General features: G+C 39.8%; 13 protein-coding genes across 19 annotated transcripts; 9 read left to right on the forward strand and 4 right to left on the reverse strand.

The window, feature by feature from the left end:
• The first annotated feature begins 1,663 nt into the window (after positions 1-1,663).
• Positions 1,664-4,147, forward strand: LOC106658088 (guanine nucleotide-binding protein G(i) subunit alpha). 3 transcript variants are annotated; one of them, XM_014379906.2, is made up of 2 exons: positions 1,664-2,095; positions 2,525-4,147. In XM_014379906.2, exon 2 carries the CDS (start codon positions 2,546-2,548, stop codon positions 3,614-3,616), a length of 1,071 nt encoding a protein of 356 aa, XP_014235392.1. In that variant the 5' UTR covers positions 1,664-2,095; positions 2,525-2,545; the 3' UTR covers positions 3,617-4,147. The 3 variants fall into 3 exon arrangements, with proteins under 3 accessions (XP_014235392.1, XP_023318633.1, XP_014235394.1); XM_023462865.1 differs by having other exon boundaries at positions 1,664-2,092; positions 2,523-4,147; XM_014379908.2 differs by having other exon boundaries at positions 1,664-1,784.
• A 229-nt stretch (positions 4,148-4,376) lies between these two features.
• LOC106658091 (protein pygopus) lies at positions 4,377-7,379 on the reverse strand. Of its 2 annotated transcripts, none has more exons than XM_014379912.2 (2): positions 6,781-7,379; positions 4,377-6,131 (listed from the first exon to the last, which is right to left on the reverse strand). In XM_014379912.2, the coding sequence occupies exon 2, from the start codon at positions 6,117-6,119 to the stop codon at positions 4,797-4,799; it is 1,323 nt and encodes a 440-aa protein (XP_014235398.1). In that variant the 5' UTR covers positions 6,120-6,131; positions 6,781-7,379; the 3' UTR covers positions 4,377-4,796. The 2 variants fall into 2 exon arrangements, with proteins under 2 accessions (XP_014235398.1, XP_014235397.1); XM_014379911.2 differs by having other exon boundaries at positions 4,377-6,137; positions 6,781-7,378.
• A 1,476-nt stretch (positions 7,380-8,855) lies between these two features.
• Positions 8,856-30,521, reverse strand: LOC106658118 (serine-rich adhesin for platelets). Of its 2 annotated transcripts, none has more exons than XM_014379940.2 (14): positions 28,316-30,521; positions 27,131-27,276; positions 26,837-27,031; positions 26,137-26,755; positions 21,301-21,822; positions 15,413-15,692; positions 15,097-15,332; positions 14,880-15,014; positions 12,606-12,928; positions 12,360-12,505; positions 12,193-12,278; positions 12,005-12,123; positions 11,718-11,934; positions 8,856-11,651 (listed from the first exon to the last, which is right to left on the reverse strand). In XM_014379940.2, the coding sequence occupies exons 1-14, from the start codon at positions 29,649-29,651 to the stop codon at positions 9,214-9,216; spliced, it is 6,798 nt and encodes a 2,265-aa protein (XP_014235426.2). In that variant the 5' UTR covers positions 29,652-30,521; the 3' UTR covers positions 8,856-9,213. The 2 variants fall into 2 exon arrangements, with proteins under 2 accessions (XP_014235426.2, XP_014235424.2); XM_014379938.2 differs by having other exon boundaries at positions 8,856-11,654.
• Positions 30,522-33,278: 2,757 nt separating this feature from the next.
• On the reverse strand, positions 33,279-35,838 carry LOC106658087 (peroxiredoxin 1). Its single transcript, XM_014379905.2, has 4 exons — positions 35,507-35,838; positions 34,323-34,481; positions 33,872-34,180; positions 33,279-33,636 (listed from the first exon to the last, which is right to left on the reverse strand). Exons 2-4 carry the CDS (start codon positions 34,454-34,456, stop codon positions 33,492-33,494), a joined length of 588 nt encoding a protein of 195 aa, XP_014235391.1. The 5' UTR covers positions 34,457-34,481; positions 35,507-35,838; the 3' UTR covers positions 33,279-33,491.
• Positions 35,839-36,101: 263 nt separating this feature from the next.
• LOC106658092 (putative peptidyl-tRNA hydrolase PTRHD1) lies at positions 36,102-37,001 on the forward strand. Of its 2 annotated transcripts, none has more exons than XM_023462947.1 (3): positions 36,102-36,423; positions 36,532-36,718; positions 36,806-37,001. In XM_023462947.1, the coding sequence occupies exons 2-3, from the start codon at positions 36,533-36,535 to the stop codon at positions 36,974-36,976; spliced, it is 357 nt and encodes a 118-aa protein (XP_023318715.1). In that variant the 5' UTR covers positions 36,102-36,423; position 36,532; the 3' UTR covers positions 36,977-37,001. The 2 variants fall into 2 exon arrangements, with proteins under 2 accessions (XP_023318715.1, XP_014235399.1); XM_014379913.2 differs by having other exon boundaries at positions 36,106-36,423; positions 36,508-36,718.
• A 464-nt stretch (positions 37,002-37,465) lies between these two features.
• Positions 37,466-107,332, reverse strand: LOC106658083 (collagen alpha chain CG42342). The gene is made up of 28 exons (XM_023462917.1): positions 107,284-107,332; positions 106,753-106,806; positions 83,779-83,858; positions 82,946-82,981; positions 81,686-81,721; positions 79,926-79,961; positions 79,699-79,770; positions 77,941-77,994; positions 77,001-77,180; positions 76,720-76,773; positions 75,161-75,266; positions 50,629-50,717; positions 46,797-46,902; positions 46,319-46,407; positions 46,155-46,244; positions 46,026-46,070; positions 45,912-45,941; positions 45,783-45,830; positions 45,559-45,663; positions 45,158-45,202; positions 44,675-44,734; positions 40,185-40,211; positions 40,044-40,097; positions 39,935-39,961; positions 39,698-39,733; positions 38,791-38,925; positions 38,278-38,644; positions 37,466-38,092 (listed from the first exon to the last, which is right to left on the reverse strand). The coding sequence occupies exons 1-27, from the start codon at positions 107,330-107,332 to the stop codon at positions 38,486-38,488; spliced, it is 1,902 nt and encodes a 633-aa protein (XP_023318685.1). The 3' UTR covers positions 37,466-38,092; positions 38,278-38,485.
• Positions 52,059-53,664, forward strand: LOC111694483 (speckle-type POZ protein-like). Of its 2 annotated transcripts, none has more exons than XM_023462914.1 (2): positions 52,059-52,738; positions 52,830-53,664. In XM_023462914.1, exons 1-2 carry the CDS (start codon positions 52,238-52,240, stop codon positions 52,917-52,919), a joined length of 591 nt encoding a protein of 196 aa, XP_023318682.1. In that variant the 5' UTR covers positions 52,059-52,237; the 3' UTR covers positions 52,920-53,664. The 2 variants fall into 2 exon arrangements, with proteins under 2 accessions (XP_023318682.1, XP_023318681.1); XM_023462913.1 differs by having other exon boundaries at positions 52,059-52,509; positions 52,589-53,664.
• LOC106658115 (speckle-type POZ protein-like) lies at positions 58,852-60,808 on the forward strand. Its single transcript, XM_014379936.2, has one exon. The coding sequence runs from the start codon at positions 59,494-59,496 to the stop codon at positions 60,526-60,528; it is 1,035 nt and encodes a 344-aa protein (XP_014235422.1). The 5' UTR covers positions 58,852-59,493; the 3' UTR covers positions 60,529-60,808.
• Positions 61,124-63,334, forward strand: LOC106658111 (speckle-type POZ protein B-like). The gene has a single exon (XM_014379931.2). The coding sequence runs from the start codon at positions 62,031-62,033 to the stop codon at positions 63,099-63,101; it is 1,071 nt and encodes a 356-aa protein (XP_014235417.1). The 5' UTR covers positions 61,124-62,030; the 3' UTR covers positions 63,102-63,334.
• LOC111694480 (speckle-type POZ protein B-like) lies at positions 64,115-66,327 on the forward strand. Its single transcript, XM_023462894.1, has one exon. The coding sequence runs from the start codon at positions 64,712-64,714 to the stop codon at positions 65,753-65,755; it is 1,044 nt and encodes a 347-aa protein (XP_023318662.1). The 5' UTR covers positions 64,115-64,711; the 3' UTR covers positions 65,756-66,327.
• On the forward strand, positions 67,794-69,565 carry LOC111694478 (speckle-type POZ protein B-like). The gene has a single exon (XM_023462891.1). It carries the CDS (start codon positions 68,230-68,232, stop codon positions 69,274-69,276), a length of 1,047 nt encoding a protein of 348 aa, XP_023318659.1. The 5' UTR covers positions 67,794-68,229; the 3' UTR covers positions 69,277-69,565.
• LOC106649462 (speckle-type POZ protein A-like) lies at positions 70,298-72,472 on the forward strand. The gene has a single exon (XM_014366898.2). The coding sequence runs from the start codon at positions 70,757-70,759 to the stop codon at positions 71,801-71,803; it is 1,047 nt and encodes a 348-aa protein (XP_014222384.2). The 5' UTR covers positions 70,298-70,756; the 3' UTR covers positions 71,804-72,472.
• A 16,721-nt stretch (positions 107,333-124,053) lies between the features above and the next one.
• Positions 124,054-126,746, forward strand: LOC106658109 (FK506-binding protein 3-like). The gene is made up of 9 exons (XM_014379928.2): positions 124,054-124,276; positions 124,778-125,017; positions 125,108-125,347; positions 125,433-125,663; positions 125,742-125,864; positions 125,963-126,085; positions 126,155-126,325; positions 126,407-126,463; positions 126,555-126,746. Exons 1-8 carry the CDS (start codon positions 124,187-124,189, stop codon positions 126,446-126,448), a joined length of 1,260 nt encoding a protein of 419 aa, XP_014235414.2. The 5' UTR covers positions 124,054-124,186; the 3' UTR covers positions 126,449-126,463; positions 126,555-126,746.
• Positions 126,747-143,540: the final 16,794 nt, after the last annotated feature.

A 143,540-nucleotide genomic window follows, 5' to 3' on the forward strand; every position in this document is an offset into this window, starting at 1 on the left:
TTGCACCTCTGTCGGTAAAAAATGTGGGGTACAGACCACCTTAACGATTAATTTTTTTCTATCATTTCAGCTGTTACGCTTAAATACAACTGGAAATTCATAATGGCTAATACTTATGTGGGTGTTTTTTAGATTCCTAAGACCTTCAAAAACAATTCCCCCGTGTTCATAACATGCGTCCAATAAAAACACATACCGGTTTTTAGCCGAAAATTTGGAAGGTAAATTTCGGAATTGCTCATATACATAGACGCTGCGCATCGAGCTGACGTGTTAGAAAATGAGGATTTCATAAGCCGAAAAAAATTAATATGTTGCTATTATGTTTTTTTTTTTTCACAAAAAACACAAGATTTTCTGCATCTTCTGAGGACACATTTACGGAACTGCAAGTTTCCAAATTTAATTTAATCAGTGGTGTCCAGCTGTCAGTACAAATAAAGACTATTCGGCTCTCATCATTATGAATAAAAATATCCTTCTGATTTTTGGTGAAAAATTTTGATGGCTTATTTCACAGCTTTTATATAAAAAAAACTAACTATAATAATGAATTGTGAAATAAATAATGTTAATGCAGAAAATTTTACCTTGTGGTAAACAAATTTTCGCTCGCATTCTTCAATAATTGGCTGGGAAAAACAAGTCAAGATAATAAGTCTTACATCTACAAACTACAATTTATGCACATAACATCTTAGATGCTGCAGCAAAGTCGGTACCCACCATAATCACCACCTTGTTTAAGAATAAATTATAATAATGCTAACAAAAACTATTATAAATTAATGTTTAATAGCTTACCGAGGTGTTAGCGACGATAATACTCAAAGTAGCTCCCCGCGAAAAGAGGTATAACAACATCAAGTTACCCACAATCAACCCGGGGCATAGCGCGGTCGGTCGTTTTAATTATTTTTTCAAAAATACATATGTAACAGTACGTTTGTTAATGCTAACTTTTAAATATTTTCCTTTAGTATTACATAGGTAATCTGAAATTTTACACCCCATTAACAATTTCTCGACAATATGATATAGTTGAAATCAAATGAATTTTGTCAAGTATTCATTAAACTAACATTTTCGTTTTTTAAACTGTTAGTCTAGGGAAATGTTTGCAATAGAATAATTCAAAACTAAGGAGCCTAATTTTAAAATTCCTTCCTTTTCAAATTGTTGAAACTTTTAATCTCAAGCCACCAGAGATTGATTACTTAGCCTTGATAGTGATGAAATCAAATAAATTGGGATAATATTTCAGCATGGCTGAAAGTTTATTTTTCAAACCACAAACACACAGTAAAGTTTACAATACAATAATTAAAAAATTAATAACACCATTTGTATAAGTTTACATATGACTCTACTTGTCCAGACGTCTCGATTAAGTTCGAACTGTTCGCTTTCGTCATACTTTTAATAAAAATTAACAATAAAAATGTACAATAAAGTTAATGATCTTGAATGAAAATTTAGCTCTTCACCCAACAAAATTATATATGAAATTCCGTGATATTGTAAGCTTCGTATATTACACGTAGTCAGGCGAGCGCGCGATTTTTCCGCTATCAATAATCACAGAATTTGACTTTACCGATACTCTATAGCGGGGCGTCGACTACGCGAAGCTCGCCGAAAGACAAAGCCATGATGTTTTGGGGATAGGCACAGCTATGAGCAATCGCGATTCGCGTTATATATACTGCGAATAATAGACGAAAATACAACGCTATAAAGGTTGACGTTTGATTCGCCGACGCTTACGGCTAGACAAGTCAACGGTTGGTCAATCGTATTTTTTTTTACCATATAATCCATTTCATTTCGTAGCAGAGTTTCGAGAATTAAAATCGCTGTTTTCATTCGCGCATATCAGTGATAATTCTGCTAATCTCCTCGGTCGTCCGAAACACAAAATGTAATTCAACGAGACTGACTCGAAGTATTTGAGTGTCTTTTTTTTGTATTTCTAAGACGTTGCATTTAAATTTGTCTTGAAGATTCTGCACAAGAGCGTCAAAGTTCTGGTATTATTTTATTTCAATCAACAAGTTCGCCATAACCTCGATCATAATTTTTAGCCTGTGAAAAGGTATGTATCTTTTGCAATAAATCAACTTTTGTTAAGTTTTGCTATCATGATTATTGTTTTTTGAATTTTACTTGGCTGTTGTAATCTAATAGTAAATTAGCTGTACTGCATATGTTCAAAAAATTGATTCTACATTAAAATTCTGCTACTGCATTTTGTGAATATTGCATTGGTACAAAAAGCAGATGTAAAATATTCTCTTAGTACCATTTCTATTTGTCAAATATTTAATTATTAACTTCGTCATTAATATCTTGAATCAACCTATTTACTAGATCTTATCAAAGTGTATTCTTTAAAATGACTCACTCTGTAAATACCAATCATACAGTGTCTTTTAAAAAGCAATCTTTAAATCATTTTTTGTAATCCTTTTTTTCATCCACTTCAAGGGTTTTCTACTACTAAAATAACTTGATTTATTTTTAGACTACGACTTGATTTATCAAAATGGGTTGCACTGCTAGTCATCACAGTGATAAAGCTGCAGTTGAAAGATCGAAAAAAATTGACAAGAGTCTGAGAGCTGATGGGGAAAGAATTGCAAGCGAAGTCAAATTACTTTTGTTGGGTGCAGGAGAATCTGGAAAATCAACTATTGTGAAACAAATGAAAATAATCCATGAGACAGGATATAGCCATGAAGAATGTGAGCAATTCAAACCGGTTGTTTACAGCAACACAATTCAGAGTTTGATGACTATTATAAGAGCAATGGAGCAACTAAAAATTGATTTTGCCGATCCCAGTAAAGTTAATATTGCTAGACAGTTCTTTACAATTGCTTCATCTACAGAAGAAGGAGAACTGAATTTAGAATTGGCAAAATTAATGAAAAGTCTATGGACAGATGCTGGTGTCCAGTTGTGTCTATCCCGCAGTCGTGAATATTTATTAAATGATTCAGCTGCTTATTATTTGAATGCATTAGATCGAATTTCTCAACCGAATTACATTCCAACGCAACAAGATGTACTGAAAACAAGAATTAAGACCACAGGAATTGTTGAAACAAGATTTTCTTTCAAAGGCTTGAATTTCAAAATGTTTGATGTGGGTGGCCAGAGGTCAGAAAGAAAAAAATGGATTCATTGCTTTGAAGATGTAACTGCCATAATATTTTGTGTTGCTCTTAGCGAATATGATTTAGTTCTTGCTGAAGATGAAGAAATGAACAGAATGGTTGAATCAATGAAATTATTTGATTCTATTTGCAACAGCAAGTGGTTTGTAGATACTTCTATAATTCTCTTTCTTAATAAGAAAGATTTGTTTGCTGATAAAATAACCAAGAGTCCATTGACAATCTGTTTTCCTGAGTATTCTGGATCAAATACTTTTGAAGAATGTGCTTCTTATATACAAATGAAATTTGAAAACTTGAACAAGCGCAAAGAACAAAAACAAATGTATTCTCATTTTACTTGTGCTACTGATACAAATAATATTCAATTTGTTTTTGATGCTGTTACAGATGTAATCATCCAAACTAATTTAAGTAACTGTGGTTTACTAAGCTAATTAATATGACGAATTAGCATCAGCTGATTAAAAATGTTGTATTTTTATACAATACTACTTTTAAATATTCAATTTGAAAAAGCTAAAATATTATTTAACTTTTAAAATTATATGTTAATAATAACAGCAATCAAATTTAAAAAATAGTTTGAAACTAGTGATTGCACATAAATGAGTTAATTTTTTAAAATTATATTGTATAGTATATTTTTGATAATGAATGTTCATGTGAAAAAACAAAATTAACCATTTATTTGACTAAATGGGAACTCAATAGAACATAATACTTTCATGACAGAGATACTTCATTCATTTGAAGTTTTTAATTTATAGAAATCTTTACATTATACTATAAGCATTTTGAATTTATATTTTTCCAATAAAAAGGATATAAAATTTTATTCATAATACTTTTTATACAATTATTTTTGTAATTGATAGTTGTATACAAAATAATAAGTCTGGCTTTATATTATGTTCAAGCAATAATATACAGTGCAAAAATTGAAATTACTCATAATGAAATTAGGATAAGAAATGCATCAAAATATTTATTACTATGTAAATAATAACTAAGGAAAAAATTGAACGCAGACTTGACAAATATTTTTTGTATGAAATTTTTTTATTACATTTAACTATTTAAAATCACATAATGTATTTTTTATTGATACTAATAAATTTCATACATAAATTGTACTTTTTGATTTAACTTTTAACTATACTATTCTATGTCTAAATAATAACAAAACTACTCATATAAAATGTATAATTATATGGCAAATTCATTTATTTTACATTTACAAAAAACAAAGATCAATATTGCTCAATAGATCTCGTTACATTAATTTTTGTACATTATTGTTCGCAAAAATACAGTATTCTTATGAAAATTTTGTTTTTTAAGGACAAAACAATCTAAAAATAAAATAAAAACACTAATGATATAAATAAAATAAGATTACATGTCATGTTTCTTTAAAACTTGGTAGAGTAGTTTATGATCAGTTCATAGTAACTCTTATAATAATTTGTTAGTTCTTTTTGGATAATTTTTTAAATTCAACTATCCATAGTTTATACACAATTTTTAATTCATTCACAATTTCATTCGTTCATAATTAATTCATAATTTTCAATTCATTTTTCAAGAAAAGCCTTGAACTTAAAACTAATGCGTTTATGGTTTAAGCTTAACCAGAGTAACATTTTTAGATTGCATGCACCTATCACATGCCCATTCTGCACACACTTCATGCATTAACAAATCATAGGCAATCTCAGATAATCCTGTACAACGTCTGTGAAACCAGAAATTGCAACCAGATTCACATAATATAGCTTGATCATTTGCATGCACTTCTTTATGACAAACACCACAAGGTGATATTGGAGGTGCATTAGGATTTTGATGATTAAAAACCATAGGTTGATCAGGTGGGTAGACTTTGCCCGTTGTTTCCGGTATTGGCTTAGGTCCTAACGATCCTGGTCCTGGTAGGCCATGGGGAGATACTGTATTGCCAACATTTAATCCATGACTAGGTGGTTTCCCAACAGCTATGTTGTTGGAAATATTTCCCATTGGATTACCCATTGATGTTAATTGATTGCGTGGATTTAAATTCACATTGGACATATTACTCATTTGCGGCCTCATCATGTTCATGTTACCCATTTGGTTATTACCAACCATAGAATTTGCTACAGGAGAGTTTATCGGTGCATGTGGCATGTTGTGAGGTCTGTTCAATCCGGGACGAATATTATTCATGTGATTTGGAAGTGATTGCGGAGCACTGTGAGATATTGGTACATTTGGTTGATTCATTGCTGGCACGTTCATTGGATTATTAGGAATATGATTTGGACTCATATTATTTATTGGTGAGCCAATAGGTCCACCCATTGGACTTCCTATGTTATGATTCATTCCATTAATAGGACTGTTCATTCCTGGTCCATTTATTTGCGGGTTTATCATTTGATTCATATTCATATTAATTGATACATTCATCGAAGGTCCAATATTACCTTGTGGCATATTGGGTCGCATGCTGTTCATATGATTCATATTATTCATTGAATTTGGATGATTTGAATTTGGCATACTTCCCATTGGACCCATAGGGTTACCCATTGGTGGATTATTTATTGCATTCATGTTACCCATGTGAGACATAGCCATTGGGTTCATTCCTCTTATTTGTGGATTTCCCATGTGATGTTGTGGATGATGATGCATTTGTTGAGGTCCGTTATGAAGTGCAGGATTCATTCCTTGTGGTGGTGCGTCATCAAATGGATTACTAGCAACAACAATATCACCAAATCCAGATAAAGGCGGTGGTAAGAAATCTTGAATTTGTGGCCTTTGATTAGCTTGTTGTGCATTAGAGTTATTTCTTCTTTTCTTTTTAGGATTGCTGGGTCCTTGTGTGGTCGATGGTGAAGGAGCACCTACGCCTACTCCTAAGCCTAGTCCAATTCCATTCATATCCATATCTTAATTATGCTAAAACTTGCGAAAAAAAAATCAATTGAAAGTTTGTCCAATGGTATGAATCATGAAAGTTATTCTCATTGATTGATAAATTTGAAAGTAGAATATTCTAATATTTACAAATTGAGTTTAATGGAATTGATTGAAGCAAATTGTAACTATAAAAATAATCTTAATCAATACTATAATACTAAATGATACTTGAATTTATATCCTAATTAAATTCCTTTTTATAATAATAGTTAAAATTTACTACAATGCATGCGATTGAAATCACTATAAACTGTAATTCGAATTAATTGAATAATTATTTAAATAATAAATTAAATAATAAATGATGGCAAATGTTTAAGACCAAGTGATTTTCATAGTACTCGTACTATCTTAATAATCAACAAAAAAAATCAACAAATCTATCGTTCGACATCGGACACATAACCTATCGAAACACTGTAAACGGAGCAGTAGTGGGTGTAAAAAAAATCAACACAGCTATCGAGCATCCGAATTTAAAGGCCGATTGGGCTGCAATTGGATTGTATTAGACGCGCGGAAATGGATGTAAACGAAAGTATAAAAAAAAAAGTTGTAATCAAACTGATAAGGGCGCGAGGTCGGAGTTTCGAAAGAAAGTGTTAACGAAAAGAGAAACTTTCCTCACCTGGGCTCTTTCAAACTCAACAACAACGTCCGCTCGCTCTCACAGAGGCAGCGTGGTGCACGTCGAAGAAGCGAGAATCAATTCTGTCGTTCGCTGCTGCCGCATTCTCGCGTGACATTTGCCTCGATTTAATCCAAAATTAAAAAAAAAACAAAACACTGTACTCTTTTGCTCGGGCTTTATAATCTGGCACTCGCACCGATGTGTATACCTACCACAGCACTACATATATACACGTACGATATATACGTATGTACCATGGGTACATACAATAAGCGCGAGAAACGAAGTCGCCGCAGTGTACATACACTTATGTATATCCGAGAGAGGAGCGCGAAGAGACGACACACGACCGTGGGTACAATCGAGTCTTGCGTATTTTATGTGTACATACAGGAGCTGTGTCGCGCGGAGCCGCTTCGGAGCACTCTGCGCGTGCATATAACGAAGTATCACACAATTCGATCGTCTGCGAATCGTTCCTTTTTTTCTCTTCTCTCCGAACGCCCCCGAAAATTCACGCAGCCTCCGCGTGGACTATATACGATACAGCGTTACGGTTGATGGTATTGAGTATCAACAAATTGTAACGAGAAGTCGGAGCGCGCGCGTGTGTCGATCATTGGTTGCGAATACGTGCGTTTTTGTGTTCTTGATATATATAATATATATATGCCACGAGGCCTGTTCTACAGTCGCAGCAAAGATGACGCAGTTGCTAAATGCTGGAGACTCACTGTGTGCCGTGTGGCTGCATCAGGAATTAACTGCGCCGGCGTATTATACCGGCCACCAGAAAATCAGAAATAGACACGCAAGCCATCAAAATAGACACTCGTTTCATAAATTATATTGTGTTTTTTTTTTTTTTTTTTCTAATGATCTTTTATATTCGCTCTCCACGAAATTGAATTGAAAAAGAGTACTTATAATAATGCTAATACACGGAGTATAGGGCTCGCTTTATTGACTTGATTTATTTACCTCTTGCAAGTGACGATAAAATCAAAGTAGATTTTTAGCGGAACTAATAATTCCCAATCGTCATCTCGATCGACGACAGTTGATGACAGTTGACTCTTTGCACTCACAATACGCAATGCACGTTGAAGGTGCGATTTATCACTGCAATATTAAAGCTCGATAGGCAACCCGTGGATGCTGATGAAGATTTTCATCCTGAGCACGTGTTTATTACAGGGGTCCGAAGTGAAAGTGATGATTATCTTTTCGGCTCGATAATTATGAAAAGGATGTTAACGTATCAAAATACGTCCCTATCAGTGAGTATAATATAGATAAATATAAATTTGCATCGTAAAATGTTATTATAAATAAGGTACTGTAAGTTTGAAAGTCACAGCAGCTTTAATTGATATCGTTTTTTTCTAGAATGATTAAGACGTATTGTCAACAGTTCAAATGGTGGCGGCAACCAACCTGCAAAGCTATCAACAACAAACCCGTCGCAAAATGTGGTCAAAGATTACGCTGAAAATGTTGGTCTGAGGCTCGATAAAGAGCTTAATTATCATCCTTATCGTCAATTGACATCTCACGACATCAGAAATTGTCGATATTCAGACCGTGGATCTACTTAAACCGTTGACTTTGTTTTGCCACCTGCAGGATTACGAATTAAGGGGTACTCGCCACCTAGCGGCTGAGGCTGAAGTTGATTATAATTGAATTTTTATGATCCAACGAAAAAACTAAAACAGTATTGAACCAGTCGTTTTTAATCAAAATGTTAAAATTGGAATGAAACATTACATTTGTTTTGTTTACTTTTACATTAAAAGTAATGTAAAAAATAATGAGCTGTTCGTATAGAAAACTACAAATTAATTTTCGACGAAATAACAGACGATAAGTTAAGTCTGGACGAAGGTCTTTTTTGATAGCATATATGCAAAAAAAGTAGATCGTTTCTATATTAACCTTATAATGGGATTAGTAAATATTCTCAGAAAACGTATAAATATATAAGCTTACTTTTATTGTAAAAAGATGTACACTTTTTGGCATTTATATAATGATAAAAAATTGAGTCATGGATAAAATTATCATTTCATCTCCATTTCTCTTCATTTTTGTTAAAAAATCGATAGTAGCGAAATTCTAAATAATATTTCACATCTCTAAGATATGAGAAAAACGTAATTGCGAAGTACGCGTGTTTTACGTAAAGCACCGAAAAGGATGATTATTTTCTTACAACACGCTTCGCAAACTCGACACGCGAAACGAGTATCGCGATCCATCCTCGAGAATATAAATTTATGATAAATCGAAAGCACATCGGTGATTACATATAGCAGTGCGTTATTGCCAAAAAGGAAAATTACAAATCCTACGTGAATTATATATATGTACAAGCCTATATACAGCCTACACACAGGACAAATAAATATCATCGTCGGCGGCTCTGCCTCAGTTGCTGTCCCGATGATTCTTGTATCTAACCCTGTAGACGTCGTCGTCGTCGTCGTCGTCGTCGTCGTCGGTCCTGTGCAGGGGCGCGGGCGAGGTCGGGCAGCTCTTGCTGGACGTCTCCTTGGCCGCAGCCGGATGCAAATCGACGAGCAGACTCTGCCGGCAGAGCATCGACACGGTGTTCATCTTGACGCCGGCTGCCGCACCGCTGCCGCCGCTGCTGCTGTCCTTGTTGGCGCCGCCGCTGCGCTTGAGCTTCGCACGGCGAAATTTGCTGGCTATTCTGCTGAGTGTCCCGGTGACCTCGACCACGCTCGAACTCGTCGTCGTCGTCGTCGTGTTGCCGCCGCTGCTGCTGCTGCTCTTTTCGATCTTGTTAATGGAATGCGTGATATTGTTGTTGTCGTTCGAGGCCGAGGACGCGCTCGACAGTCGCTGATAGGTGCGCGAGTCGACGTTGATCATGCCGGCGCTCGCTGACTTGACGAACTCGCTGTTCGAGCTCGAGGCTGCAGTCGCTGTTGCTGCTGCTGTTGTTGTCTCGGCGTTGTCGTTCATCGTCGTCAACGTGTCGCTGTGGCGATTACGAAAACGAGACTCGACCGTCGTCGTCGTCGTCGTCGCGTTGCTGCTGCTGTTGCTAACGCTGCACAGTGGATAAAAGTTGTTGGGCTCGCGCGAAAAAAAGTCGTCCTTGGCCTGCTTGATGCGTTGAGCTCGGACCCAACGCAACGGCGTCGTCGTCGTCGTCGAGTTCTCGCTCGGGTGGTACAAGCGCTTGTAATTGGCCTGATGATGATGATTATGATCGGTGTCGGTCTGCAGCGAGTATCGTTGATCCCGAGTCAACGACGCCGCAGCTGCTGCGCTAGACAGAGCGTCGAGCTTGTAGATGAGCTCCGGTGATATGTTACCGAGGCTCGTCGCTGCTGCTGCTGCTGCTGCTACTTCGTTGTGGTTGTTGCCGCTTGCCGCGGTGGCCACCTGCACCACGAACTCCGTCGACTGTTGAACGGAACCTTTAGCGGCGTCAACGGCCACGGTATCGTCGATCGCATTTTCCGCCGGCAGCAGCGAGTCGCAGCTACTCTTGATGGGCAAAATCGTGTACTCCTGCGCCAAGCTCTGCTGTATGTTGCTGAAAATTTCCGCGTTCTTCAGGCTGCTCTTTCGCCTCTCCTGATTCGTCATCATCATCCGCTGCTGCTGCTCGTCTTCCTCGTTGCTCATCGTCGTCGTACTGCTGCTCTTCGGAATCTCGGTTACCCGCTGTTGCTGTCGCTGTTGCTGTCGCTGTTGCTGCATCACGACACTGGTACTGGCGCTCTTTTCCACGCCATGACCCGGCCTCGCCGTCGTCGCCGCCGTCGTGCCAGTGGCCAGGGCTCGGCTCACCTCCTCCTGGTACCTCTCCATCTGCTGCCTGACGCGTCGCTCGCTGGTGGGCGAGCGCCAGATCGGCGAGCCGCTGCCGCTGCTCGCCGGACTGCTCGCGTCCTCCTGCAGCTTCTGATTGTAGCGCTGGATCATCTTGCGTATGCTCGGCGCGGGCGCGTCCTTGGGCGAGCTGCGCCGTTGCTGCTGCTGCTGATGATGATGATGATAATCCTTGCGCGCGAGTATCGGCGACTGCGGCAGCGGCGGACGCTTCGTTTGATCCCCGATGCACGGACAGTCGTGGCTGGATTTGCTCTTCTGAATGCTCGACTGCTGCTGGACTACTCCTGGACGAGCTGTCACGGCCGGCGAAGAGTTGGCGGATTTACTATCGCTCGTTGCCGCTACTACCGGCTGCTCTTCTCTCTTAGTTTCGTTTTCAGCTGCTGCTGCTGCTGCTGCTGCTTTGTCCTTGTTGCTGCGCCGACTGAACGGCGAGAAGATGATGCGCTTCGTCTTGACGAAGACGTTCGTCGACTCGGGCTTGACGTCGCCGCCGCCGCCGCTCGCTCGTTCCTTATTGGAGCCGCCGCCGCTGCCGTCGCGTATCCGGCGACGATCGCTGCAATTGTTTTCGCGCAGCGCTGCCGCGGACGAATGTCGCGTCGCGACCACCTCACCACCTCCGTGGCCGTCCTCGGAGCTGGAGATCCTCTCGTTCGAAGCGGTGGGCACGACGATCTTGTTCAGGGTGTCCTCGTTGATGATTATGCGCTCGACGCTCGGCACCTCGGCGAACTTCGAGACCGTGATCGCTGCCCCAGCCGTGTCCTGCTGTGCCTGCTGCTGCTGCTGCTGCTGTTGCTGTTGTTGACGCCATTCGTAGCCGACTTGGGTGTCGGTCAGTCGACGCGTCTTCAAGACCTTCTTCTGGCGCGTATTGTCGTTCACCGTGATCACGACGTCGTCCTCCGTCGCCGCCGCTGCATCGGTCTGATCCTTGTCGGGACGGTATAAGTCGTGTAATTTTCTCGCACCTTCGCTGCTACTGCTGCTGACTTCTAAGTCGACGCGCAAAAAATAAAAATTATCATTTCGAATTTGTTACGGTTTACGCAGTATACCTTTGGTTTCATCAGCCACGTATATGGCGGTGCTCTTCGCGCTCTTCTTCAAGGGCACGTTGTACGAGGTGAAATTATTAGCCCTCGACTTATCCAAGATCTCGGAGTCGCCGTTGACCCGTGGTAGCATTTCATTGATCCGTTGAGAAATCGACCTCTCGCGATCCTTGAAATCTGCCGCCGCTACTGCCCTCGCCGACGTACTTTTCTTGAGAAGCTAAACGGGAACGCATAGATTTTTCGAGTATTACGTAACAACTGTTATGAGAAACAATTTTCATTACTACCTCGTCCAATTTAGCCTCCAAGCTCGTCGCGACGTCGGACTGGCTGCTGGCGGATTCACCGGGCGACGGCGACGGCGGCTGCGGCGGTGGCTTCTTTTTCGCCACCTCATACTCCTCGCCTGGAACAAAAATATTCTAGACTGGACGTTAAAAAATTGAGCGCTGCTGCGTGCGAAAAGGGCACTTACCCGTGGCGGCTACGGAGCTGGCGCAGCAGGCCGCGTCCTCCTCGACGATGGTCTCGTAAACCTTCGTCTCGGTGGTCTTGAATTTTCTGAAATCGTTGTGTATACAAACTATATGAGTAAATAACTTTGAAAGGAAACGCGAACGCGATGACGTTGAACGTGTTTACCTCTTTCGGTTTTCGTCGTGCACCTCGGTGCTGTCATTATTCGACGGCGGCTGCTGCTGCTGCTCGAATTCCTGAACGGCGGCCGCTCTTCCGATCTCGTCGATTTCCATCATCTCCGTTCGCTTCTTGTAACGTCCATGATCTTTCTGGGATAAGAAAAAAAAAAGGCAAAACAAATTATACCCGCCTACTCGAGTCCATATGCATCGTCATCGTTATATTATCTATGATATAATATGGCCGTACGTAATGAGCCTCGCGACGGTCGTCGTCCCGGCGCACGAGTATCAGCGGGCCGGGCTCGTGGCTGGCCGTCACCGTGCCCACGGGCACGGCTATGCTCGTCGTCACGCTGGTCTGCACCGAGTAGACGGGCTGCTGCTGCGGCTGGAACTTGGCCATGGGACTGGCCGTCTCCTCGATCACGTCCTCGATGTCGACGATCACGGCCTCGGGCTCGTCCGAGTCGATTCCCGCCGCCCTCGTCAGCGACAGAAGCTCGTCCACCTGATCCTGATCCACCAGCTCGGTCCGCTTCGATTCGCATCTCTGCGCTCGCTCCAAAATGGCTTTTGCAAAAGGAAAAGGAAAAAAGAAGCGATACACATGGGAATGGAGGTAAAAATTAAACGCTAACTGAAACTTATTATACGGCTGAGATCATTTCACCGCAGAATCGCGGATCAATTCCAAAAAATTTTTGGGGTGTTTTGATGTATACACGGAGAAAATAATACAACAAATATTGTTAGGATTCACAGTAAAAATTACTATTCTAAATAGTAATGAGGTAACATCGATCTATTATCAGGAATTTTGATAATATTAAAACAAATATTCTTAAAGGTATTAAATATTCTAATAAAACTCGGTACAATAATTGCTATAGTGTATAGTAAAAATTTTACTGTAGTAAATTTTATTTTATAGTTACATATTATATGTTAAGAAACATAATACTAAATAATACGATCTTAGCAAATGTTGCTGTACAAGCACGAAAAAGTACACTTTGTATAGCAAAATTTGCTATGCGTACAGTAACTTTTCTTGTGTGAATGAACTTCCAATATCATGGCTAGATGTCGCTTTGCATACCCGCAAGTGGCTAAAATTTGAACCAGCTTACTATATATAGAAGATGAAAACACAATGATCAAGCTTAATAACATGTTATACTATATGAGCGTGCGATTAGTAGTAGTATTAGGTTACTTAGATTAGGTAGGATTAAAATACAGCGAGCGTGCGGTTAGAGTTTGATACGACTAGTCCCGAAAATAATGAAATTTCCAAAATTGTCATTCAAAAAATACGCCTTCAAACCTCCAATGAGATCAAATCAATCGATTAATGAAAAAAAATTTTTATTCTAAATTTCATTAACCCACGGAAAATTTAATACAGTTTATATCAATGATTATTAATCTGTATAAGAAAAGTTACTATTCAAACAAGAAACATTACTACTCATAATATAAAAATTACTGTAATAAATAGGAAATTTTGATAGAATTCAAAACAATAAATTTTTCCTACATTGAATAGTAAAAATTACTAAAATGTGTCGATGTCACCTCTTTACTAGATATTATAGTAATTTTTACTGTGAATTCTAACAATATTTATTATATTTTTTTCTCCGTGTAATAAACAAGTTCCCTATGATTAGTTAGTTTTATTGGGTCTTGATGTCAATATCTACAATTCGTTTTCTCTTTTACTCAATAATTTTTGTGATTGATGTTTCAACTCGGAAAAAAACGTCCGAGAATGAAAAACCTTATAATTAGTCAAAGAATCACTTGAATCCAGAGGTCAAAATTTGACGAGTTTCTTACGGACTTCATACACGATCTCTAAAAATCTTCTCTTAATTTCTTATTTTTGTTTCCTCTTACAAGTGACGACACTTGTAAGAGGAATTGTTTTGTTTACTTTTACATTAAAAGTAATGTAAAAAATAATGAGCTGTTCATATAGAAAACTACAAATTAATTTTCGACGAAATAACAGACGCTAAGTTAAGTCTGGACGAAGGTCTTTTTTAATAGCATATATGTCAAAAAAGTAGATTATTTCTATATTAACGTTATAACGGGATTTGTAAATATTCTCAGAATATGTATAAATATGTAAGCTTACTTTTATTGTAAAAAGATGTACACTTTTTTACATTTATATGATGATAAAAAATTAAGTCGCGGATAATATTATCATTTCAGCTACATTTCTCTTCGTTTCTCTAAAAATCTGAACCGATTCAGACATATTTTTGACTCATTTGAATCATTTTTTTTCTTCAAAATATTCCTTATTTATTTAGAAAGCCACAATGGTTTGTGAATAAAATAGAAAACGATTTCTAAAATAGACTTCGAAGTCCAATAGAACCAACTAAGCTTAAGGAATTTTCTTAATACGTACCCGGGAACCCCAAAAAAATGTTTGGAAAAGACCTGTGATTCGGAGGGTCAGGGAAGATCTCCATCGCAAGTATTATTCTTTTTTTTTTGGTACCTGGTTTCTCTAGATTCGTCAGATCGGTCAAGGACACGCACGACGCCTGTCGATTGGCCGCCTCCTCGCGCGAATCTTTCTCCGTCACGCTGCTCATGGATTTGGAACGCTTCAAAACCGCCGGGTGATTTTTGTCTGTGAAGCAGAGGAAAACGAATGTAATCGAGTTGCGAAAAATCTGAGGCTCGATAACGAATGTATCTAGAACCCGGCGCACATTTGAAGCTCAGGCTCTCGTCGCACGAGTAGGTCTTCTGTATGGGATCGAGCAGCTGGAGCGTCGAGGACTCGGGCGCGATGCCCCGACTCCTCTCCCACTCGAATATCTTCTTCTTGAACTCCTGCGAGATGCCCTGGAACTTGAGGTAGCTGCCCGTCGACGTTTGAACCAGGATCTCTTTCTTGACGTTGTTGCTGTTGGCCGCCAGACGCCGCGATCTCAGCTCTCTTTGCCTAATTTCGAAGTGAAAATATTACTCGAAAAAAAAAGCTCGAACGACGATTAATAATAACAGCGATGACGATGTAATCACCTTGACTTTTCCCGCTGCTTTTCCCTCTGCTTTTCCATTCTCGCCTGTTCGAGCTCCAACGAGCGGATGAATTTGTCGAGAGGCTGAAATTCCTCCTCCTCGATCGTGCTCCATCCTTGATCTCGAAAGTTGGCTCGAGGTGGCGTCGCGTCGCTCGATCGACGCGGCTGCTGATGCTTTTGTTTACCGCCACTTTGTTCCTCGAAGTCCGAGCGGCCGGACTTGATTTTTTTCCACTCCTCCATCTTCTTCAGAAATTCTTCCGACACGCCCGTCTTACCTGCAGCACACATCATCACGTTTATTTTCGAGTCAATTTCTTTTGTGCTTGAAAATTCATCGATCGTAATTAAAACGAAAAAGAGAATTGTATTTCACGCGATCCCGGAAAATCGCGGCTCTTTTACTTTCGACAAACAATGCAAAATTCGAGTTCACGTTCTCGTATTCTTTTCGAACGGCCGTTATTATATAGCATTTATTTACGGAGTGTTCAATTTACCGCGAAGGATAAAAATAACTCGTATACGTCAATCAGTTTTTACGTTCCTCAATATCGAAAAATATCGCAAGCTCGGTTGCTCGGAGAGTCAGAGCTTCATCTGTTGTTCAAGCTCGCCGCGGAAGAAAAAAAATAATCATGATAATAATTTTAAATCGCGTCGAGTGTGTATAATATACGTGTAATGATGCCTGCGCATTATCGTTTAAAATTTCTTTAAATAGATTGAAACTCGCGGAATAAACGCACAATACTTCTGGTCATTGTGACTTATTGTATACATTGGCGTCAGAAGTGCCAGTTTAGCTATTTTGTGGAATTTTGTTCGAGTTTCACGTCTAACTGCGGTCAACAGCTGATCATTGATTTTAAAAATAAATTGCGTTCTTTAAATAATGATAAATTTTAAATGAGTTTAAAGTTACATTTAAAAATTATATTTGCTCGTGCACTGAAATCACAATTTTTTTAGCGGATCCATTAATTTTATATTATTTTGATTGATTAATTTAGTCAGTAGGCACAGAGGGTAGATAAAATAAGAATAAAAACAATTCTAAACAAATTAATGATTCAATTTTGATTTAATTGATTTATTTGACATTAACATTGAAAATAAACAAAATTCAATAACATCAGACATTAAATAATAATTGACATAAAAAAAGTAGATATTGAAAATATGCTTATTGCCATCACAATTTTTGGACTGCAACCGCTAAGCAAATATTCAACAGATCCTTGAACGTTAGCTTCTCAATGATTATTTCGCAGCAAACAATTGGCAATTGGTTGCTCGTCAGCTCCAAGAAAGGATCTAGTGTCGATCGTTGGAAAAATCGTCGGAATAGTTGCTCGTACAGATGCACAACACAGGCCACAGCGCTCTTTTCAGGGAGGCGCCAATAAGTAATCTTCTGCACGAATTTGTAGTAATCAGTATACGTGAATAATTTTTCCGCATCTTCGGGTTGAAAGCGGACCAGGTCGTATAGCGACAGATCCGAACGCATCATTTGCTTTTTTGCAATTCTCGCGAAGTCATTGTCTTCATACCAGCACTTATCAAGATCCACTGAATGCTCGAAAAATCCGTGCTTGGCGAAAAATTTCATGATTGTAAGGACATCGCTTCGGTCCACTTCGTATCCTTTCATCTTTAAACGCTCGACCACGGCCAGAGCACCAGTCGCTTGATGCAAATAATTCTTACCATACAAATTATTTCTACATTCAGCGAAAACAAGAAAAGAATCATTTCTCGAGCTAAATCTATCACCAAAGTAACTGTCAGCGGGGAAAACAAAGCATGACAGATCAGCACCGTGATTCAGGAGTTCATCTACCACATCCGGCAAAAAATTCGCCACAGCCCACTGAAGTGGCGTCCGGCCCAACTTGTCCTTAGCGTCGATCTGCACCAGCTGACGATTTTCCAAATTTATCTTGAAGAATAATTTCGTCAATTCGACATAATTCTGATCAGTATAATAAGATTTACTTTTGCAAATAATGTGCAACGGTGTCGATCCTTCCTCGTTGGCCAAGTTCAGACTGGCGCCTTTTTCCAAAAGCGATTCGACCAACTCCTTTTTAACGCAGCCCAAAACCATGTATCCCGACGTGTCACCCGACTTCGAGCCCAGGGCCACGTGCAATGGGGTATCTCCAGATTTGTCTTGAACATCGAAGTACACTGGATGACATTCAACATTAGTCATGAATAACTCGAATAAATTTTTAATTATGTTATCATAGTCTTCGATGCTGCATATAATGTGCAAGGGAGTCAATCCGTCGTTGTTGGTTAAGTTGGGATCGGCGCCATTTCTCAGCAGTACTTCGATAAGCGCATTTCTATCACGATCATGCACAAATTTCAGAACCAAATGTAGAGGCGAATCACCTGTTTCTGGCACGAGGCAATTGGGATCCTGCCCAAACTCGAGGAACTTTTCGATGACATCTTTAGAGCCTCTCTTGCAGGCCGCATGAAAATGCGTAAACCCAGATTCGTCAATGTAATTTATGTCAAACCTGTTGTATATTTTAAAAAGAATACGGACTAAGCCCAAGCAACCCTTTTGTCTAGCCGCAAAATGCACAGCAGTAAAACGACGCAACACTGGCTGGCCGTCCTTGTCGACGTCGGGCTCGTCCTTGAAGCCGCTTCGAGCCATAAAATCGACCAATTGATCCACTTGATAATTATCGTCGTGAAAATACCAGTGGTCTATGGCACCGATGAGAATATTGTCAATTTCCTCATTCAGAAAAATGTCCCGAAGATCAGGAAGTTTCCCATTCCAATCTCTATTTACTAAGAAACAGTACAGTTGATTGAGAAATTTTTTCCACTCTTCTTCAATCCCCCAATTAACCTCTTCTCGCATCGTTTTTAATGTTTTTAAAATTTCTAGATTGCTTTGGGCCATCGTTTAGCACTGCACTCACAACACAATACACGGTCACAAATGATTTAAGATACCTTATTGATTTCACTTTTGTTTTTGACGAGAATCACTCGCTGCGAGGCCAATGCGATATTTCTTTGTTAGCGCTGCGATGTCTTGACGTATGTACTGTGTCTGTGTGTGGTCCTTCGACTGAGCAACTCGCACGAAACTGGCACTATACATGGAACACGAGCTTGAGCGCGAGCGAACGACGCATATTGACGCAGCGGCATTCCCAGAGAGGAGAGAGAAAGAGACGTCGCACAAAGGCCTGCAGCGCCGAGCTTACATTCGCTGCGGTCAGCGGTATAGAATCGAGCTAGCAGAATGCTAACAAATAAAGACTTGATACTCTTCGTGGATGGAGCACTGCGTGGCGGCAGGGCTGACTGCACGAGCCAGCGCCCTACTCGTCTTGTATCAACTAAAGGTAACGATTACAAAGAAAAAAAAATGGAAATAATATGAAAAAACAAAACGAAATTAATTAACATCATACATCGAAAAATACTGAAAATATGCTCATCGCTATCACAAATATGGGTCCGTAGCCGCCAAAAAAACATTCAACAAATCTTCGTTCATTAGATTATCCAAGATCATGTCGCAGCTAAGAATCGACAATCGACGGCGAGTCAGCTCCATCAGAGGATAAAGTGTCCAACGCCGTAAAAATCCTCTCGATCGCATCTCGCACAGGTACGCGAGGCAAACCACCTCGTGCTCTTCCGGGAGCTGCCGCGACGTCATCGAGTCCGCGAACTCGTAGTAGTCCTCGTGCGCGAGTAATTTCGCTGCTTCCGTGGGTGGCAACTTTATCAGGTCGTGGATCGATAGGCTCGGTTTTATCTTCAATTCTTTCGCTCTCTTCGCGAACTCCTCGTCGTCGTACCAACATTTCTCGAGATCCACCGACGTCTTGAACACTTCGTACTTGTCGAACATCTCCGCTATCATCAGGGCGCCGCAGCGGTCCAGCTCGTATCCTCCTCTCTTCTCGAGGCGCTCGACGACGATCAGAGCGTCGAGCACCAGACTAAATCGAGAGTAATACCGCGACGACGCTCGATCAGCGTGGCGCCGTCTCTCGAGCAATCCGTCGCCGAAATATCTCGTGTAGGGAAAAACGAAGTCGGTCGCTTTGGCGCCACGATCCAGGAGCGCCTCGACGACGTTCGGCAGCAGACTCGCCGCGGCCAATTGCAGCGGCGTCCAGCCCCACTTGTTCCGTGCGTCGATCCGAACCTCCCGCTGAATCTCGTCGCTTATCTTGAAAAACAATTCCACCAGGTCGTCGTCGGCGTCTCGGTTGCAGACGACGTGCAGCGGCGTCTCTCGGCTCTCGTTGGCTAAATTTGGGCTGGCGTTATTTCGCAGCAGGCATTCGACCGAGTCGCGGTGGCCACGACGCAGGGCGTAGTGCAGCGCTGTGTTACCCTCGTTGTCTCGCGCGTCGACGAGCACCGGCGGTCGATGACTCTCTTTGCCGAGCTCCAACAGCATCCTCAGCGAGTCCGCGTCGCCTCTCTCGCAAACAACGTGCAGAGCAGTCGAGCCTCTGTGGTTGGCCAAATTCGGATCAGCGGCGCCGTTCGTCAGCAGCCATTCGGCCACCTTCTTGTGGCCGCGCTCGAGAGCCAGGTGCAACGGTGCGTCGCCCGAGTCGTTTTGGGCGTCGACGTCCGGCACCGTCCGCTGCATCTTGTCGTTGACGTAGTCGAAGAACACGTTCAAGAAAGCAGCCGCCGACTCGTCGTCGGGGCCCCTCGCGCAGATACTGTGCAGCGGAGTCCATCCATCATCGGGCAGCGCCGCGTTAGGATCGGCGCCGTTCTTCAGCAGCAGCTCGGCCACCTTGTAGCGACGACGGTCCAGAGCCAAGAGTAGCAACGAGTCGCCCGTCTCTGCCCAAACGAGATTGGGATCCTGGCCGAGCTTGAGAAATTTCTCGGCCACGTCGTCGCAGCCGGACATGCAGGCCACGTGGAAGTGCGTCAGGCCCGTGTCGTCGCCGTAGTTCGCGTCGAATCTGTCGTAAATCTTGAACAGCTCGCGGATCACGCCGTCTCTGTTGGGAAGCGCGACGACTTTGGCCGCGCGATGTATCGGTGTGGCGCGACGACACAGCGGCTTGCTGTCTCGGCCGTCGACGTCGGGCTCGTCCCTGTAGCCGCTGCGAGCCACGAATTTGACGAATCTCTCTCCCGGATGATCCACGTCGTAGCTACTGCCTCGGTAATTCGTAGCTTCCCAGAGAAGACCGTCGATCTCTTGCCTCAGAAAGACGTCGCGGAGATTCGGAAGTTTGCCCCGCCACGCGCCGAGCAGGTCGTTGAGTCGACGCACGAGCTCGGCTCGCTCGTCCTCGATCCACCAATTGATCTCTTCTCGCATGGCTTTCATCCTCGTCAAGCTGTCTAGATTGTTTAGGGCCATGGTCGTTGCACTGCACTCGATGCACGAAATACACACTGTCGCCGCAATGATTTATGGCCGTAAAGCGTACCGACTATTATCATACAGTGCGCGACTCTACGATCATCTGTGTGAAAAATGTAAACACGCGCGCGAGCCTGTATAAAAGATACTAAATGCAGTTGGGTCTTTCTGCTACTGTCCTCGTAGCGGGGAGGCATGTCTTGCAACGAGTGCGATAGAGACAGCTCCGATTAGTACAGTGTGACACTTAGATCCGACGCGCGGGAAAAACGTAAACATATATGACAAAGTCGGGACTCTGTCCCATGCTAGCCCGTGTACTATTGTCACTATTGTCGTACACATCTTGTACACGCACGCAGGCGCGCCGTTATATTTCGCTGATTTTTTTTCATTTCATCTCATGCGTTTTTGTATACACATAAATCTTCGCTCGACCATTCCGACGAATGCGAGCACGATTTAAAAAAAACGTTATTAAAACATCTTACCGATCTCGCTGTACGAGGCAGCCGGCTCCCTGCTGTTGTTGTCGCCGCCGCTGGACGAGCTCTTGCCGTTGGTCCGCCAGATCTGCCAGTCGCTCAGCCGCTTGCGAAACAGCTGATTGTCCGGCGAGCTGGTCGTCGCCGCGCCGCCGCCACCCTGCGTCGTCGTCGACGTCGTCCCCTTCTTCATGCGCTTCCACTCCTGCAGCTTCTTCTTGAACTCGGGGGTCAGTTGCTCCTCGCCCATCAGCAGCATGTTGGCCGAGTCCTTGTCCCTGGGCGAGGTCGTGCCCACGCTCCGACTGCTGCCGCATTGCTGCTGCTGCTGATGCTTCTGCTGCTGGAGTCTGTTCCACTCGACTATCTTGCGATTGAACTCGACGCTGAGCTTGTCGTGGAGTATCTGCGCGTTGCGCTGGATGTCCGTCTGGACGTGGGTGGGACTGGCGCCGCCGCCCGAGCAGCCGTAATTGTTGTTGTCCAGGTCCTCGGCCGAGGCCGAGTAGCCGCCACCGCCGTCGGTTTCTAAGCAGTAATAATGGATTTTTCTTAATTTTGATCGGTTGATTTCAATGATTCGTTCGGTAATATCGAAATGTAATCACTGTTGAAAAAAAAATATAATTTAAGGCGGATTTAATGTAAAATTAGAAATTAAAATTAAAGTGATCTTCAGTGAATGTTAGGTACTTTCATATGAAATCATAGCCGAAAATTAATGCTTCAATTGCGATTGAGTTTTTGCGTTAGTTGTACAAAAAAATCACGGGAATCATAATTAAAGCCAGTATGCTAGATGGCGAGCATCCCATAATTCGTTAACCTGCAAGTGACAAAGTGAAAATTTATATATATATATTTTCGCGGCCATTCCTCGAAGTAGTACCTCCCCTTTTTCTTGGTTTCATCCTAGGGCCGTGGGCTTAATTTAATCAACAAACAGATGAAACCCATCGTTCAATTTTTTTGGTTTCGAAATTCGAAATGATGTCAATGAATTTTCAGACCGTAGAATATTACAAGCTGTGACTGGAAGGGGTACGTAGTAATTTCTGATTTTCAAAATAAAGAAGATCAAACAGAAACGAAATCAGAAAGTGTCGAAAATGGGCGTCGACAAATTTAAGCATTTCTCGTTCAAGTCTAATTTTTTATCAATGCTGTATATGGGCTATATCGCATCAACTGTCGCCCCCCCCCTTGGATCAGAGTTGTAATTTGATTTTCCATATTTTATTCTGCTTTCCAAGAGTGAATACGAAAAAATGATTAAAACGTGATTTTATATGTAAAATTTGATGAGGAATTCAAATTTGATGTCAAAAATCATGCTCATAAACTCCAAGTACCTTAATTTCTAAATTTCGGCTTCAGTGGCAAAAATAAACATGTTCGTATCCAGCGATATGGACAATATTGTAATATGTTCATCGATACACCAAAATACAACTTCTGATAAATTTTGGTAATTGGCAGACGAGCAGAATTCATTATTGACCTTCATATGTGTCAAAAAACATGGTTTTTCTCTAGATTTTCTCTATTCTTGACTCATATCATGTTCAATAATGAATTCTGTTTGTCTGCCAATTACCAAAATTTATCAGAAGTTGTATTTTGGTGTATCGATGAACATATTACAATATTGGCCATATCGCTGGATACGAACATGTTTATTTTTGCCCCTGAAGCTGTTTTTTGGGAATTAAGGTACTTGGAGTTTATGAATATGATTTTTGACATCAAATTTGAATTGCCCATCCAATTTTATATAAAAAATCATGTTTCAATCATTTTTTCATATTCACTCTTGGAAAGCAGAATAAAATATGAAAAATCAAAACAAAAAGAGGGGGGACAGTTGACGCGATTTAAGCCCATATATATAAGCATCACTGAAAATTCGCTCACTTATCAATTGTAACTCATTTTAATGCGTTGTCAATGAAGCACTCTTTCTCAAATTTAGTTAGTAGTTAATAATACTTAAAACTTAAAAATTATTAGAAATTCATAAAAAAAATCATTAGATTTAATTCGAATATTACATCGATTTTCATGATTTTACTCGAAATCGAATTCACCTCCACTTTTACATCGAGCAATAACGTAAATATTTTCTACGATCTGCAATGGCATTCGCGCGATGCAAAGTGTATTATAGGCCCTATATACTTGAGCGCGATTGCAGTATTGAAACGTCAGCGAGCGCTCGCGTAATCATTTTAAAGCTCATAAATCAAGTAGCAGCAGCTTTTATTGCGCAAAATAGTCTTAAAGACACTGCGCGCTCTCTCTCTCTGGCGCTCTCATTGTCAACTGTCGAGCTGACGCATCGAATGGATGCGCATATTAAGTAATGTGTTTTTCCTTTCTCGAGGGCACGAAAAGTGTATAGCACACAGAGTACGGAGCTGCATTCCGCGTGCACACACGCACACGCGCGCTTCAGTCCACGTCTTTCCACGAAATCTCGAAAGCCAGAGAGAGCTCAAGAGTCGTAAACGCGCGTGGCTAATTTAACGAACTCGCGTATATATATATTATGAAAGGCTAGTGCGGCTGCCAGACACGCCGCGCTTGTGTCCGAGCTTTATCGTACACTCGAAGCTCCAAAAAGCTCGTATATAATAAAAACATTACATTTCCGTGCGCCGAGAGCAGTTATAAACAATATATCGAGCCGAGCGATGTGCGTATTTAGTCGTCGATCGTTATCGACCTGCACCGCCTTTGATCCTCGTTCTCGCTGACTTTTGGCTTTTGTATTCAACGCGATCTTCGAGTGTCTTGCATTATTATCGTAAGAAATCGTAGAAAGATGGACGTACTCGATTTATTATCGCTCAACTCGATATTTTTTTTTTCAACGAAACATCTCGGACTGCGCGTACATCAACCGAGCGAGCTTGCAGCGATCGTATGATCGGAAAAGAAGAAAAAGAGAGCGAAAAAGAATAACAACGCTTCTTTAGTATTATACGCCCCGCATCCGTGCTCGTGTATGCGTAATACGATATTTTCTCGCGCGCGCGGCTTTAATACAATAATATACATTGTGTTTGTTTTGGCGGCGGCCAACTGAACGCTGTGGCGGGGCGTGTGCGAAACAGTCGCTTGTCGCGATCGATCACGCGCGCGCGCGAGGTGATAAATCGATCGTCGCGTCACCGGCTACTCACGCGCACCGCGACAACAACGATGTGAGGTTATCTCGCGCGGCGACTTATATACCAAAAAAGCTCCCAAAAAGAAGAAAAAAAACCAACGCCATTATTTCGGAATAATAAAGATGCTGTCGCGGTGCTCGAAATTCTTGTTATCCACGTCATCGTCGAAAAATCTTCTCGTCGTCAATGGCATCAATAGCAGTAACAATAACAACGATGCCTGGGCCGGTCGGCTTCTGCGAGGCGTCCTGTTCAGCAGCTCGCCCCGCGTGGCAGCCGTCAAGGGCGTGCTCTGTCCCCGGCCGCAGGAGACCATCAACACGCTGGGCAAGAAGTTCTGCAAGTTCAAGGAGGCGGCGAGCAAGTGTCCGCAGTCGGCGAAGCTCGAGTGCAAGCCCGATCCCTGCCCGAATCGACCGGTAAAGATGACAAAAAAACTAACGATATCCCTTCGAGGCTGTAAAAAAAGCTCCGCGCCTCCGCAAGCTCCAGTTCCGATTCGGGTTAAATCCGTCTCTCTCGGACAGAGAGATAATTAACGCGCGCGTATGTACGTACACGGATTCGATTGGCCGAGGCGATAAATGAATCACGCGTGTATACCTTATACGCGGCGTATATCGCGCGGAGCTTTCAACGCGTGCCCGCCTCGTGTACTATTATGATGATGTATAGCGTCGAAGCAGCTGCGTCGACGACGACGGCGCGAGGGGCCACAGTCGTTTTAGCCCGTATAAAAGAGTCCAGTGTACGACTTTATTCGACCGATTTCCGCGCGCGCTATAACACGCACACCGACTTTACGAGGGCAACGGCCCCTCGGCGCGCTTAGCTATACGCGATCGAATCAAAAGTTAATTTTTGGATCGTAGTGCGAGAACGAGGTGAAGAATCCGGCCGAGGCCTTCAGACGGGCCATGGAGGACGTGCGCTGCAAGGCCAAGAGCCTGAACGACTTCGTGGCGAGCGAGAGCCAGAAGATAATCGGCGATCTGGACGCGCGGATGATCGACATGAGCAAGGCCCAGCTGGCGGCCAGGAGCAAGCACCTCGCCGAGCTGGAGCAGAGGGTCGACGAGCTGGAGAAGCTGAGCCTGGTGTGCGGTCGCGAGCGAAGAAAGGAGGCCTACTCGATCGGCCTGAGAATCAACGAAAAGCTCCAGGTACCGTTATACGGAAATTTTCGCGCTTGGCAGCCGATCGAGGAATAATCCCCGTTTATTCGTTCACTCGCGCAGACGTGGGAGTGCGAGAACGCGGCCGGCCGGCTGGCCGTGAACAGGCGCCTCGCCGAGCTCGCGGACTGCGTGCACGAGCGCACCAACACCCTGGTGAGGCTGGTGCAGACGTGCCGGGGCAGCCGCAGCGGCCGAGACATGCTCGCGTGCATCGCCGAGGCGCACAAGCAGGCCGCCTGCATCTACGATCACGCGCAGCATCACGCGCGCGAAGAGATCAAACACACCGAGGCGATGAAGGCCCGGGCGCTCGACGAGAATCTCGCCGAGGCCGAGAAATTCATGAGGCGGTTCGAGGTGCGGGCGCGCGACTTTTTGAAGCGGCTGGACATGGATGGGCAGGAGTTGCAGAGATCGTGCAGCAAGAAGGAGAGGGAGGAGAGCGGCAGCCAACGGAAAACGGATTGATCGATTCGATCGTTGCTGCTCACCGTCGAAGAAGGAGGAGATGCGGCTGGGACTGGGCGGCACCGAGGACGCGCCCGACAGAAAGGCCCGCTTGACTTTGTTCCACTTGGAGTCGTGGCGCTGGAGATGCTGCTGCTGCTGCTGCTGCTGCGGCTTCGACGACGAGTTACCTCCGCCATCGATGCCTGCCGACGACAACGACGTCGGGAACATCGTTATCAGAGACTTTCGCCTCGTCGGAATGGCGACGCCGTAGCGATGACGATTGCACGGCTGTCGCTTGGGCGCCGACGAGGTCGAGTCCGGGTCCTCCGAGGGCGATCTCTCGGAGGCGTCGGTCGCCGAGTTCGAGTGCTGACGATGACGACGATGATGAAACGACCGCGAAGTCCTCGGCGAGGTGGACTCGGGCGACGAGACGCTGCGCAGCTCCTCGCTGGACGGCAGAGTGAGGGTGAGGGTCGGGGTGAGACGTCGCGAGCTCGGCTCGAGATCGACCTCGGCCACGGGGCTCGCCGGTTTGCTCGTCTGCGACGCCGACGAGGACGGCACCTCCAAACAGATACTCGTCGCGTTGGTGGTGGTCTGCGATCGCGACACCTGCTGCTGCTGCTGCTTCAGATTCTGATCGGAGCCCACCGTCTGTGGATGAAAAGCAAAAGAAGCAACGATCGTTACTACAGGCATACTGTGTGTCGTGATCGGCGATTGGGTCGACCTAACTTCGTTCAATATTTCCGACGACTCGAGGCTGGAGATCGAGTAGCCGTCCTCGCTGTTTCGAGGACCAAGCCGATGCTGCGACTGCTGCGGCGGAATCGGTCGTCGGTAGCTTTCCTTGCGCGACTGAATGATCTCCTTGACCTTGCCCCAGGCCGTTCTGCGGCTCGGGTCCGAGCGTCTGCAGAGCATACTGTCCTGCGCGTACACAACACGACAAAATCCATCAAGTTCATCGCTGACACGAATAAAAAGCTCGTTTGCACAAAAAAAAAGTTTGATTTTTTTTTCTTTTACCCTGGACAGTTGCGCGATGCCGTGTCTCGCCGAGGGTACGACGAATTCGCCGTCGTACGAGGCACCGCTGCATCGCCGCAGATGCTGCTGAACCGCGATCGTCTCTCGTATACCAGGACTCTTGCTGCTTTTCCTCTCGCGCAGACCTATTTTTAAATCGTTCATTTTTACCGTCAACTATTTTCAAATTATGTACGTTATTATCATTGTTTTACAGCAGTCAAAGACAGCCGGCTGACAGAAAATCGTCACGCGTGTTAACGTAGAGTGAAATTAAAATTACCCCCGAAAAAAAAAAAATGAAAATTCTTTCGACATACATAAAAAGCTCTCGTGCAGCATTAAATGTCTTACGCGTGCGCCTGTGCGTATTATAATTATTATGGTTGTAATAAACGCGTTGCTGCCGCTGGCACGAGCGTATACGATAAATCGTTCTTTCTTTTCTTTTACATCTTTTTTTTTCTCTGCTCACTCGCGTGCCAGAGGCCCTCGCGCTCGCGATTGTTTGCACAATCGAGTCGAGAGAGAGAGTGCTGATAGAAAAACGTTTCAACAAATCGCGGAAAACAAATCTCCCGACTCGTTTCAATGCCAAATCTTGCGCGTTTTTCACTGTCTCTCTGTTTTAACGAACGGTTTTTTTTTCACGGATATACGAAAATGTTATTTCAACGAAGGTTTACATACCGCGAGTTATTTTTTTTTCCATCGCAGGATATTTCGGCGATCATAGGGTTGTCATAGTGCTGCGAGCTTTTAACATTCGTATAACACACGCACACGCATTTAACGACTGTCGTTTCAACCGAGAAAAAAATAATCGTAATATTTGTGTAAAGTAGCTTCGCGCGCTCGGCACTGTAATAAATTTTTTGCAGCCCGGTAATTTCGTCTTAAATTTTCTAGATGTATAGAGAGCTTTTCTAAAATACGAAGTATTTTCGAGTACGTCATGAGTATGGAACGTGACTCGATGTTTCTCGCACTTTTAAAAAAAATATCAAGAAGAACTCGTTAAAATAATCATTTCGGATTAAAACGATCTAACGGAAGATACGCGTAAAACTCGTAAAACCCCGAGCCGCTGACTCTCTTTCCGCGTATAATTCTCTCGGTATCGAAAAAGACCTCGATCGTACAGAAAATATGAATTTGAGAAAAAAAAAAAAAAGAAATACTGACTGTCAAAAATATCGTCGATGGAGGACGAGGACGATATGCTGCCGGGACTCGGCGGTCCCGAGTGCTCGTAAGTCCTCGGCGACGAGCCCGAATTCGGCGTAGTCGTCGCCGTCGTCGTCGCGGCGGTCGTCGCGACGTTGTCGATCTGCAGCCCCGTTGCGGTCGTTGTCTCGGGCGGCTTCAGACGATTCTGCTGCTGCTGCAGCTGTCGCTGGGCCGCCTCGCGCTCGATGGCCTCGAAGACGATGCTGCTGAAGCTCTGCGGCGGCTGCGCGGCTACACCCATGTTGGCCTTCTCCCATTTGAAGGCGGCCTTGACCTTGGTCCACTTGCTGACCTTGGGCCCGGTGGAGCCAGGGCTAAATGTGCCGACGATGGGCCCGACGATGGAGTTGCGCTTGCCGCTCTTGCCACCGTAGTAGGGCCCGCCGCCGCCGCCGCCGCACTGTATCTGACAGCTGGAGCGCTTGTTGCCGTTGTGATTGGCGAGGCCGAGAGCGGGCTGCACCTCGCCGATCGAGCGGCTGCGCTGGCGCAGCACCGGACTGCGAAAGCTCTTGGCGCGCGAGACGACGACGTTGTTGCCGAGCTGCTCCTGACTCGAGAGCGACGTGGGCCAAACCGCTGCCATGACGGACGGCGACGGGGCCGAAGACTCGTGCGAATGCTGCTGCTGCTGCTGTTGCTGCTGCTGATGATGACTCGACGAAGACGACTGCTCGAGAATCGAGCTTATGACGGACGATTGAAAATTCAATTGCTCGTCGGTGGCGTAATCGGGCTCGGGCTCGTTCGCGTCATCGTACGTTACCTCGGCCTCGCACCGCGCCAGGTAATACTCGATCAGCCGGGCGACCTTGCAGCGCTCGAGCTCGCGCACCCGCTGGAACAGCCGAGCGTTGCCGTCGCGCAGCTCGAGCATCTGCTCGCACAGCGAGTGCCACTCGGCGAGCTGCTGGAACGCGGACTCGAGGCCATCGGGGCGCTGACTTTCGCTCGCGTCGACGACGACCTCGAGGGATTTGCGTCGCTTCTCGAGCGCCCGAGGATCCGGTGGCGGAGTCGGTAGCCTCTCGGGCGTCGAGGGGCCGGCCTCGAAGCGACGCTTGCGCTTGCGAACTCGCCCGTTGTCGTTAACGTTGTTGCCGTTGTTGGTGTTGCGCGTGCTCTTGCCGTTTCTCGATCGTCGATCAATTTTATCGTTGATCTTTCTAACGTTATCGTTATTATTATTATTATTATTATTACTGCTACACTGTTTACTGGACTTGATCGCGGTCGACGCGCGGTCCGATCGTTCGTTGATCTCGGCGCCGCGGCTTTTTTCGTCGGCCATTACACTTGTAAAACGATCCGCACGCTCGCTGCATACACATACGCGCGATTGCACTTGACACTTGCTTCTTCTTTTCTCTTCGTGCCCCAAAAATTTCACTTTCACGCTACTGCGCCTATTCACTATTGATTATGTACACGCTTATATCTATATAACGTCACTGTGTAATACTATCCGAGTGCCATCTCGAAAAGCACTGCGCGGATTTTATTTTTAATGGCTCTCGCTACGTCGAATCAATTTCTTCTTCTTCTTCTTCTTTTTTTTTCGGGGAATTCCGCGAGTTTTTTTTTATAATAATACTGCACACTGGACCGGATAGACGACACACTGTACACAACACGTTTATGTCTCTCGGCCGGCGAATCACTTTTTCACGCCCGCCGCCGGTGTCGGCGCGCAAGCTCGCCCGCGCGGGTTTAATAGACAGCGCCGGCTAGGCTTTCTCCTATTTGTCTACTCCGAGCTTTGAAACGCGCGTTACGCGTGCGACGATGTTACGTTTGAACAGGCCCTACAGCAGCAGCACCACAGCGCATACGAGATCGAGTCGGTGTGCGTGTGTGTGTGTGTGTGTGCGTGTGTACCGCTGCGACGATTTCCGGCTGCTACGCTACTTTATGGGCGCGCGGTTTTATTTTCGGCCCCGCCGTTGCTGCTGCTGCTACCGGCATGTTTCGCGTCGCTGCTCCGTCGCCTCGAGAATAAGAGAGACCAGTGTGTGTATGGTATTATGGTCTGCGTGCGAAACGCGCATACGCACGTATCTCGTGCGCGTACGTACGCGAATTTATATGCGCCTCGTCGGGCGATCGTCGTCGTACTGAAAAAGCTCGCGCACTCGCCGATCGGCGCAGCAGCGACTCGAGCTTTCGCCTCGCGCGCGTCTCGTGTGCAACTACCGAGCGCAGCGAGTTCGGTCTGCTGGTAGTAGTAACACGCTGTATCGTATTATATATATAAACTCGGGCGCGCGCGCTGCAATGCCGATCTCGCGCATATACGTATATGCGCACAAGCACGATGACTTTGCGAGTATATAATTCGTTTATATACACACACCGCGGATCGATTAAATTTGGAAAGAGCCGCGCATTGTTCGCCGCACTGTTTATCCAACTCCACGCCCCCCACTATATATCGTTTGTGCAAAGAGCGAGGGAAATTTTTCGCTTCTTTTCATTCTTTTTCTTTTTTTTTTTTGCTTCTTTTTCTTTCGCTTTTACCGATTCTCGGAGTTCGCTCGACGTTGAGTAGTTCCGCGTGCGCGCGCGCGGGCTATTTATGCCGTGACGAATACTCGCGAGAGCAGCGACTAACGTTTTCGGCGCTTCTTCTCGCAGAGCTTTTGTATATATATACACGCCGAGCCGGAAAACTGCGCTTGGACGAAACGCGTTGAATGCGCGTCGAGTGAAAAATAATTCAACGTGACCTTAAGAGCCATCACAGCCAACGGGTACTTGAACGAAGCAACAAAAAAAAGAAGAATAAAAAAGAAAAGAGACGAGAGAGAAAGAGAGAGAGAGCTATTCTATTCTCGTTCGAGTGGCTAAAATTAGAATTCGAGAAGTGATCGATTGATATACATGCAACCGCGCACGCATGTATATGCCTCTCTCTCTCTCTCTTTTTTCTTCCTTCTCTCTGGGCTCGCGTTGCAGTTAAAAAAAAAATAATAATAATAACAATAATTCATTCGGCAAACGCGATCGTCGCTTTATACCTCGTGTTCGTGTTCGTGTGCTTGCGCGGCTAAAATTAGTTTGTATATACGTATGTACCTGCCACTGCCGTCGCGAGTGTAGTGCACGGCACACCGCTTATATAGGGTGCGGCATAATATTTGGAAATTCCGGCGTCGAATATAACGTAATAATATAAAAGTGTACGTATATGTATACAAGTCGGTTTTTGGTATAGAAATATACGCGCTGCCGCTCATTCAAGCTTGTATTACGTATAGCTTTCTCTGCTCTTCGGGTATACATTCCGCGCGCTCGAGTATTTCTGCAGTGTTGTATGTGTATCTTTATTGCGCGAATATAGCTATAGAGCACAGAGAAAGAGAGAGAGAGAGAGAGAGAAGAAGTCAAGAGAGCAGAGTATTTGAACCGAAAATAGTTGACGTTTCTTGATTGGACCCAGTATTTTCTGGATGTATATTCCACGCGATGCGAATGCGCGCACGAGAGAGAGAGAACTATTTATACGTTATATATGTGTATCGCGTGCGATTTTCAACGAAATTTACAAAAATCGTCGAATCTGGACGGGCTCTTTTTCAGATATAAAATAATAATAACGACGAAATTACTCGGAACCGCCGAGTAACGCGCGAGCGAGTCGATAAATAAACAAATTTAGAATCCGCGAACAAGATTGAATTTATCGAGATTGAAAGCTCTCTCTCTCTCTCCGAGTGGACGCGCGTAAAAAAAGCTCGAAATCAAAGCTCATCGAGACGATCTCGAAAAAAAAAACAATCTCGGTAAAGAGTATCATTAAAATCCGTATTCTCGATGCAAAGAACGAGTCCTCCGCAGCTGACCGATACGTACTATACACGTAGCCTCCATCGCGTCTACACTGCCAAGCACACGATGCATCCCCGTTCGGCGCACTTGCCACAGACGCGCGAAAATAGCTCCAACACATATTGCCGCGTATCGTCCGACTTTATGTATGCAGCAGCGCACGCGGAACTGGGCTCGTTCTTTCGTGCAGAGTGAGAGAGAGAGAGAGAGAGAAATACGTATACTATATGTGTTTATTTACGCCGGGTGCGACGATTTTCGCCAATCGTTCGTTCGCGTGCGGATGGTGACGTTGTGCCATACTAGCAGCGTGTCGTGCGAGCGCGCGCGAACGAGATCGAACGAGGTTGCTGACCGACGATCAAAAGTTGCATCGGCTTGCAGTCGTATACTCGACACGTATGAGCGATGATCGACTGGTTGAATCTATCTGCTAAATGATCGCAGATCGGGCTCGTAAATAATTATGTCAATTTTTATCGGTATAATAAATGCTCGAACACCGGGCACGCGCGCGAGTCGTCCAATGCGAAACCTTCGGCTCTTTCCGGGCCGTTAGCTCTGAACGCGATAACGTGCACGCGTATATGTATAGTACAAAAAACAGGCCTGCTCTTCAGGGCTGCTGCTCGAAATTTGGCCGACGATCGTTCACTCGGTTGTACGCCTTCCAAAGTGCGTATACGCTCTCGTGTGTAATACACGTATCGCGCGGCTTTGAAAAGAGTCGTAAATTCAATGCGGTATTTCAAAATAAATAGAACCTCGACGATTGAGGAGCTTCGAATTTGTCGATGCGTATCGACGCGGTCTCGCTGTTGTCGTGACGTCGTCGTTTCATTGACTGAGACTCGAGTATTGTATAGACACGACGCGCGTTATTTGCACGTTGGCGCGTATCTCTCGCATTCATAAATGATCGCCGAGAGTATAAGGCTTGCCTTTGATACATAAACGCGATTAGGCCTGCGCTAAAGATACGTCGATAAATTTGTCGTTTGGCAGCGTAGAGATATTCGAATGAGATATTAATTTTCATCGTTAAATTTATTCAAAATAATTAGGCTCGTATAAAAACAACAACTACGAATTCGTGTTCAATTAATTCATATTATACAAAAAGTTGTGTAAAAAGACGCGTTACAATTACAATGTGTTCATAGCCAAAATAATTTAGCTTTGTTACAATAAAAAAGTTTTTTTATAAAATACTTTTTTCATTTTTTGTTTGTTTTTTTTTTTGGTACGACAAAGGTACAAACAGATCGATGGTTAGGGCTACAATGTTTCTTGCCGACCCTTTTTACGAGTTCTTGAAGTACTCCTTTGATCCAATTGGATCGGGCTTCATGGTTTTCTTTCCGGGTTTCCAGCCAGCTGGACAAACTTCACCATGCTCATCGGTGAATTGGAATGCTTGGACTAATCTCAAAGTTTCATCGACAGACCTGTAATTAAAAAAAAACAAAGAACCATTATTAATTATCCTTGTGTTAACTACTGAGATTAGTTGTAAAAATCTTTGATACAATCATTGAAAAGCTAATATTATCTTGAATTAAGCTGATAAAGCTTTGATTGGAATTTTTGAGTACAAATGTATATTTGATCACGTAGTCTTATCTAATTCCACTTAGTAAATAGGCAACCAGTAGTTGCATAAGTGATAAAGAATTACTTTACCTTCCAACAGGCAAGTCATTGATGGTGATCTGACGCAGATTTTGTTTCTTATCAATAATGAAAAGACCTCTGAATGGAATGCCAGTTTCTTCATCGTAAACACCATAAGAGCGGGCAATTTTAGCACTCTTGTCTGCAAGGAGGGGGATGTTCATTTCTCCCAAACCTCCATCTTTACGTGGAAGATTGGCCCAGGCCAAGTGACTGAAGTGAGAGTCGGTGGATGCAGCAATTACTTGTACACCAAGAGCTTCAAATTCCGCAACGCGGTCAGAGAAGGCAATGATTTCAGTTGGGCAAACAAACGTGCTGAAATAAAATGACAAAGTTAGAAATCATAATTCACAAAAAACATTGCTTATTTCCAAAGTCTTAAGAATGTTGAAATAAAATTCATAAGCAATACATGAAATAAATAGTAGATACATGAAGCTATTATTTTAATACTTACAAATCAAGAGGGTAGAAGAAGAGAACTACATATTTGCCAGCGTAGTCTGAGAGCGAGATGTCCTTAAACTGTCCTTTGACAACAGCAGTTCCCTTGAACTGTGGTGCTGGTTTTTGTAAGTCTGGGACTGGCATCTTGATTTATTTTTTCTTTAGAAATCTATGAACAGATGAAAATTAAGAATTAATTATCGTCAATGACATTGATGACTGAATGAAATTGAAACAAACGTTGAGCATAGTTATAGCTCAACCGATATTACACTACAAGACTAGCGCATGCTTCGTTCAATTATTGAAATAATTGTTAACTAGACGCTAATCTAGAAATCGCGCGTGGCAACACGGTCGATCGACCAGCTGAACTGAAAATTATGCTAAAATGTGCGAGCGTGCGCGCAAAGAGCCGATGAAATATTTATAAGCTCGGCTGCAACTTGTGGCAACACGGTTACCACATTTTATGACATAAAAAAAAAATTGATACGCACGAAAGATAATGACATTGACGATGCGCGCGTGTGTGTGTATATGTGTGAGTCAGAGTTACACAGACCGCAGAGAGATTCAACGGTATATTCGCTGGATGGTTTTTTAAATACACACGAGACTCGGGTAATGTATGTACAGACACGGATTTTGCTACGACTGGGAATGGGAGTGAGAAAGAGAGAGAGAGCGTGAAAGAGAAGCATCTAGAACGCCGAACGATCCTGTATATTACACGCCAGGTTCTAATGGCAGTCTTAGAATATAAAAAAATAACGTTACGTAATATTCCACAAGTCTGTTCAATCGATAGACAAAGTATGTTTCCCCGGAGGTAATAAGTTTAGAATATGGGATCGTTTTTCATAGTCGTCTGTTTTCTCATCGTACACACGAACGATGTGTGTGTGCAAATCTCATGTCGTAAGTCGCCGAAGCCCCGAGGAGCTCCCCTCGAGTTTTGCCCCGAAGTATACCTTTATTCACCGTTAAATGTCGTTGAAAATTTCGGCGTCGGTTAGTATTGCTTATTATTGCGCGCAGAATTGAAAATCAAAATTTAATCCAAACGAATAGTCGCGAATTCGAAGGAAAGAAAAATTAGAATAGACAAAACGTTACGACGTGCCCGAGGCTCAACAATATTATGCAAATGTCGGTGTGTGTGTCTGTGTGAATTGTAACGCTTTTACTTACGCTACTGCGTGGACGAGAGCTTGTGTTGTTCACTCGGCACTGACGGCACTTGGAATGAGGAGAGGAGACACAACTGCCGAGAGGTAAGAGACTAACTAATGGCAAACCACCGGCACTGTAGAGACCAGCGGCGTATATAATAACCGGCTTATTCAACGCTGTACACTGTACAGTCAGCGTGCTGATATGCTATATGTATTGCCTGTGCGAATGCAACACACACTAACGCGCTTAAATGTGTGTAAAAATTGGACGACGGTGGTGGGGAAACTTGAAAGTTGGAATTCAGCAAGAGTCGACGGGGGATTTCGCAATGCTGTCTCTCGCTCGCGCGAACTTCTTGACTGCGTCGGATTCTCGAATAACCGATTTCAGCGGCAAATACGAATTTCGATGGTTTTTGGCTTGCGTTCGGATAAACAAACGATTATTTCGTGAAAATTTATAAATTTCAATTGATTCGTAACTGTCAAAGTTTACGAAACTCGAGATAATTAGATGGTCTAGGATTTTTTCCCTCTTCTGGGTGTTATGTAAACACGAGTTTAATTACCAATGAATCATCAAATTGCGATTCTACGTGAATCAGAGTCATGCCAATTGATGTACGTGATTTGTATCATGACAATCCAATCTCTCTCTCGATAAAAAAAAATACTTAAATTGGGTTGTTTCGTGATTTACGACACATGCTGTAAACTTACTCGCTGATAAGATGTTCGACGACGATGACATGCCTAACGTAGTAAACGCCGGCCGGGTCTCGTACGCGCGTCTCTAGCAGACTGCACTGTCATCAAAACATAACCTTCGCGTTTGTTTTGAAAGAATCGTGTATGAATTCGATAGTTTGCAATTCTTTTTTTTTTAATTTAAAGACGAAATTTTCGTAGATAATTGAATTGATTGAATATTATGTGAGTTTACTTTACTGTCAGTGTGCGTACAAGTACATGGTAAACGTACCAATTTTAATAAAAATTTGTCAAATTTTCTTTTAGCATTTAATTTCCATTGCTTCTCAGCATGTCAGGAATTGTTCAATATGTTCTTGTCAGAGGAGATTTAATCAAATCATTGGAGTGGCCAGTAGGAGCTGTGATAGCACAAGCGTGCCATGCTTGCAGCGCTGCAATTCATTTGTTCCACGATGATCCTGATACTCAAAAGTATCTTGGAGATTTAGACAATATGCACAAAGTAGTTTTAGAAGTGAGTTATTTAAAAAATAAAACTACATAAATTAGAACAATTTTTACATTAGCAACTGATGCAAATGATTCTAAACAATTATTTTAGGTTCCAAGTGAAGAAAGCTTGAAAACTCTTCATCAAACATTGGAAGATAATAGCATTAAACATAAGTTATGGATTGAGCAGCCTGAAAATATTCCAACTTGTCTAGTTGTAAAACCATATCCTAAAGAAGAAGTTCATAAGTATTTCAAAAAGTTTAAGTTATATAAATAATGTACAAATGTCTCAGGAAAATTAAATCTATTTTATTGAAAATATTTTATTAAATTTTCAAACTATTTTATTATAGTAAATATTACAATTTCTGTATTATTATATAAATTAACATAAAAATACTAGTTAACAGCAACAGTTAATCAATCAATCAAATTTGTCAAATGTTGACATGAATTTATTGTGTAGTTCTTTTTGTAATCAGATTTTCTACATCAATAATTTGCTACAAAAAGTATTGTAATATACAATTTTTCAATCTTAGAATTCATTTCACATAGAAGTAATTGATACATTGAAAATTATTAACAGATAATTTAATAATTTTATTTTATTAATTTATTTTTAAAGAATACATATTTTTATTGGATAGCATTATATTTTACATAATAACCATGTTCATACAAATGCATATTTTTTATAATTCAAAATCTGTGATAAGATACAAAAAAAGAAAATATTATTTTAACTATAATTATGGCTATACGTATTCACAATACTGAATATTAATTATAATAATAATGTTTATAAATTTTTCTCAAAGTCTTAAATCGCTGCAATAAATCAAATGACTATTTTAATTTTTTTTTTACGTAACAAAAAATAAAAATAGTTTGTATTAATACTTTTTTTTTCACTGGCACTAAACCGAAATCTAAGATTTCACGAGGGTACCACTTATACTTCATTACACTATTGTATATCTTGTTTTCAATGACAGGCAGTATACGGCAATGTATAAAGAACTATTAATTTTTTTTTTTGATCGATGACCAATTCCAACGTGATTTTTCATTCGCTGAACGAATATTTGTGCGGCCGATATTATTCTTATGTACACATACACTATTGGCATTCAACACTGTAAGTACTTTTATTTACAAAACACTTATTGGCGAGTTTACTATCTTCATTGTGAAAGAATTAATCTATTTTCGAAGTCGATGGAGAGCACGGCAATGCACCTCAGAACTTCATATGACGTTTTTTATATAAATAGAGCTTTTTGGTCCTTCCGTTCTTTACTTTTTCCTCTTCGTCGTCTTCTTCTTCATCATCATCGTCGTCATCTTCCTCCTCTTCTTCCAACCATTTTCTTAAAATATCATTCTTTGGCTAAAAAAGCACACAAACGTTTTGTGAGACGAGAATAGATTGCAATTTATATTATATGTTTTATATTAAATTAGTAAACACCCTTTATAAAATAAATTATTAAAAGTAGCGACGTGCTTGGAAAAATGTTTTGATTGATAAAGAAGTGAAAGAAAGTAGAGGAAAAAAACATTGTGTGCCCTTACCACAATGCGCATCATCCCAATGATTAAAGTCAGTTAGTTTTACTCATTATTCTAGTGATTATTAGGCTTATAATTGTTGACTCTTTGCACGATTGATAGTAGGCGATTAACTAGTGACGATTTAGGAAAATAAAGTAGAGTAGAGATTATTGGATTGAGTGTCGCCGAATCTCGTTGGCGATTTTTTCGAGCTTGCGGAGAGGCAGATTTATTTCTCGGCCATGTTGGCGTTCTCGTCCGGGAACTCCTCGTACTCGTCCTCCTGCTCCTGTTCCTGCTCTTGCTCCTGCTCCTGCTCCGGCTCGTCGTAATCCGTCTCAGCGGGTTCCGGACCCTCGACCGATGGCGCCGACGTGCTCGCCGAGCCCTGATAATGCGCACCCCCCCGATCCCCAAAAATTAACAAGCGTTAGAACCACAACCGCTAATTTCGTGTGTTATTCGCTACACGTCAATCCCAATTTTACATTCGTGCGCTACACACCCGATAAAATAGAATAAAATCTTTGTCACCTGTGGTGGCCGCCAGCCGCAGCCTGGTAGGGGCAGTCCGTCGGGTCCCAGTGGGCAGGGCGCGTCCAGGCCCGGCACACCCTGCTCGCCCTTGTGTCCCTTCTCGCCGCGTCTGCCTCGTTTACCCTGAGGTCCCTGTAAGCGTGCAAACCTTTCAATGCGCGTCTGAGTAGGCCGATTGCCGATAAACAGGCGCGACACGATCGCACAGAAAGAGAGAGAAAGAAGCGTACACTTCATGCCAATCGTACGAGACTTACAGGTATGTTTTTGTAAAATTAGAAAATTAAAATAAAAAAAAAATTGATCTACTGTCGAAAGCCCATGATTCGTATTTTACAGTCTTGTACAAGTAGCGCGATAAAGCACGAGTAGAAATGAAAAATCGTTAAGCACAGAAGAATGCGTAAATAAGGCGCAAGCTAATTATCGTGTTACGCTAGATACATAGGCGTTTGAAGTTTAAAACATTAATTGGTAAAAATAATCGAAAATAAAGAAAATAGTAAGAGAGGTCAAAGAGGCAATGATGAATATTACATTGCTAATTAAAATTAATACGTATTATAAATAAACCAAAGAACAAAGCGTGAAAGACGATGCTTAACTATGCACATTTCTCACAATGCTAAAATCGTTAGATTCGTCATTATTAATTTTTTTTTTTTTTTTCAATCTAAGGTCGCACACAGACAAGCGACCGTTATGTGGTACATAATTGTGGTGGCAGCACATTATACAACGTTCATTACGGAACAAATTATATCGACATTATAATGCTGCGTCGTTCATGCTACGAATGCAGATTTTTACACATACGTGAATATATTATTGTAACTATACAAACATTTACAGTTTTTTATTTGTATTATTTTTTCGTAAACTTGCAACCAAATAAGATACTTACAGCTTCTCCTTTCGCTCCTTTCTCACCTCTAGGCCCCTAAAGTCGACGAGCGCAAAAACAAAATTTAACACTTCATAGACTTAATAATAATGAGCTAAACTTCTATAATTATCGTACAAAATTAAAAGCATGCATCAACAATCGAACATCGTCGAACAATTTACATTATCGTTTTTTTTTCTCTTTTTTTGCTCAAATACATCGCTTTCATAGTGACTTTTTTTTTCGTGCATGTACCTCTGAGCCTGGAATCCCGTCCGTGCCCTGAAACGAAGAAAATCGATGAGAATTTCATTGTGTCATCGCGCGCCGAGCGTCGTGTTCCGAGACGCGAGAGATTACTCACGGGCAGTCCGGTCTCTCCTCTTTCTCCCTTGGTGCCCGGCTCGCCCTGTGCGCCCTGTAATTTTCCCCCAGATTATACGCTTGCTAAAGAGCTCTTGTCTGCGAACGCATCGAAATACGCACGATGGCAAAAATTGCTTACCTTCATTCCGTCTAAGCCCGGTGGCCCCTGCAACGCAAAAATTGAGAAAACATGAAAACTGATAGGAAAAACGAACCATAGGCAGAATTTGATGGAAGTATAATTTGATAAGTTTTTTTGTAAAAAAAATTGCACAATAACTGGCAGCGAAAATTCGTACTTCACTTAGAAAATTATTGCTTTTAATTTTTTTTCGTAAGGAATCGAGTAGTATATGCAATATTTTATGCAGCTAGCTACAACAGATGATAGAATAGATAAATAGAAAAAGACGCACTTTATGATTGTGCCAACAATACAATAGAATAAAAAATTAAATGTGCTGCGAGTAAGTTAAAATTTTGATTCGATTTGTAATTGGAAATATATATTAACAAGAACAAGAGAGGCATTGTTCACTAATTGATGGGATGAACTTCAATTTTTAGTTTTTATAATATTCAACATTATGTGTAAAGTATCCACCAATGAAAGAACTTGACCAATCTAAAAGTGATAGGAATGACTTTTATAGTTTTACAAAAAAAGCCAAAATTATTTTAAAAAAAGGCAGATTGAATATGTAACAAAAGTAATGATAATATGTACGTGGATAAAGAGAAGTAGTAGAAAAGCGTCACCTGTGGAAATTAAGCGTTCAGCGTAATCCTATAAATAATTGTCGAACGTCCATTGAGTATTTTATGACGACGTGTGGTTGCAGCAAACAAAACGTTATTTTTCATATCCGTCGAATTCAGTTAAAATAATTGAATTTTCCAAAGATAAAATGAAGATATTTTCGAAATTCATTATTGAATAAATAATAAATACATATCAAATGATAAAGTAGGATGTTATAACGATTTTAAAGCGAATTTATTTTAAAAAATACTGCAGAATTAGAAATAATAAAAATGCTAAGCCAATCGATCGATATGAGATGCACTGATAATTTGAAAAGTACCCGAAGGATTTGAGATAAAATCGAGGTAAGCAAAAAGAGGTTTTGTTTTGAGAAAGCAATAAGGCTCGAAGCACATGCACATTTTGTTTATTAATCAGGACATCGTTTTAAACAGAATGTTGACAAAAACTTTTTTTTTCGTATCATTTTCTTGCACTGATAATTTCATTTTATACTAAATAACGCTCGCAAATCGATGGAACATCTAAGTACAGTTAATTTAACAAATATATATATGTGTGTGTCGCGTATGTCAAATTTCCATCGTGAACTCTTTATGGACCATATTTTGGCAAATCGATGTACAACTTTTTCTCTTTCTTCTTCGTATTATTCTTCTTCTTTTCCTCACTAATCCTTTTCTTGCATGGATTAACATTAAAACCTTAAGCCTATGGTAATCCTACAGCAATAAAGTAGTTTGATTACATTACGCTTAAATCCTGTATATTACAAGTCAGAAAGTATCTCAACGATGCTATATTCTTTCTGGGCTTTGTCTTCGACGTTCATTCTCGTTTTGAACTTCCTAATCTAGTCATTTAAGTACTTAAATTACATTTAACATTAGGTACATGGCTGAATAAAATTAGTTTTTTGTTTAATTTATATACATATTTTTTCAGATTCAAGTCATCAGAAGTGAAGCATCAAATTGCACAAAGTTTGAAGCTTATTCAATGAAAAATTAAGAAAAAATAGGAAAACCAGAAAAACATTCTTATCATTTCTTGTTATTGTTGAAAATCTCTATTCAACAATAGTGAATATCATCAATCAGAGGTGAAAATATTTCTTAAATATTTCCCCTACTTCAAAACTTTAAATGCGGATTAGTTATCACCTCTTACATAAAATATTTTTAAATAATACAATTTTTTCCATTCGACAACAATTCTGTTTCGGTGATATCTTGTGAAAAAAATACTTCAAATTTTACAAATTCTTTGTATACATATGATATATTATTTTTAAATGTAAGTCCACACTTTTGACTTTTTTTAATGTTTTATTTACAATGCATACTTATTAAAATTTAATTTATAAACTTGTCGGCTCTTAAGTCGAGTTTACTTATAACCTGATCATTTATAATATATAATTTATGTGACTATAATTTGGTTTTTTGATTTTTCGATAAAATTTAAAATAATTTTAATCCCATGAAGTATTATAGTATAGTTTAAGTATAATAAATACTGTTTTTTATATAACATTGGCAGGTGATTGATTTGTATGGTTTTGGAATATTTAAATTGATAAAAAAGCTGCCGGTGATTTTAACCGAAGCAAAAATGTTTTTTCCTTTTAACTTGTTATAGTCTGACAAGTTCTTTTAATAATTTTACTATCTAATATTATTAATGGATTTTTGACGTAAATATTTCATTTAAATAAATATAGATATCAATTCCAATTCAACGGTCACGGTACCATTACCATTTTTATAGTACATTCACCAGCTAATTTATAAAAACATTTTCCTTTATCTTTGTTCATGGACAGTGACAGATGAAGAACTCACTCTATAGCGTATAAAAAAATCATTTTTTTTAACATGCTTTGCAGCCAAATAAACAACATTTGTAATGTAATAAAATATATTAAAATTATATAAAAATAGTATATGCGTTATACATTAAAGTACTGAATCCTATACCATCACATTGAAGTGACTTGAAAATTTCAAACTTTTACAAAATCATCATTGTTATGGTTTTCATTTAAGTATCAATACCAAGATTAAATAACTTTTTAAACTTATTTAGAATTATTTAAATTTACAATGATCAGCGTGGTTTTTTCATGATTATTCAGTGATTTTTTTTAAATATTCACCATATTTTGCAAGAATAAAATAGTTCAAGATAATGATAAAATGAATGAAAATTAACTGTCTTTAATGCAGTTCTTATACCTTTAAATAAAAACATATTGAATAAAAATTATTCGTGAAAAGTATGTTCCGGCTCATTCAATTGTTGCTTGAGTTTTTCGTAATACAAAGAAAGCCCAACGCTGATCGTTTCAGTAAAACCGAAACTAAATTCTTATTATGCAGAGTGAAGTTTTCCATAAACATCGAGATATTTGATTTTCTATAATTATAAATCATTTTTTTATACTTTATTCAGTCTCGTATTTTTTTTCTTTTTTTTTCGTCACAAGACATGATGATACCTGCAAAATTTTACGAAGATTTGGACGAGCCTTACACGCGACTTAAGATTTACGTGATCAATTAGGGGCCTCTGTGACAAAATATATTTGGCATATTCGAGTTGTTGATGTAAGTTATGAAAAATTGTTGAATTGAATAACATAGAAAATGTGTGTCGTTAATTACATGCTTTTCTTTTGAGAATAAATCTCGAGACGCATCGTTTGCTATAAATATATCGCAGGTCCTTGCACCAGTAGCAAAGACCCGGCCGGTCTGCGTTAGATAGGTTATTGTCGGTTATCTTTGTAGTACCTATCCCATGTTAGTCGTTAGTCGGATCATCACCACGCACCAACCTGTAGTTAAGCCGATTATTAATAAAATATTTATATTATCAAGCTGATTATATATTTTATTCAAAATAAAGATCCCTCAATTCCAATATTACATCTAAGAGCATTTCTGTTTTAATAGCGTATAGATTTCGATTTTAGAAAATAACTATAGTGCCAGTTTTGTGTTATGGAAATTAAAGTGTTACTGATTTAAGCAAGGAATTTTGAAAAATAGAAAAAATTTAAAAAATTATCAAGTAAGAGAATCATTTAATGATCCAATTTCGTGTTTAAAGGAAATATATTTATTTAATTTATATACAATCTTAAATTAAACATAAAAAAAATAGAATCGATCAAAAAATAGTGCACAATAATGAATTGAAAGATTCGATTACTCTAAAACCTATTTTACTTAAAAATCATTCTAATAACTTTTGGTCGTAATTTTTATTTTGCTACAAAAAATCTTTCTTACGGTCAAATTAATAAACGAAATGAATCTCTATTTAATTATGTTTATAACATATTTGTTTGAATTATATACCTCTGATGAATTTAATTTTTACATGCCAAAAATCTTTTGCATGAATTTATGTATATTTACAATCGCGAAAGGACTTTCAATCTATTCTATTTTACATACATATACTGATGAAAGTCGTTAAATTAATTTATCCTAGCGATATGAATACAAACATAATAATACTAAAAAAAACAAAATTTGTTTCTAACTGTCGCACAGACCAACTATCAATTGAATACGCTCGCTCTTGTTTAAAAAAAATAATACGCGTTCACCATATCTCAGTTTATAATGAGATTGAAACGTGTAAATTTTGTAGAATATGCAGTATATTCCATTTATAGTAATTTTTTTCTCGAAAATATTCACGTCCACACTTGGATTGTAATTTTCATCTTCGTTTTTTTCATGCCGGCGTTACTGATAAGTAACATCATTAGGAATGCGAGTGGGCAACGTTTCAATTGGATCTGAGCGATTTACTGACGAGGATTAAAAGCGAGAGCTCCTCGATCTTACCATGGCACCCGCCTTTCCTTCTCCTGGTCTCCCTGCTTCACCTCTGAGTCCCATTGGGCCCTGAAAATATTATGTATACATGAATATTCGGTTTACTGATCAAAAAACTTAGATTTAATGCCGATTGCAAAACACAAATTAAAATTAAAACATGAAAATGCAATCACGTACATTATTTTTTGCAGAAATAAACAAAAAATATACAAAAAATATACAGAAAATTCAGTCATAATTATAACCAGCCTTCACCGCTAGATGGAGAGTACTTTTCGGGGTAAATCTGCTAGTGGTAAAGTGAAAACACTTGTATTTATATAAGTACAAGCACGATTCGAACAAGTTGATTGGTCTGCTCTCAAAGCTTTAATTTAAATTAAATTTGAATATCTCCAACCGCGTATAATTTATAATTTATTATTTTTATTTAATGAAAAAATAATTGTACGACTATAATGGAAAGCAATAGTCAATTGATTTACTTACGGGTAGCCCCATTGGTCCAGGATCTCCTTTGCCACCTTTTTCACCCTGTAAAAAAATAATTTTTGTTTACATTGTGCACATTAATTAAATGTAATCATATGAAATTCCACGAAAATTTAGTTGTAAACTGAGAACTTTCGAGGCACCATTATGCGTATGAAGTTTTTTACTAGTCGAGTACGTTACGAGGCAACGAACTCTCGACTTTGACAATCTGACTTTTCACGAACAATTTTTAATAAGAAAACTTGCAGGCAGACTGGACGTTAGATTGTGTATACTGCAGGAAAAGTTAACTCTTACAAACCGCAGAGACGAGCTTTTTTTCTTAATTATTTGTCGTGATGTCATGAAAGTTTATCAGTTAAAAAATAAAGAAAGAAATTTATGTTGTTACTGACAGGCTCTCCTTTCGCGCCGTCGTGTCCTCGGTCGCCCTTGATGCCAGGTGGACCCTGTAAACCAGGTGTACCCGAAGGACCTGGTGGTCCTGGCGGTCCCATTATCTAAAAAAAATTTTTATATTAAAAACGTCATAATTACTAACTTTTGATTAAGCCAATTTTGGATAAACATTATCAAATAAAATGACAATTTTTTACGTAAAATTTATATGATTACTCACATATTGGCCTGACATTTCACCAGCATGTACTTCAAATGTGCTATCACCCTGCAACATATTACAGTTCATTAATGGATTGCACTGATAATTCAATTATCATCTACGAGGAAATTTCTTTTTTAATCTTACCTGTCTTCGTCTGACTTTTTTGTACTTCTGCTCGCAGAATTCATGAAAAAATTATAAATCAAAAGTTAAGATATCTGTTATAAAATGTGTAAAAGTATAAGATATTTAACTAACCGATTCTCCTTTGTCACCTTTGTCACCTTTCAAACCGGGATATCCCTAGATAATGTAAAAATATTCGTGAGAATTATTGAATTTTGTACTTTCACAAAATAAACATTTCCACATGATCTATGCACTTACCGGTGGACCAGGTAAACCTGGAGGTCCCATGAGACCTGGAGGTCCAATGTCACCATAATCTCCTTTTTCGCCTTTAGGTCCAGCAAGTCCCTGAAAATAAGCACAATTATAATTATTATAAAATCATTCGTTTTAGCTTCATTTAACGTTAAAAAAAAACTTACGGGTAAGCCTGGTGGTCCCTGAATTCCAGATTCTCCACTCAGCCCATCGAGACCCGGTACTCCTTGAGGTCCTGCGTCACCTTTGGGTCCTGAAAAACGAAAAATGAACCATGAAAAATTCGCTCGTTTCGTTGACTCTGGTACAAACAAAAAATAACATTAGATATTAAATAGATCGTAGATATTTAATGACTATAATGTAAGCATACAACGAAAAAAAAATGGAATCAGGCGAATTGGCTCCAATAGCCACCTGTAAAACACTCAATATTATGTTACGATGTGTTGAGTATGCATTTGTCGGGTTAGATCGATTAGAAAAACACCAAAGCCTTTTTGCGCGTTGTTGTTGTGTGTATAGTCCAACCACCAATCGCGAGGCTACAACAGCTGATTCATGTGATAATAGAGATCGAGTCGCCCCGATGAGACGATGATTTTGTTTGTTTTTTTTTTGTTTTTGTTTTATATAAACTACCTGAAGGACCTCTCGGGCCATCGCGGCCACGCTCGCCGGGCTCGCCTTTCGGACCGCGCATTAGTTGACGTGCCGTCAGCAACGATGAATCCTGACCTCGATCACCCTGTGTTCGGCAAACAATCTTAAGTGTCTTCTCGCTCTTTCTCAAACTATCTCGACAAAATATAATGACGAGATAGTATAAGGGGAAAATTGGAGGAATCGATTGGATTTTAAAGAAAATATAGGAGTGTTACTTGTATGAATGGAAATTGTGTATGGGAAGTTCGTGAAAATACATGTGAGGATGGATGATACGTGCACTGCCTTTAGATGAAACTACATCAAATATAATACATTATATACAATATATACATGAAATTAATAAATTTGAATGAAAATAATAAATAAATAATTGAACTGGCGTCGATCGAGTCGCAAAATAATTATATCAACCCAAAAACCAATATACAACTACCACACATATATTAATATCAAATGTAATATCCAAGATTAAATACTGAATCATGCACACTGACCAACCACTCGTAAAACCGATTTATTAATGTTAAACACAACATGTATTATTTATAGTACAGCATATTAGATGTTAAAACACTGATTAAATGACCTACGAATTAACAATATTCCGCTCCCCTTTTTTTAAGTGCCACTTTTGGTGCTTTTGTGTCGTTGAAAAAAAAAAAATGATAACAGCAACAAAATACTTACGCGCAAACCTCGACAGAATGTGCCACCGCTGCAGCGACACACCCGAAAACGTCGAGTGGTGCAGCGGCAGCAGCAGCAGCAACAGGCCATCGAGGTAAAACTTCTCTACACGTTTGTGTACAGCGTATTAGTTTACCGCACGTATTATGTAGTCGAGGACGATTATATATGTACAGAATCCTTCGACTTACATCGACCGAAGCGGCGCAGAAGACTGTGCTGTGTGCCTTTGCTATATTATACACACATCTACGTACACGGGGAGCGGGTGTTATTTGACCAAGTATAAATACAAATTAGTTACAAAGCTGTGTATGTAATAAATGTATACGGCTCCGACTTCCACCATATCGCTAAATGTATTATTTATTATTATTATATACCAGCGGCGTCAAAGGATTACACTTGCGTGCGGCAGCCACTGCAGTCCCAGAGAGGCGGACTTTATATCGTATTGTTATAATGCAACAAACATCATTTATAATATATATATAAAGATTATGTTACGCGTTACATACATCGTGTGTCCGTGTACTACTCAAAAGCTCGAGAACAAATTATTGCCGCATACGGTAATTACGCATATTTTCTACTATTAATTAAATATTAATGTACACAAAGAATGTCGCTAATTATAACTCGAAATATACCAGCACTCTTGTTAATTATTTATTTATTGCAGCTTTTAATCTCGGGCGATGTGATGCCAATTAAAAGTTATATGCGATACGCTGCGTATACGTCGGAGTTCAAAAGCTGCAACACAGCTGAACTTATAGCGGAGAGAGGAAAAAATGCGTTCGACAACTTTTTCATATACACAGACTCGAAGCCAGCAATAGTAAATTCTTCCCACAAGTTCAAAGAAATTGGCTAATAAAAAAATCTTATCTCTCGCGGTCTGCACTTGCGCGCGGTCAAGAAAACTGTTTTTATCTCGCGCTGAGATTGATCGCTCGCCCATTTTGACGATCGTATCTCTCTCTTTCTTTCTTTCTTGGCTGCAGTCAGCTCGGTGCGAGGCACTTATATATTTTTGCGCCCTTAAATACATCTTCGAAGCGGGCAAAAAAAAGTCGATTTTCGCGGAGATATATAGATATAGCTGTGTACAAACATTTTTTCCTCAGTCCGGAAGATTTTCAATTTTTAAGTGTATATATTTACACCTGTCTTAACTACTCAGAACACATATATACTTACTTCTACTGGCTAGTTTACATACAAATGCAGAATTTGAGTAGCAAAAGTAATTAATTATTGTGTAATTGAGCCGAATGTTTGCGATTTATATAAAAATAGAAATACAACAAAACAACTTTTAATTCAAGATACAATAATTATTTAACAAAATTTCTTCGAAAAAACCAAGTAAGTTATACGTATTATTTGCTGCCACCAACGCTTGTTAACACTTATCGATTGAATAGTTTTGTACTTTAATTTTTACTCCAGAAAATTATGCACGTAAAAAAAAACGTAAACACCATAGGATGAGGTCTAACTTCGAACAGTCTCAATCATAATAATATCTATTGAGATATTTATTGTTTTTCTTTGGATTTCAACCTCATACAATGATGATTATAGCGAGTAATTCAAATAGGCAGAAGATAAAAGAAAGAGACGTTCACCGATTATTTCATCGTCATTGACATGACAAAAGCAATAACGATTTTATACTTGGAAATGCTGCATTGAGATATATATTTCAGATAGAATAGAAAAACGAGTTGATGAAAAATCGACTTTGCTCGGTAGTTTGGTGCGCGCAGCAGCAACAGCAGCGAAAAAAAAAAGTAGTAGAAGAGGCAAAGAGCTTCGAATAGAGCACGAGCTATTGCACAGCGGCGGCGGCAGCAGCAGCAGCAACAGCAGCAAAAGCAGTAGTATAGCAGCAGCAACGGCAAAACATCGAGCTGACAGACAGATAAAGATTAAACGTCGGCTGCACAATATGCGAAAAAAGGCGTAGAAGAGAGAGTAGACGAAGCATATACATAAGACGTTTGTACATGCGCCGAGAAGAATCTCTTCTTAAGCTCCTCTTAATTTTGATTTTTCGTAAGAAAAAAAGAAATTCGCGAGTAGACGTGGACTTTTAATCGTAATTGCGAGTGGACACGCAAATGTAGACAATCGTGTGGACTTGACTTTTGAAATTTCGAGTTTTCGCGAACTCGCGTGTTCACTCTTCCCAATTACGATTAAATGTAATGCAGTCCCGTGTATCGCGCGCATTAGCACTCGAGTTTTTTTGTCATCTTAATTCGTATACGAGAGCGAGAAAATTTTCGAGTAACTTTTTCTCTGCGATTCTTTTTATACGTTATGTTTACATTTTTACTCGTGCACACGCGAGCCGTGGCTCTGACACTTTTTCTCTAGACACGAGTATCCGAGGACTTTTTTCATGGCAAATACATGCAACAATCGAAAACTCGTGTCATTTCGAGTATCATCAAAACAAGAAGTAAAAAATCTACGCGCCCACACGCTTGGCGCAAAGGTAACTCGGAATTAGCCCTCGTTCTGTCACAATTATAATAACTAAAAGAAGGCTCGAGGCACCAAGACACGCGTATACACGACTGCTCGAAAGTTAGTCACAAAACTACGCATGCAAATGATTTATTGCATACACCAACCACTACAAAAATGCGAACAAAAAAAAATAATAGGTTAATGATGTCTACGAGAACACAGGCAGGCGTGCAATTAAAAAGCAATAATTACGTCTGAGAGGACATGAAGGTGGATGCGTCGAGGGAGTCGTGACCTTTTTATTATAAAAATCCACTGGATTTGGAATTGTAATGTAAAAAAAGGAGGCCAAACTCAGTTGACAATGTTGGAATGAGAGAGACAGAGACAGAAAGGGACAAAGGAAAAAATTTTCAGACCCGAATGCGAGATAGGTCTGGAGGCTGATCGTGTCGTCGTGGGTTGAAAATGAATAAGAGAAAAAGAGATATATAGAAAGAGAGAGAAAATAAAAGAGAAAGAAGGAAGTAAAAAGAAAAAAGAAGAGAAGGAGGAGAAAAGAGCAGAAGAGGAGAGACGGAGAGCGAGAGCGAGAGAGACAGATTGCGAGATCTGCGTTGTTGGGTGAGCTTACCTTCTTGCCCTGCTTGCCGCGCGCGCCTCGTTCGCCTGGCGGACCGGGTGGTCCGGTCGGTCCACCGTCACCCTTCTCGCCCTGCGGCCCTGCGTATTATCAGCCGCACATCAACAACAATATTTTCCTCCTCTCGTAATATAATGTATAAAATGACGACGATGATGATGATGATGAGGATGATTCTGTGTATGCTTTTTTGACTATAGAGCCGTCGTATTGTGTACGTAATACGCAAGCGCGCGTGTCGTCGGATTCGCGGAATGATTTGTTACTTGTACGTACGTGTGCATGTGTGCATGTGTGTGTCTAAGAAACTCGATTAGCGATGATAAAAAAAAAATGCGAGCGAACAGTGAAGTTCGTGCAGTTTTTATTCGCATTTAATAACTTCGACGAGTAAAAACTCTCGCGCTAACCACTAAGCCCGAAATGAAATGTCATAAAAGTCACAAAGAGCATCGAGTTAACCGCGATGTTATTTACAACTTTGGGAAGAAAATAAAAAAACTATGAACGATTTTTTTATTGATATTAGTTAGGTAAGGTATGTAAGTTGGCCTCGGCGCGGCACGAGAGATGCGCGCAATGGATGAAAATTTACTTATCGGGAGCCCGCAGGCTTGAATACGACGATCGTCGCGGCCAAGACATAACGCAAGCGTCGTGTTCGCTTAGAATCAAAATATCCCAACGAAGCAGATGGCTATAACTGTGTACAAAAGATTTCGACTCGCTTGTAATATGTATCACGGACACGCGTGCACGCAGCTTTGCAGCCTAATTTGCCCAATCGGCGAATTGAATTACCACCCCATGTAGAAGATGTATGAAGTGTATATGATTAATTGTCCGTCCATGACTTCTAATGTTCAACGTATAATTCATTTTGCAATTATTTTAGAATATAATTATCTATTTCATAAATATAAACTATTTACAATAAAACTTTTTCATGCGCCACAGAGACTTTATTGTGAAAACTAACGTTCAAACTATTAGTATTATCCGAGGCTCAAATTTTCACTCATTCCGGATATAAATTTAAAGACTCATATCATTTTTGCTTGATATCTATGCATGAAAAATACTCTGCTCCTATTTAAGCACACGCGAAAAAGCTCACAGCCTTCGAAAGACTCTTATGTACAACGTTTGTGCGTTGCTGATCAATTTAAAGTCCGAAAAGGAAGAGGAACGAAGCTGCTTATATCTATCGAAACAGGGTAATAATTAGCGCTCTACGATAAGTACAACTTCGCATTACTGTTATTATGTTTTAGATTTGAGTATTGCCATTTAAATCGATATTCATTGGACAAAATTTAAATTTATCGCGCTTTTAACGGCGTTCGTCTGTGCTCTTCGAGTCAAGTTTGCTCGGCACATATCCTTGCCGCGGAAAAGTGTCGCTACTTTCACTACTTGAACTGGTTCTCGTAAACACAACATTCGAAATTAATCCATAGGCCGCAAAGTCATTGTTGTGAAAACTACTGCCCAAGTTATTATCTTGTTTGCGCCTTTTGTTTATTTTTATTAAAAATCACTCAAAGTTTCAATCGATCAGTTATAAAGTATTAAAAAATTGTTTGGTACTTTATTAAAAATGGCATCAGAACTAAGAATAGAGGCATCTACCACAGCCATTTCAGAATGTTGCACTTTTAAGTGGACAATAAAAAATTATCGCATAATAAAATTAAGTGCGGGAGAATTAATTGTATCTCCACATTTTGGCGTTGGAAGTGATAATAAGCAATACTTCGTATTGCATTTATATCCTGAAGGCAATAGCGAGAAAGATGCAGGCTACATTTCATTATATCTTAAACCCGTAATAGATTCAACGAACAAACCGGATAAGCTCGTATGCAAATGGTCAGTATTAGTTATTAATGATAAAAAAGTTACTAAAAAATTAACAATGCATCACGATTTTGCGAACACTAACTTCAAGGGCTACGGTTCGCCGAAATTTCATAAATTGGAAAATATTGACGATTTAATTTCGGCCGAGAACACTATAACTATTCAATGTGAATTAGAAGTTTTCAAGAAATTTAAGTCTTCATTTGATTGTCCAGATATTATCGATGGCAATAATCAGGCAAGTGATATAGTGAATTTTGGCGTACTGTTTCTTAGTGAAGAATTTAGTGATGTTAAAATAAAAATTTCTGATACGCATGATATCCCAGCTCACAAAGCTATACTCGCACCTGCCAGCCCTTTATTTATGGCCATGTTCAGACATGATGAAAGTTCAGGAAACCAAAAAAGTTCTGTGAAAATAACCATACCTAATGTGAATACTGTAATTGACATGCTGCGATTTATCTACACCGGAGAGGTTGATGGTTTTGAAACTGATCAGATTATTAAATTATTAGAAGTGGCACACGATTATCATATTGAGAATTTGAAAATCAAGTATGGAAAAATGTTATGTACTAAATTGTCACCTGCTAATGTAATTGACATTCTAGTATCTGCTCATATATACGGGGTAAAGAATTTGGAAGATGAAGCAATAAAGTTTATCAAAAACCACTGAGAATTACCATTCAATTCTTAAAAGATGGATAAAATATTTTATAATGATATATGGATTAATTTAAGCCAATAGATACTTAAATCTCAAAAAAATGTATCGTAACTCTTTTTTGTGTCTAAAAGTAGTTTTTAATGAAGTTTCATTATGATTCCATCGACAACAATGATAAGTTAAAATATGCTTGATTAACTAATTAATCTATAGAATTAACAATAAGCAAATTATTTGGAAGATGAAACGATAAGATTTGTTACAAATCACACCCAATTATACACTGAAAAGTTAACGGAAAAAGATGACCCTGATTTGCTAAGAAATATAATGCAATGTATATTAAAAAAAATTGTAACTCAGGATCTTTGTAATATATCTTCAATTGTTTATAATTTTATTATTAAAATTAGACTGAAATATGAATGAAGCCATCGTTCGTTGCATGAAGAATTTGACCAAGAAAATATTGTAAATTTAGTACATCTGTACAAGGAGCTATAAAATAATTTTAAATACAATCAGTAAAGTTTCAATGTAAATAAAGTGCATAAATACATATTTTTAAATTTAATAAACCTTTTTATTTTGGTTCACCCATAATAACCTAAAGAAAACGAAGAACTCCGAAAATTTTCTCAAAATAAAGGGATGCTATACTTCGAAAAATTTTAGAGGCCCATTTTAACATCTGATTTCATCATTCTAAATGCTAAATATAAACGAGAGTTTCCCAGTTAATTGAAGAATTCGATTCAATCGCTCATCTCATTTACATAAATTCATGGTCGCGGACAAGATTTTTTTTCTTGAAGTTTTTCTCAAGTTTTTTTCAGGTTTTTTGTAACTAAATCGCTGTAGACCTTTTTGCTTGAAGATATTAGTTTTTGGGAAAATAATAAATCTAATTTTTCCAGTGTTCGAGTTCATAAGTAAATTAACATTTGGAAAAGTCTCATATAAATTCGACTCGATAGCACATTGGAAAATATTTTTCGCCCGTCAATTAAGCAAACAACGAACAAATCAAATAAGATCGTTTGTAGATGGACAGTATCACCTATTAATGATGAAAAAGTTGTTAAAAAAATGAGTTGGCATCACGATTTCGCGAGTATCCCAAACTGGGGTTTCGGTAAATTTTTCCCTAGGAATGATATAAAATAATTTCTTCCGAGAATACTGTAACTATTCAATGTGAATTAGAATTTTCAAAGAATATAAAAAATCATTAAATTCGGAAATTATATCTTGTAAACATGAGTTAATCAATACGATAAAATTCGATTTTTCATTTGATAATCAAAAACTCAGTGATGTTAAATTGATAGTTGAAGATCAGGAAATCCCAGCGCACAAAATTTTACTCGCAGCAGCCAGTATAGTATTCAGGGTCATTTTTACGTTTGATATGTTGGAAAACAATGAAAACTCCATAAAAAAAACTGAAATTATCAGAATATTCTAACTGAAATACTACGATTTATCTACACCGGAGAGATCGATGCTGTTGAAGTCGATCGGATGATTGAATTATTATCAGTGGCTGGCAAATATCAAATTGACAGTTTGAAAATCAAGTGGGAAAAATGTTATGCGCTAATTTGGAAGCTGAAGCATTAAAGTTTGTTACAACTCACACAGAAATAATCTCGAATTCTAAAAAGATAAAGGAAATAAATGATCCTGTTTCATGGATAAATTTAATGCAATCAATAATAAATAATCAATAACAATTAACATTTGAAAAAAACGACTGGTGACGATTGTAAAAAAGGCCTATTGAACTGACATTCAATTTAAATCCTTCGCTCAATGATCGGCGCTCGTCTGTACTCTGTGAGTCGAGCCTGCTCTGTACAACGAAAAACCCAATAAGACAATCCGCGCGAACGTCGCTATTCGCAGGAATCGTAAGGCAATCCCTGTTTTCAGCCATGCGTGCACGTCAATTTATGAACGTGTGAGCCCTATCAATCATAAAATGGCGATACACGGAGATTCTGTGATGATGTCTCGTGCGACGTTGGAGATTTCTCCGTATCAAAACGCTACACAAACGTTCGGTAGAGACTACAGAGCGCAAGACGCCAATATATGGCGAAATAAGGGCAGCGCCTATGGCTACCGCGTGTACTACCAAAGAAGATAGACACGTATAGAAGCCCAGAGCTTAACTAAAAATTGAGGCTGGCTCATATGATACCAAAACCAACTTCAAGGGGGCGCGGCGAGCAACCTAAGCCTGTAATGTATAACCAACATTTAGTCCCTTGGTTACCAAAGTCTTCGTGGTCGAGTGGTCAAGCGCTCGGCTTCGTCTTTTGCGTCGAGCGGTCGGGCCTTGGTTCAATCCCAGGCCGCAGATATTTTTTTTTACATTTTTTTCTCAAATTACAAAGAATAAAGTAAGGATTTCGCTTCTAGCTAATATTGCTTATAAAATTAAAAATACTCTGATAAATTTATTTATTAAGGGTTTTTTTTAAATGTGAAAAATAATAATCAAGCGATACGGTCCATTTAAAATTGGAGTCCGAGATATTTTCATAAAAAAGAAACTTCATTTAACGAAATTGACACGAAATTTTTTTTCAAGGCGTCTAAATATACATTAATTTAATTTAATTTGCGTTTGAATTAAATGTGATTTTTTATTTTTTTGCAGAAAAAAGAACATGAAAAAAAACGTTCGATTATCAATGCAATTTTAATTTTACGACCAATATGAGCTAAAAACGAAATCCTTACTTTATTCTTTGTAATTTGAGAAAAAAATGTAAAAAAAAATATCTGCGGCCTGGGATTGAACCAAGGCCCGACCGCTCGACGCAAAAGACGAAGCCGAGCGCTTGACCACTCGACCACGAAGACTTTGGTAACCACGGGACTAAATGTTGGTTATACATTACAGGCTTAGTCTATCTTCTTTGGTACTACTGATGTAATCATGCCAGCGGTTTCATAAGGCAGGCACACTGCGCACTTACGCCTTCTACTTGGAATCGAGTCACGCGTCCACTACAGTCAACGCGTTCAGGCAGACTTACGCATGTGTCTCGCACAATTAGACGCATAAAAATCTGCACACAGAAGTCAGAAGTTCTTGCGCCCAGTAGGGGAAAACGTCGTGCGACCTACTATACGCTCGAAGATTATCAGGGCCCACACACGTTCTTACCTACTAGTATTGTGCATTGTCATTGGAACATCTGACATCATTGATAGCGCGCAGCACGCAGTACGACCAGAAAAAAAAATCAGCTCATACGCCGCAGTGCCATTGTTGGGAAAAGTGCTGTCGAAACTATTATCTCGTCAGCGCTTTTTGTTCAATTTTGTTAAACATCGATTAAAGTGTCACTCAATCAAGTAATAAGTGTGTAAAAGTTATCTGTTAGGTGGGTCAAAATGTCATCAGACCAACGAATAGAGGCATCTACCACAGTTACTTCAGAAATATGCATTTACACGTGGACGATCAAGAACTACGGCCTAATAAAATTCAAAGTTGGACGAGCATTACAGTCTCCAAAATTTGGCGTTGGAGGTGATGATAAAAAATACTTCAATTTGCACTTATTTCCTGGAGGCAGGAATGAAGAATCTGCAGGATACATTTCGATATTTCTTAAACCTGTAATTGATTCAATGAATAAACCAGATGAGCTTGTATGTAAATGGACAATATCACTTATTAATTGTGAAAAAGTTATTCAAGAATGTACTTTGCATTACGATTTTGCGAGCGAAAATTTTTTAAGCTATGGTCGGCCTAAATTTTTTAAAGTGGAAAATATTGAACAATTAATTTCCTCCCAGAATACTGTAACTATTCAATGTAAGTTAGAAATTCTCAATGAGGTTCAATCTGCATTGAATTCAGATATCATATGTAGTAAAGATGAAACAATTGATACAATAAAATTTGATTTTTCATTTGATAATGAAAAACTCAGTGATGTTAAATTAATAGTTGAAGAACAGGAAATCCCAGCGCACAAAATAGTACTAGCAGCAGTTAGCCCAGTATTCAGAGCCATGTTTACACATGATTTGTTAGAAAACACTGAAAACTCTGTGAATATAACCGACATTACTAAGGATATTTTAAAAGAAATGCTGAGGTACATCTACACTGGAGAGATTGCTGCCATCAAAACAGATGAGATAATTGAATTACTAGCAGTGTCTGACAAATATCAAATAGACAGTTTGAAAATCAAGTGTGGAAAAATGTTATGTGATGATTTGTCCACTGAAAATGCAATTGATATTCTAGTAGCTTCTCATAAATACAATGTTAAGCTTTTGGAAAATGAAGCAATAAAGTTTGTCACAACTCACACCGAATTACTTTCTAATTCTAAAAAGATGAAAGAAATAGATGATCCTGATATATGGGTAAATTTAACCCAATCAATGATAAAATTTCAAAAAAAATAAAATTTGGTTAGTTCAATCTGGTTCAGTTTTCTGGTATGTTGTTTTGAGATATTATTCATGAAACTATAATTTAAACATTAAATAATAATGACTCAGTTTTATGATTTTTGCATTAAATGATATATTCACTTTTAAATTGTTATAATAAGTCTTCGATAGTTCATTATTTTGTGTCAAAATGAAAATAAATATATTATTCAGCTATTACACAAGCTCCATTTTTTATATAGGTAAAATTTTGTAAGTTGATTAAAAGTGATTGTTTATTCTTTGTAATCTAATTCCTTGTTCATTGCATGGAAAGCATTTGAACAGAACTTTTTGTAAAACTATCACAATAAGCTTAAGTTATGTTTATAATCTATAAAAAATCAATAAAGTTGTAATGTCAATAAAATGTATATGTGAATATTTTCAAATGACTTAAGAAATGATCTTGCTTTAATCAGTAATAATAAGGAAAAAACATGAAAGTGTTATAATCTTGTCATAAGACGAAAGGACGTCACATACTTCACAAAATCTTTACAAATCCATCCTGAAATTTGGTTTTATCACTTCAAATGCACAGATATAAAAGTGTTAATTTAACCACTTATGGCATCAACATAGGTTTAATCATAGGCATGATAGCGGAGAAAATAATACACATCTATTGAAAAGAAACTCTAATTATATAAATTGTGTGCATTGCTTATTCATAATTTAAAGTTCAAAGGGAGAGAGGGGGGGCGTCAGTTAACATCTACTGAAAAAATGCCATAAATAGCTCACTACCCACGTCTATACAACTATATATCTATACCCTGCGGTCCTCAAGTTCTCGCGCCGTGTGTACAGCCAATTGAATTGAGATTTATTAGTCAAAATTTAAATCCTTTGCGCAGTTATCGGCGCTTCGCGAGCTAAGTTAATTCTGCACAATGAAAAGCTATATAAAGACAATCCGTTCGAACTAAACATCGCCTTGCACGAATCATAAAATGAATCTTTTTTTCAGCCGTATGCATGCACTTATATGTGTGAATGTATGATCGTTGTCAAACAGTGCAGTGGTGCCCGAAGATTTTTCGCGCGTTGATGTCTCGAGCGGCACTTGAAAATACTCCGTATCCAAGACGTTACTCTAGCGAAGTGAGGGCAGTGCCTATGCTTGCACGTGTACTGTTTTTATTATTGTCACGCATGTTATACACACAGGAGGCCCCACCGCGTATTCATTTTTTTACTAATGGTACCGAAACACACGCTGAACAAGCTTACACCGCTCGGTGCTTCACGAGTCGCATTTCACACAAGACGCGCATAAAACCCGCATGCTAAACTCCGAAGTTCTTGCGATCAGCGATGGAAAACGTCGTGCGCCGTATGTACTTATGTACGCACATATAGATCAGCAGAGCCTTATTCGTTCCGAGCGTTTAGGCGGAGCTTAGAGTGGCGCTGCACCATCACCATTTACACTGCAATCTTATAGAAATTAGAAAACGGGACGTGTCCCGTCAAAAAATGCCAGCTGTTCGAACTAAATTTTTTCTTATGAGAATTAACATGAGAAAGCGCCACGCTGTGCTACGCTCTGGGCCAATACACAGTCACACGTTCTTACAGTCGTGCATTATAATTTACAGTGAATTATTTATTTAATGTGGACATATCCTTGTCGCTGAAAAGTGTTGCTATACATTCGCCATTTGAACTAGTCGCTTCTCACGAGCAGAAAAAAAGCAGCTCATACGCCTCAGTGCCATTGTTGGGAAAACTACTGTTCAAATTATTATATTGTTGGTGTTTTTTTATTTAATTATATTAATCAATTAAAGTGTTTTCAATCAAATAATAAGTGTGTAAAAGTTATCAGTGTGTATAAAATGGCATCAGACAAACGAATAGAGGCATCTACCACAGTTACTTCAGACAAATGCATTTACACGTGGACGATCAAGAACTATAGCTTGATAAAATTTAAAGTAGGAGAAATACTAGAATCTCCAAAATTTGGCGTTGGAAGTGATGATAAAAAATACTTCAATTTGCAATTATTTCCTGGAGGCGAAACAGAAGAAAATGCTGAATACATTTCTTTATATCTTAAACCTGTAATTAATTCAACGAAGAAACCGGATAAGCTCGTATGTAAATGGACATTATCATCTATTAATGATAAAAAAGTTGTTCATAAAAATATGTGGCATAACGATTTTGCGACCCATGACTTCGAAGGCCTAGGTTGCCCAAAATATCATGAATTATCAAAAATTGACCAACTGATTTCTTCCAAGAATACTGTAACTTTTCAATGTGAATTAGAAGTTCTCAATAAAATTCAAACATCATTGAATTCAGATATCATATGTAGGAAAGATGAAACAATTGATTCAATTTTTACAATAAAATTCAATTTTTTTTTTCTTAGTAAAGAACTGAGTGATGTTAAATTGATAGTTGAAGAAAAGGAAATACCAGCGCACAAATTTGTTCTAGCAGCGGTTAGCCCAGTATTTAGAGATATGATGGAAAACACTGAAAACTCTGTGAATATAACCGACATTACTAAGGATATTTTAACAGAAATGCTGAGGTACATCTACACTGGAGAGATTGCTGCTATCAAAACAGATGAAATAATTGAATTACTAGCAGTGTCTGACAAATATCAAATTGACAGTTTGAAATTCAAGTGTGGTAAAATATTAAGTGCTAACTTGTCCTCTGAAAATGCAGTTGACATCCTAATAGCAGCACATAAATACAAAGTAAAGCATTTGGAAGATGAAGTAATAAAGTTTGTCGCAGTTCACACTGAATTACTCTCTAATTCAAAAAAGATAAAAGAAAGAGACGATCATGATATATGGGTAAATTTAACCCAATCAATAGTTAAATCTAAAAAAAAAGTATTGTAACTCATTTTTGTGTTTAAAATCAGTTTTTAGTAAAGTTTAAGATTAGCTAATCAAGTATTTTTTAACTTATCATTCATATCAATGAAATCATAATTGATTTATTAAATACTTATGACTAAAGTCCAGACTTTTTGCATTAAATGCTATATTCATTTTTAAATTATTGTATTAAATTGTTTATTGTTCATGATTTTGTCTCAAAATGAAACTGAAAATATCATTAAGCTATTATCCAAGATCTATTTTATATATATTTTTGCAAGTTGTTTTATACTTATTGTTTATATTTTGTTATTCAATATCTAGTTCATTTCATGAAAAACAATTAAACAGAACTTTTTGTAAATTGCACTATAAGTATATCATATAATTATGATAAAATTTGTTGTCGCAATGTAAATAAATTACATAAGTACATGTTTTCAAAACTTCAGAATTTCATTGCCACCTTTATTCTATTATTTTACTTTAAATTCAATCAGTAATAAAAAAAGATGAAACAAAAAATTAGAAAAACTCTGTTCAGATGGAGGTACGCTACATTTTAAAAATGTTCATAAGCTAGTCTTGAAATTTGATTTGACGAACCAAATTTTTAGTTTCCTCAAGTTTTGCTTAACAAAAATAAACCTTTTCGCTTGAAGATAGTTCTTAGGAATTTAATAAATTGAATGCCTCCAGCACTCAAGTTCGTAAATAAATTAACATTTGAAAAATACTCGTGTCACTTTTGCTCAGTAGCTATAAGAAACCAATACATGAAAAAGTAATATGCGCCTATTCAAGCCTACCGAAAAGAAGTTTACAGTTATCGCGAGACCCTCATGTAGAGTGTGTTTAAAATGCATTTCTGGTTCAGAATTTAGAGTCTGATAAAAGGAAAGAGGGAGCGGCCAGTTAACACTTACTAGAAAAAAACTTTGAATAGCCCTCTACATGTACAGTTATACCCTGACGTTATTTTGTTCCAGTCCTATGTGTATTGTCAGTTTAATTGTTATTACTGCCATCTATCTTACACACACAAACGGACTCACTGTGTTATATTTACGCTCTCTACTTGGCACTTGGTACCCAGTCACATCGTCACAGTCAACACATTTGGACAGGCTCTCGCTTGAGATACGTATAAATCCGCACGCGAAAGTGAGAAATTTTTGCGCCCAGCAGCGGAAACGCCGTGCGATTGACGCTCGAAGATTAACAGTGCCTTCACCCACACATCTTACAAGATCAAGAGTTGAGCGTTGAAATTGACGGTTTTCCGCACGTTATACACATGTTTTTACCGCCGAAAAGTGTTGCTACTTTGAACGTATTTTGATCTAGTCGCTTCTCGCAAACAGAAACTAAATCAACCCATACACTGGCGAGTGATTGTTGTGAAAACCACTGCTAAATATTATCTTGTTTTTCCGTTGGTTCAATTTTATAGCGAATAACTCAGAGTTTCACTCAATCAAGAATAAAGTGTCTAAAAGTTATCAGATACTCGAGTCAAAATGTTACTAGGACAACGAATAGAGGCGTCCACCGAAGTTACTTCAGATAAGTGTGCTTTCACGTGGACAATCAAGAACTATCGCTTAATAAAATTTAAAGTTGGAGAAGTACTAGAATCTCCAAAATTTAGCATTGGAAGTGATAATAAGAAATACTTCAATCTCGAATTATACCCTGCAGGCAATAGTGAGAAAGATGCAGGATTCATTTCCTTATTTCTTACACCTGTAATTGATATAGAGAACGAACCGGATAAGCTCGTATGTAAATGGACAGTATCACTTGTTAAAGATAAAAAAGTAATTGAAAAATTTACGGGGCATTACGATTTTGCGGACGATGATTTTAACAGCCGTGGTTGGCCAAAATTTTATAAAGTGACAAAAATCGATGAATTGATTTCCTCCGATAATACTCTAACTATTCAATGCGAGTTAGAAATTCTTGATGAAATTCAAACTGTATTGAATTCAGATATCGTATGCAGTAAAGATGAAACTGTTTATACAATAAAATTTGATTTTTCATTTCTTAGTGAAAAACTCAGTGATGTTAAGTTGATAGTCGAAGAAAAGGAAATCCCAGCGCACAAAATTGTACTGTCAGCGTTTAGCCCAGTATTTAGGACTAAGTTTATATGTGATGTGTTGGAAAACGAAGAAAATTTTGTGAAGATAACAGACACAACTGCAAACGTTGTAACTGAAATGTTGCAATTTATCTACACCGGACAGATTAATGCAATTGACACATATATGCTTATTGAATTATTAGGTGTGGCTGACAAGTATCAAATTGACGGCTTGAAAGTCAAGTGTGGTAAAATATTATATGCTAACTTGTCTTCTGAAAATGCAGTTGAAATTCTACTAGCTTCTCATAAGTACAAAGTAGAGCATTTGGAAGATGAAGCAATAAAGTTCATGACAAATCACACCCAATTACTCTCCAATTCTAATAAGATGAAGAAAATAGATGATCCGGATATATGGATGAATTTAACCCAATCAATATTAAAATCTCGAAAAAATGTATCGTGTCTAGTTTGTCATCCAGAAAAACATAGCTAAATTATTAAATAATTGTGACTTAAAATCAGCATATCTGCAGGAAGAGCTTGGCAAGTTGGACAATACTAATTCTTTATGTTTCATTATTGAATGTATCTAGTTTTTTGCATAAAGAAGCATTTGATAAAAAACTTTTTGTAAATGTAGCACTGTAAGCATAAAATCTCATGTAGAACAGAATCTGTAAAATTTTTAAGTTTCAATGTAAATAAAGTGCGTACATTTTTAAATAATCATAGCTGCTCATTACCCAATACAGTTTATAATTTTATTTTGATTCAATTGACAATTAAGAAGAAACACAAAAAAGTACACACATTTTTTCAAAATGAAGGGATGCTATACCTAATGAATAATATTCTTGAAACATGATTTTATCATTCCAAATACGCGAATGTAAAAGAGATCGCCCTCGTAAATTGTAAAATCTGATTCAATCTTTTCTTCTCATTAACATAGATTTAAAGACATGGACAGGATAGTAACTATTGTATCTTATATTTTCTAGAACCATACAAATTTATAACAAAAAGAAAAGAGTTGATCTCAAGTCGTGAAAATCCTTGAATTCCGCGACTGTAAATGAAGTACATATCTCGATAGACGATTGATTTCGCTATTACCGAAAGCAAGTACATAAAAAATATTAATCGAGACTTAGTTCTTATTGGTTCGTAATATCCGAGCGATAAAAGAGTTGGAATATGTATTGTTGACTCTCATGGTTAATGCATTACGCCCGCGCGCGCATCCAAATATATAATTTATATATATATGGCATTCGCGCGCGCATCTCGTGAAATCCTATTACTCTTTGTTTATTGTATGTGTATGTGTGTGTGCGTGTAGCCCCTTTCGTGTCGTATTTTCTCGATTCTTCCTAATTAAACATCGCCATGCACGAATCATCATACATTTGCTCTGTTCCCAGTTATGCCGTATGCGCGCAAGCCGTTGTGTGGACGTGTGGCCCGGGGCCCCTGTCAATATGTAGTGCGACGATACACAAAGATCTGCGTGCCTTGTTTACTCGAGCGGCACTTTGGAATTCGCCGCATCAAGACGTTACTGTAGCGAAGTAAGGGCAGTGCCTATGCTTGCACGTGTACTGTTGTTATTGTTGTCGAGCATGTTATACACACAGGCGGCCCTACCTACTCTATTCACTTTTTTACTTGGTACCAAATCACACGCTGAACAGGCTTACACCGCTCAGTGCTCACGAGTCACGAGTCGCATCTCGCACAAGACGCACAAAAACACACACGCAGAACTCATAAGTTCATGCACATAGATCAGCAGAGCCTTATACAGAGTCACACGTTCTTATAAGATAAAGAGTTGCGAATTGAAATGTACAGTGAATTATTTATTTAGTGTGAACATATCCTTGTCACCGAAAAGTGTTACGTATATATTTTTGCCATTTGAACTAGTCGTTTCTTACGAGCAGAAAAAATCAGCTCATACGCCGCAGTGCCATTGTTGGGAAAAGTGCTGTCGAAACTATTATATCGTCTTCGCTTTTTGTTCCATTTTATTAAACATTAATTAAATTATCACTCAATCAAGTAATAAGTGTGTAAAAGTTATCGGGTGCTTGAGTCAAAATGTATTCAGAACAACGAATAAAGGCTACCACTAAAGTTACTTCAGATAAATGTATTTATACGTGGACAATCGAAAATTATCGCTTACTAAAATTGAAAGTTGGAGAAAAAATAGAATCTCCAAATTTTGGCGTTGGAAGTAACGATAAAAAATATTTTCAATTGTGGCTGTACCCTGCAGGAGACACTAAAGAAAGAGCAGAGGAACACCTTTCTTTATATCTCTATCCCATAATTGATTTCTCAAGCAAACGGGGTAAGTTCGTATGTAGAAGCACAATATCAGCTATTAATGGTAAAAAAGTTGTAAGACAATTAATATTACATCACGACTTTGCAACCACTGTCTTTGAGGGCTGCGGTTGGGCAAAATATTTTGAACTGGCCAAAATTGACCAACTGATTTCTTCCGAGAATACTGTAACTTTTCAATGTGAATTAGAAATTTTCGATGAAATTCAATCTTCATTGAATTCAGAAATAATCTGCAGTAAAGACGAGGTAATCGAAACAATAAAATTCGATTTTTCATTTCTTAGTGAAAAATTCAGTGATGTTAAATTGATAGTTGAAGAACAGGAAATCCCAGCGCACAAAATTGTATTGTCAGCGGCTAGCCCAGTATTTAGGGCCATGTTTACACATGATATGTTGGAAAACGAAGAAAATTCCGTGAAAATAACAGACGTATCTGCGAATATTGTTACTGAAATGTTGCGATTTATTTACACCGGACAGATGGATGCGACCGAAACAGATACGATTATCGAATTGTTAGCTGTGTCTGACAAGTATCAAATTGACAGTTTGAAAAACAAGTGTGGAAAAATGTTATGTGATGATTTGTCCACTGAAAATGCAATTGATATTCTAGTAGCTTCTCATAAATACAAAGTAAAGCATTTGGAAAATGAAGTAATAAAATTTGTCACGAATCACACTCAATTACTCTCCAATTTTGAAAAGATGACAAAAGTAGATGATCCCGTTATATGGGTAAATTTAACTCAATCAATATTAAAATCTCAAAAAAATGTATCTTAACTCATTTTTGTATCTAAAACTAGTTTTTAGTGAAGTTTAAGTAGTCTATCAAATATGTTTCAATCTATAATTGTTATCAATGGAATCATAATTAATCTATGGAATACTTGTAACTAAGTTCTACACTTAGTTAATAAATCTGCGTTCAATGGTTCATGATTAAGTGTCAAAATTAAACTACAAGTATTAAGGCTATTATCAGAGATTTGTTCTGGTTAATATTTTGTAAGTTGATTAATTCTGATTGTTTATATTTTGTAATTCAATATCTAGTTCATTCCATGAAAAACATTTGAATAGAACTTTTTGTAAAGCTAGTACTAGCTTATGATATGATAATAATACAATTTCTATAGTTTCAGTTCAAATATATTGCAGACTTTTTGCATTAAATACTATATTCGTTATTAAATTGTTTTGGTAAGTCTTGTATGGTTCATGATTTTGTGTCAAAATTAAACTAAAAGTATTGTTAAGCTATTATCCAAGATCTATTTTACGTATAATTTTGCAAGTTTTGTAATACTTATGTTTTGTAATTCAATATCTAGTTCATTGCATGAAAAACATTGAAACAGGACTTTTTGTAACTAGCACTATAAGCTTATCATATGGTTATAATAAAACCTGTAGTCGCAATGTAAATAAATTACATGAGTACATATTTTCAAATGCCTTTAGAAATTTATTGCCTCCTTTATTTTATGATTTTACTTTAATTCGATCAATAATGAAAAAGATGAACAAAAAGTTACAAAAATTCTCTCAGGGTTTAAAAATGAAGGCATGCTATATTTTAAAAATGTTCATAAGCTTATTCTGAAATTTGATTTCATCCTTCCAAATGCACGAATATAAAAGAGATCGTCCGCGTAAATTGTATAATCAAATTTAACTACTTATTCCGTTAATTCCAAGTCATGAACAAAATGTTTGTTTTTCTCAAGGTTTTTGTAACAAAATCGCTATGAACCTATTTGCTTTAAAATAATTTTTAAGAAAATGTCTCCAGCATTCGAGTTTATGAGTAAATTAAAATTTGAAAAAGACTCATCACTTTTGCTCGACAACTGTAATGAAAAAATAATATGCGCCTATCGAAGCATATCGAAAAAAAGCTCGCAGACATCGCGAGACCTTTATACAATTAGAGCGTGAGCAAAGTGCATTACTTATTCAGAATTTAGAGTCTGAATAGAGAGAAGGAGTGTTCAGCTAAGATCTACTGAAATAAGGTCATAAATATCACTCGGCGTATTGGGAAGTAATGTGTGCCTGTGATGGAGGAAAAACATAGCCGTCGTAACCGAGAATCCAATGCTTTCAAGTTCCACGGTTACAACGAACGTGTTGTTTACCCAGACCATAGGTACACATAACGTCCCATACGTCCTGATTTTATCATGTTCTAACCCTGTGTATAACCATTCAAATCGAGATTCATTCGACGGAATTTAAGTATTACGCTCAATTATCGGCGCTCGGGTGCTTCGCGGGTACAGCTTGCTCTGCACAATGAAAAAACAATATGATCATCCGCGTTAACGACGCCACGCATGAATCATCATATAAGACAAAATCCCTGTTTTCAGCTCTGCGCGCATGTTGATGTGTGAACGTGTGGACCCTGTCAATCATATAAAACGACGATGCAAGAAGATTTCGCGTGATTTGTTGTCTCGTGTGGCGCTTAACAATCCTCCGCAAGGAGACGTTACACTATATAAAACTTCTTATTCTGTTACAAGCATAGAGAAAGACTTTATAGCGAAGAAAGGGCGACGGGCTATGCCTACCCGTGTACTGTTGTTATGATTGGCGCGCTTGTTATACACGCAGGCGGCCTCACTGCAGCGCTGTATTTACTTATTTCTAGTTGATACCGAGTCACATATCCGCTACAAAATTCGCTCTCTAACATTTCATTTTCAATCTCCCGCCTCTTCAAAGCCCGTTAATGGCCGTATGACACAGAGCTTGCTCACTGTCGGAGCCACAGAAGAAGAAGAAGAAGAAGACATATCCGCTACAGCTACAGTGAACACGTTTCTGGCAGGCGTTGAGTTACGACTGTATCTCGCATATATATGTAAGACGTGTATAAATCCGCATTCCGCGCGCAGAACTCAGAAGTTTTTGCGGCCAGCAGTGGAAAACGTCGTTTAACTTACACTCAAAGATTAACAAGATTTACACAGTTACATTATACTTTCTTGCAGCATCAAGAGTAGCGCAGAAAAATTGGTGTATCTGACAATTGAAATCATATAAAGATAGTGTTGCTCAGCACGGCCGTTAATGGTGAATTGCTTTTTTAATGCGCACGTATTACTCATTCGCCGCAGTGCCATTGTTGCGACAAGTGCTGTCGAAACTATTACCTCGTCTGCGTTTTTTGTTTAATTTTACTAAACATCAGAGTTTCACTCAATCAAGTAATAAGTGTCTAACAGTTGTCAAATACGTTAGTCAAAATGTCATCAAAACTAAGAATAGAAGCTTCTACTAAAGTTTATTCGGATGAGTGCATTTATACGTGGACTATCGAGAATTATCGCTTACTGAAATTTAAAGTTGGAGAAAAAATAGAATCTCCACAATTTGGCGTTGGCAGTGATGATAAAAAATACTTCTATTTGCGATTATACCCTGCAGGCAGGGATGCAGAATCTGCAGAATACATTTCGTTATTTCTTACCCCTGTAATTGATTCAACGAAGAAACCGGATAAGCTCGTATGTAGATTGATTGTTTCAGTTATTAAAGATAAAAAAGTTGTTATAAAAAACAAAGAGCACTATGATTTTGCGAGTGATGGAAAATTTGTTGGCTTTGGTTGGTCGATATTTTATAAATTGGAAAATATTGACCAATTAATTTCTGCCGAGAATACTGTAACTATTCAATGTGAATTAGAAGTGTTCAATAAACATGAATCTTCATTGAAATCCAACGTTATCAACAGCAAAGAACAGATAATTGATAAAGTGAACTTGGACTTATTGTTTCTTGGTGAAGAATTCAGTGATATAAGAATAATAACTTCTGATGGAAATGACGTCCCAGCACATAAAAATATACTCGCAGCGGCCAGCCCAGTATTTAGGGGCATGTTTACTCATAATATGTTGGAAAATAAAGAAAATTCAGTGAAGATAACAGACACTACTAAAAATACTGTAATTGAAATGCTGAGATACATCTACACAGCTCGGGTTATTATCAACGAAGTAGATATTATTATTGAATTATTAGAAGTAGCAGAGAAATATCAAATTGATAATTTGAAAATTAAATGTGAAAAAATATTATGTTCTGATTTGTCATCTGAAAATGCTATCAAGATATTAATAGCTGCTCATAAATACAAAGCAAAGTATTTGGAAGATGAAACAATAAAGTTTATTACAACTAACACTGAATTACTCTCCAATTCTGAAAAGATGAAAGAAATAGGTGATTTTGATATAATGATCAATTTAATGCAATCAATAGTTAAATCTCATAAAAATAAAGTTTGATTAGTTAATCAAGTATGTTGTAACTTATCATTTTTAGATAATCAATGTTATATTCATAATTAAATTGTTATAATAAATCTTTGACGGTTCATGATATGATGTTGAAATTAAGTTTAAAATTTTAAGCTATTATCTGAGTTCTAAAGATACCATTTGGAAAGTTGATTAATACTGATTGTTTATGCTTTGTAATTCAATACCTAGTTCATTGTATGAAAAGCATTTGAATAAAACTTTTTGTTTAACTATCACTACAATCTTATGACGTAATTATAATACAATTTGTAAAGATGCAATGTAAATTAAATGCTTACTAACAAATTAAATATTTTTAAATGATTTTAGAAGTTTATTGCCTCCTTTATTCTAATAATTGCAAAAATTGTGTCAAGATGTAGGGATAGTATAATTTAAAAATGTTCATAAGCCTATCTTGAAATTTGATTTTATCACTCCAAATGCATGGATATAAAAAAGAGATTTTTTCTGTCAATTGTAAAATCAGATTTAACCACTTGTTCTGTTAACATAGATTTTAAGTCACAAACAGGATAGTAACCTTTGTATCTTATAAACTATATTTTCTAAAACTGTACAAATTTATGACAAAAAGAAAACAGTTGATCTCATGTAGTGAGTAAATAAAAAAGAGAAACTTTAAATTCTGCAACGGCAGATGAAATAAATATCTCGAAAGACGACTGATTTTGCCATTACCGAAAGCAAGTCCATAAAAAATATTAATCGAGACCTAGTTCTTATTTGTTCGTAAAGTCCGAGCGTGTGCGTGTAGCCCCTTTCGCGTCGTATTTTCTCGATTCGTCCTAATGAAACATCGCCACGTACAAATCATCAGACATTAGCCCTATTCCCAGTTATACGCGCATGTCGATGTGTGAACGTGTCCCTGTCAATATGTAGTGCGATGATACACGAAGATTTTGCGCGCGTTGATGTCTCGAGCGGCGCTTTGGAATTCTCCGCATCAAGACGTTATTCTAGCGAAGCAACGGCATAGGCAGTGCCTAATCACGCGCTGAACAGGCTTACACCGCTCAGTGCTCGCGAGTCACGAGTCGCATCTCACACAAGACGCACAAAAACACACACGTTCTACTCGGAAGTTCTTGCGCCCAGCAGTGGAAAACGTCGTGGGACTTCATAGGTCCGCAGGGCCTCATCACAGTCACACGTTCTTACAAGATAAAGAGTTGCGCATTGAAATGTACAGTGAATTATTTATTTAGTGTGAACATATCCTTGTCACCGAAAAGTGTTACGTATATATTTTTGCCATTTGAACTAGTCGTTTCTTACGAGCAGAAAAAATCAGCTCATACGCCGCAGTGCCATTGTTGGGAAAAGTGCTGTCGAAACTATTATATCGTCTTCGCTTTTTGTTCCATTTTATTAAACATTAATTAAATTATCACTCAATCAAGTAATAAGTGTGTAAAAGTTATCGGGTGCTTGAGTCAAAATGTATTCAGAACAACGAATAAAGGCTACCACTAAAGTTACTTCAGATAAATGTATTTATACGTGGACAATCGAAAATTATCGCTTACTAAAATTGAAAGTTGGAGAAAAAATAGAATCTCCAAATTTTGGCGTTGGAAGTAACGATAAAAAATATTTTCAATTGTGGCTGTACCCTGCAGGAGACACTAAAGAAAGAGCAGAGGAACACCTTTCTTTATATCTCTATCCCATAATTGATTTCTCAAGCAAACGGGGTAAGTTCGTATGTAGAAGCACAATATCAGCTATTAATGGTAAAAAAGTTGTAAGACAATTAATATTACATCACGAATTTGCAACCACTGTCTTCGAGGGCGGCAGGGGTTGGGCAAAATATTTTGAACTGGCCAAAATTGACCAACTGATTTCTTCTGAGAATACTGTAACTTTTCAATGTGAATTAGAAATTCTCGATGAAATTCAATCTTCATTGAATTCAGAAGTAATCTGTAGTAAAGACGAGGTAATCGATACAATAAAATTCGATTTTTCATTTCTTAATGAAAAATTCAGTGATGTTAAATTGATAGTTGAAGAACAGGAAATCCCAGCGCACAAAGTTATATTGTCAGCGGTTAGCCCAGTATTTAGGGCCATGTTCACACATGATATGTTGGAAAACGAAGAAAATTCCGTGAAAATAACAGGCATATCTGTGTATATTGTCACTGAAATGTTACGATTTATTTACACCGGACAGATTGATGCGACCGAAACAGATACGATCATCGAATTGTTAGCTGTGGCTGACAAGTATCAAATTGACAGTTTGAAAAACAAGTGTGGAAAAATTTTATGTGATGATTTGTCCACTGAAAATGCAATTGATATTCTAGTAGCTTCTCATAAATACAAAGTAAAGCATTTGGAAAATGAAGCAATAAAATTTGTCACAAATCACACCCAATTACTCTCCAATTTTGAAAAGATGACAAAAGTAGATGATCCCGTTATATGGGTAAATTTAACTCAATCAATATTAAAATCTCAAAAAAATGTATCTTAACTCGTTTTTGTATCTAAAACTAGTTTTTAGTGAAGTTTACTTAGTTAATCAAATATGTTTTATTAACCTATCATTTTTATCAATGGAATCATAATTAATCTATGAAATACTTGTAACTAAGTTTTACACTTTGTTGATAAGTCTTTGTTCAACGGTTCATGATTAAGTGTCAAAATTAAACTAAAAGTATTAAGGCTATTATCCGAAATTTGTTCTGCTTAAAATTTTGTAAGTTGATTAATTCTGATTGTTTATATTTTGTAATTCAATATCTAATTCATTCCATGAAAAACATTTGAACGGAACTTTTTGTAAAGCTAGTACTATCAGCTTATGATATAATTATAATACAATTTGTATAGTTTCAGTTCAAATATATTACAGACTTTTTGCATTAAATGCTATTTTCGTTATTAAATTGTTTTGGTAAATCTTGTATGGTTCATGATTTTGTGTCAAAATTAAACTAAAAGTATTATATCCAAGATCTATTTTACGTATAATTTTGCAAGTTTTTTAATACTTATGTTTTGTAATTCAATATCTAGTTCATTGCATGAAAAACATTGGAACAGAACTTTCTGTAACTAGCACTATAAGCTTATCATATGGTTATAATAAAATCTGTTGTCGCAATGTAAATAAATTACATAAGTACATATTTCCAAATGCCCTTAGAAATGTATTGACTCCTTTATTCTATGATTATATTTTCTAAAACTATACAAATTTTGTGACAAAAAGAAAAGAGTTCATGTAGTGAGTATTTACTCACGTAGTAAGTAAAAAAAAGAGAAACTTCAAATTCTGGAAAAGCAAATGAAATAAATATCTCGAAAGACGACTGATTTTGCCATTAACGAAAGCAAATGCCCAAAAAATATTAATCGAGACTTAGTTCTTATTTGTTTGTAAAATCCGAGTGATAAAAGAGTTAGAATACGTACACGTCTCGTCGCTTCGCGCCCATCATTCGCATTGTTGACTCTCATGGTTAATGCATTACGCCCGCGCGCGTATCCAAATATATGCCCGAAAGGCTGCGGGGATACATTATACATATATAGGGTGACGGCACCAATGAATGAATGACCCCCAATGAATGAATGACCAAGAAAAGATTAAAATTAAAACATGAAAGGAAATTTTAACCCATGTCAAAAAATTATTTTTATTTTATTGATGCTTGAAGTTTGAAATACTATGATCAGTTTTAGTTAAACTAGCTTCACTTTTTCACAAAAATTCCTATAGAGTCGATAGTGAATGAATGTATTCATTTACATGGATAATGCGACTTGGCACGGCGCGATACCAGTAAATGAAAAGACAATGTTTTTGCCGTCCCGCCAACGTTTGAGGTTAGGTCGCAGACGATGTATGCAGGGCGCAGTGCGTACATCGTTTGGATTTACGTTAATTATAGGCTAATTTAACTTAATTTAAACTAGTTATTAAAGATGGCTAAAACCGAAACGAACAATAAAAACGTAAAATAAAAACTGTGAAAAAAACTGGACATAATGTCGATAAGATTCTCAACTTGTCAATGCTCTCTCATAATATAATTCATTCATTCACTGGGTCCAGAGTATTCATTGATTGGTTCTTTACCATTCATTCACTGGGGTACCTCATTTTATTGAGTTATATCATTTATAACTTTATGAAATATTATTTTTCATGTATTTCAATTTTTTTATTTATGAAATAAGTCCTAACGAACACAAATTTGAATGCACGCTAGGGATTAATGCAAATTTAGATTTTAAATCAATTGATTATAAGCATAATTTTGTGAATCCATTCATTCACTGGTGCCGCCACCCTATGACATTCGCGCGCGCATCTCGTGAAATCCTATTACTCTTTGTTTATTGTATGTGTATGTGTATGTGCGTGTAGCCCCTTTCGCCGGTCGTATTCTCTCGATTATTACATCCCTTTTGTGTACGGTCCAGTCGTCGTTTTGTGCGTTCTCTATATAACTGTATACTAACAACAGTACATACAGCGAGAGAGAGAGGAAGAGACGTCCTTTGCAGTGGAAACGCGCGTCAGCGGCAGACGATACTCCGTGTATATACAGCCGCGCGTACACTACTCTGGCCTTTATAGTGCCCAGTCATATAAGTTCTGTCGCTGTGTGTTGGTATACGTAAGTGCACGTCTATATGTGCGCGGCTGTTTGCTCACGTCGCGAAAGACGTTGCGCATCGACTCTGCGCCTGAGCCTTGGTTGATGCGCGTTACATGCACACTTCCTTACAAAGAATATATTGTGTGTATATAATGTACCGGGGTAAAAACGCGATGTAACGTCTTCGAGGTGACAAATTTTCCGTACACATTTGTGTGGATTTTCTTTCTATTATCCCATTAAGTCCCAAGAGGACGTTTTTTCAACACTTCATTCGGCCACTGTATTTGTGGTGTAAATGGGGTCAAAAAAATATGCGAGTAACTAATTCTAATGTAAAATTTAATGCCCTTTCAGAATCTGATCTCAGATTTTTGAAAAAGTGATCAGGTCAAAAGTTACACTTGATTTTACCCAAAAAAACATGATTTTTAAAAAAAATTTTTTTTTATTTTTCGAATTTCCAAATGAAAACCATTAGAAATCTTAGGGGTATCGTGCAAATATCGCGTCCTCGATACCTAAACTAAAAGTTAGTGGGGTTTAGATTGAATAAAATAAAGTTAAAAAATACACTTTTTTCTCAAGTCCTTCGTTTTTGAGTAAAAATTCTATAAGTTTTCATTTAATTTTGCTAGTTTCGACCGACATTTTTTCTGTTTAAACATTAATTTTTTCAATCGGTACCCCGCTAACTTTCAATTTAGATATCGAGGACGCGATATTTGCACGAAACTCTTGAGATTTCAAATGGTTTTCATTTGGAAATTCAAAAAATAAAAAAAAATTTTTTTTAAAAATCATGTTTTTTTGGGTAAAATCAAGTGTAACTTTTGACCTGATCACTTTTTCAAAAATCTGAGATCAGATTCTGAAAGGGCATTAAATTTTACATTAGAATTAGTTACTCGCATATTTTTTTGACCCCATTTACACCAAAAATATAGTGGCCGAATGAAGTGTTGAAAAAACGTCCTCTTGGGACTTAATGGGTTATACACGGGGCAATTCGCGCGAAATGCATTTTATATGAGATAAAAAAAAACAATTACGGTTACAATAAAGGACTCCTCTGGAGATGTATCAATAAAATCGTAGATAGTATACCCAATCATCGTCGTGGAGGCTCTCTCACGTGTAAGGAGCCCGATTATCCCGAACGAGTCCATAAATGAAGACTCCGAGCTGTCTCGATTGTAAAAAAAAAAATAACTTACCAGGTGGTCCCGGAGGTCCAGGCGGTCCCTCGAAGACTCCGGTGGCGAATGGCTCGCCGTTTATCGACGTCGTCAGTCCTCGCTCGCCCTTGTCGCCCTTGTCGCCCTGCGGATGCCAAAAAACACAAGAGGGAATTAGTCGATTTTCACGCTCGATATTTACGTAAGGGGGTGGGGGTGAAAAATGAGTACGAGAAGATTTCTCGATAATTATGTCGAAGAGCACCAGAATAAATGTATGTAAGTGTAAACAAATATCTACGGATTATGTATAACTTTAGACTCACACAGAAAGTACGATAGATAATAACCTTATTTCCCAGAGAAGAAAAGAGATACAGTCGTTTCATCTACGTCAGTTAAATGAGAATGTTTTTCGGTACGTTAATAAAAGTCGCACAACGAGTACTATATTTTCATCGGTAAAGAGATTGCCAAGAGCTCGATGCTCGACGCACTTTCGTTTCGATCAAGCGATTTCAATCAAATATAGTGAAAGAACATTAATAATGTTACTCTCTACGGGGCCAATGTACACGGAAAAGAGATACTGTGCGTGGAGCTTGCACATGACAGCATTGAAAATTGCTAAAACTATCCACCATCGTTCGCAGTATATGAATTATTTTTTCCGCGGTATCATATAGAGGCCATTTAAACCGTACGGAAACTCAAGGCAGCGCAATGCACGGCCAATCAATTCACACAAAAGAATCGCATTGTAGTAGCTGCATACACGAGTATTTATAGAGAGAAATCGACCACGGGTCCGTTTAAGTACAAACACGTGCTGCTACTGCTGCTGTACGTATATAATGCGATTCGTCGATAAGCGCGCACGAGGCGGATTAAATAATAGTCCGTACGTTACAAAGTACCGAATGCCTTTTGTTAATTAGACCGAAAGAGCCACGCTAATTCTCGGAGGTGAACGAGCGCGCGGAGAGTTAATTTCGTATATATATTGGCAAAGGAAGAGAGCGGAATCGATGACATCGAAAGATTGCCAGCTGCGTTGCATATAGCCGCGAGGTTGATTTCGCGCATTGCAGCATCTCGTTTGTAAGCGGCTCGTTGCTTTAATATATAATGAAAACACGTGGTGGCATAACTTCGGTATCTGATGCGACCGTGCGCGCACCGGACATTTTTATGGCGCGTTAGATTTTCTTTCGTGAGCGAGGCATCGCGATGATACACTGCACTACTACTCGTAGGACCAAGGACTATCCTTCGTTTATTTCTGCTCTTTTGAATTTGGAGCGTACGAATTTATTAGCCGTGCGTCCGATAAGGTACGTGGAAATGCAAGAAGAAAGAGTAATTGGACCGACACCGGAAAAGCTCTACCGATGACTAGTTGCGATACCTCATGTGTTGTTAATTTTTTTTTTAATGCACACATTTTTTTCTTTACAGAGAGAGGTCAAGAGGCTATATCTATTAGATAAAGCACACAGGATATTACAAATTTTCTATGTTATAGAATACTAGAGTATCATTAGTAACGAATTATCCCAACAAAACCAAGTATTTTTTTCAAAGTAATCAAATCTCACAGGTAATCCGGGGAGTCCTGGTAAACCTGGTGCACCGTATCTTCCTTGTTCTCCCTAAGAAACAATAGCATCAGAATATCGTGTGTATTGTGTCAAGTGGTGATGATTTTATTATTATTATTATTTTTTAATTAATTTTTTCTTCACAACGACGCCTGAATCTTTTAATAAAATGTACCGTTGCTATTGTGCAGCTTCAATCAAATCAAGACCAGCGCGGCAAACGGGAAAGATGAAAAAAAAAAAGAAGAAAAAAAGAAAAAAAAGCACGTCTTGATTACCTTTGCTCCTGCGATGCCCGCTGGTCCTTGAGGTCCCTCGGGACCCGCCGGTCCTGGCGCGCCTTTTTCGCCGGCGGGTCCGACTTCGCCCGGCGGGCCCTGCCTGCCGTCGCTTCCGGATTCTCCTCGATCGCCCGAGGGTCCCGGTGGACCGGGTGGACCTGGCTCTCCTTGCTCGCCCTGCGATTTCATATACAAAATGCTTTGATCAGATTCTCGGGATCGATTGATTTTTCTCGATAAAGAGTGAGTGAAACGAGGCATTAACGAAGACTTTGATTTTTCGCTGAACTTATGCGGCATTTTACAGTTGCCGAATGCATGCGAATTATTTTTTCAACCACAAATTTACAGAACAATAAGATTTCGAACGGTTATATATTTCAGAGTAATTTGAAAACGAACAATTAATAAAAAAAGAACATGAAATTTATCAGAGAATTTAGAAATTCATGCGTATTGTTAGAACAAAGTTTTGAATTTAGTTACTTTAAAAATTATCATTTTCAATTTTAAAATGAACAAGTATATAAATCAGAAGTTTATAAATCAAAAATTATTCATTTTTGAAAACAAATCTATTTGAAATTGAACTCAAAGGTTTATATTCGTACACATGCAAAAATCATGTTTAACTAGAGTAAGCAGTAAATAATTTTCTACGAAATCTTCACACTCAACATCAAGTAAAAAAAAGTTATCAATGCATCATGCTATCGGACGACTAAATAAGCTTTACATTTATCGTTTATTTTTTTCATTGGATCTGGTACGTATGAAACAATTGACAAATTCATTTAATTACACGTCATTATTTATGTTTATGATCTTTTATCCAATCAGTTTGAATTAAAAATTTATTTTCAATAAAAAAAAACTGGATGTGTCTTCGGTATAGGAAACTTATTATAATCCAGATTTGAAAGTTAAGCGAACTTACTTTAAGCGTAATGATCTGCGCTGCGCTGATATTAGCACCCAGCTCCTTAAGTTCCTAGAAAGTATGCCAACTACTGGTAAAAACTAAATTTCTACGACACAACTTAATAAAATTAATCAACTTAAAATAAAATATGAGGTCAGGAAGTAAGGTATAGGAGTGAGGTTTTCCACGTTTGTGGCAGCTACGTGAGGATTTGACTTCATGTCAAACAATACTTTTTCGTTACATTTTGGATTGCAGGGTGCAAATGTTTTTTTTAGACGTACCATTACCAATCAAAATATTTTGACAGCTAATCGGGACCATATTGAATGTAAAAAACTTTTCACTCTTATGGGAACAGTTCAAATCGAACAGTGTATATAGAAATATTCATCAAATAATCCGAAACGGAAAAATTAAACAAACCTGCATGCACCAAATATAAAAACTACGAGCAAAACATGCATAACAGATCAACGAAAATCCTAAAAAACGGATCCGATACATATACGAAGATTTTTTTGGGATGGAGTACAAATCAAGAGATAATTCAGAATAAAATGATTTTTGAAAAAATCATCGCTACTGATGTAAGTTGTACACCTACACCGAAATTACAAAAACAAACTAATAATTAACATCCATCTATATGTTTACTTTCAGTAAAAAAAAAACCATATTCGAAAGAAAAATTACAACGTACAACGAAAAAGCCAGAAAAAACCAACTAATCGAGCGATTTCTGCCGTCGATTACCTTTAGCGCGACGATTTCCGCATAGCCTAGCGTTCCGCCGCGCAGTGTCGTCACCGACCTCTTTAAACCCAATCCCTGTGCATTGACCCGTAAATGAAAAAAAAAGTTTACTTATTTTTGCTGTTTACATTGTACACATTGGATATTAAATCAGATGAGAGAGAGAGAGAGAAAAACCAATAATTTCTTTGTACGACAAAGGCGCAAATCCTTGTATTCAATGAATATTCTTTGTCTGAATGAAAAATACATGAATGAATAAACTTGTATAAAATAAAAAAAGATTAATTACTCCGTATCGGTTTATGAAGCACTCAAATGAATAAAATAAAAAAGGTTAATTGAGTTACCGGTTTTGCGAGCAATTTTTATCTCATTAACGCGTTTTAGTGCGAAAGGCACTTTCATAGGCGTATCTTTATCATCGGCAATTCGTTTAAGCACCGATCGATTTTAACCGCGAATCGATTACGCAAACTCACTACTGGATACGCTGCGGCAAATAAATACTATATATAGTGAGCAAACATACAAGATCTATCGTGCGAATTAATAGCGGCGATTACATCTGTACGTAAAATCGCACAACTTTGATGTTTCTCGGATGCGCATTGATATATAAAGAAGCTTTTATTTCTTTTTTTTTTTTGCTCTTTTGAAGTAATCTCTCGAGATTATTATTTATAAAAGGCGTGACCGTGCCACACAAGAGTTAATAATGTGCAGTGCTGCTGTGGCAAACAACGACAATTTGTATTAATGTAATGGAAATTTTATTCATGATCTATCGTAAAAAAAGGGTTGCGGTACAGTAGATGGAAAAGTGCAAAAACTATATTATGGATAGAGTTCGAACACAAGATATATGTATGACGATATCATTGTTTTTGCTTTCTAGACAAGGTGAAATTTTTAGTTAAAGTGTCAATTTTGTTTATTAATTGATGATAAAATATTCTTCTCAAAAATTAAATTAACTACTTAACTCTATTTTAATTATAAAAATTTGATAGATACCTTTACAGCGGAGAATACATCGAATCCTGGATTTCCAAGCTCTCCTTTTTGTCCTTTATCGCCTATCCGTCCCTGTGTCAATCATAATTAGCGATCGATATAAGCTTTTAATATTTCAGAACATATATTTTAAATATAAAGTGATTTTCACTTTCTTCGTTTTAGTAGTCAATTATTACATTTTTTAGCGTTATTTTATCTACGAGTTAAGCAAAAGTTCGACTTACCGGCTCTCCTTTGGGTCCATCCATACCAATAGGGCCCTGAAATAAGGAAAATCTTAGAATTCAGGTTGGTGTGGAATTTTTAAGCAATGTTGAAAATGTTAATATTATAGCAAAATCTTAAATACTTCAAAATTCATTCATGAAAACGCTATCAAAAAAAAAAAATAATCGCACAACGAAAAAGTCTGTTAAAATCTAAAAGCAATTTACAAGCAAAAAATCGGTAAGTAAAAATATTATCAATTATGTATATGCCTTCAAGTACGTGATCATATTTGTATACAACGGCAATGCAAGAAAAAAATGAGATATTTTAAAATAATTAACTTCTTGACAGTTATCACCATGCGCCACCATCACCATCTTAATTTGTCTGAAATAAAAATATTTTGTTAGGTACATTAATTCTGTTCTTGTTTGTAACGCAAGGATAATTAGACCCACATACCATAACATTTTTGAGTAATATTACACATTATACCTTATGGTATTATATTTTATTCGGATTCATGTGAAAAAAGTTATACTGTATTGTATAATAATTAATACGGGAGTATTACTTGCTATTATACTTGAAACAAGAAATTTAACGAGATCAAACGATTTTTATTCTCGTAACTCTCTGTTTTATGAATATAATTATTATTTCTTAATTGTTTATCGTATTGAATATTTAATAGTTTTTAGACACGTTAATATTAACGTTGAAAATCTAAATTTGTTTATTTTATTAGAAAATTTATTTATACGATTTCATAATCGGATTTTAAGATTTTTACGTGAACTTTGAGTTATAAAGAAAGTTGCGTGATTCCTTTAAATCCGTCAGCTTTCTCGTTTATTTCTGGAAAAATCTTTTACATAACAGTGTATTTATGATGTTCTGCTATCAATTGTTTTTTTTATTAACTATTTATCAATAGTTTTAATGAAAAACGTTACTGAAATTTTTTAAATAAAATTTACTGTTTGAAGTGAATATGAATAAGCGGATGATGAATGAACAGTATTTTGTAACTGTAGCGCGAAGTTGATGAATGTTAGCTTATACCATGATACATTGTATATAATTATTCAATACTTTTTTGAGAGAATCCGAATATTGGATTTTGACAAATGAGGTAATTTTTCATTATAACGCGTAAAAATAAAAACTACATCAATTTACATCTTGTTTCGAAAACACCTTGTTATATGAATTTATGATATGCAAAAACAGCAAGGAATTTAATATTACTTTTGGTAATTTCAAAAATTATAATATAACCCGTTCGTAATCGTTTTTATCATTTCACAAATGTGTTTTGTACATAGAATAAAGATTTTTTATATCAATTAATAGAGAATGTATTGAAAGTGATACTACAGGTTTCCCAATATTCGGATATTACTACTTAAAAATCTGAATAGTCCATTTTTCAGATATTTTTGAATGATCTCGGGGCTCATCATTTGCTCAATAGAAAAACCATTCTACATAGTCATCATATAAAAAAATTACTTTACATCACAGCTAGAGGAAAGTAAGTAATCGAAAAACCAAAAACCAGCAATCCATGTTATTAGCAATCATAGGTTTTGAACTTATCGAAGAAAATGTGAAAAATATAGAATTTTTTAATCATTGCATAGTGAAAAAATGAAAAGTTTTTAAAGCATTGGATAATTTTCTAAAATAGGCCGCGGAGTAATGATCATTGCTTATTTAAATGGAGTGATCGGATAGAAATAAAGGATATGAAACTTGTCAAATAACAAACCGGGAACCCAGGATAGCCGCGACGTCCGTCGGGTCCCTGCAACAAACCATCGTAACAAATTTCATACAAAACGATTTTGATAACCATTTTTGGGCTAAATTTATTTAAATGTTTTATTATATTATCATCTATTTTCTGTTACCAAAGATATCTGTTTATAAGATTATATTTAGTAAAATTTTAATATTGATTGTATGATTGTACAAATATTCATTATTTTCGAGAAACATTTCATGGAATCATTTTTTCAATAGTATCGAATTAATTCCGTAATAGCATAGTATGACCGTGTAATTCAGCATGTCTTTATGAAAAAGAGTTCTAATTACTTCAGATAAGTAAATACTTAAGATAATTTTGATAATCAATCAAAATTTTTCGGATTTTAATTTAAATTTCTACACAATTTTTAACTCAAATAACATATATTTTCATTGTTGAAGAATTTTATCAAAGTAATATATAATTGCAGTGAAATATGTTTGAAATGTCGATAATTGTATACTAAATTTACATTAGAGAGGATTCCACGCAACTAAAATCAACGAGTGAGATTTTTATTAAAACGCACTCGGCCGGTTCTCATCAACGACTGTTTCATTTCTATGTGTAAACAACGTCAAAGGATTTAATACAATGTGGCAAAACTTTTTATTATTTACGTTATAACATGCACATTTTCATAAAATGTGCCCAAGATTACCTAATAATACCTGGCTTCATTTTAATCCACGTACGCGCGTTGCTTTGTTATCAGCTTTTTCACAAGTTTCTTTTAGAATTTTAATTACGGTCTGTGTCTTCTTTATTTTTAATTAAAAAATGCACATTATGAATTATGAAAATATTTTTATTTAGCTCGATGAAATATTGAGACCTCAAAGCTGTTAGGTCATTTAAAAATTCTCAAATTTAATGAAATTTTATAATCATTTGTTGTAAATATTTTCTTAACATTGGTAACTATTTTTTCTTACAGTTTTATAATAGATTGACTTTTAATGAATTCTATTATGCTTTGTTTAAAATATTTTATTCTATTTATATTTGTAGTTTTTAAAAAGTCTCTTTCGAGTTTATTTATGTGGATACTATATACTTGTCATTGAATTTGTATACGTAAATATTGTTATAGCATGTGAGATTAAACGAGATTCTGGAATTGATGTCTACTTTAACTTGTTAATCACTATTTGGAATGTATTTTTTCCCAAAAGTTCAGATTTAATTTATTTAAAATTGATGTTACATCATTCTTACCATTGGTCCTAATTCGCCAGGATCACCTTTGAGTCCCTGAAATATGTAATTAATTGAATCAATTTTAAAAATCTTGTGTGATACACGTTATTATACACCGTTAACCCTTTTGTTTTATCCATTTTTCACTTGCACTGTCAGTAAGTGTAATCTAGTATTTGAAAGCATATTTCAACCTTTAAAATTAAGTTTTTCGATATAAAATTGTTAGTAATTTGTAAGAAAATGAAGCAAAATTAGAAACAAATAAAAAACCAAAATACCGGAAAACCATTCATGCCCGATGTACCAGGAGCACCCTGAAAGAAGTATTGTTAAATATCATTGTTAAAAGAAGGTATTTTTTTGTCCCCAGATACCAGCTAGGACGATTTCATCTAATTCGTTATTCATTGCATATTCCGAAGGTAAAACGGAATTCCATTAAATTTCTCAAAAAATTAGTCTAAAATTGGATGTAAATAATAAAAAAAGCCATTGTCTTCAAACTCAAATTTCTTTTGTAAATTACTTTTAACTACAAATTTAATCCTACTATATTAGTATATCTAGTAAATACTTTTATCTACTCTTTATAAATCATAAATGAAAGAAAATCTATCGAATCAAATTGTTATTAATCAACAAAGGAAAAGGACAAATGATATGCATTACATGACTTTCAAGCGTCAAAACATTACAAAGTAAAGTCTACAAATTGATAAATAATATTCAATATTTCAAGAGTCCACACATATGTTTTTTTGAAATTTTAAAAACCTTTACCCAAATACAAAAGCATTCAATGCTTACGAGTATAATAATATTAAAAATAAATAAAAGTATCAACTTACCGGCGCACCCGGTTCGCCTGCATCTCCTTTTTTACCCTTTTTGCCGCGTTTGCCAGCTGGTCCTGGTGGTCCTGGTGGACCTGTAACATCATTAAAATGTTTATATTAATGAGAAAGTTCGAGGAGACAGCATCTTTATTGACAAGTTGTTGCATTCTCATTTACAGTACTTATTTATATAATGCAAAAAACATCTTGCACAATTGTAGTAAAAATTAGAATCAAGTTTAAATTACTCGGAGCAATATTAATTTTCAAAAGAAATTAACCGCTGAAATGCTCATGGCATAATCAGCGGAAAACTCGGATACTGTCGTCTATCATTGAAACGATTTTGCCGTTCATATCGCAAAGCTGCGTGTATCGATTTTTTCCGCTCTTACTTTTTGCGCTCATCAGTATAACGTGTAGTGAAATGAGATAATGATAAACGTTCTTTAATCGTAGCTGCTTGACTCTCGTTTTACGTCGGGGCACACGGCAAAGTGCAAAAGAAAAAGAAGGAAAAAATGTTCGTCATTAAAGAGCAGAGAAGAGGGTGGCGCGCAACTTCCGCGTACTTACTACTTTTTAACACAAGACTTGCCCGGACCTTAAAAGGCAACATAAACTTCATTAACTTTCATTCTCATTTTCTAGTCATCTTCACTGTGCTACCGCTGCTCCGCGCGCTACAACAACCTTTTATTTCCATTTTTCAAGTTGTTTTTTCTTTGCGCCTCTGTGTGTGTGTGTGCTTGTGTGTGGATGTGCACCAGTTTTGCCTCTAGAAAGTTTGCTATTTCTTGGAGTCTGCTGCTGTTTCATCTTTGAAACGCTTAACAAGTACAATTGCGCGCGCCGGACTAGCTGAAATCACTTGAAAGCTTTAATTTTTAACGACTTGCTGCGTCGCAAAAATATTTTGTCTTGCATCGATATTTTCAAAGCTTTTTTAAGCTATCTTAGAGCGTCTGTCTTTATTCGTCGTTAAATTATTTAAAAATTGATTGAAAGTCACGAATTAAAGTTAATAATTTCAGTTTAATTCGTACTTGTAACCATTTCTTCACTCCGATTCATTTGCATCTCAAGAGATTTGGAATAAGCAGCGATGAAAATTCCACCCTTGCCACATTTCGCGCGCAGCTCGAATGGAAAATTGATTTGCATAGGCGATTCCGATTATTATTCAGGTTGTTATCGAGACTACTATTTTAATTGGCGTCTTATGAATAAAAATCTTCTCGACTCTACTTTTTGTTCGCCAAGAATTATTTTCAATATTTATCAGAGCGCGTTGACGTTTTATTAATTTTCGTTTCCTCGAGCGCGATCTCAATTAAATCATTAGCGAAAAATATTGTTCAAAACTGGACGCAAAGTTATAAGGAAGGATAAGGTCGTGCTACGAGTCTCGCAGGTACACCCGTATATAGGAAAAATGCTTTTAATTAAAGCGACGCAATACCCGAAGGAAGCAAAATATGTCTAGACGAAAAAAGAGGAGCCCACCGCAAATGACTGCTAAGCTGCGAGGGGGTATGCCGATATATATACGTACGCTCATTCAGCAACAGCAGGAGTGAATTCTCGATCTTTATCCGTCGAAGAAAGATAGATCTTATTTTCTCTCGACGATCTAATCGAGAGAAGGAGCCGGCCCCCACGAGTGCAGCAGCAGAAACTCCGTACGCTCGTGAACCGGCATTTATCCTCGGGCTGTCGGCGCGGCGGCGGCGAATCTCGTAGCTCGAAAATTCAATTCAAGTCGCATATATGTATATATGTATGTAGGAGACGAGGATGGCGTATTTTAGAGACGAGACTCTTAAAAAACTCAGGTTCGGTATCTTGCGTTTGCTCGAGCGGCTCTTGACTTTTTTTCTCCGTTTGTTTTTAACTATGTGGCTAAGGGGGATATTATAGAAAAATTTTGAGCGATACGCGTTGAATGATATATCGTTTCGATCGTTTTGCTTCGGTAGATTGATTATCGTTTCACGCGAAAAAGTATATGAAAAAAAAAAAAAAAATAGATAAACCAGTTGCATAAGAACCGATACAAGTTAAATTTGAATGTTCAATTCAACCAAAATGTAAGAGGTATCTAATGTTCCACTGTATATTAGACAATAAAATCACTATTTTTAGCCGTAAGAAGTTTCACATCGAAAAAAAAGGCAAGGATTAACTTTGAAACGATCTGCTGCTGCGATATAACGTTTTCATTATGTTGTTTTGTCGAGCAGAGCATGATCATGTCGTTTGAAGGAATCAGTGTCAGTTTATTGTAATGCGCCAAGGCGCTCGACTTATGACACTCGAAGCGCAGCAGCAGCAGCAGCAGCAACAAACTGGTACAGGCAGATACACGACGTCAACTCGTCAATATCGAATTACTCTCTCTCTCTATCTCTTTCTCAGGCCTGCGAGCTGAATGTCACGCTGTAAGGCGAGGATAATATACAGAAAAAAAAGAAATCAGAGTGTCGAGACGGCGATATTTTTTCTGCATAATACAAGTGTATACGCGCCTCGCTTAATAAGAGGATTATGTATAGTCCCTTTATTAAGTATCTTTTCGTGTCGTTACATTAGAGCGCAATAAACGCGGTGAAACTCGAACTCGCCATGCGTGCACAATGTGTATACACTCTAACACGACCGCAACAGTCGTCGTCTTACATTATCCTTCGTAAGCTCGATAGAGAGCTTTTCGCATAAAATATGCCATCGACGTGTGCACGCACCAAGGTGAATCGTCGTATCTGAAAAATCGCATCTCAAGAATATGATATTTGTACTACTATTTCATTAAATATCGCTTGAAAAATTATGTATTACGCGCACTCTAAAAAGTACAAAAGGACTCGTCACATAGAATTCATATTTTTTTCATCTCACGTGCACTAGCGTGTAAACGTTATCGTAGTTAACTGGCGAAGATAGCAGCCGACTCTCTCGAGTTTGAATCTTGATAAGCTCGATCGTCGTGCCTGAAGTATGTATAAGTAAGCGCGCTCGCACGCAGACGCAACTTGAACCCTTTTAAAAGTTCTTCGTATGAAATTCAGCATCCCTCGCTCGTATTATATACGTGGATGGACGCTCGCTGCCGCGCACACACGTCTCGCAGGAATATATATCCTCTCTCTCTCTCTCTCTCTTGCATGTTACGTCACGACGAATACGTATATATATATATATAAGAAAGGATTCCCTTGGCGGATTTAACTCGCCCGCTCGAGTCTTAGGCATTCGGTAGCATAGGCCTTATTCCTCTCTGTACATGCATATAATACACTTGTGTATACCTGTGCGCGCACGCACACACACGTGCCCGACGTCGTCCTCACCTACTGCTGTCATAAGTCAAGCCGATGAATAGGCGAGATTGTCGAGAGCCAAGGAACTTTTTTTTTCTTTTTTTTGAAACAAGCGCGCGCCTCTGTCTACGTTTTCAGGATCGTTTTTCATGCGCTCGCAGTGAATTTCCTTTCTTTCTTTCGTTTCTTTCGCGCGCGTGTATGCTACATGATTGACGATTTATTCCGCGTTTTTCCTCCCCTCTCCCAAAGAGCGCAAAACTTCATTGTTTCTCGCGCAGAGAGTTTTCTGTACCGTATCTAATTTTTTTTTCTTCTAAATATAGTTTTCATTACTTCGTAAGGGATTAAACGGGCATCACCGAGTTCGCTCGCGGTCTCAGACAGCCAGCAGAAAAATTATCCATTCATAAAAATCAAGTCGTCCGCGAGGCATTAAAAAGTTGCACTATCCGAGCGCGTCCTTCCGCATGCTCGATAAAGTCCGCAAAACCTCGGACTCGCGTGCGCCTATAATAAATATCGTCTCGAGCTTGCGTTCGCAATAACCCTTGAGAGGCTAAAAATTGTTCCTTGATAAAAACTCGACGACGACGACGACGTCGTTGAACTCGGGTCGCAGCAACGATCGAAGCTAGACGTGTGCAGATACTTATTCTATACGCAGCGTTATATATTTATGTGGTGATTTAATATTCGAGGAAACTTTTTGAGCACGCGAGAAAAGCGACGGTGTTTTTATAGCATGCGGACAAATTCAAGAGTTTCGTTTTATAAATGGAGAAACAAAATCTCGATCGAAGCCACCGTCGCATCTAAGTATGTGGTAACAGCTAAAGGAGATTTTATTACGTACGCTTAGAATACAACGAGAAAATTAAGACACTTATTAATGTTCATTATTCGTATAATAGCGAATTTGGATTGGAAAAGATCGATGCAGTCGAGCGAAAGGGGAGTGTTTCACGGACCTGATTAAAGAAGAAATTAATTATAGTATATCTATAAAACTTATCTATTTCTATCGTGTGATTACAATTTCATCGTCACTCGCCACCTAGCGTTCGATGCCATAACAAGGTGACGGTATGTCAAAATGTAAACAAAAATACATCAACAACGATATTCATCGTTATATGAGCACTGTATATACAAGCGTTAAACGAATTGATTACTATCTCATGGAAATTCATTCCCGTTCCGCACGCAGCAGCAGCAACAGCCGCTTTGATGTCTGCGGGCCTCGGGTCTAATTGCTTCTATTAGTAATGGGTTCGCCGCTCGGAAGTTATGTACATGTGTCTTAATACAAACGCGCGCGCGCGCGAACGTATAGATAAACGAAAATGGAGTATTTATAAGGGGGCAGGGGGGACGCAGTGTAAATATACGCGAGCAGAGCTCGTTGCAGAGAGAGAGAGAGAGAGGAGAGAGAAAAAAATATCCCTCTAGCGCTCTAGAGCGTGTGCATACATACCGTACACACATATATGTATACCATATCACCAGGCTGACAAACTGGTTGCTTTTCCTGCGAGCTCTTCCCTACCTCGCTTCTATACTCTCCGAAGTCGCACGGAGACTCATTTAATTACAGGTCCGTCGCATCGAGTTTCTCAAATCCGCGCCTCTTTATTTACCGCCACCGCCACCGCCGAGAGCCAACTTGTTAGTCCGACTGTGTGTGCGTGTGTGTGTGTGCAACGCGCGCGGGTTTGTTTTATAACTTCTAGTTTGGCCGCGCCGAGTCGAATGGAAAGATTGCTTTTTCCCCGTGTATACCTTGGTAAAATAACAATCCGACGTCTATATGATAAACTAAAATAAGAGTATTGGAAAATCGAACATGATCCCTCGAAAAACAAACCAGAAAGTTGAGTTTGTATTTCACCTTTTACCGAAAAACTTTGTAAATGTTGTAACTTTGAAAATTTAAAAAACAATCGAAAAGCTTCGAAAGCTGTATCGTATGACGTGGGAAATGGAGCTTTTTTAAAGGCTTAGTCGATGGTTTATTTTGATGAAGTACATCGAGAGACTAACTCACGTGAAAGGTAGTCGAAATATTGTTAAAATTGGAGTATTATTCATTATTAAACTTGAGATTCAATATCCTCTCTCGCTTTATCTTGTCGTCGTACATCGTCAGAATTCGTTAGAAAAATATCATTAAAAGTTTTTTTTACTCCATTATCAATAATAAACGTACATATAGAAAAAGAATGAGAAAGCCTCACGGAAGATTGATGCAGCGAAAACAAAGTGCTCGTGAGGTAATTCAATTTATCCAATTTCCCGGGGGAGGTTGCCGCTATGATTAAAAGAAACCGCGACGGTAAATAAATGGCATGATATTGTGTGTCATGCAACTCGCGTGAGTATGTGTATGTGTGTTTGAGTTTGACATAAGTTCACATGCCACGCGAGAAGGCCCACTCGCATTTACTATATACGTATACCCAGTTGACCGACATAATTTGCAGCGATACGAAGCAAACATCGTAACGCTTATATAATACAACTTGACCGGCAAAAGGTTTGTTTATCACAACAAGCCATCGTCGATAGCAGCTCTAGTGTATTTGCATAGAAAGATAAATTAGATTCGTAACTTTATGCAAAAAATGAAGGGGGAAATTAACAATCGACAATTTACACGTGGTTTTCAACATTACTTTTGAAAATTTCAAGTCGTGCATAAGAAATTAACTTTCAAATTGCTTCAACTGTATGAACTTTGTGAAACGAAAAAAAAAAGATAATAATCGTAGCAAGGTTAAAAATGTTAAAATTTATTCGCTACATTACAGACATGTACAGAGAAGGAAACGTTATAATATCCGAAGTTTTCCCATACTTGTGCTTTACGCACCTTGGCTATTCCACCCTTGGGTACACTTAACATGCAGTACATCTAAGTGCAGCTGTATGTGTGTATACATTGTGCGCGTGTGTGTTTGCCCGGGTCTGCTTATATTACGCCCACTTCAGACTTTACATGGAAGCGAAATATTTCAGGTTGTTGAATTTCCCAAGACAATGCGCAAACAGGCGGTCTTCTGGTGCGTGCATTATAATTTCTTCCACACTAACATTTTCAATTCGTTTAACAAAAATGGCTGCGTTACAAAAACGAAATTGAATTATGTTATTAGGTATATTGGCTATATAAATGCTTGACAAAGACACTAATATTCACGAAGTTGTTCTTTGTTAAATCCGTGCTTTGAATTATACAATCATTTTTAATTAACCACTTGCAGATTAACAAAAAAAGTAGACGCCATCTAGTGGTAAAGATTTAAAATGGAATCATTGTAGTTGAACTGTTTGAAAACTGTTCTTAACGTTTTCAAACAATTAAATTACCATTTTCCCACCACAAGAAAGATGTTCTCTGTTAAATCCGTGCTTTGAATTATACAATCATTTTTAATTAGCCACTTGCAGATTTACAAAAAAAAAAGTAGACGCCATCTAGTGGCGAAGACTTAAAATGAAATCATTCTACTTGAACTGTTTGAAAACTGTTCTTAACGTTTTCAAATAATTAAATTACCATTTTTTGATCGCGAGAAAATAATTAATGTTGATCATTTCTATCAAGGATATTGTAAAACTTTTAGATTGATAAATCAACAATTATTTCACGAAACCATAAAAAAATACCATAAAAATCTCGCAAAAAGATAACTTTTAATTTTTTCCCAACCCGAAAGCTTCTCGTTTGATAAACAAGTCGGTACGCAATGAATTAATCGTCGTATCATTTTATTCTTTTTTCCTCCTCAAAGGTGAGCGAGAACTACGACCATTTTTCCGAGGTTGGGTGAAAAAAAAAGTGATATTATGCTTTGCAAACACGATAAATACACGCGAAAGCAATTAAATAAAAGGCATTTTACTTCTTTTTTCTTATTTGTCGAGCCCAGCTCGCGCGCGCGCGCGAGCAGCACAGAGAGAAAGCAAAGTGCTATAGTAATTTTCTCAATTTAAGCGCGGTTCTTTTTATCTTGCGCGCGCTCTCTCTCTCTCGCACGCTGCTGCTGCGAGATTTGCAGAGGTTTGTAAAATTCACGAGGGAAAGAACGTACGTATACCTCGTGTGGCCTCGAGCACGAGCTAGCTAGCTCGGAGTCGAGGGGGGAGGGTGAAATCCTCCTGTATCTGTCTCTCTCTTTCTCTTTCTCTCTTTCCGTAGTAGGTATATATCGTTTTCGGTGCTCGTTTGTACGCGCACGTGTGTGTGTGCGAGGGGTCAACGAAAAAGGAGTATCACGTCGTAAGTATACGCGAGCTCTCGCGCTACACGATTTATGAGCGCGGTTTTTTGAGCTTAAAAAGCTCGAGAGGGTAAATTAGTAGTAGTAGCGCGAGCTACGCTTAAAAACGACAAATTTGAGTCTTTTTCAATATATATAATATCGCGCACAGTGAATTATGACAGTGCGCTCGAGGGAACTTGTCTAAATTAAAACATACGCGTGTAAGTTGAAATTTATCACACTTTAAAAAGGGCCTATACGCGATGCGCGCAGCCTCTGTGCGAGATAAGTGCAGTACACGTAACTAGTTGCAAAGCGCACAAGACGTTCGCGCGAAGGACAAGATCTCTCTCTCTCTCTCTCTGCCTTGAGAGTAGAACGGTCGTGTATCGGATCGCTCCCAGTGTTTAGTGCTCGTGTGACGGCTGTTCGTGTTTTAAATTTTTCCTGACTTCGCCAGGGTGTGCGACTGGTCGGCAGTGACCTTCCTGACATAGCTCGACGCATGCAACTTTGCTCGTCGCGGCTAAAAAAGCCATTTTACGACGACTGTACCGGAAATCTTATTATATTTGACATCGATTTGACTATCGTCTGTACACGACGTAAATATTTACTTTTGCGTATCGGCAGTTGAGCTTGTTTACACGCTCTATGCTCGCCGATATGTCACGAAAGGTAAAGCGCGCCAAGCTCGGTACAGGACCACCGACAAAACGCTCTAAGCCCGACGCGAGCCATGAGGATTTTATTGACGAATTGGAAGATGACGCCCGTTTCACACCTCATACCACGATGAGCCTGACTGGCGAAGATTTAAAAAAGTTCTCGCGATCCTTCTTGAAGAGTCACGCAACACTTCTGAGCATGATAGCATCTGAGCGAGTCACAGAGAAGAACAAAAATATGCAAGCGGCTGTGAACTCAATGTGTGAGGGCTTCTTCGCGGTTGTATGCGCTTATACTGCCAAGCTCGCCTACCTGGACCTTGTGAACGATTGCAAGGAGGCTCTCGCGGCTACGTGCAATAACATCAACCAGGCGACGGCGGCGTTGAGAACGGAAGCAGCGAGGACTCAGTCGGCGAAGCCTAATGCGGAGTCTGCGTGTTGCCGTTTGTCGCAGCGGTCATATGCGCGTGCAACTTCTGACGAGGCCCCGAAGCGTGACATCATGAATGCGGTGTCAGTGACCCGTGGCCGACCTATTCCCATCAGAAAGAGCAGCAGGATCACCGTTGGACCAAGGCAGAGCGAAGAAGCGAATTTGCGTGACGCCCCCGCTGTCAAGGCAGCACTAGTGAGATCCGTCAATCCGGCTGCACTTGGTGGTCGTGTGGAGCGAGTGCACTACGGCCGTGGTGCGACGGTTGTGATTGAGGGCGAGGCACTGTGCGCGGATACCTTTAGTGCTTGCCCGGAGCTCGCAGCTGCAGGCCTGGAGGTCAAGCCGAGCTCGCTGCTGGACCCTCGTCTCATTGTGCATGGCGTGCCGGTGGAGCTTACTGGTGACGAGATCGGCGAGTGCATCAAGCGGGACATGCCCGGCACCTCGTCTATCAAGCTGGTCTATTTATATCCAGCTGGTAATAAAAAGCAGCGATCATGCGTGATTGAGGTCTCGGCTGATACCAGGAGGTTGCTGTTGTCTCGTGGAAGAGTCAATATACGTTGGCACTCCTGTCGCGTCGAGGATCATCTCTCCATCATGCAGTGTTTCAAGTGCTCAGGCTTCTCGCACATTGCTGCAAGGTGCGACAAGGAGCCTTGTTGCGCTTACTGTGCAGGCGAGCATCTCTCTGAGGCGTGTAACTCGAAGAGTCAGCTCAAGTGTGTCAACTGCGTCAGCGCTGGGCTCAGTGACTACTCGCACTCGGCCAAGGACAAGGACAGGTGTGTCCTGCTGCGCCAGAGGATTGAGCAGAAGACCAATACCATCAATTATGGATAGTGCGACCCACACGCTTTTCAAGGTCGGACACGTGAACGCTCAGTCTCTGAGCGAGCCTTGTCACTTTCGTGAGGTGAGGAGCATCATGGAGCAGCATGAGCCGCATATCATGGCGGTCAGCGAGTCTTGGCTCAAGACTCATATATCTTCATGCGACGTGGACGTGCCTGGCTACGTGCTTCTCCGACATGATCGCATCAGTCGGGGCTGTGGGGGCGTCGCGCTGTACGTGCGCAGTGATTTGCGGTGTCGCTGTGTGGCTTCGTCCGAGAGACCCAGGGTGTATCTCCTGAGGCCGGAGTTTCTCTTCGTGCTTCTGGACGTGGGCTCAGTGGCGATACTGCTCGGCGTGGTTTACAGCCCGCCTAAGGCCGGTTTTTGGAGTGATGTCGAGGAGGCTTTGCTCGACGTTAACGTGCACTACGACCGCATAATTCTCGCTGGCGATTTCAACATCAACTGGACGGAGCAGTCATCGCCTCGGACCACGCTCAGCGACTTTTTCGACGCTTTCAACATCACGCCGGTTCATTTCGACCCCACTCATCATGTTGGTACGCCGCACTCGACAATAGACTACATTTGTTCTAGCGGACTGACTTGTGTGAGCTCCTGTCAGATATACCAGCCTATTATCTCCAAGCATGACGTTTTGTTGGCGACGTTTGAGCTGAGCGTACCGAATTACGTTGAGACTGCTGTTACGCGCCGTGACTTCAGGCAGCTCGACCCGCTGCGCTTCAACGCTGATCTGGACTCGATTGACTGGGAGCACATTGCTCGCTTGCCTGACGTGGACGATATGGTCGAGACCCTCACCGCTCGTCTGAATGAACTGTTTGACGCGCACGCTCCTCTTCGGACGATCGTGCAAAAGAAGTGTGGTAAGCCTTGGTTCGGCGCTGGTCTTAAGGCCATCATCAGAGAGCGTAACCGGGCCTGGCGACGCTATCGGCGCCTCGGCCGTCCCGACGACTTGGTGAGGTTTAAGAGATTGCGCAATCGTCTGCGTGTTGCTGCTCGGAACTCAAAGGCGGCCTACTATCGCGCAAGACTCACAGGATGCGCCCCTGCACAGGCCTGGAGGATCCTCCGCAGCCTCAGCGTAAGTTCTCGCACTCAGGACTCCTTTATGCTGCCGGTGGACGTGGACACGCTGAACGAGGGCTTCGTGCGTGGTGGTGGTCATGTCGCCGCGTCTGTGCTTCGTCCGACGGTCAGGGTGGCACCGGAGGAGCGCCTGTATCTCACGGACGTCGACGCTTGCGAGGTTGTCGCCGCGTTCAAGCGTGCACGCTCTAATGCCAGAGGTGTGGATGGTCTTGGCCTGGACCAGCTGTGGCTCTGTCTCCCGCGGATGCTGCCCACACTGTGTCAAATATTTAGCGCCTCGTTTCGTGCTGGTGTCTTCCCGAGACTTTGGAAGGAGGCATTGGTGCGCCCGCTGCCCAAGCGCTACCCGCCACGTGATGCGAGCCATCTGCGTCCAATAAGCATACTCTGCTCTCTCTCGAAGATCTTCGAGTGTGTGGCCCTCAAGCGGATGAGCGACTTCGTGGAGGAGCGGGACTTCCTCGACGCTTTCCAGTCAGGCTTCCGGAGATGCCATAGCACGCAGACTGCGCTCATACGCATCGTCGACTGCGTGCGTGAGTCGGTAGAGCGAGGAGAAGTCACCCTCATGGTGGCCATAGACTTCTCTCGTGCGTTTGATATGGTTGACGTCGACTTGCTGCTCCGGAAGCTGTGCGCGCTGGACTTCTCGGACGCTGCCTGCGCCTGGCTGCGCTCGTACTTGTCTGGACGACCTCAATGCGTGGTTGGACCTCGTGGCGAGCGTTCCCGGCCCCTGTTCAGGACGAGAGGGGTCCCGCAGGGTAGTCTGTGTGGCCCTTTCCTATTTTCGCTCTTCATCAATGATCTACCCTCAGCCTGCCGACACAGCAAATACCATCTTTATGCCGACGACTTCACCATCTTCTCGAGCGGCTCGGCTTCGGAGGCTGAGGCAATCATTTCGAGAGTCAACGAGGACCTTGAGCGCATATCGGCCTGGGCAGTGGACAACGGCCTATCAATCAACGTGAGGAAGACCCAGGCTGCTTGGATTGGTAGCCGTGGATACATTGCGCGCATGCGTTCAGTGCCGACCTCGCCGCTGATTCTTGATGGAGAGCCGATCAACCTGCAGGACAACATTAAATTGCTTGGGGTCGTCCTGGACGAGACCCTGTCGTGGAGAGCGCAGGTCACCGCTACGGCAAACAGGTGTTTCGCCGCACTCGCTCGTCTGCGTCGCCACCGTGACTGCCTGCCGCGGGAGACTAGACTCATGCTAGTGAAATCGCTGGTTTTTCCGCACTTGGATTATGGTGCTGGGCTCTTGGCCGATTTATCTAGGGAGCTTACCACTAGGATGGAGAGATGCATGAATGCGGCGCTGCGTTTCGTCACCGGAGTATCCAGATTCGACCACATCACTCCGTCTTATGTCGCGTGCGGGCTCCTCAAGTACAGGAGACGCCGCGACTACCTCGCTCTGTGCTTATTGGCGTCAACACTAAGGCGGGGAGGTCCTGCCTACCTGGCCGGACGTTTGAGTTTCGTCCATCGTGATGCCCCTGGATCGCTCCGTCGGTCTCAGCTGGAGCTGAAAATCCCTTGGGCTGCCACCAGCTGCCTGCAGAACGCGTTTTTCATACACACCTCGAAGCTCTGGAATGATCTGCCTCGGGACTTGCAGGCTCGGTACCGCGGCGAGACCTTCAGGACGTACCTGTTCGCCCACATGCTCGGATGACTTTTATTGACCACCATTGTGAAGTTTTCTTTTTTTTCTGTCTTCCTTTGCTCTATGTTTTGTTTTACTTTCTTGACACGAGTTCACTGTTCACACGTATTTTGTTTTTTTTTGTTATTGTGCGCTGTTTATGTATATGCCTGTTGGTGTAATTTTTTGAGCCAGGCTACAGAGGGCCAGTCTGAGCCCTTAGCCGAATAAACACTACTCTACTCTACTCTACTCCCCCTCGAAAGTCTTGTAATTACTGCGCGCGAGTTCTCGGTAATTATGTGAAAATTTTGCGCGCTCGCGCGCCAATCGTTAATGCGTTCTCACTACACAGGCACCTGTAATAGGAGGCAGCGGCAAAGAGCACCGCTGCGCAAACGATGCACCCTCTACATACATGTACATATAATAATATACACGATGGCTAGGTGTGCAGTGCATTTTCGCGTTGCATCAAAGTCGACTTGCTGCTGCTGCTGCGCCGTTATAGTCGAACTAGGTGATGCGGCAGAGAATAATGGCTCTACTCTCTTGCAACGAGACACGATGGGGTGAAGCGGGGGGGCAGGGCAGGGGGTGATAGAATTCCTTCGGAGATGGTTCAAAGCTATATAATATAAATTTAATATACGTGTAAAGCAAGTCGAATCGGAGTGCATGCCCCGAGACGCGTTGCGATGTTATACTTGATATATAGCGAGCTCTGCTAATGGTAGCACACTATATACCTATAGGTCGAGCGAAGAGATGCGTTTTGAGCGCGTATACGCGTCAGAAGTGCAGCGCGAGAGAATGTATGCGAGGGAAAATCGAATCGAAAGGGGTTGAGAATTTTTGATTGTTCTGAAAATTCGAGCAAGTGTGCGTGCGCAGGTACTGCTATCACTACTACTCTTCAAAGAGGCCGTGCGCGGCCCGTGAGGCGTTGCTGCCATGCATTCATGCGACGACGAAACCCATCGAATTTCATCACATTTTAATGTACTCTCGCGCTCGCGCGCCAAGAAGCTGCATAATGGAATGCAATAGCTGCTGCTGCATATAACATAAGAGGTAATAACACAAAAGGCATGTACGAAGCTGCGCAGAGCGTAACAAAGAAAGTGTCTACAATGTGCGACATGTATACATAGGAGAAAGAGAGAGAGAGAGAGAGAGAGAGAGAGAGAGAGAGAGCATGTGCCTCAATTACGCGCGACCGGAAGCTATTTTCCTCTTGGCCAGAGATGCTTTATACGTATATATAAAGCGTAAGCTGCGCGTCGTACATACACCTATATGTATGTATATATTCGTTCCCTTTGACCTTTTTTTTCTGCGCTCCACTCGTGCGCGTTCGCACACCACTGCGAAAAAGAACGTGACACGTAGTCGTGGTAGTAGTATGTGACGCTTTGCGCGCGCGTTCGAGCCCCGTAGCCCTACGGGCAATCTTGGGCTTGATGCTTTACTTTGTGCGTGTATGCACCGCGGTACGTGTGTTACATGCACGCGCCAAAGGTGCGCTGCGCCACGCATGACTTGGCTAAATGTGCGGTGTATAAAATTGCCGCTGCCGCTGACTCGAGAGCCGTACTGCTTTTGCACGCGTTTCAATTGCCAAGGTTTAAAGTCAAACACGATCTACCAGAAAATATTTTATACAAGTGTGTGTCTCCTCGACGCAGATCCCAGAAAGATGCAGCGATGAATGATTGCCGTCCCTTATACGCCCTCGTAATCGTCGGAAGATTAAATTCATATCGAAAGTGGGGGCGTGTTCGGCAATTAATCCGAAATATATCTATTAGCCAATGGTAGGGATTATTCGTTTTGCAGTTATGTACGCGTCGAGAGAGAACATTGGACGTTGAAAGGACATTACAAAGTCAAGCTAGCGGATTCCTATTTACGGTATCGGTGTGAGTTTTATTCATTTCGTGATTTCATTTCAAAAATCAACCCAAAAGGGACTTGGCATTTATTGGCTTCATAATAACACCCGCGATATCAAATGGCTACAATATATAATATTTAATTAATGATACACGTACTGCATCGTCGCTGTGCTTTTTTTATACAGAAAACGAATGATGTGCAATCAATGTCGAACCAACATACGAGTATATCGTACACAATAACACGTTGTAAAGCAGTCATTTTGAAATTTTAATCATCGTCGAGAGCGTATACAAGAGACTTTCATTGCGCATATCGAGATGCATACAAGTAGCCCAGGCTCATTAAGCTCGTACTCTCGCTCGTTACATTTTAATGAGGCCAAATAATAAAATGTTTATACATTTCGTGGCTCCGATATAACAGCTGTATACGCACGAAAATTCGGGGGGTATATAGTTCTTTTGAAATATTCAAAAGATTCGTCTTCTCGCGTGCGTATACGGTGTATCAGAACGTGTAAATTAATACCAAGCTAATTAGCGTACGTTTGTACAAGAATGTAATTATTATTATTAACAAAAAAAAAAGAACAGGCGCGAGTAACGAGTAATTTTTTCGCATTGCAGTGTAGCCGCGCTACCACTACAGGCCCCGTCATTTTTACACCCATACGCAAAAGCTGGGTTCGGGCGACTTTAATGAAAGACGAGGAGGCGTACGAGTCGAGGATCACGGTGTAAAAGCCTCGCAGGAATCTCGGGCGCACATAGAGCTGCTTCTTAATTAATACAAATGGCGTTTCAGCGCGAATAGACTATTTTAGTGCACACTAATTAAAGTGCCGTGTGGTAAATCGCCCCCTTATGTAGGTGTGCAGCAGGTATTAAAAGTTCAGGATAGGAAATACACGTGTGTTTTTAAAAATGAGACTTATCTCGCGGTGACTTTAATGAGCAAGAGGCCTAAAGCTTCATCAATCACCCTCACGATCGTGATTGAATAAACAATGTGATGCCTTAACGATTCTTTGGCTCAAATTTGTATAAAACGATTCAATGTTATTATAGCTTAATTTTAAAAAACCGTAAAAGTTTGTGCACGACCACCTACTGTTTTGACTCAACATGAAAAATTCTCAGATTAATCTGCCTTGCAACAAAAATTTGACATTTCATTGTTCATCGATGTTAGTTTTTTTATCGATAGGTTTAAATAGCAGGTAGAATATTTTGGCACCAAATATTTTGAGGGTCATTCTTTGAAAATCACTTTTAATGATCTGGAAGGAATCGTCCTTAACGAGGACAGAATTTATACCTGATAAATTCAAAAATCCGGATTTTTTTGATGTGTAACGTCTTATGGCTCGTAGGGTAGACTAGTGAATCCGTGAAAAACGAGCGAGCGAGCGAGCGCGATAATCGTAGGTTTTTAGTCTCAGTAGCGTCTGTTTGCTTCTCGCGCTGTTATTGGTCTACGCTAGGCAGTGGCGAGTGACTGCTTGCGCGCTTCTGCTGTGACACGTACAGCACAGGCGAGCAGTACTCGGCAGTCAGCTCTCATGTTCAAAAATACAAATAATTTTAAATTGCACACCTAGATATCTATCAAACCTATTTATTTTGATCGTGAGTTTATAATTTGATTGTCTCTCGCCACCTGGCGGTCGACTCAATAACTATAAGCAACTATACGGGTCTATATATTATCGTAATTTCCCAAGTTGTTCCGATCTTCGCTCCAGACATTGATTCTGATACCTAAGGTGTAAAAACTGAGAAAAATACGTACACGAATCCAAAAGGTAACGTTAACACGTGCCGCAACTCAAAAAACCGAAATTGATACGATCCCACCGTATAAGGTTCACGAATCAGCAGCGTCAACGAAGGCAGCAATCAAGCTAAACGTTAAAAGCTCCAGGTGAAACGAATCTATGGCCAATCTCGCGCCTATAGGCACGCTCGGACTCGAATGAAGAAATTCGCTGGAAGTAGGTACGCGCGAGCTCCCATATAGCAATTTAATTTGACGCGTGCAATCGTTATTATAATGTATAGGATATATAGAGAGAGAGTACGATGATCATCGTGGACGACGTATATAGCGGCGAGGATTCGAACACTTTCAAGTCTCTCTCAAACGAGCACACACACGCGCGCGCGCACACATGGGGTTTGAAACAATTCGCCTAAACACGTTCGCGGTTTTCGGATACTGCACAGCAGCAGCAGCAGCAGCGGCAGCAGCGCACGTAGTAGCGCTAAGGCAAGTTTTAGCTCCTCGAGAAAGCACAAACTTGTGTAACAATAATAATGGCTCGAGCTTCATGGAACATGACGTACATACGTATATACTATATATAACGCGGTTTTCTTGGCGAATTTTCCAGACGCGCGAAGCCCAAAGTGCAATTTTCTCGCCGCCGGGGCTTGGCGTATACAGGGGCGCGCACGCGCGCGATGCAATCATTTTCACGTCGGGGACCAGCCGCGCGACTTTCGGTTGTGCCTCGTGTTGTTTTAAGCTCGATGATGCTTCCAAAGAGCGAAAGAGTCAGAATAAAGAATCAAATGCACGATAGTACGTATGTGCCATGACAAGCGACTCACCACCTTAAAGTATAAAATATACAGGTATTTGGAACATTTATATAATAATTTTGACTTTGCCACTTTCAGATTTACAAATTTTAAGGTATTCGCCATCTAGCGGTGAAAGCTCGAAGTGGTATTATCGCAGTCTTGAAGACATTGTCATCAAAAATCGCCGATTAGTAGCATATAAAACAAGCCAGTAATATAATTTAAAATATTTCTAATGAAAATTTTCTGGTCATTGGGCCATTGTCAATGTAGAGTTTATTCGTATCTGTATTTAATTCACGCGATCATTATCAACCGAGTCGGATGACGATCAAATTCAACGCTCGCATACATACCCACTCAATGTAAATTTGACTGTATCGCGATGCGAAATCGTCAATAGATGGATAATATCTTATTGTTAAAAAATATAATAAATAAAAATTAGCTACCCGCGTGTAACGTGCGCTTCGACTCTAATCTCTCATACACAGCGCAATAAGCTTTCAATAGGCCTCGCGAATATTACATTACCATTTATAAGCGATGCCCGATTCATATTATTTTCTCATGAATATCTCGTGTTGCTCGCGCTCACGTGTGTGTGTGTGTGCAGTACTAAACGTTACACACTTGCATGGACACGACGCATTACAGAATGAATGAGTAAAAGAAAAAAAAATTAAGCGCCATAAATAATCTTCGTGACTTTTTAACACGCGAACATTAATCTCTTCTTGAAGCTGTCGGTTGACTATTTAGCCCCTCTCTCTTTTTACGTCGAGTCTTTAGAATATCTCGCGCATAAGTGTAACCGCACTCCGTAAGTAATATGCAAATACAGGGACTGTATTCATAAAGTAAATGCAAGTGATTTCATTGTGAAACGATGTAGGTATACTTTATATGTATATAGCGCGGCGCTGGATGTGGCCTACGTTCGTTCCGTATCCCGAGCTATATTCTAGCTCGCGCGATGGACGTTCGACTTAATGCTGCGGCGTCGACGTCGTCGAGACCGAAGTCAGCCAATTTCGAAGTCAGCAATGGTCGAGTCAGCATGTGAAGGGCTAAACCGAAATTTCAGCTAGATTTTTCGAGGATCTATAGCTGGCATGGATATTAACAAGTTTGCAGGCACGAAATTGTAATCTTCGAATTTGAGTTCTTAAGATTGCGTCTGACATGATTACTCAAGTGAATTGTTTCATTCAATTAGCCCTATCACTATTTCCTTTTTGATGTTCTAACGATGTTCTATGCGGAACCATATTCGCTTCGATTCAAAAAAATAATATCAGAAACTTCTATCTTACTTATGAAAGTTCCGAGCTATATCCAACTAGCTACGTTGTTTTGTTCGCGTGTTTACAATTTTTTGGTCTCTCGCCACCTTGCGTCCGACGCAATAACAAAGCGGCGACGGCGTCGATCAATGGCTGACATCAAATTTTAATAAAAATAAAATGACTTCTCTCGAATTCAATTAAGCGAGTGTACGTAGAATCAAGCAAAAAAATGAGATATTTTCTTCGAATTACAATACTTCAATGTAATTGAAACTAATATTCGAAGGAACTTTTACAAAAGTATTCGTTAAAAATTAACGAATCAGGACTAGTTTATTTTTTTACGTAGATTCAAAAACTTGAAGAATTGCTTTCAGGTACATTATTTCTGCAAAAATTAACAGAAAAGATTCAACTTTATGCTCGAATGGAATACATCTAATATAGAATATATCGAATGGAAAAATTAATCATAATTAAAGCCAGTAACCACCACTAGATGGCGAGTACCTTTATCTGTAAAAATCAACATGTGTCGAAGGAAAAATAAGTGTATAAGTTAAAGCAGGGTATTTAATAATAATAGGTTTTTTCCTTGGGTAATGAACTTCTATCCCTCTACTAAAAGGAAAAAAAACTTCCTTGCATCACATTTAAATTAATTTTGAAGCAAATATTTTCAACAATGAGCCTCATTTTGATTTGACAAAAAAACCGTGCTTTGGTCACTTAAGAAAAGTAACGTACGAGCGTATCCGTCTTGTAGTTGTTCAAAGTAAATTTGAAGTTCTACAAAATTTTCTCGCGTTCATATATTCTATGGCGTAGGTGACGACATAGACTATTGCGTCGCGTAGTAGCAGCAGCAGCAGCAGCAGCTTCAGCGATACGGCACGTAAAACGTCGAATTTTATTTAACCCGCGTACACGCGAGCGCGCACGTGCGGAAGGTGTCGCACCGTTGGAAAAATGCGCAGTCAAAATTCACGCGCGCAGACAAGGCTCATACATATATACGCTTGTATGCACACGGCAAAGAAGAAAATGCAACGCACACGCGCATCGATCCGCGCGACTCGAGGATCGTCGAATTTTTCCCGCAACGCGCACAAACACACACGTGGCAGTACGAGAATTCGCTTTAGCAGCAGCAGCAGCGGCGCACGCATGGGATCACGTAGCGAGCGCATTAATCTCGCGCAGGATATACTACGAGGTGCTATACATACGGTGTTGCTGGCCTCGCGCGATAGTTACCGAGACAGAGAGAGAGAGAGGGGTAGCCAAAGAGCAAGCGATCGCTTGTGATCAATGGTAGCCTATTACTTGCGCCTTGTCTGTACGTACGTGTGTGTTTGTGCATTGGCGATTTGCATAAATCTCGACCCTGTGTATATGCACGCCGGTCCTATAGTCTCTCTCCAAGTATAATATACGCCAAGAAAATCGTACGGGCCTCCGTGTAATAGCTGCACACTCGAGAGGTGACGTTATGAGCTTTAAGATACGTCTAGGAGAGAGAGAAAGAGAGAGAACGTGATATATTTACTCGCAGCTCCGCAAGAGGCCGATAGACATATAGAGTATACTTGTTTCGTTTAATGGGAATCGATAGGGCGTTAGAAGCCGAGTGTGCACAGGACTTGCTAAACATTTAAAAGCTTCTTTTTTTTTGCAGATTGCAGTCCCTCGGTATTTTTGTCTTCTATTTTTATTTTTCCCCGTCGACCGTTCGACTAAGTCATTTTGAAATAACACTCGTGGAGATCGCAGAGTAGTCAAGATTGACGCGTATATCAAGTGCACGAATAAAAATCACGGCTGTATATAGAAGTTCGGATGTTTCACGGCTATGCAAATGCTGCATGCACACACGGTGTGTGTCGCGCAAAAAAAAAATGGATAAAAAGTAACGAATCAGCAGAAGATAGGGAGAGAGAGAGACAGAGAAATAGAGCACGGGTATAGAGAAAGAGAGAAAGAACAAGAGTGAAAGGAGACACTGGGACGACAGGATTGCAGTTTGCAGCTCGCTGCTGCCAGACTGCAACAGCAGCACAGCATTGGAATTTATTGCGCGAAGAGATACATTAGCCACGGGATTTTCTCTCCTTTTTCCTCTGTTGCTGCTGCTGCTTCTGTATAGCTCTATAGCTCGCTAGCTCGACCTCTGGGCTCTATCAGGTGAGCTCGAAATGTAGCCGATTTCCATTTCGCTTCTTTTTTTTCTTCTTTGCCTATCCCGTTTCCATTCGAAATTCGCTATAAAAATAACGTGTATTTCGCGCAGTACATACACACACAGACACATACAGTAGAGAGACTTGATGAATCTTTTTAGAAGCAATCGACTTTTTCTCCAGCGTATGCGCGCAGAGAAAAAAAAGTCGTTTCCGCGAGGGAAATTCATTTATTTTCGCTATTGTATTTAACGCGTGTTCGTCAATTTATGTCCCTGCCGCGGCTAATACCGAATTAATCTCATTCATCGGGTTGTGTCTCTCTATTGAATCGATCATAGGTATATATACTCGCTGTAATATTCTATTATGCAAAAATGCACCGCGCGTGTGTGTGTTTGGATTAATTTGTACCGATTGTTCATCAACTATGTAGTTGTGTGCTTGTGTGTTATGACCAATCAAAGGGTCTGCGAATTATACATAATAGCTCGACGTATGAAGCGGGAAATTAGTAAACCATTATTATGTATAGTACTCGGCATATATGTCGATGCAACGCGCGAAATCCATACTCGCAAGTGTCAAGGACGTGTATAATGCAGTTTGAACGAAAGATATATCAGTGATTGGGGTTTTTAAAACCATGCTTTGTCTTAAATACGATTATCTGTATTTTATCACTTGCAGATTTACGGGTAAATGTAATCGCCATCTAGGGGTGGAGATTCAAAGTGATATTTGAATTATTGATGGTTATTGTTATTTAGTCTGTAAGTGCCACCTACTAGGGGGCTCATGCCCCCTGTCGAACTGATTGGTAATAAATAATAATAATAATAATAATAATAATAATAATAATAACTCTTTGGCTGTTTGTGCTAACACCCAAGGCCTGAACAATAATCTTTTAAAACAACAAACAATTATAACATATAATAACGTATATCATAAGTTATAAATAAAAAGATATTTTGGAAAANATAATAATAATAATAATATTTCAACATATTTAACTGGTGTAAATCTTTGGAAGCAATTAAATTGTTATTTTCAGTTCATTTCGCTCAACAGTTATAAAATATTTGTAATGAAAAAATCCTCAAAATTAAGCTGATGAATAATAATGTATTTTAAAATATTTCAAATGGTCGACATTCTTTGGTCTTTATGCCATTATTAATGTGGAGCATTGTTACCAATGATATAATGCGTCAAATAATTGATAATCGAAATCATATCAAGGTTCACAAATGTCAGCGATACTTGGAATGATTTAATCATTTCATTCTCATAGTGCACTTTCGATTTGTTAGTCAAGTTAGGCATCTTCTGCTGCTGCTGCTGCTGCCCAGGCACATCGCAAGACATCGGAAACTTCCAGTTGAAATCACAGACAATATAATGCTTTTTAACGGCAAGCCGACATCAGCAGCAGCAGCAGAAACTCCAAAGTGTATGTATATAACATTTATATCGCTCGCCAATAGAGATCATAATTCATCGAGTCAGAGAGGCAGCTGCCATTTTATATGATATATAACGCGAGAGCAATCTTGTTAGCTCACGACGCTAATTTCGGCACCCGGGCGCGCGAGCCGATCATTCTCCGACGCATCGCGTACGTGAGGAGCTTATACGTGTGTATGGTCAAGGACATTTTAATGGACAAAAAAGCAATTTATTATATAGCTGCTATGGGTATTGGTCACGATAACAATCGCTGATGTTTTACCCCGTGTGACACTTTTATCTTTTCGAACAGGCAGGCAGCAGCAGCAGTAGAGAGCAGACTTTATACCGCAGGCAATTTCAGCGCATGGGTGTGTGTGTGCAAGTGTGTGGTATCTGAAATTGCACTTTGAACGATTTGGATTTTGACGCGTCGGTATTATCTAATTTACGACCGTCTCGGACCGGGCGGCAGCGGCTCGTCATGGGAAATTATGTAGCACATGGACTTACGAATATCGAAATGAATTCGAACTCCGTATATAACCGTGACTGCAGTTCTCGATTGGGAAATACTTGTGCAGCGCGCACCCAACTCGATCGTGATGAATGTAAATTATTCCTCGTTCGAGATGTCGCGCGGATGGTTGAGAGAGAAAAAAACGAGGATTTCATGATTTTTATTTCATCGAGGCGCGGGAATTAGTCGGCGCATTAAACTCGAGACAATCATTGCTCGTTCAAGGGTAATGGGGCTGCTGCTTTCTAGCTCGCGCGTGCGTGATTTATGATCCTCTAGCTCGAGAGGACCATTAAACTATCCAACATCTTCATCAATACAAAATTAGCTGGGCGCGCGAAAAGAAATAAATGGCACTTTTTCGAGTTAGCAGCTGCTGCTGGGTCGGGGAGAAAAAGGTTAAATTGTACTCGCAAGTGTATTATGTAATATATATAGGGCTGTTTTCAATTTGAGCCTTATAGCTTCCGCATTTGCAACGATCATTTATATATTATTATTATTATTATATCAAATAAAGCTCGACTGCGACTCGAGAATACGGTTCGCTAAGGCCCTCTCGACTCATTAGTCTCGGCAGGCGTGCGAGACACAGAGCGAGACAATTCACAAGGAATGAAACGATATATCCGCTCGCTATATGTATGCGTGCGCGCGGTGCAGATGATTGATGAGAAAAGCTCGAGTTCACTTCCACTGTGGCTCCGGCTCTCTGATCTATTTTCTATACGGCAGTCGAGTTTCGAATCTTACCTGAGCCATCGTATGGCCTTGTTTGTTTACCGATTCGTACTTTTAGACGCCGGACTGCGATGTTTATGTATTACAGCATGGCACGTTGGACTTTCTTACCTGTAAACAAAGCAAAGAAAACGTAGACGTTAATATTGTTGAATTTTAGAGAAATTAGTATGATTTATAAATTACGAGATTTTTGCTTAAAAATATTGTACATTTTTATGTACAGCCATATAGTCGATCTATCGACTGCACGAGCAAATATTAAATATATGGCGTATGAAGGCTGATAATACACATCCTGTATACGTATGTGTGCGTGTGCGCGTGTGCATGGTATATTCACAAGGAAGGCGGCCGTGTCGTCGGTTCGTGGGGGGGTTTATCTTGGGTCTCGCGGCAGCTCGGCGGCGAAAACGCGGTGTACGAGTAGTAGTAGTACGACACCTGCGGGGGCGTAAAATCTTGTAAAGTATAATAGACGATCGTGGCCTGAAAAAAGGGCATATAATAAAATGGAAGGAGTTTACGCGCATACATACATACCCATACACACATGTACATACACAGACACCGTGTCAAATACATTGTACATAGTACAAGAGAATGCGCGTGTATGTATGTGTGTGTGAGTCAGGACGTGCGAACAGAAAGCTCTGCTGCGCTCGCTCGCGCGGCTTTCCTGACGGAATATATAAAAGCTCGTGCCTGGCAAGGGAGGAGGTGGGTACACGCGTGTGCGTTTTATACGAAGGCAGTCAAGAAGAACTTCATATGTTATGTAGCGGCGCGCGTAGAATGATCAAGTTTTTCTCCGTGACTCGAATAAAAAAACCCTATCTTTCTCTCTCGAGCTGAGCTTACTCCCTTCGTTTTTTACTTTTTTTTTCTCTCGTTCTCTCTCTCGCTCCTCTCTCTCTGTACATTCGTAGATTTTTCTCTTCTGTTTCAGCTCCGTTTCTCGCCGAGGCTGAAAATTGATGTATCGCTATTACGGTTTCTGGTAAAATGGTCATGTTTCTGCTGTAGTCGACGTATGTCTACTGTCCCATAGGGTATGGCACACGCACATACACGCGTTACAGCGACTCGCTCGACTTACGACGTTCGAGTCGCTTTAAAAAAATATTTTTCAAAAGCCCCCCATATTGCGGCTTCCTTGGAAGATTGATACTTTTACGACGAGACCGCCGCGCAGCTTAAATTGAGCTGTATATGTACTAAAAGCTTGCGTTATATGATATATAAAGCATCGCAGCTAGGACGAATCCGCACGACGAAGCGTTCTAGCTTCTGATTCTTCGAGCCTTGACATGGGAAGGAAAAATAAAAGGAGAGCGTTTCGAGTTGGGCCAGACGCATCGCGATCGTGACGGAACTTCGTATTGTTTTTAAAAGTTGGTCGCGAGGTGGCGCACAGCCGAATTATGTAAACGCGCGATCAAATTTTTGAGTTAGAAACATATGAATTGAATAACACGCATCTGTCTTACAGAAACCATTTAACTATTATTTTTACCTTTCTACGAAAGCAAAAGCATCGGACAAGCGTTGCTGCTTCGTTGCCGTAATTAGAGAGTAATCCCCAACTTTTTTGATTAAATGGCCGAGTTGCGTACCTATACAGACCACGGCGCAATGTTTGCTCGAGCCAAACAATGTGCTGCGACGTTACGGTGGGTTTCGTCGCCGCGTGTCGACTCTTTCTCTCTCTCTCTGCTCGCGATCCTCTCGTGCACATGCCCCGTGTCTATACACCTTTCGGTGCGCGATGAGAGCCAAGTCAAAGCTACACCGTCCAACAGTCGGACGTATATATACGTGTACGTAAGTCAGCTAAAAGAGTAGTGCCCCGACACAAAAGCCAACGTCGAAGAAAACGCGAAGGACCCAGAGAAACGCACGCGTAGAGAGACAGACACGCGGGATAACAATGGAATTCTCCGGCAGTATGTAGCTTCATCATCTCTGGTTTGGTGCACTGCTGCTCTTTTTTTTCTCTCGCTCTCTCTCTGTTTCTTTTTCCCTTTTTTTGTTTTTGTTTGTTTGTAGAAGACACATGCTAAGGTATTTTTTCATTGTATCGTCGTCAGAGGGCACTTGGTATATTTTCTCGTCTCTTCGCGTGTGTTTAGGTATACTTTTTTTTTCCTCTCCAACTCGTCTTCGTCGACGACGTTAAATAGCCGCGCACCGTCAAAGAATGTACCGTCCGCACCAGCTCTCTCTCTCTCTCTCTCTCTCTCTCGATGATGCCACTACCTTATACATAATACGTAAACGGATCAAGCCGACGTTACAGAGGAGAAAAGTAGATATATAAATGCAGCGCAGAGATTTATCAGCGGTGCAGCTCTCTTGGCGTCGAGAGCACGCGAGAGAGCGAGAGAGAGAGAGAAAGACTTCTTTCTCCGAGTACGTGCGTGCATTTATATATATGTACGTATACGTGTGTTGCGCATTATACTGCATTTACACGCGGACACACAGACAGCTATATTATACGCATAGAAGCTGCACGCTGCCGGCTGTTCACGCGCGCATCAAATCTAGATTGCCTTTATCCGGGATTCAAGACCTCACTCACTCTCTCTCTCTCTATGAGTGTATGTACGCGAGTGCTTAATACACAGAGGCGTACACGTATACGCACGTGCTGCATTATTTCTCGAGTGCTCTCTCTCTCGGAGCTGTTGTGTGCGGCGTGTTAAATCGTTTTCGTATTATCCGCTTACATAGAGTGTGCGCGAGAGTGTGTGTCTGCTCGGCTGTATACATCTGCGGCATGTGGACGAATGCACGACTGAAATCAAATGGACGAGTGGCAATTGTGGTGCCGAGATAGCGAGAGACGATAATTTTTTCAAATTTTAGAAAAGAGATCGACATTATTTCTAATTAAATGCAAAAAAAGTACGCTGGGAAGCTCTTTTCTTCTCGCTGTTCGAAGATATTTTCTCTCGATTTTTTTCCAGAGCACATTTGTATAAAAAAGAAAAAATAATGCTGCGATGCGGCCATAAAGCTTTTAGCTGAAAAATACGGTCAATTTTGCAACGGCTGCTGCAGCTAACCTGAAATTTGTATATTTATACACGCGTCGTTTATCTCCTGAAATTATGAATTTTTCATTTGTTGATTTTTACGAAAATTACGGCAACGGAAAATAAAAGTTGTAGAAAAAAGAAAACCGCAAAGTATCGGTTCAAGCATTTTCTTACAAAAGAATGGGGGTGAAAAAGAACGAGTTCAATGATCAAACGCGACGGTAAAATAGACTATTATTTTATGCACCGGGCGAGCTCACGTTCGCGTATAGTCAAAACGAAGGAAAAAAAAAGAGTAACTCGCGTACATACGTATATATAACGGAGGAGGTCGAAGAGCGAAAAGAAAATATATGTATATAGGGCTCTCTCTCTCTCTCTCGTTGAAGCGAGGAAATGACTGCGATGCTGCTGCCGCTGCTATTGCGCTTCTAGACACATTGTTGCATACGTATATACAAACGAGAGCCCCGGCGTACTACTACTCTTCGTTTGGCATGTATATATCGCCGGAACGATTGCACCGGAAATTGTGCTTTATTAAACTCATTCTCCACGATGATTCGTTCATACACACACACACACACACACACGGCGAGCATATGCTCGAGCTCGATGTATAAATTACCGGGGGCCTTCTTCGCTTTCTTTGACCCTCTGCGAGCTTGCGTGTATGTGCGCCTCCGATGAATAGCTGCAAATGTGACCGTAATTGCAGCTTTTTTACATTGTCGAGCTGGTGCGAATTTCTTTGGATAACAATATTTATATTTTTTTTTTTCAATGTAGCAAGTTGTCTGTAATAATTATAGACGAAAAATTTGTGAACTTTTATGTGTGCAACGACATTATTTTACGGATAAATCGATATTCAAAATTTGTCACAGAACTTGAAACAAACATTTGTCTTGTTTGAAAAAAAATCTCAAATTCATCGTGTCGGAGTATGCACGGCTCGTAAAACTTTTATGAAACTAGGATGAAATTTACATGGTATAAAGTACGTATAAAAATGAGATATGCCATCGGAAATACTAAAAAAAAAATTTTTTTTACTCTCTTTCTCCGGAGGGAACCGCATTTTCATTTCACTTTTCCATTACAACTTTAATGTTTTTTAAGAAGATGCCGCCGATGCAATGCGATGCAAAAATCGAATCTCACGGATAGCGTCGACGCCCTTTTTACTGAATATATAATATATTTACTAATATATTTTTGTCCAATTAAGCGGTGTATCCTTTGATTGAAAACGCGAAGGTTCGTGTTTACTAATGAAACACTCGGTAAAAAATAAAATGTAACTTTTGTAATCAACCCGACTTTGGTATTTTATTCTAAATGAACTTCTGCGCATTTGATGAGCTTTTAAGGTTCACGTTAACGTATGGGTCAATGCTCCAGCAGGTATTTTTGATTATAATTTTTCCAAGATTTTATAAATTTTCAACTATTTATACAATTCAAACAATAGTGTTATAAACTTGTGATACGTAAAGAATACGTCGATACTATACGCCGCTGCCATGGCTCGTTGTTGCGTCGAACGCCAGGTGGCGAGAGACAATAAATTTGTCATCGCACAATCGAAATAGACAAGTTTGATACATACACGAAGCTGCTTGCTTTAAAATAAATATAAAAAAACTTTTCTTCTCGTCGATTATTAAATGAGAAACGAAAAAAATCGTTTTCACACTCATCGCAGAGCTTTTTCGATAAGTAAGCATTAACCAACATTATAAACTCAAAGAGGTAGAATGATTTTTTAATGCGCGAAACATCACGAAAGTACATGCGTACGTACACGAATCCGTTTCACCCGGTGCGCGCAGCAGCACGACTTACCACCCACCGCGCGCTCTTACATACGTTCGATATATCGCAAGCGCATAATTACCACGCGGTATATTACAGCTCTTTTCATTAAAATAAAAAGAAAAAAGAAAGAAGCAAACGGAACAATCGAAAATTCAATTCTAGAACTATCAATTACGATGAGTTATATGCACGTGATGTACATGAAGCAAGAGCGAGCCGTGCGCGGGCCTCCCTTAATTGCCCGTACATTACATACGCGAAGTGAATCGAGCGATAAAACGCTGCGGTGCGCGCGCGGCAAGTGTACTAAATTCCTCAACAACGGCGGCGGTGGCGGCGGCGCTTGGCTCTCACAAAGACGCGCATCGAGCGTGAAATTAAGATTAAAACGACTGCGCAGCGGCGCGCAGTGATAATATTGCCTCGGCAATGATGTATGTGTGTGTGTATGCACTGCACCACACCGCGAGGATATATTCGCTGTGATACTTTCGCGAGAGAGAGAGAGAGAGAGAGAGAGAGGTGATTGAGCGTGAAGAGACCAGGCAAAATTCAAGACGACGTGAAGTACGTCGGAGTCCAATGAATGGGCATGTAGCCTCTAGATTGTTGTCATTGTCGAGTATACATCATATCGCGAAAAATTTCTCTTTCGACTTTTGAAATATTCTGGGCATCGAGCGAGGTCCCTTTTTTCGCGCGGACATACGTACGCGTGAATTGTTCTAATTACGTCGCACTGGAGCAAAATTTGAATAATATCATCGTACGAGATTAATTTATCCACGTAATTACAAAGATAATAAGTTTCGGCTGCAGGTGTACGGAACTAATTTTGAGTTTGAAATGACCGATGTTATATATGCTCAGCCGCGAGTAGATGAGCTTTTCAGGTCGCGCAAGCTCTCTCGCGAACACCGAGAGATAACCGCGCAGAGCTGTCTGTTATAAAACGAACGAAGAAACAAAAATTTATTTCCAACTACATTACAATACAGATTACAATACGCGTAATCTTTGCACGTGTAAGTTAATACGTTGGATTAGCGAGCGGGTATAAATTTTAGAGGGTGAGAAAATCTGGATACGCGCGCTCCAATTTATACACGCGCTGTAGTTGTGCAGTATCGTGTTCGCGTTCGGAATTTACTCGAGCCAAGGGCAATGATAAATCGGCGGAGTAATCGTGTTTACAGTTGAAGCCGATGGATCGTATGTATAGTTCGCAGGCAAGTTTCACGAAATCTCGACGATGCGATATAACGCGTAACTTAATGTGCCATTGTGATACCCTAAGGAAAACGTGTTTACAAACGCATATTGTGCGCGCAAAATTCAAGTTTAATTAATCATCTGTTCTTCGAGCTTTTCTCATTTGAAGTTTTCTGGTAAATTCAACTCTTTTTTTCGACCTTTCTTTTTCATTCATTTGCTTGTCGAGTTCGTGCACGGTGCACGAGCAGGCCTCCGCTTTTCACGAAAATGAAGCCAAGTTAAAAAGTTAATTATAACTTCGAAACAAGATGATCCGCATTCTTTATCTACGGTATGCCGCGACGTTATATAAGGAACAAGAAGAGCCAACCAAAGAGTCATCAAAGTGGAAGAGGATTATAAAGCCATAAGTAACGAGTCTAGACGAAAGAAAAGCATTCGGTAATTTTCAGGAAAGATATCAACAGACTGCCTTTGTTTCTAACATATTTTTGTTTATACGCTCTCATTTATATTCATTCCACTGAATTTAGCGCCAGAGTGCAAAAGCTATTCGACTGAAAATCTTTGCCTACTCCAAAAATATAAATTCTAAGCATTATTATCGTTCACGAAACGCGATGAATACCACCTGGTCCATTTATTTTGCGCGAAAAAAAAACTACAAAAATTTTCGACAGCTCACGCGGCTGCAGCAGCTTTCGAGTATTCAAAAGACAGTGCAACATCTAGATTTTGAGCACATTTCGAGTTCAAAAAAAAAGCTCCAGTTAAAAAAGTTTCGCTCCGAGAACACGAGTCGAGCGCGTCGAAAAATTTCGCATTCAGCCGCAACGGCACGTGCAGCAGCAGCCGAAGCAGCAGCAGCAGCAGCTCGAGTCATTCTTCGCGCGCGCGAGCGGGAAAAAGAGCGCGCATTGTTCTTTCTTGCCGAAATAAAAAATCCGCCGTCGCTGCGCTCGCTCGCGCTGAGTAGGCAACTCTTTTAAAATCATAATGTTTGCGTCCTTCAGACACCTTGACGCGCTCGAGGTAAAGACGAGCCAGAGAGCTATATAGCAGCGGCAACGAGGCGCTAATGAAAACGCCGACATTTAATTCGCCATTTGTGCTCGCGCGCGCGCGGGTCTATTATATACGACTAAAAAAGTGAGATAACGCACGCTTTGGGACAAAAGCTTTTCACTCTCTACTCTATATCTACTCTCTCGCTCTCGAGCTTCGTCTCTACATTATAGTCAAAAAGCTCGCACTGTGGCGCTCGCGCAGCCCTGCAGCCAGCGTAAGCTCGCATTTTCCATTTTCGTGAGGCGAAATGAAAAGCTTTCTCTCTCTTACTCTCTCCTTCTCGCTTGTGGCGCTGACGCGCGTGTTTATGCTAATGTCTTTTCTTTTTATTAAAAAATTTTTCATCCCCTCCCGTAATGCGGGGTGCTGTGGTAGTAGTGCACCTGAGCGAGAGTGGAGTGCCGAACGCGTGTTCGAAAGGACGTTGTCTTCTGCGCTACGTTGCGTTGCGACGACGACAACGTCGATGCTCAAGTTGCGTGTTGCGCGTTACCCAACTTTTCTTGTTTCTCGACTGCCGCGCCCGCACTAATGCCGCAACGAGAAAGATAGAGAGAGAGAGAGAGAGAGAGGGCGTAACGTAGCCTCGGGCATTTCCCTCGCTCGAGAGCTCTGTTTTCCTTCCTTTTTTGTTGCCTCTTCCTTGGTACATAGACATATGAGTGTGCGCGGCGAGAGGAGCCTCGAATCCTGCGCGCAGCTTTTGCCTTTTTCCCCGTGATTTTTTCCTTCCGTAGAGCGCGAGGCAGTTTTTTCTATTTCCCCTACGATTACCCTCTGCGGGATTTGCATTTTCCAATGCATGCGTACTCTTCAATCAATATCATCGTCGTCGTCATCGTCGTATGTTTATTACTTCCCGTATTTCTTTTCTTGACTGATTTTTCACCAAAGAGAGAACAGAACGACGCACCTGGGTCGAGGATACTCGTTACCGCATATTCTTTCAAACACTACTAGTAATTCGGTATTAACTTAAACCCATACATAATATATATGGATTTAAAGAAGACAAAAATTACAAGAAATCAAAAACAAACTTTGTGTCGATACGATAAATATAGCTCAAGATAGAAGCATTTGAAAATCGACAAAATTTCGATGAAATTTTTTGTTACGATGATTTTGTTGCCGAGTGTATATAATATAGCAACGAATGAAATATATTCCCATTAGCTTGTCGCAAACTCACAACCGTATCATCGATCATGCATCGGTATACTTGCTGCGTTTTCGCGTAGGTTGGACTGCAGTATTGTGGATAACGAGGTTGTCTGAGCACGCGTGTGTCTGTGTTTGCGTATCATTCGAACGAGAAAGTTTATTGGGTTTGTCAATTTTCCGATATCATAATTCAATCTACGCAGAGAAAGGGACGGTATAGAAAATATAACGCTCGGCTCGTCAATTGGATATAATTCACGATAAGTTGGTACAATAATATGGCGAGGCGGTTGGTTTCGTTTTTGAGCGAGCCCGGCGTTTTAACAGGTGAAAAATGAGCGAGTTCGATAATGGTAGCTTCTCTGCTAATATTGAGCTCACTTAGAGCGTGACTAGTTAATGGACAACGAAAAAGTTTCTTGAGCGTAAATGGTCCCTTAGAATTGAATACGTCATAAACCAAAAGAATACCGTTTTCTTTCGCGTTTAATGGCATATCATGCTCCACGTTTATTTTGCTATTTAATGGTCATTTTTAACTAAATGAAATTCACTCCGATTGCCATCTAAACACATGTTCAATATCACTTTAATTTCAAATGTAACACGTCAATTAAAATGAACTTGTTCATACAATTTTGATAACATCAATGTTAATGCGTTTACTTAGAAATAGACTGTACATACGACCTTTGCTACTAAGTGCGGCATGAAAGACACCGAGACACGCAGTTTAACTAAAAGTCATTGGTCAAACCATACTCTGACTTATACGATTATTTTGACTTTACCGCTTGCAGTTTTACGGATAACGTTACTTGCCATCTAGTGGTGGAAACTTGAATTATTCATATTGACTGCGGTCGAAACTGATTTAAATTTTTTGAAACAGTTATATTATCATTTCCGGTTATTAAAAATAAATGTGCTTAATATTTTTAAAATAATTATTACAAAAAAAAGTTGTCAAAAGATGTCATTACTTTATATTTCATATACTGAATGTGAATGGTGGGAAAAATTTTAAAGGGATCGGTTGAATAGACTTTCAGCTAGAGTGACCACCATAGTTGATCCTTTTTTCAATTATGTGAGAAAATTTGCTATATCTAGCTGATTTTTTGTTATTTTGAGCTAAGCTATGTGATCAGACAAAAGTTATTAAAACGATGCTCCAAATCCAGCGAACAGTCCCCCTCATTTTCCCCTCTAATTGTTACGTATAAGCTGCTTACTGATTTTATATTATAAAAAGATTTTATAAAAAGACTATATATTTCAATAACTATTTGAATACATTTTAGATTTTAAGATCAAGAACCTTCTTCATCAATCACATTCTCTCCGAAGCTTGACAATACGTGTCTTGATTGATTCAAAGGAGGGATTTTCATTGTGTAAATTTTTTACCCCACATCATTCGTATTTCCTAAATATTGAATGCAACGTTCATCGACGTATTTAATTACTGAATAGAGTATAAACAGATACAAGTTTCCAGCGGGCTCGCTGTATATATCTGTGTGTATACGTAGGTATCTGTATCCACGATGAAATTGTAACGCTATATCTCCCTCCCCGCGGAGCTCTGCGCGCATTCGAGCATGAAAACACGACGTACGTAACAGCCATACTTCGTGTATGACAATGTACGATAAATTTACATATACCTTCGCGGAGCTTGACGTTCTTTTTTTTTCGCGCAACAGCTGACAATCGACAAGTCGGAATTGAGAAATCGCGCGAACAAAAATCTCGGTCATATCGTGTGCACATGGACTTTGAAAAATATCAGCGGCACAATCAGTCGCGGATTTACCGCGGGAGAGAGCATGGCAAAGTTTGACGCACACAGGTGATGCGGGTGGGATTTGTCTTTTATAAAGATGAAAACACGTTACCAAGACGACGACGACGTTCTTTTTGCCTCGTATACGTTTTTTCTCCATAAAAATCGAATGCTTATTGCTTTGAGGCAAGCGAACGCAAGGATTTTGAAATTTTCGAAAATTCATCTTTCTTTCAAAGGAGGAAAAAAACTTATTCGTTTCCTATATATACGATGATGCTCGAAATCCTCGAGTAAATCATTCGGATCTGCGGTACTTCGGCGTGCGTATACGCAACATCGCACGTATACACATACGCATCGGCTCGAAAACTAATCAGTCGCATCGCGTGGATTGCATCGCCCGCGCAAAATAAATCAGGCAAAAGCATAGATACGTGTACTTCAAAGGGACGCGCCGCGGAAATCGTATTATTACGAGATAATACGTGTCTGCGTATGTATAGCTGCCGGATCATCACGCACACACACACGCGTGTCGTATATATATGTCGTATTAATATTTGGCTAAATTGTCGAGAGTCGTCGAATGCTCTCGAACGCACATATGAGCATAGATGCACCGCGTGTACACGAGCTGATACAGCTACGAGGATCTATGCATTTGTATATAGGCGCCCGAGACTGGATGAATCATTAGCCCGGGGTAGGTACGAAGGTAGCTGTGTCCATGCTCGCGTTCGTGTGTGTGTGTGTGTGTATGTGTTTGCGTCTGCATGAAATCGTTAGTCAGCAGTATTAATGTCTCGATGTCTGTGTGTAGTGTGTGGCCATTGTCACGTGTGCCGATGTTTCCACGCGCGCCTCCTTAATACAGCACATGCACACATAGACACACATATATGTACGCGCGATTAGAGAGCTTGCAGCAGTGGCACGTATGTATAATGCTCGAGTTAAGCCATCACAAATTACGTCACGCAGCTCGAGGGGGGCTAGAGAGGGGGCCGCCTTAGGTAACTCATAAAATCGCGGTCGAGAGTGATAATTCTATTCATCGGGTTCCATTCATCTATCCGACGTTATTTGTTTTTATTCGTCAAAATCGTAAGCTTCCGACGAAATTCGAATTTTATTTTCTCTCGGCTTTCATTAGTAGTCGAGGGGGGCGCGCTCGTTCATTCGCGAGCGAAAACTGATCCCGCGAGTCGCACTTTGTCTCGAGCAAGCCGGGCCCAACGATATAGCACTCTCGGAACAAATAAAGACTATTATCCCATTATCCCGGGGCGGGCGCACCACGGCTGCTGCTGCTGCGCTTATGCGGTGCGTAACGAAACAAAAAAAAAAAGAGGAAAAAAAGCGAGAAAAAAAATTGCTCACACCGTGCAGGCAAAACAGCTTTACGATGGTCATAAGTTAGTCGGTGCAGTGTGTGCAGCGTTTCGCGCGTAGCGTGTAGCACAGAGCGGTATATGTAGGTGCCCACCGGACTATTCTACGCGACGACGACTACGGCTACGGCCGGAACAGAGAGAACAATAGATAAAGCCCCGCAAAGAACACTAAGCACTCGACACCAGCCCGTTAATATTCCATTCGCAGGTAATTTATTTGCTCTTTTGCTGCTGCTACTGCTGCTGCTGCTGCTGCAGGGAGAGTGAGAGAAAAAGCAAATGACCTACATTATGCACCTATTACGTACCTATATATTTGACACTGTGTGCTTATAATACGTATGCCCAAGCGCTACATGCCGTCTAGGTGTTTGTTACGTTATTATTTGATGAAAGTACAGTGCCGGAGGCTTCTTCGGTGGCCCGCTCAGCAGACTGTACGAGAGTTAATCCGCTAATGGGTCGAAAATTGGGCGTCTCAACGAGCCGGGCCACACTGCGAGCTTGCTGATAACCGCATGGAGAAAAAAAGAAGAGTCCGCGCTGTGCGGCAGGTCATTTGCCTCGCTCACCGATCACTTTTGATCAATCTCTGCGTGGGCTGATACGGGAGCTCCGCTGAAAGTGACGCCTTGATACGCGAGCGCGCCCATTTGTGCGTCGCATGCTCGAAGTATCTGCCGCAAGTGATTGTGATTTATGCGCGTACGTATTCGAGCTGAGCTTGCGGCGCGCGGACATTTTTCGGACGCTCAATTTCAATACGCGCTGCGTACTTGCGTCGATATAATATATATTTCGGTCGCTGCGGAGGACCACTGTAGCTGCTGATTATTTATCGTGAATTTAGATTTATGCTCGCAGTGGGACGTGTAATGTGCTTCGACGAGCGAATAACAAAGCTCGTGCGCGCGAAGAGTCGATGCGGCACGAAAGAGAGTAAAAAAAAAATCTTATTATATATAAAATGATCGTCGATGCGCTTCGCGCGAGTATACGTATAGCACCGTATTTATTAGTGTTAAAAAGTACCCAAGCAAAAAAAGCGAATCCGCTGCTCGAGTATAACGGGAATTTTCATCGAAGTAAAGGAAAAGAAAAAGAAAGCGAGGCAAAAGCAACGACGGAAAAAAGAAGCAAAACAAAACAATGACTCGCGCTCATTACGTAAATTGATAACAAAGGCAATAACCGGTTGTCATATAATGAGATAAGTCGACGATAGCGAGTCTGGCTCGGTGCAGTTGGAGAGTTGTGTATATATAGATCCTTCGAAGCTGCTGCTGCTGCTGTCGAGCAGAGACGAAGTTACACGTAGCGCGCGTTCCCAGAGAGAGAGAGATAGAAAAGAAATACAAGGGCTCGAGAAAAAGAGGAAGGCGAAAGATAGATGTATATAATACGAGTACGCCTTGAAAAGGCTCCTCTATACGTTTTTCTTTTCTTCTTTTTGCGCGCTTCTCCAAGCGAACACCCAAGAGATTAGTTATTTACACATCAAGGGCTGTATGCGGTGTGGATACAGTCGAGGTGTGTTTGCAGCGTTGGGGCGCTGTAGTCGCCGAGGCTGCGTAGCGAAGCGAAGCAGCCGAGGCACTACAGCGTCCGCAACGCTGCAAACACGCTGAGACGTATCCACACCGCTAACAGCCATTGATGTGTTAACAATTTTTCTGCATAAGAGCTCGTTTTGAGAACTATATCATGCATAATTGTTATGTTCCATTTAATTTCTTTATAGCACTCTAAACTAAAAACTGTAACTTGGCCGCTAGTTTTCGGCTCTCGTCTACATACTGTATATGCGTATGTCTCGTGTAAAATACTGTACATGCAACTTGTGTGGATATGTTTTTTCTGAAAAACGAGAGGTTGCATAAAGCACTGGTTGTGCCAACTTGAATCTCATTACACTGATTTTCCTAGTGTCTTGATGAGTAGAGTCGGTATAACATCGGTCACGCTGCATTTCTTTCCATTATTCAGTTTCTACTGCTTCATTTTTACAGTCATCGTGTTTAGTGCGAACACAAACATGAATTAAAAATGACATTTCTATCTCGTGTAGATATGTTTGTATTCAAGAAAGAGAGGTTAAAGGCAGCGCGAGTTGGCCTGCCACTTTGACATGTAGCAGACAGCACAGGCTACACGCACGCGAGCTGAGCGAGTCGTCTCGGCTCGAGTCTGCGGGATCGCATACAGTCGAGGAGAGCAGCGCGCTACGTGGCGACAATTCACACTTCTCCTCGACTGTAATCAGGGCTCCTTGACCTGTAATCAATTGATTTCAGTGCGAGGAGGAGTGTGAATTGTCGCCACATAGCGCGCTGCTCTCCTCGACTGTATACGAATGCCTTACTCACTGAGCACGCTCAGCGCGAAATCAGCCTCAAACGGGCTCGTATGCTGAAAATATACATATAGCTATATCATATACATAATATAACATTGTATATAGCCTATATATGCGCTGCACGTCTCGGCGCGCGCACCTCGGCATTATAATAAGCAGCGGCGGCGGTGGCGGCAGGAGCATGATTGACCAATTACTGCAAGCTTGACCAAGTCGTGCGCGAGCTATTAATAATAAAACGACTCGCTGACCTTATGGTAATTAACTTCCCAGATTCTTCCTTCGTTCGCCGCCGCCGCCGCCGCCGTCTTGAGATCGCAGGACTTTGATTAGCGCGGAAAATAAATTAAATTAGTAATCGTGATGCGCTCTATACTCGCTCGAAATCGATATCTTATGCGGTTGTTGTTTTAGACTCTGGATTAGATTTGATTCAGCGATGAATCAATGTCAAATTCAATTTAGTTTCATTATTAAGTTCATGCGACGTTATTGGTTCCATCGTGCATGAAGCGACTTGAAAGATGCGATGAAAAAGTCTCGTCACTTTGAGTTGTAACAATAATAAATTTTGAATTCAAATTCGTGAAAAATAATTATAACAATTAATACTTCCATGCACAAGTCAAATGCGCCGGATGATGGAAGTCTCATACTTCGAAAAGAGTAAATGCATAAGTGCCACGAAGCTCCATAATACGTGAAGGCGCGTTTCTTCCTCTCTCGAGATAATTAGAACAAAACGTAGACGTGGCACACGGAGCAGCGTCGAGAGCTTTCTTTCTCGCGCGCAGAAATTTTAAGAGGACCGTCGTTGAATACGGAAGCGAATCTGAAGTGACTTTGGAAGCTGCTGCTGCTGCTGCTGTTGTGTGTTCGCCGCGTCGCGCGCGAGCGCTGAAAAGCGCCAAAGCCCAAGAAAGAGAGAAGATGAGGAAGAAAGAGAGAGAGAAAAAAGCTAGAGATATAGAGCGCCGCACGCAGCTGAAGTAAGCGCAAGAGGTTGCTGCACTCGCTCTCCATCGGTATTTCTTATTCTTTTCGTGCTACAGCTGCTTCTATTTCTTTTTCGCCGTTCGCATTTACGCGAAAACTCATATTTGCAAAACAGCTTTTGATATCCTCGCGCGCGCATTTGCACAGACACAAGGCGAGTTAAAAACGTATGCGTCTGATGTGCAGCTTATTTTATAATATCTACAACTATATTCCTTCGCGCGCGTTCCACTATATTGGAGCTTTGCTCGCGTGTACATATACGTATACAAAAGTATGCGCGTGTGTGTGCGGATTTATTTACCTCGCGGGAAATCTTGCCTCGTTCGCGTTTGTTCCACCTTGTTCAAAGCGATGCAGAAATACACAAATATCACGGGGGATAGGAAAAATCATCTTTCTCGATAAAGTATTACGCGCCAGACTCTATTTTTATTTTTCATCTTTTTTTTCTCGTTACTTTATTTACAAAAGCGAAAAAAATGCAATATACGCCGCACGATGGTGGCGAGATTCCAAATAAGGTAATCAAATATCTTATACAGAATAAATAGACACGAAAGTGTATCGCTAGTTTGTAACAAGCTTAAACGATGGGCACGATATTATACCAATGAACGTCCACAGTGTTTGTACACATAATATATAAATTGAGTTAACGCATCTCGCGATTCGTTTCATCGCATCCGACCGGTAGAGGTAGGTAGGTAGGTATGCGCGTAGCGCAAAAAAAGAAAAACAAACGTTCGATTATCGGAGATGCTGGATAAGTTCAACACGGTTTCATTCAAAAAAAAAAAAAAAGAAAGAGCAGTAAAAAAAAAGTAAATACTGTGGTACCGCACTCGTATGGATTTAGCTCTGATTGATTTTTTATCTCGGCTGCGAATCGAATTTTCCGTGTCAGTTTCGAAGTTTCATTCGCTTTGCTACATACAGATACACACGGTTGGAAAATGAAAAAATAATAGTGATCGATTGAAATCGATATACGCGCCGCGCGAGTTTCAAGTGTATAATGAAACTATATCGGCCCGAGACTCGCGATTGTGCGAGAGGTTAAACTTATTCAGTTGTATAAGCGGGTGGGAAAAAACAACAACAATTGATCAACGATATTGTAATTATTAATGGGCATTTGATGCATTAAAAATTCAAAAAGGAAATTGCCTAAACCTTACACGATTGCAGTGAGCTATGAATCAATAATCAGCCAATTAAATCTGTGTACCTATCGCGCCATGAAAGATTCTTTTGCTAAAAGACACGTCTAGCAATAAGTCAAAGTAGCTTTTTTCTCTCCAGCAGGTGTGAATTAAAACGAAATAAGATACAACTCGATGCGTCCACAAATTCACAGCTGCACGCGCGTACAGCATTTTAAGAGCTTTATCTCGCCTTGCCTGCTCGCGAGCGCGTATATAATAATAAATCGATTTTCCACGCGATTCGACTCGTTGAAAGATTTATTATGCTTCGTGCCCGGCGTATATATACACTCTGCTCGCGCGACTAATTCTATACTTCGGAGATAAGCTAATCCAACTTTTTTTTTCTACCGATGCGTGAACGCGCACCGCGTACATTTTCCGAAGACAATAGTTCGGAGGCGATCGATATAATCAACCATTACGAAACGGCGTTCGAGACAACGCGCGCGGCAACTTTCTAAAACGCGTTTTATGACCAAGTGCACGAGCACGCATATATAGCCCACAGAGCCGAGAGACAATGAATTCGGAAAATGTCGCGCGCAATGTAAAACGATAGCGCTTATCGTGTACGTAATATGCGCGCGCGGAGAAACACCGGCCCTTGTGCACGTATAGAGGAACGCTGCCTGGTGACAATATAATCCGCGCCGAGCCGTGAGCAATTTATGCGAGATAGATCGTCGATCGGATCTTGGAAAAAAAAAAATCTTTGTACATATGCGCGTGTCGCTTGCGAGGCTTGAACAAACTTGGCGAGTCGATCGGTGTATGCGCGCAGCCAAACCGTACATATACTACAGGTAAAGTATTCATGTCGGAAAAGGAAAAAATCTCCGTAAAGACGGCTCGCTCGCGTAAACAAGCCCACGACGACGACGTTGTTTGTGTACTCTGCTCCCGATCGTGTCAACAAACACAAAATATAACGCGCGCACGAGACCACGGCTCGCGGCTATTTATCGGCAGGCACAAAAAAATATAGGTAATGCCTTTTAAATTGTTTATTTATGCGGTAAACAAATTCGAGTCGAGTTCTCTGAGGAAACATTGACAATAGTTGCTTTTTACCATGCACGAAATTCGAGAAAATTCGAGTAACGCGCGCGTGGGTATTTCAACCGATCCCACATGTATTGTTGTCTTTGAATTTCGAAACATCAATATAGTAGCCCGGGCAACCGTTCAAAATTTTGATAATCCATGGAGACACTGGCAGTGCCCCACCTCTCCTCCCTCTGTGGTCCTTGTACGGGGCAGTCGAAACTCGCGACATCCGAGGCGCTCGAAACTTTCTCGCGCAGTACGCTACACGCTCTTTTCCACAAAAGTGCAAATTTTATCATTGTTCGCTGCCGTATTTGTCCATACTAACACCGGTCAAGATGAGTGACAAAAAGCCTAACGCCAGTTGGATGTTCAGCAAAAAGACCAAAGATGCCTGTGAGGAAAGGGAAAGAAGAAGACGAAGAAAAGTGAGTAACTGTACAGAATTACAAAATAATACGTTTCAGAGCAGTTTATTCGCCAAAGTTTTAGTATCGAGTCGTAGTTTTTTCTTTAAATTTGAACAGTCGGTCGAACGCACTCGGGAAAAAGGTAAAGATTTTTACGCGGATTCGATTAAAGTTGCTACTGGAAATTATATTTTCTATAATTGATTGAACGCCGAGCAGATAATTTCATCGGAACAGAACTTGTCATTCAAAAGTGTAAATGTAAACATCGAGTGCTACAATCATAACAATTAGCTCAGCTACGTAACTGTAAGTTTGCGAATTGACTCTTGTGACACACACACACATACACACACAAGCCAACGAAATTAGAGAAGAAAGCGATTGAAATACAATATTTTGTTTTTCGATTCGATAGCCGGTCGGTTGTCTTTTCAACACAATGACGCGCAATTTTGAATTACTCTCAATATCGATGCACGGCGTTCGGTTGATTCGAAGTTGAAAAATATTTTTCAGGAGTATCGTCTCGGATCGGACGATTATACTTGGGAGGAAGTTCCCGTGGAAGAACCCGATGCGGAAGAGATACTTGACGAAGACGAAGACGAAGACGAAGACTCGAGAGCGGCACGACCCAATGCGGCACCGGTGGCAGCTACGCGGCGCGCGACACCCCCGACAACGAAATGCTTCGATTGGATGTTCTCGAGCGTCGCGAAGAATGCACGTAAAAAAAGGGAGGAAGAGGCGTTGCGAGTACGTACATCTTGTGCCGACGATTCTTCGTGTCTTTTGATTATTTTATTCACATGGATAATTTTTTTTTTTTTATTCTACAATGATTAGGGGAAAACTGAAGTTGAGCTAGTGGTCGACGAAGATTCTGTGGAGAGCGATGATGCTGATTTTCAAGCGGCTATATTGCAATCAATACGAAAGAGTGATGATGATGATGATATTCAAGCGGCTATATTGCAATCAATACGAAAGAGCGATGATGATGATATTCAAGCGGCTATATTGAAATCAATGCAAGAAGAACCGACGGAAGATACGCACGTTCCAGTGCAGCAACCAGAGCAGGACGTGTGTATTTCGTTTTGGCTATTTCTAAGTTTATCATAATTACTATTTTACTTACATGAATATTTTTTTATCTCAAAATCATCAGCTTGTTCCTAAATTAATTGAAGACGAAGTACAAAATGTACCTGCAAATACACCTGTCAATGATGAAGATTCAGTGGCAGATGCAACGATAGGTGAAGATGAACTAACGCCAGAAATTCCAGATGATGTTATTGAAGACGATGAGAGTTTGCAAAGAGTTATAATGGAATCATTACAACAGCACTTAGTAGATGCTCAAAATGCAGAAATTGCAGGGATCAAACCTGATGAGGTCTGTCTATCTTATTTTGGCGATTTCTTAGCCAATTGCTCATGTCTTTTATCACTCACATGAAAATAATTTTTTTAGCATTCGGAGTCTTCTGAAGAGAGCAATGAAGGCGCAGCACCGTGTGTACATGAAAATAAAGCCTCAGCTGAACCCGAACCGATGGAAACTAGTATTGATAAAGAACAGCGGCCAGACGGGGACGTATGTAACTTATTTTGACAATTTTTTTATGCAATTATTCATGGTGGGATTTGTTTGTAATTTTACTTATACAAATTTTTCTTTTTGAAACTCATTAGGATATCGAAAAGGACAACGGAGACGCAGAAAAAAATGCACCTAAAAATGAAGATTCATCGAAACCCGAATCGAAGGATGTTCAATTGGAAGCTACTGATGTCAAAAAGGCGTGTATCACGAAAGTATGTATCCTATTTCGGCAATTTCTTATCCAATTGTTCATGTTGTTTATCTTGTTTATAATTTTTCAGTCTATAGATGACTGTATTGATGATTTACTTAATGGCCAAATCAGAGCTCAAAAGTCAGGTGAAGGCGATAGTAGTTCAGCTATTGATGAGAACGATATGTGTGATACGACGGATCCGGAGACACTTTACGAAAGCGACACCGATGGCGAAGCAAATCGAACAGACGAGGATGTACGTATCTTATACTGACACTTTTTTATGCATTAATTTATCTCGTTCACTATTTTATTTACGTAAACATATACTTTTCAGGGTGCTGAGCCCAGCGAAACAGAAGAAAAAGACGTAGAATAGAAATGGAACAAGAGTGTAAGCGTTTAATTTCATTAAATCATTGAATATTCGCTCAAAAAGAAAGAAATTATTCCGAAATGATTAATTTTTGTTTTCTTTTTTCCAGGTAAGGGATTGCTGGTGTGCTTTCCTGTCAAAAAATGTCTTTTCACCCATTGATCTCCCTCCAAGCCATTCGACAGAAATGTAATACTTTTTAAATTCTGACTAATTGTAAATACATAATTTATATGTAATAATCTTATTGTACAAACTTCAGCCTAACAATTTGTTAGTAAAATCAATATTTCGTTGACTATTTTTTCTATTACGAGTCAAAGTTATTTTGAATCATTAAAAAAAAACAACGCATTTTCGGCAAGCAATTTGCACGAGGACTCGATGGCTCAGCTCCGATAAATAATCATTCGCTGAAAAAGTCTCCGACGCACACCTTGACGCCGATAAAGTAACGCCACGACGCAAAGAATTTTATTCCCATTTCTAGCGCGAAAAATTGCCGCCGAGCTATACTATTCTTCATTCGGTAAGCGAGCGATCTCTCGTCGAAATTTCTCTTGTGCGAGTATGTCATCGATACCGAGTCGACGATCGCCACTGCACACATGGGATAGCCTATTGGCTGCAATCGTGCGGTTTTTGCGGTACGCGTGCCCCCGGTTATATGGACACATTTTACGGTTAATTTCTCCCGCTAATGCACGTATCTTCGCGATTACTTCCTATCCCTGCCAGCTTGTAACTATGTAACGGCCGATCGATTTACGTGCTTTACGATAATACAAGTACGTCGGTAGTATATCAATTTCTTTTTATCGTCGAGCTATGTACGATAGCTAGAAAATTAATGAGAGATAAAAATAGTTCATCGCTGAAAGTTGTCATGTATAATAAATCTCGCACGAGTCGATGCAAATTAATAAAATGATTTCACCGCGCGTCGCGACGTACACACACGCTGCGCATTGAGTAAACAAAGCAGCAGCAGCAGCAGCAGCAAGCACACACTTCGCAGTAATGAATTATTCAACTTGTCTTCGTTGATTAGGCTATAATACATCAAGCAAAGCAGGCAATTAATAAATTGTTCGTATGCACATTATACGCGTACGCCACGACGACTAACGTCTAATGCGCTTCGAGTCGTTGCGAAATCCGCAACTCCGTGTATAAAGTCATTAGAAAGATACGGGGACACGTGCACAGCGCTTGTGTGTGTGTGTGTGTATGTGTAGATTTCAACGACGATATGGTACACGTGTGTTAGTGTGTATCAGAAGAAAAACTTTCTTTGCCTCTCGGCTTCGGAGACGAAACGCGACGTCGCATTGTATGTATATATCCCCAAGAGCTGGTCTGCTGCACATCATCGCGTAGGTATTCTCTCTCTCTCTCTCTCTCTCTCTCTCTCTCTCTGTATATATACAAAAGCTCGTCTCTCGTCGCCGCGGTCGTATACATGTATGTGTATACAATGGTCACATGTAACTTAACAACGGTTCTTGGGCAACTCTCGGTCTCGGCTATGCACTGGAATCTCGCCGCACCGCGTGCATGTAATCAAGCAAGTGTATATTAATTCATGCTCGTATTCTTATTGCGATGAGCGAACGACTGCTGCGTTGCATTGTAAGCAGCGCGGATAGATATCCTCGTTCTCTTCGAGTATATGTACGTGTATTTTAATTATGCGTACTATTACGCACGCTTAACTAAGATGAAACAATTTTGACGAGAAATTAATAATCTAAATCTTTTTTCAAAGCTCTTCCTCTTCTTGGCTTCAATCTTCGTCACGCGTCTGACGTACTGCGCTGCAATTTTTCTCCCGAATGAGCTCTTCCCTTTATCTCGTGCCTTGTAAAGGCGATGCAAAGTGCTTATCCTCTACGAGCTTGTATCATAATTTGCAGATGACTATATATACATCGTCTTATATAACAGAGCTTTTTTTTCTAAAAGCTCCAACTCCTGGGAGGCAAAAGAAAAACCAAACAGTCTCGCGGATGAATGACTCGCAAAACGGCGTTAAACTGCTGCATCAACGTAAACGATCCGACACAGCCATGTAATATATACGCGAATAAAGTGTATATCTCGCGCGCTCGTCGATGCGCGATTTACACAGCAGCAGCAGCATCCAAGACATATAATAACGTTTTGCCACAGATATGTGATTACAATGTTTCAAGGCTCTCCACCACGAGCAATACCAGCGTATTATAATACGCGAACGCCGCTGTACCGCCGGCTTTTCATCTTAATAATTGCATCTCTGCGTGCAAAATGCGCCCAAAGTACTTCGCCGTGTGTGTATACGTGTGTGTGTGTGTGTGTGTGTGTGTGTGTGTGTGTACAACGTACGCGAAAGCAAACAAATGCAATCGCAAAAGACTTTGACTCGTCGAAGGCAAATAAATAATTAAACGCCACTCCGGCTTATTATATATTGCTCTCGTAAATTATATTCATACGACCGTTAATTGTATGTTTTCATCTCTCTGCCTGCGTACCATGCGTTGGGTACGCGTTCGAGAGCTCGGCGATCGTCTTTATTCGTTTCGTTTCGTAATAATTTGCCAAACGCCGGAGCTTTTTTGCGCGCTCGATATTCGCACGAACGTCGACGACGCGCACACATTGCAACGATACGATCCGCGCCGAGATCCAGGATAAAACGCGCGGCATACACACGGCCCATTATACGAGGCGCCTGGATTTTATAATACTCGGGTTACCGCGTCTAATGCGGCAGAGAAAGAGAGGAGGATCTCGGCTAAATTGTTGACTAGGCAAAGTGAACTTTTGTACTTGGTGTTTACGCTCGCGTGCTCGGGTATATATACGGTTACGCGCGTTATACGACGAGCATAAATTAACATATGCTTAATGAGAAGGCACGTATAGTGCAGCGTTTTGGGTATACACAGCGTGCGCACGCGGATCATAGCTTTATTATTCAGAGTCTGGGCGCGCGCTATCGATATTACTGATTATGTGGCATTCTCTGGCTCTCCCCGTATACTTGGCTTAGCTCATGTATGCGTGCATTACGTATATATTGTATGTGTGTGTGTGTGTCTGTTTAATTAAATTATGCCTATACATACGATTGTGCACATTCGGTCTCGTGGACATTCGAGCTATTACTGCTGCTGCTGCTGCTGCTGCTGCCTTTGATTTTCACGTATATTATGTACGTCCCTCGAGCTTGATTAAAGCCCATTCGAGGTTTGCGCATTCGTATGTGTATATACGCGTATCATAAACTCGAAGCGGCGCAGCAGCGTTGGCTGTATTCAGACTGATTTTTTGCAGGCGAGATATACCGAGAGCATAGCCTCGCATTGGCTAGATCTTATCGGCTTTGTGAGAAATTAGTTTCAAAACGCGGACAGCACGTGCTGCAGTGCGCACCGCGGAGACCATTGCCTTCCGAAGTCTCACGTAGTTCGTTCTTTATTGTCGGTCGAACGTTACATTATATATGAAAAACGCCTTGTATAATTGTCATACGTGTTGTGGCGAGAGAGGAAAAACATAAATGTACGTACGTATCTTGGCACGCGCGTACAGCGATGAAAAATAAGAAAATATCTTTGAACGGGTTTTCGAGAGCTCGAGCGCGTATACGCGCGAGAGCGTAATAACGTTTTGTACCGTTGGCGGCGATTCAGCTCAACCTGCGTACGCCGCACCGCCGCGCTTATACTCGGTGCGTGCTCGTACACTTTTCATAACGCGAAAAATGAAAATGAGAAAAAAAGGTACGCGCGCGCGAGTAGCGAACGGAGGAGCGTAATAAATTAAAAAGCCATGCTTATTTCGTACCACACGCGCGTCGGGGATAATGTACGTACTTCTCGGAAAATGTCGAGGACAAAAGTAAACAAAAAAGAAAGAGAGAACTGACGTTTCCACTGCGTACGACGTTAATCTATCTGAACTCTGAGATGAACAATACATTTTTAACTCGGATTGCATTCATAAAATTCAATAATGCTAGGGACTAGATAAAAGTGTAACGTATTCGATTGGCATCTGACGTATATGAGTGCTCGGTTGTACGCAACGATGTAAATTGTATAATTCAATTATTTGATACTTCTGTAACGTAATTTTATCATTCATTATGATCATTTAGCATGATTGAAAAAGTTCACAAAAATCATAATGGGATGAAAATACATCTGATGGATCAATTTTATTTCCTGAAACTATTTTTGTTCTACAAAAATTGATTCATGAAATCGTTCACTTTTTATTAATTTATAAAAAAAATCACACGTTTGAATATTTACAAAATTCCATTTCAAACTTCATTAAAAAAAACTAATTGTTACTCGTACAAGATAAGCGAACGAGTATCAGTAAATCATTACTTTTATCAAAACAGATCAAAAAAGCACCTAAAATACGAAAACAATACACTTCCTCAGCACGATCTCTTCGTCCTCTGCACATATATCTGTGCGTGTGTACGCTGCGGAATGCCCGACGTGCAGCATTATACACAGGAGGAGGCGAAGGCGCAGAAGCTCATTCCTGCGCCGTGAGGCGGCGGCGGCGGCGGCAGATGATGTATCTCAATCATCATGGGAGGATAGGGTGAGTGAAACACACAGATACATGGACCACAGTGCAGTGCATGTGCACCGCGAAACAAGAAGTATATAAGGCCCCTCTAGACTGCAGCAGCAACATGTGAGGTCGCGTCTGGGGCGTCTGGCACGCAGGCAGCTCGTGCATTATATACATCGTACGTATAAACGCCTCCCATTCCGAAGAATCAATCCCCGGTTGCTGCCTGCACGCGGTGCATTTTCGGCGATGCAGGCGAGTTTGGAGAGGCTGCACGGTGTGCGTTACGGGGGCCCAGTGCTCTCTCTCTCTCTCTCTCTCATTCCTCCTTCATTTTTTTTTGCGCTGCTTTTTGGCGTTTGCTTCAAATGCTGCTGCTGGAGCTGGACCTCCCTTGTCTCCGGGAATCTCTTTCAGGGAGCCACTGGCGTTCCGCTCTATCGGCCCTTTCGATTTCTCCATTATACGCGGTATTACGCACGCTCTGTTTTTTTTCTCCAGATCTCTATATAATACTCGGCACTTACACCGCTCGACTGTGCAGCTGCCTTAAAAGTTCCTCGCGCGCCTTTTTCTCCTCCTCCTCCTCCTCCTCCTCGTAATTGATACCTGCGCGCGCGGCACGCTTATATTTAATTTCGCCCGCTCGTAAATCAAAATCTGCGCGCCACCCACTCGCCGATATATATACACGCGTGCACTACTGCTGCTGCTGTTGCCGCGATGAGAACAATAAATATCTACGCTGCGTTCGCTTGCTGATAGTTTATTGCTATCCTTGATAGGGCATCGAAATTCTGAATGAAGACGAGATAATCGAAATTGCAAAAGTTACGAATAAATCGTTCTACGAGAATCTCCATCTTTTATTTAAAAATATCATTCAAAATTCGTAGCGATAAAAATGTAGATCAATTATTGTTGAAATTACATTTGACTGTTGTAATATCTATTTTTTGGTTTGTTGCCGCTTGATTGAAACAAACTGTCGATACGTTACTATTCCAAGATCAAAGGCAAAAAATATACTTTAAATAATATACCTTTAATTTATATTATTTAGTTATACTTTAAAATTAAAGTAACTGAATTATTATTTACGTTAATTAAAAAAAAAAATACGATAATTTAATCATAGTTGAAGCTAGTCTCTACCGCTAGATGGCGAGTACCTCTGAATTCGTAAATCTACAAGTGGCAAAGTAAAAATAATTATATAAGTCAAAGCAAGATTAACGTTAAACAAGAGGCGTCAATTTTAAACTCGACAATCGAGGTAAACTCGAAAACAAACGATTTTCTTTTGTCCTCGCACGATAGCTATATATACGATTATAAAGTTATATATCTAGATCAACATGCAGAACAAGGTGACCGCAAAGCTGCAAATGCGGGTTATCCAGGCGAACAATCAGAATCTCGGCTCGAGGTACACACATATAGCAAGGAAAAAAAAGAAGGAGAGAAAAAGAACCTACGATGGCTTGGAACCGTCAGCGGGTCGGCGCACTGACGGCACAATACACGAGATAGATAGAGAGAGAGAGAGAGAACGAATTTGGGACATTTTCAAAGAGCGCTCTGAAGAGAGCTAACTGCATATACACCGAGCGCAGGGAGATTGTCTTTTCGCTTTGGGTCAATAGAGAGAAGCGAGGGCCGCGCCGAGAAAGACGATTTTACAAGTCGAGCGCGCGCGTGCGGCGCAGCATCTCAAAGCGGCCCTAGCTATATAGCAGCAGCAGCAGCAGCAGAGACCGTGTCTTTGAAGTATTTGCAGCAGCAGCGCTCAAAGGCTGCAGTAGCGAGACGTAGCCGGCAGAGTAAGGAGAAGGAAAGATAGAGAGAGAGAGAGACGTGATGTGCATCGCACGACCTCAGAGTCGCCAGGAAGAAACTCGATGTACGTGTCCGTTGCATGCGAGATGATGCACCTTCCAGAGTGTATATACGTACGAGAAGAGGAAGAAAAGACGATGCACCTAAGGTACAGCCTGCTCGCGTCGGAGATTCTACTACCACTATATATACGACGACCGGCTTGCACAGACGCAGCAGCAGCAGCAGCAGCAGCAGCAGCAGAGCTCCTATATGCTCCGCTCCAAGATGGATGGAGATTGCGCTTTTATGCTCGACAGCAAACAGTAAGAGCCGCGTGTCTCGGAGGTTACTCCTACTTGGCTCTCTCCGTCTCGATCGATGGCCCTACGAGCTTATAAATCTATTTACGATGTACAACCGCACAAGAGCAAGAGCCAGAGACCCACTGCGCTCTGTGCTGTGTGTGTGTGTATATGTACAACATGCTATACGTAAGCTACGCTGCATGAAGCTTCTGTCTCTGTCTTCCTCGACTTGACTCGACTCGACTCTCGCGGGCTCGATTGAATCAGCTTTGAAGCTTTCATACATATATAACAGCGCAGCAACGTCTGTGGGTGCAGGACCATTATCGAGTGGATTGAGAGATTGACTTGTGGCAGGCCGTAAATCATAACTACTCTTATTTGTATGTGTGCAGTATATATGACGCTCTTATATACCAATCTCTCTCTTGATTCTATACTCGGTGCACGCGTCAATTTCAATGGTGCGATCGAGGCAAATCCGAGCAGTGAATTATTCACTTTTTGAATTAACGTTTCGGTTTGATATTTTGCTACTGCTTCAGATCCGCATCGAAGGTCCTTTTAAATTTACTTCACTTCAATGATTTTTTTTCATCCGTTTCTTTGATCGAGAGTTCGACTTTTTAATTTTATTTTTCATCGTTGATTACGTCGATATTACCTTGATACATTATGAGCGTAATGACGAAACAGTTTAAGTGCAGGATTCCTTTTTTTTTTTCATTTCCACTAAAATCAAAAGTTCGTTTGAATCCGTGCACTTTTATTGCTTTATACCCGTTGTACGCGCAGAAATTTATTACATCAACGATTTACTCCAAAGTTAATAAATATTACGAGCAAACTTGTAGTATACTTATGGTGCATAATACAGTTGATATAGCTAAAACGGTGTGTCCCAAATTGGCATATAACTGATTTCTTACCCGCGACACTCATAATCGCGAAGCCTCGACTCGTAAAATACGCATTAATTTCAATCTCCTTGGAGCGCAACTCGGAGTCGTAAAGTTATATTTCGACTCCCAAGTAGTCGCGGAAAAAAATCCCTACACGAACAGACTTATGATACATTTTAACGATCGCAATTAAACGAAAATTACCGCATAGTTTTATTTTCGATTGGCCGCATGCGCGCGTGACACGCAGCATTCGAGTAGTATAAGTGTAACTAGCTCGGCGCCCAGTTGCAGATTCTTTGGAATAAAGTAAGAAAGAGAGAAAGAGAGAAAAAAGTTTTATCGTAGCGCCACGCCGATGTAATTCCCCCGCGATGTACTGAGACGACGAACGCGTCTGTGTACGACTCGGGGCTGAATAAGCTACCGACGACGTTTTTTTTTTTGTTCGGTAATTACGGTACGACTGCGCGCGGTTTGCGTGCTCGACATTTCGAATTTTCGGAGAAGTTGATTGCCTCGCGGGGAGCACGAGGATATATACAGGTAAGAAAGATTTTCGAAAAAGTAAAGTTATATATAGATAAACGTTCGATCGAGAGAAGTACAGAATACCAATTTTTTTGGAATTCGAATAACCGTAAAGAAACGTTTAGCATTAAAAAAAAAAAAAAAAAAAAAAAAAACAACCCTGAAATCGTCGATGTCTCGAACTTTTGAGGATAGATCATAAGAGCCATCATGATACCTCGCTTAACATCAGGATTCGAGTTTTTTTTTCTCGGTCGTATATATTGCAATAAAAGGGTCCGTATACACAGAAAAAGGAAGCGAAATAAAGCTCTCGCGTGGTCGAGGTGAATCGCCACCGATCCGGAAGTGGAGTCGGTGTATAAACTGCAGAATCTGCAACGATGCGCTTACCATTTATATGTGTGTATTTCTATGTAACTGTATAATACACGCGTATATTACGTATATATGTATCCGTACAATTTGAAAGATATACACGAGAGTTTACTTTGAGACTTGTCGCTCGATTACCGACCCGAGCAGCAGTCGACTGTCGTCAAATTGCGCGTATCGCACAAGTACATTTACGCGATATGCAATTCAATCGTTTCGACAAACTCGTGATATCTCTCTCTCGCGACTTTCAGCGTTTACAGTCCTCTACATTTGAAAATTTTTTACTTCAAAAATATGTTATACGCGTCGACTGTTTAATGTATACTATTGGGTCGTAAAAAAAGCGCACGTATACGTAAGTATATACAGAATCGAATTACGACGTGCAGCGTCAACTTTTTTCCAACCCTCCTCTCCCCCGACGACGTTACATGTATACATATACAGCGATCGTCCACGCGAATTACCTATATACATTTTGTCACTAGGTCGTCGTCTTCGTCGTCGTCGTCGATATCGACGACTTCGTTCTTCGAATGCACAATGCGATTGAATTTTCTTTACGGTGTATAGGTAGTCGTCGTATAGTCGCGTCAAAGTTTCTGTTGTTGCCTCGCTCCTCCAGTTCTGTGCCGCTGAGTAGCGCGCGCGTCCTTTACCGCGTTATCCCCTTAATAAACTTGGGAAGGGTATATATATATAGGCGACAAGTTTCATATATGTATCGACTCGAATGGCCTTGTTTCCAAAGTTCCAAAGCTCGCTCGCTCGCTGGCTCTCATCCTACTTTCTGTGGAGCTGCGATGCATCCGCAGAGAGCTGCAGTCCATGCGGCATTGTGCGGAAAAGATTTACGTGAAGCGAATTCCAATATTATGAGCGAGACTTAGGCCAGATTTTTGAGATACTTTTATTGCTCCGGTTTGCATAAATTTTTACATTCTTTGCGTTATACACTTATTTTGACTTTATCACTTGCAGATTTAAAGTTTTGAAGGTACTCGCCATCTAGCGACGAGGGCTGGCTCTAATTATGATTGTATTTTCATAAGTTTTATAAGTAATTTCAATTAAATGTTTAACTTGAGAATAAAATTCAATTTTTCTTTTACTTTTGCATTAAAATTCGTCATGCTCTTTTAACGCAACAACGTTATACCGATTGATTAAACATTTTGATTGAAATTACTCAAAAAGCGCATGAAAATTCAATCATAATTAGAGCCAGCCCCCACCGCTAAATAACGAGTACTATTGTTTGTAAATCTGAAAGTGACAAAGTAAAAATAATTATGTAAATAAAAATACGATTTGAATATTTAATATATTTAATAATATTATGTATTAAACTGTTTACATTTTGCGGGGCTCTGCTTGCCTTCCCACTGGCTTGTATTAATTTTCTTGCTTATTTTCAAACTTGTATAAATTTTCGTTGCTCATTAGTTGGAAAGTATAAATCATTAAAAACGTAATTCGACCATGATCCAAACTTTCAATCGGGTTTTCAATTTTCATCATTAAAAACTCGATGATATTTTATTCGTGCGATGAAGATTAAATTAAACGAGCACGTATAGAGAATCTCATCGGATTACGTGGCTACGATCGACTCGCATCACGTCGTTTCCACTAATTCGCAATGACAGGCCGACGTACGCCTTACGACCTTGTCGACACCTCTCGCTGAATAGCCCTCGCGAGTAGAGGTACGCGCGCGCGCGTTTGTCACCTGTCTGCAAGCCGATTTCTGTTCCAACGACTCCGCTAAGTAATGGGTATAGTTGAAAAGATTCGATCGGGTTACACGTGTCTTTCCTTTGATACCATACGGGCGTTACTTATCTCGAGACGAGTCAATCTTTTCTCTCCTCTATAGCTAGAAATTAAAACTTAATCATCCGAGCGAATCGTCGTCGCTCGTATACGAGGATTAATCTATATTGCGCCGCGTCAAAGGAGCCTTTCTTTTATTTATTTTTTTATCACTGCCTAGCTTAAGTAGCCATTCGATCACGAGAGCTGGAGATCGATTATGGACGTATACCCGCAGTGTGGCACATACACACACACACACACACACACACACACACACACACACACACGAATACGAATGTGTGCACTTGCAAGTGTATACCGGTGCCAATGAAAGCAAGATTCCCAACAGCGGCAAGAGTGCACTCGGCTCTCCGAGCCTTTGAATCGATCGATCGCCAATATAGTCGGAGCGAGAGATTGATTGAACTTGCGAGTTGTGTGCGCGAGCTTTGTGTCGAAGGTACTTGCCAGACACTCCGCGCACTCCACGCGCGACTTCGATTGATATTTACTGCGATTGTTTTTTTTTTCTCTCTTCTTATTTTATTTAAAGGAGAAACTTCGGCAAAGCTTTGATTTTCCCGTGCGGGGCCTCTGACTTTCCATTACACACGGTTGCGAAATATTAATCACTGCGAAGAGCCCTTTGTAAGACGAAGAAAAAAGCAAGAATGGTTGAAAAGTTTCTACCATTGTTGGACAACGTTGATGAATTTTAATCACCGAATATGAAGTCTTAATACGAGTACGCAACTGAAAAAACTCTCAAAAGTTTTTGAGCTTCGAAAACTTCATCAATGTTTGTACACCGGTAAAAGATGGTCGTGTTATTCAAAAATGAGATCCCGCGATTATCACTTTATCAACTCGCGGAGGCGGCTGAGTGACAAACGCAAAAACTTTATTTCCTGGGTGATTTACGACGATTTCAGGCGAAAGGGGCGCGCGCCGCGCACGACGTGGTACGCTTGGGTTCTGTCGGTTTTCTCGTCGCGCGCACCGAGAGTAACGCCAGCCGACCTACTTGCTTATGCTGATTCGAAATGCGATCTTTGGGGTGGAAAATCAAGTAAGACTAAAAAGATGGATCCTCGCGTGAATTTTTAGCCTTTTACAGGGTTTGTGTATACAGGCACTATTGGCGTAGCCTAGATTTTCGAAATTTACATCGAGACCGACCGGATCTGAAAGTTTTTTTAAGAAGGTGAAATTTCAATGTAAACTATAGTAGCTGATTAGAAAAAGTGCTACCCCCGCGCAAACAGTTACTATTTGCCTATCGAAGGCGATTGATTTTTCAAAACTCGAAAAATTAATAATTTGGATTTAATAATTACGTTTGTATGCAAAAATGTTATCGTATTTATCGCACATAAGTTATCTTTACTTCGAGAAATGTCCAATGGGTAGGTAGTTTCTGTGAATTATGTAAATTTTTTTATTATCAACTTAAAGACAATGGAGTCTCATATTTATTTTCACACTTATGGCTTTCGAAATCTTACAAAGCGTTGTGTTCTGATATTTGGTGTCTGACGACATGTGATAGTTGGCCAAATATTTTCTCGCACTTATCGCATGCGAAATCTTTACGACCCTTCATGGACTGTCCTTTAGTGGTTGAGAAAATTATCTTCACTTACAAATTTTTCCCTGCACTAGTCACATGCGAAATCTTTGCGACTCTCGTGGACTGTATTCAGAAGTACTAGTAAAGTCGATTTTCGACCAAATTTTTTTTCGCAACTATGACATGCGTAGTCTCTGCGGTCTTAGTGTATTTTGTGCATAAACAAGCTCGATTTTTTCCAAATTTTTTTTCGCAATTGTCGCATTCTTAATCTTTGCGACCATTGTGGACTGTCTTTTGGTGTGCTATCAAATTGCTTCGAATCCCAAATTTCTTCTCGCAATTATCGCATGTAAAATCTCTTCGACCTTCGTGTATTCTTTTTTTATGATTCCTCATATTACTTTGATCCCTAAATTTCTTCTCGCACTTGTCACATGCGAAATCTTTGCGACCTCCGTGAACTATGTTTTGGTGTCTCAACAAATTCGATTTACATCCAAATTTATTCTCGCAATAGTCACATGCGAAATCTTTGCGATGCTCATGGACTGTCTTTTGATGGTGGAGCAAAGTCAATTTTTGTCCAAATTTTCTCTCACATTTGTCGCATGCGAAATCTTTTCGACCTTCGTGAACTGTTTTTTTGTGTCTGATCAAAGTGCTTGGATCCCCGAATTTCTTCTCGCACTTGTCACATGTGTAATCTTTACGACCTTCGTGGACTATCCTGTGGTGCTTTAACAAATCCGAATTTCGTCCGAATTTTCTTCCGCACTCGTCACATGCGAAATCTTTCCGACCGTCATGCACTGCCTTTTGGTGTCTGAGCAAATTCGGTTTTCGTCCAAATTTCTTCTCGCACTTGTCGCATGCATAATCCTTGCGACCTTCATGGATTGCCTTTAAGTGGATGTGTAAACTCTGTTTATGGGTGAATTTCTTTTCACACTTTTCGCACGCGAAATCTTTCCGACCTACATGAACGGTTTTTTTATGTTTTTTCAAATTATCTTGTTCCCCAAATTTTTTCTCGGGCACATCGCAGGTAAAATTGTTACGACGACCCTCGTGTATTGTCTTTATGTGCATGAGCAAACTATTTTTAGTATCAAATCTCTTCGCGCACATTTCACATAAATAATTCTTGAAAACTTCGTGGAATATTTTTTTGTGCTTGAGTAAAGTGGATTTATTTTCAAACTTCCTCTCGCACTTGTCACATGTGAAATCTTTAGGATTTTTGTGCACTAATTTTTGGTGCGTAAGCAAACTGGATTTTTTCACAAATTTCTTTTTACATTGGTCACATGCTGAATCATTACGGCTTTTGTGTTCTGATATTTGATGTCTACTCAAATGACTTCGAAACTCGAATGTCTTTTCGCACTTGTCGCATGAGTAATCTTGTTTTACGTTGGGAATTGGATCCCGGTGAGTTATCATGGTTGGTTTTAATGTAAATACCTCCTGGCGAATATCACTAATGTATTTTTTGTCGTCTGAAACAACAATGTCATGTTCACTTAAATTATTTTTCGAGAAAACTTCCTCGGAATTCTTCTCACTTTTATCTATTTTTGGTGTCTGAATTAAACGTTAGATTCTTCTATTTAGTGCCACAGAGATTAAATTTGTTAAATTTATCTTCTAGTATCAATACTTGCTTATTTCATCTAGAAAGACAACATTAAAACTAATTTATTTTTATTCTAATGTGATCAGTGTTCAAGAGACAATGTGAAAATCATTCATGATCGTATTGTTTACAATTAAATTACCGTTTTGTTTGTTCATACATAGTTCGTACAAATAGTTTAACTAGTTAGAAATTTTATTTTGACGACGTTTTTTCCGAGGAGTTTTGTTAGCCTTCTGAAACTAAGTACTTCAAAAAAATTCTTTGTAATATTGATTTAATGCATTCTTATTCAATACATATTATATACAATAATATTATTTATTTATGCAAGAAGTGTCCAAAATGTATTTTTATTCGATTATAAAGAAATTCATGTTTATTCCGAAATTCACCCACACGCCAGGCTGTGTGTGGTGTGCTCTACAACCAACCCCCGATTTAAACCCAGATAAGTTTTAATTATTTTCCTTTGATTTCAATGAACTTTAGCATTTAAAATAAACATTATAAAATGTTATCTAAAAAATTAGAATTAAAATTTGGTTATCTCTTTGCGGCAATTGAATGTCACTCTCGTATAATAAATAAATCAATACTTTAGATATGATATTTAGTATTTGAACATCGACTTTTGATTAAAATAACATTCTCAGTTAAATCCGCGTAAAATTCATTACTTTCAAGTTCATTCATTTTTATTTGAACAAATGTTTCAGAGTTTTAGAAAATACCTTTATAGTCTCGTTTAGTGTTCTGACAAATTCTCAGAGCCGTCTCATTACTTTTCTTTAAGGCTTACATTTTTTTATCTCCCCTCGAAAGTGTTTGGTTGAAAAAACTTACGAGACATTAATAAAGCTCCACATCTCGAGATAGTTAGGAAGACACCCGAAGCTCTTTGTTTATTTTTCTTTTCTCGCATTCTCTTCTCAAATTAATTTTTCTTCTTTGTGCTCTCGTATAAAAATGATTTACGGTTTCTTGAATCATTTAGAATCCCATTGATATTCGCGTTTTACTTTTATTAACTCGATGCTCAACGAAATGAGCTTATACTTGGAAGATTTATTCTGTAGTACATCAAGTTGAAAATGTGACGGATGTTATTTTGCTCGCAAGAAAAATCATCCAACCACGACAAAGACACCGTGGTCGATATTCACGAACGCGCCGTTGCGAAAATATGATTACTAATTAAGTACGACGAGCCCAGGTGGATTATAAATCGAGCGCACAGAAGTTATACGCAGCATTGTGTGGCTCCGGGTAATACATAAATCGAGCACGAGCTCGCGAAGCCTGGAATGCCGCTTTAACGAGCTAATTAATCGGCCCCGGTGATTAACGACGGCTACTGCACATTTGTCAAAGGTGCGGATGTGTCGCGATGGTTTCCTATGCCGTATAACCGCAAAGAGGAGAGAGAGAGAGAGAGAGAGAAGCCGAGGACGCACACTCGTCATCCGGTTGCGTGTATAAGACGCAGATCGGATGACATCTATACATCTGATCGGTATGTACGCGAATGATATATATGAATCTGCAGTTAATAATGGCGATAGTCTAATAAATTTCTTCGTTATACTCACAACTGCCGTATAAAGTTTTCATGATTTCATGATTTCATGTTACTTATAAGTATTATTTTGACTTTGCCACTTTCGGGTTTACAGATATAAAGGTAATCGCCATCTAGTGATAAAGACTCGCTTTAATATTATTTAAGTATTAAAACATTCGTTTAAATTTGTACTTAAAATTATATGCTTTTCGTTCATCTTGTATTTCCATGCATTTTTGGTGCAGTTTATGTAAAAAGAGAAAAATGTACCGAAACATTAATTTTCATCGAAGATTTCCTGTAAAAGTTCCTAAATAAAATTGAACATCATCGATTTCAGATATTGACTGTTTCACAATATACAGCAGCTTCTCCACGCACTGCACATCGGTCTAAAGTAATAAAAAAAACTCAAGACTCAACTGCAATGATAATAGATTCATGACGCACGCGATGGAGGGTGAAAAAGCTCAACAGAAATCCGCGTGAGAAGTATCAACCCTGTTGCACACCACATACATATATATCTGTCCCGTATCGCACGTGTAATACGCTGCATTTAATGCAGCGAGCGTCGGCCTCGGCGCCGATCACACGAACGACTGAACAGAAACTTATACATATACAGATATATACCTGCCCCTTGGTACATCTTCGCTGGTCGACGATGCTCATACGTACAAACATACCAACAAAGTAATCGCTCGAACGAAATGCCCGACGACCCCTCCACCCCGCAAGCGCGTGACTATTTTCCGTGTAGGCAACCCGACGAACCCTTATATGCGCTTTATCCGGTCGCGCGCGCGCGCGACGTGCAACCCCTCGCCTGCTTCGCCTCGAGCTTTTCTCTTTATATGTATTTCGTTAGGCGACCCTTTTGGCTGTTTCTCAGTGCGTATGAATAACGTTTAGGCGCGCGATTGTTCGAGATCTTTAAAGTCGTTGGTAGAAAATAAAAGCAGGATTTCATGCTTGTGTTCCATGAAATGTTTAACTTTAATAATATAATTTTCCGTAATTAGGTAGGCATTTTTATTCGTTAACAAGTTCAATGCGCTCGTAATTGTAAATGTCACTGTTTAATTTGAAAAGTTTTTTTGCAACAACTTGTTCGTGTCTCGAAGGACATTTCGTGCATTAAATTTTAGAGAAAAGTTCGCAAATATATTCCAAATTGCATACTTTTGAAGAGATTAAGTGTTATATTCGATGACTCTTGCATATGAGAATCAAAATTAGCTTCATCGCTTGCGAGTTTGCGATGCGACATCTGCAGCCGTTGAGCTAACTACAAAATGAATTTGAAACAAATCGTATCCAGGCCGAGATCTTTCTAGTTTTTCGCACGTGCCCACCCTAGTTCAAGACATTGATTAATTCTTCAAGTTCTGATGATTTTTTCGCGTGCCAACCTAATTTATAATAGCTGAAATGAAATGTGCAAAGCATATAACATTATGGTATTTTCTATTAATTCGTCAAATACTGTAGAATTATTTTGCTGCAGTAGAAGCAAATCAAACGTAAAAATTGCAATGAATATAAGAATATTTTTTTATTCTATTTCAACATTTTGTATTGAACATCGACTTCATCATAGCTCTCATTTTTTAATTGCTATTGCACGATTTTTGTTTTACACGGACGCAAACTAATATTCTGTTATTCGCGGGAATTTACGAGCAACGCACACGACTGCGTGCATCCCATTTCGACAAGGATACTTTGACCGTCTGATCACCCGAGCCGTGTACGTAACTCAAGTCCCAAGTATACATAAACCAAATGCATGCGGACTGTCTCACCGGAGACGTCGCGTTTATCCGTCGCAGTACATATAATAATAATACGTGCGTCGGTGCGAATCATCGACTGAAAGTATAATTGCCCGTACGTGCCTCGCGTGAGCGCAGCCCCTTATCGCGCAGAAGAGATTTTATCTCTCTCTCTGCAGCCGCTCTCGACTCGGGGACAACATCC

This window comes from Trichogramma pretiosum, unplaced genomic scaffold (assembly GCF_000599845.2).
Source record: "Trichogramma pretiosum strain Unisexual culture from Peru unplaced genomic scaffold, Tpre_2.0 scaffold144, whole genome shotgun sequence".
In the NCBI taxonomy this organism is placed as follows: domain Eukaryota; kingdom Metazoa; phylum Arthropoda; class Insecta; order Hymenoptera; family Trichogrammatidae; genus Trichogramma; species Trichogramma pretiosum.

Coding starts and splice junctions, on each gene's coding strand:
- LOC106658088 (XM_014379906.2), top strand. CDS start 2,546: ATGGGTTGCACTGCTAGTCATCACAGTGATAAAGCTGCAGTTGAAAGA.
- LOC106658091 (XM_014379912.2), bottom strand. CDS start 6,119: ATGGATATGAATGGAATTGGACTAGGCTTAGGAGTAGGCGTAGGTGCT.
- LOC106658111 (XM_014379931.2), top strand. CDS start 62,031: ATGTTACTAGGACAACGAATAGAGGCGTCCACCGAAGTTACTTCAGAT.
- LOC106658083 (XM_023462917.1), bottom strand. CDS start 107,332: ATGTACAATGTATTTGACACGGTGTCTGTGTATGTACATGTGTGTATG. Junction 81,722..82,945: donor CTGGCGAATTAGGACCAATG/GTAAGAATGATG, acceptor GGTTTGTTGCAG/GGACCCGACGGACGTCGCGG. Junction 46,408..46,796: donor TGGCCCGAGAGGTCCTTCAG/GTAGTTTATATA, acceptor TTCGTTTTTCAG/GACCCAAAGGTGACGCAGGA.
- LOC106658092 (XM_023462947.1), top strand. CDS start 36,533: ATGTCAGGAATTGTTCAATATGTTCTTGTCAGAGGAGATTTAATCAAA. Junction 36,719..36,805: donor TGCACAAAGTAGTTTTAGAA/GTGAGTTATTTA, acceptor CAATTATTTTAG/GTTCCAAGTGAAGAAAGCTT.
- LOC111694478 (XM_023462891.1), top strand. CDS start 68,230: ATGTCATCAAAACTAAGAATAGAAGCTTCTACTAAAGTTTATTCGGAT.
- LOC106658109 (XM_014379928.2), top strand. CDS start 124,187: ATGAGTGACAAAAAGCCTAACGCCAGTTGGATGTTCAGCAAAAAGACC. Junction 125,018..125,107: donor GGGAGGAAGAGGCGTTGCGA/GTACGTACATCT, acceptor TACAATGATTAG/GGGAAAACTGAAGTTGAGCT. Junction 126,086..126,154: donor AAAAGGCGTGTATCACGAAA/GTATGTATCCTA, acceptor ATAATTTTTCAG/TCTATAGATGACTGTATTGA.
- LOC106649462 (XM_014366898.2), top strand. CDS start 70,757: ATGTATTCAGAACAACGAATAAAGGCTACCACTAAAGTTACTTCAGAT.
- LOC106658118 (XM_014379938.2), bottom strand. CDS start 29,651: ATGGCCGACGAAAAAAGCCGCGGCGCCGAGATCAACGAACGATCGGAC. Junction 27,032..27,130: donor GCATCGCGCAACTGTCCAGG/GTAAAAGAAAAA, acceptor GTGTACGCGCAG/GACAGTATGCTCTGCAGACG. Junction 12,506..12,605: donor ACCGTCGCGAGGCTCATTAC/GTACGGCCATAT, acceptor TTCTTATCCCAG/AAAGATCATGGACGTTACAA.
- LOC106658115 (XM_014379936.2), top strand. CDS start 59,494: ATGGCATCAGACAAACGAATAGAGGCATCTACCACAGTTACTTCAGAC.
- LOC111694480 (XM_023462894.1), top strand. CDS start 64,712: ATGTATTCAGAACAACGAATAAAGGCTACCACTAAAGTTACTTCAGAT.
- LOC106658087 (XM_014379905.2), bottom strand. CDS start 34,456: ATGCCAGTCCCAGACTTACAAAAACCAGCACCACAGTTCAAGGGAACT. Junction 34,181..34,322: donor TTCTTCTACCCTCTTGATTT/GTAAGTATTAAA, acceptor ATTTTATTTCAG/CACGTTTGTTTGCCCAACTG. Junction 33,637..33,871: donor AATGACTTGCCTGTTGGAAG/GTAAAGTAATTC, acceptor TTTTAATTACAG/GTCTGTCGATGAAACTTTGA.